Source organism: Erythrolamprus reginae, chromosome 3, assembly GCF_031021105.1.
Source record: "Erythrolamprus reginae isolate rEryReg1 chromosome 3, rEryReg1.hap1, whole genome shotgun sequence".
NCBI classification, from domain to species: domain Eukaryota; kingdom Metazoa; phylum Chordata; class Lepidosauria; order Squamata; family Dipsadidae; genus Erythrolamprus; species Erythrolamprus reginae.
Genome location: NC_091952.1, coordinates 133,797,234 through 133,907,744, shown reverse-complemented (window position 1 = coordinate 133,907,744; position 110,511 = coordinate 133,797,234). Strand labels below are relative to the sequence as shown.

The window sequence follows — 110,511 nt, the reverse complement described above, 5'->3', positions numbered from 1 at the left end:
ATCTGTATACATCATTGGGGGAGAAAAATAAAAAAGGTGTAGCAATATATATTAGAAAGTAAACTGAAACCAAATAAATGTATACAGACTCTAAAAGGAGATATTTAATGATGGAAGTCAAAATAAGAGAACATTACTGATAGTTAACATGTACGCCCCCAACAAAAAATAGAATTCTATAGACAAATACACAAGAAATTAGTGACAATGGAACATCAGAGGATATGCATAATAGGGACTACAACGGAGTGGTAGACCCCCCCCAAAAAAGATTATATAACAAGGAAAGGGAAATGCACAAAAATAAACCCACTGCCAAACTCATTAAAGGATATGGTAGAAGAATTAAAACTCATAGACCTATGGAGAATCTTACATCATAAAGACAAACAATATACATTTTATTTAATACTTCATAAATCATATTCTAGAATTGACATGATATGGGTAAGCAATGAACTAAGTCAAAACATAGAATCTATAGAAATAACAAACATGGGTAGACCATAACCCTTTGGTTGTGGTCTGGAAAGGAACTAAAAATAATAACATTAAATTTACAGGAAAAGGAATATATAGAAAGGATTGCAAAGGAAATTAACCTATTTTTAGAGGAAAACCAGAAACAACCAACGACACTACAAAATCTATGGGACACACTAAAAGCCTATATCAGAGGAACTACCATAGCTTATACAGCTAAAAAAAAACAAAGAAAAGTGGTAGCGATATAATGAAATAATTGAAGATATAAAACAATTGAAATATAAACTCCAAAGGACGATAAAATATATGAAACTCTAACTACATCTAAACATGAGCAAAACCTAATGGAATAGCAAGAATACTATACAGTGATCCCTCATTATCGCGAGGGTTCCGTTCCAAGACCCCTCGCGATAATCGATTTTTCGCGATGTAGGGTTGCGGAAGTAAAAACACCATCTGTGCATGCGCACCCTTTTTCCATGGCCGCGCATGCGCAGATGGTGGAGTTTGCGTGGGCGGCGGGGAAACCCCGATCTTCGTCTGCTCGCTGCTGCGGCCGCCCAGCAGCTGATCTTCTCGGCGGCAGCAGCGAGGAGCCGAATCGGGCTTTCCCCTTTGCGTGGGCGGCGGGGAAACCCCGATCTTCGTCTGCTCGCTGCTGCTGCGGCTGCCCAGCAGCTGATCTGCTCAGCGGCAGCAGCGAGGAGCCGAATCGGGCTTTCCCCTTTGTGTGGGCGGCGGGGAAACCCCGATCTTTGTCTGCTCGCTGCTGCTGCGGCCGCCCAGCAGCTGATCTTCTCGGCGGCAGCAGCGAGGAGCCGAATCGGGGTTTCCCCTTTGCGTGGGCGGCGTGGAAACCCCGATCTTCGTCTGCTCGCTGCTGCTGCGGCCGCCCAGCAGCTGATCTTCTCGGCGGCAGCAGCGAGGAGCCGAATCGGGCTTTCCCCTTTGCGTGGGTGGCGGGGAAACCCCGATCTTCGTCTGCTCGCTGCTGCTGCGGCCGCCCAGCAGCTGATCTGCTCGGCAGCGCAGCAGCAGCGAGCAGATGAAGATCGGGGTTTCCCCGCCGCCCACGCAAAGGGGAAACCCCGGCTCCTCACTGATGCCCCCGCTCGCCCGCCCACCCGCCGCCCGCCAGCAAGAGGGGGAGAGATAGAGAAAGAGAGAGAAGGAAAGAAAGAGATGAGAGAGGGAGGAAGAGAGTGTGAGAGAGGAAGAAGCAAGATAGAGAAAGAGAGAGAGAAAGAAAGATGAGAAAGGAAGGAAGAGTGACGTCATCGGGTGGGAAAAATCGCGATATAGCGTTTCGCGAAGAACGAGATCGCAAAAATCGAGGGATCACTGTATATCCAAAATATTAGGTTAACAAAACATGATTTTTGACAGTGCAAATAAGCCTGGCAGGTGGTTGGCACATAAGATTAAAAAAGAAAAAGAAAATAGGGTGATACAACCACAATGGAGAAAAATTAAAAGAAATTGCCTTAGAATACTACAAGAAGCTATACCGTACAAACAAGATCATGTAGAAAATATCTATGTATTTTATTTTTCCCATACCAAAAAAGACCTTCCTCAGTTCTCTGCTGTTAGAAGCAATTTTGTGGAGCCTTAAGTCTGAAGAGGCTAGCATCTCCTATTTTCTCTTAAGGAATTGCTGCAATTTCTGCTTCATTAGCGGGCCGTGATTTGAGGCAATTGTCTACATAAAAGTCTTTCTCTACGAAGTGTCTGATATCTGGCCCATAGACTGGCTTACCTTCCTGGCTGAATATCTGAGCTCATAAATATTTATTTATTTATTTATTTATTTATTTATTCATTCATTCATTCATTCATTCATTCATTCAATTTTTATGCCGCCCTTCTCCTTAGACTCGGGGCGGCTTACAACATGTTAGCAATAGCACTTTTTTTAACAGAGCTAGGCTATTGCCCCAACAATCCGGGTCCTTGTTTTACCCACTTCGGAAGGATGGAAGGCTGAGTCAACCTTGAGCCGGTGATGAGATTTCAACCGCTGACCTACAGATCTACAGTCAGCTTCAGTGGCCTGCAGTACAGCACTCTACCTGCTGCGCCACCCCGGCTTGCAGGGGGAAGGACTGTTGCCAAACATATGCACCCTCATGCAGTATTCCACAATGTCTTTGGAAGGACCGTTGTCACTGAATCAGAACCAGCTCAAGAAATGCCTTGTTCCTATTTAATGAGGAAGCAGTGGATGTCTGCCATGAATGTGACACAATCTTTATGGAAGAGGAGGAGTACTCCTATGAGCCTGTTATGAAAGACTGGACCTGAGAGAAGGACTTCATTTAGCAACACTGACAGATCTGTCATCACACCATGTTAGCTTTGCCTGGCATTGATGGCATCCTGCCATAAGAGGGGCGAGTAGGGACAGAGAACACAGGGAGGGGGAATGACAGGAACCAGAGTTGCCAATCGGAGACACTGATTAAGAGATCCAAGGACAGAAGCGTGAGAATGTGTGAGAAACAGCCATCAAAGAGGTGCCAAATCTTAGAGCTGTTACCAAAACACCTCATTTGAATACTATTGGACACTAACCAGATGGTCAAGGGGGGAGGTCCTGAGAGAAAAGAAAATTACTGAATTTAAGCTAGAATAGTCAGATCTGGCTTTGCTCATTCATGTAACTATTTAGCCTTCATAAAAGCATAAATTTACGTTACAAATGGAGTCTAAGAGTTTTTCCTCCCTAAACATCCAAGCTAAGATAGGGATGACAAACACCTTCTTACTTACAGCTGGAGTCAAACACTCTAATCTGGCCTGTTTTCTCAGGGTTGTATGTCCCCAGTATGGGCAGATACGAATATTCTTCATTGTCTTTAAGTGCAGAATTAAGAATGATTGTTTTCAAGCATCTTTTCCATAAAGGCAAATAAGAGATCTCTCATTTCTGATTTTCTCAGGAAATTGTGTCTGAGAGAGACAAACTGCTGTTCCTTGTTAGCAGACACTATCTTCAGGGTCTCAATTGGAGAGGTACAATCCAATGATTTTAACTTTCCTTTTACTACTCCTTGTTCCATTATTTGTAGGAAGAATCTGTCCCACAGAGACTTTGCCAGCTGTTGGGTTTCCTTTGTTCTGCAACAGCTGGTGCACCCTAGGTGGTATTGGCCACCATCACAGTCTAGGCCTGGGTACATGGGATACTATTTGCCAGGTCCTTTATGAGAAAGTGTTTGTGGTACGGTTGGAAGTGAGAAGGGTGTCATTTATCTAGTTTTCATTTCATTTCATTTGTTAGACTTGTATTTATTTATTTATTTAATCAGATTTGTATGTCGCCCCTCTCCGCAGACTCAGGGCGGCTCACAGCAACAACAATACAATGTAAACAAATCTAATATTTAAGTTAATTTAAAAAAAAACCAATTTAGAAACCAATCATGCATACTATGCCGCCCCTCTCCCGAGTTTGCTGGTAAACATGGGACTAACTGAAGTGGGTTTGTATATGTCTCCCAGACAGACATCCCCTATGATGACCCACCAATGGCCAAGTCTCAGAGCGTAAGGAATGTTAATCTGCTCTCTTAGTTTGTGGACCTGCTCTCTTCCTAGGAGCAGGGTTATCTGGGCTTGCTCATCATATTTCTGATAGGAGATGGGTTGTGCATCTCAAATGAGGTTGGTACATTGCTGCATCTGGCATGGGGATTTCCCCCCAGTAATCTGGATGCACTCAATTAAGGTAGGCAAGGATAGATATATGGCCATCTATGGATTCTATGTTGAAGGCAGTAGCCTTCTCCCCACCATCTCAACAATGCCTGCACAGGTCCTGTTGGAGTAAGGGGAGCTAGGACTCTTGATGCTGAACTTGTCAAAAAGAAGGTGGACTTGGCTAGAGATGCTTTGATCATCTAGAATAGCATACATCTTGATGGCCTTGTTCTTCTGGCCCTTTGGGTACACACTGACTAGACAGATTTTTGAGCAAACCTGCCACCTGCAGGATCTTTGCAGAGAGGTATGCAAAGTCTGAATTGGCATGTTTGAAACAATGTTCTTCTGCTCCCTGCCCTGCCCGCTGGAGTCATCAGCTGCCTTGTTGGTTCAAGGAGTTGGGCTGGAATGTGCTATGCTGTGGTCTGTGCTTTTGTGCATGATACACTGATATGGATAAGCAACACCTGCAGATGTGATTCTCTTTCAGGAAGGCTTTGAGGCCCTCTAGAGACTTCTCTCTGAAGGCTCTACATTTCAGAAAAGGATGTAGCTTCTTGTGTAGAGGGCATAGCTTCTCCGGGTCTCTGCTTTTGCCATCTGGGTGAGAGGAGTTTGGTGATCCGTAAGGAGAATCTGATGAGGAGATATTAGTTTTATGCATTGCCACTGGTGACCTGTTCAGCTTGGAATCAAGAGGTTCGATATATGCCTATGTGAGGTGAAAACGGGATCATTCATGACCTCCGTTATCTAAGAGAAAGTCTGTAAACACACTGAATGGTGGAAATGGCAACTTGGATTTTGTCTTATGCTTGAACCAGTATGTAACCCACTTTTGTTGTAAGTCAGGAGGTACAGTATCTTCAAGACTGAGTTTAAGCCCCCTGGTCATGTCTCAGAGACGCCCGGCAAGTCACCCTTTTTGCTTTGGCAGCTTGTAGTTCTTGCAACAAATCCTTTAGTTCTCTGTGCTTTTGGTACCCCCTGCTGATCATTTTTGAGAAATCCTCAATTTTCTTAAACCGTGCATCTTCAATTGCCTTTGCTGAGTCGTAACACTGCACTAATCTTTCCCAAATCATCTTAAAACCAGATTTTGGGCATCTTGTGTTAATGTTCCTAATCCTCCTAGTGTGCTGAGCAATATCTTTCCCAAACTATTGGATTAGGAGGGCCATCTCCAACAGTGTATAATTAGTCTAGATTCCTTATTGTACTTTGGAAGGATGATCACCAGGCTCTGTAACTTTCTGGCCAATTGTCAAACCTCCCAAGTCCTTTGGTGGTCAGGTCACATTTAGCAAGGAACCTAGCAAGATCTGAGGTGGATTGGTTTGCAGATGGGTAAGATGCAGATGGATAAGCATGTTGCTGTAGTGTAGAGTGAGTGTGGTGTATAATCATACCTGCCTGGGGCTTCTGCTTTAGACCAGCTTGTGCCATACTGTTGAGATGAGGCAGTGTCCTGGCATTGATATGATGCTTGAGGCCTGTGGTGTGTAGAGAAATAGACTGTTTCATATAGGTGAGCATCCTTTTGTTTGTTGCTCTAAAGTTCCAGGTTAACTTCCTGCCCTAATTTTAACAATGTGTGGATGAGTCTTGTGACAACGTTCTTTGATTCTTGTGGTGACACTGACAGGATGTCTTCTGCTGATCTCAAATGCTGAATACTTATCCCAAAGTGCGCTGCTTTCAATCTAGCTCTGAACCTAGCAAGTTGCTGCGAACACTGCGCTCGTCAGTCAGTAGCTGTTTCTAGGACTTTTGCCTCTGCCACATTTGCTGCTGCTTCCTTTTCTATGTTGAGTTCTCCCTTTCTGCTTGCAGATCGTTTGCTCTATCTTTAATTGCATGCCCTGCTCAGCAAAAGAGGCTCACTTCTTGGCTGCTTCAGATTTTGCACAAGCAACGGGCCCCCACTTTGTGCTACTGAACACCTGCAATCTGCTCTTGCATGAGGGTGCTTGGCTGAGGGACATTGTGGCATAATTGCACAGAGATTGTTGGAAGTTGATGCCATATAAACATAAAAATATCAATCTACCATTGTTTAAATGGAGTATCAGTTACAAGTATTGGTAATGTCTGAAACAAAAAAAAAAGGATCTTGGAGAGTGATGGAACAGGGGCAGGGCACCTGCCTAAGACAAATAAAACATGCAGGTCAAATGTTGCAGAGTCTCTGCAGTTGTTCGTAAGGTGAACAACTATTGTGGTGCTGCAAAATTAGTAGTTTTGGTACTGGTTCATAAAAACTAGGGGGTGCTTATTGCATAACTTTGTTCTCTAACGGAACGCTCATAACCCGAGGATTACCTGTATAGAAATTCTATCCAATAATGATAATTGTAGTTTATCCCTTAGCAGTAAATCCTTTAGTATCATTCCAGAGAGGCCCATAGTCAGCTTTTTTTTTAACCTGCTGCTGTAACCTAGAGGCAGAGTTCTTTGTCTCACAATCAGGAGCTTGTGAGTTCAATCCTAGGTAGAGGCAGATATAGTGTCTCTTGCTTGGGCAGCGTGTTAGATTAGATGACCTGCAAGATCCCTTTCAACTCTGTTAAAGCTGAACCTTAAAACTATTTTTTTAAGTTAATATGTTACTATCCTGAGAGGTCATAATCTTAATAAGCATTGTTGTTTTCTGTTTATTTTAAAACCTTCCAAAACCCCAAATGGCAACAGGAAAGAAACCCCCAAGAATTGGATATAAATTACTATAAGATACTAAGGAAAAAAGGAATGAGTGAATCTTCAGAATAAGGGGTTACTTGGTTTAGAAGGCAATGAATCCACAGTTGGAATCTTGTATTGCAAACGCTGGATGGAACAACATTGGCCTGCTTAACTTTTTGAGCCCAGGGAGATAGCCCAAGGGTGCAGCTTGCTGAGGCAAAATCTCTTTCTTTCTTTCTTTCTCTTTCTTTCTCTTTCTTTTCCTTCCTTCCTTCCTTCCTACCTACCTACCTTCCTACCTTCCTATGTATCTATCTATCTAAACCCCCTGGCTAGGCTGGGGAATTCTGGGAGTTGAAGTCCAAATATCTTCAAGTGGCCAAGGCTGAGAAACACTGCTATAGGGACTCAGGACATCAATAAAAGTACACACCGCACAGGGCTAACGGTGTGAAGTCCAAGCATCCTGACGTCCAATGGGCGGCTACAAAGGGTGATAATATTTGTATTTCTTCGCTCCATCTGTTACTGAGCGGCACAGTTATGTTTGTTTGTTTTGAAGCAAACCAGGACTCTTCAGTTTTCATCTCTATCACCCGTTCAAATTAGCTCTACCTTTTCAATCAGCCCGGAAGCTGTATAAGAAAGAGAGAGATTTCTTATTTACTTTTCTAGCTCTACCTTGCTACAAACTCACGTGCTTCCGTTTAGGAAGGCATCCCGTTATTGGTTGGGCGATCAGACAAATACGAACTGGGGAGCCCGGGCGGAATCGTCGGGAAAGTTCGAGAGGGGGAAAGTCTGCGCATGCGTCAACTCCTGAACCCGGAATGAAAGTTCACCATCAAATAAACCGGTGCCCGACGCAGACATGGAGGAGGTGAAAAGAGGGAGAGGCGGAGTGGGGTGGGGGAGGGAAGAGGTCCTGTCCCTGCAGGGAGACCCAGGGCCGAGGTGGCGGGATAGGGAGCAGCAGCAGCAACCCTCCGCTAGCCTGCGCCAGTCCGGCGTGGCGGGGGCCGGTTGTCTTGGAGGTTGGGTTTAGAGGATGCAGGAGAAGTCAGCGGAGGAATGCTCTTGCGCAGAGGTGGACCCACGGCAATTTATATCGATTTATATAGATCAGTGTTTCCCAACCTTGGCAACTTGAAGATATTTGGACTTCAATTCTGGGAGTTGAAGTCCAAATATCTTCAAGTTGCCAAGGTTGGGAAACACTGATATAAATGATATAAGCCATCATGTTTCTCCTTCATAATTATTATTTTTATTAACTCCCCCCTCTCAGTCAGTCTCGACTTCTGGACAAATCCCTGCAGTTTTCTTGGCAAGGTTTTTCTGAAGTGGTTTTTCCCCCCCTCAGCGGCTCCTTCCTGGGGCTGAAAGCCTCACCCAGCTGGCTTTGTGTCTTAAGTCAGCCTGGTGCCTTAACCACTACCCCAAAGTGGCTCTCTGGTTCAGATTTTAGGTGAGCTTTAAACCACTTCCATCTCCTTGCCATAGTCAGTTTCTTTATTCCGTGGGTACATCCTCTTTTTACAAAGAAAAATAGTCAAGGTTGTTATACTCCATTCAAGCAATTAGAATGCTCTTGTAACTCTAAATTTCAGTAGCCTAGATTTTTTTTTTAATCCTTTGGTTTGTCTCTCTTGGTTTGATCATTATTATTAACCTTTTTATAAGCTTGCCCCCTCAAGCAGATGTCGATAGCACATTTGATACAAACACTAATTAATTTATATACTCAATGTATTCTGTGCAGCTACAGAAAGATTTGGAAGAAGTGAAGGAACTTTTGAAAATGGCAACAAGAAAGAGAGTACATGACTTTCTGCAGGCAGAAAAAAATAAAATAGAGAGGGAAATCAAGAATATGGAGCCACTCAAGCTAAAAGCTGAAGGATCTGAAGAAGAAAAACCAACAGTGACTGGATATACAGTGAAAATCAACAATTATGGTAGAAATTGACTTATTTTCCCTCATTACAGAATACAGTAGAAGGAAATAGCAATAGCATTTAGATTTATATACCGCTTCACAGTGCTTTACAGCCCTTTCGATGCAGTTTACAGGGAGTAAGCATGTTGCCCCCAACATTCTGGGTCCTCATTTTACCATCCTTGGAAGGATGGAAGGTTGAGTCAACCTTGAGCTACTGAGATTTGATCTGCCAAACTGCTGGCAGTCAGTGATCAGCAGAAGTAGCTTGCAGGAAATAGTGTAGCCATCACAGTATTATGAAAAGCTGCATGAACAACATCTATTTATAATTTCCAGTATCCAGCATTTATTTCATCCTTGTATCACAAGCTGGTAAGTGGACCCTGCACTTGTGGGAATATGCTAGGAAGAAGATCACAAGCTAGCACACATTTACAAAATTGGTTGCATATGTCTATAGGAGCATTAAGAAAATATTGCATATGACATAGACAAGATTACACATAAGATAGTATATTTTGTGAACATATGAATAATTGAAAACAATTCTTTGTAATATTCAGTTTCATGGAGCTGCTAATTTCTATTGTTTTAAGAACAATGATACAATTTAAGTTTGTTTCCACTATTAGCTTTTCTGATCAGTAAATGTAGAATGAATATTCAGAAGCAAAGTGGGAGAAGAAAAATAGCCATTTTATCCAAACAAATGTTCTTCCCTTTGCTCTTTAGAAAATTATCTTAAGTGCCTAATGGAAAGAAAGTGAGGAAAGAAAGGAATACATTAGAAACTTGAATCAAACCTACATTTCAATACAGGGGTGATTTGAATTGAGATTAATAATTGTTACAAAATCTTTTTTGAAGATAAATGAACTATTTGTATTGAATCCAGGACAGATTAGTAGGAGTGATATTAAATCTATACCTCAGACTGTATTAAATATCAATGTTTCCCACTGGAAACAATCATACAAGCCATAGTAATGCTAACTTACAAAATTTAATGAATTTTCTTGACATTAGTATAGAAAGCACAGTCTGATGTCTTCTTATATGAAACAAAAACTCAAGAAAATCGGCATGACAAATATGTTATGCTGATCAGTTCTAAGAACATGATGTTTCAGCTCTCTTTCAACATCAATTCATAGAATTGTAGGTTCAGTTTTGTATCTTTCAAAATGATTGAAAATATTCTGTGGGATCAGAGAGGCAAGGAAATAATTACAAGAATTGTTAAGGGGGGGGGGGGGAGAGAACAAGTTATCAGAAAAAGCATGACTAAATTTTGAACATAATTGGAATTGAAAAGATTCCAGGATGCTCATACCATAGTTCTTAGGAATTTAGACTGGATCTTTGAAGTCTTGGGTCTCTGTAGTGAGAATACTGCATGTCATAGAAAAGGTAGGTTGTAACTGTTTATACTTTATAAAGGTAGCATAGAAGCAAAAACATAATTACTGCCTGTGCTGTTGGCAAATTTAAAAATAGTTTGGTAACCTTAAAAGCCAGATATGTGATAGCATTAATGCCCCCCCCCCCCCAAAAAAGGTTTATGTTTAGGATATACTTCCAAATATTTAAATGCCTTGATGAGTTCTGTATTAAAAAATATCCCAGCAGTGGTCCAACTTGCAAATCTTGTAAATGAAAACCATTATTTTTGTTTGGGCAAAGCTGATGACAAGGCTTTGTAACTGCTTGTATGAAGAAAGGGTTTGGAAATTCCTTATAAGCCTATGTGTGTGGTCGATAGGGTTGTTTTATTACTATAAAAGAGAACTGAAACATGCTTTCGAGAATGGAATTCTGCTTTTGTCAGCTTGAAATACAGAGTGGATATAAAAATTTTGAAGCAAGCTAGCAATCTTAAATCATTTTTAAATGGGATTTAGGACAGAAAAGTCACTGAAATACTAAAGGCATATCTAACCTGCACTGAAACATTTCACAATTAAAGGGAGAAACGGACAGTCAATAACTTTAGATGTCAATTTTATCCATACCCTATTTCTCTATATTGAATCAAATGCTTTTAAATTGATAAAAAGGTTATACAAAGGCTGGAATATTTTTTACAGTAGAAGTGGTGGAGACACAATACAGTGGCTGAATGTTGTTCTGCATCAGCTTGGGTTATGTCAAATAAAGATGACTTGATTATAATCTACTTATGCTTTTGTATAATAATTTGCTGGATCCATTTTATCTTTCTTGTAAATTAACTTGAAATTGATCTTTTCCAGTTTGTAAGGATTTGTAAAGAGTGAAGTACAGTGGTACCTCAAGATACGAATCCCTCGTCTTACGAACAACTCGAGATACGAACCCGGGGTTCAGAAAAAATTTGCCTCTTCTTATGAACTTTTTTTGTGTTACGAACGCCAAACCCGAACTTCCGGGTTCGGCGTTCGGTAGGCTGCTGGGAAGCCCCCCGGCTGTTTTAAAAGGTGACAGCTGGGCGGCGGGGCTTCCCAGCAGCCTCCGAATGCTGAACCCGGAAGTTCGGGTTTGGCGTTCGGCTTCGGGAAGCTGCTGGGAAGCCGCCCGGCTGTTTTAAAAGGTGACAGCTGGGCGGCGGGGCTTCCCAGCAGCCTCCCGAACCCCGAACTTTTGCCTAACCTCCGGGTTCGGGGTTCGGGAGGCTGTTGGGAAGCGCCCCAGCCCGGCTGTGACCTTTTAAAACAGCCGGGGGCCTTCCCAGCAGCTCTGGACTGCCCAGCAGCTCTAGACTGCCAAAGCCTCCTTAAGCGCCACCAAAAGGCTCCTCTGGCAGCCCAAATGGCCGGGATTAAAGGGGGAATGGCAGGAAAATGGCCAGGCCTTCGTGCCTCTCTCAAATTTCCTGGGAAATTTTTCCAGGCTCAGGTTCTTAAGTAGAAAATGGTTCTTAAGTAGAGGCAAAAAAATCTTGAAACACCCAGTTCTTATCTAGAAAAGTTCTTAAGTAGAAGCGTTCTTAAGTAGAGGTACCACTGTACCTTAATTGAAAAAAAATATCTTCAAAATTTTACATCATCATATTTCTGTGGGTAGGATAGCTGTTATTTTTCTAATCTTTATTTTTATGCCTAATAGGATTTTTCAAGTTTGTTTCAGAATTAAAATGAATAACTTGATTTAGCCACAAGATTTGTATGGGATGGGTGTCATACGAATTAAATTATACATAAACATATTGAAATATTATTTATTTAAAACTAGTATTCTTTTTAATATCCAAAATGCTTTCTTTTCATTCCTTTAGCATGGGATCAATCTGATAAATTTGTGAAAATCTACATCACATTAAGTGGTGTTCAACATCTGCCAGCTGAGAATATTCAGGTGCACTTTACAGAAAGGTACGTTTTGGTTTTGATAGATGTAAGCAGCATCTTGCTACTGCTGCTCGCTTTCACAGAGTCTCAAAGAGATGAACAAAATGATCCCTATTTATATATAGAAAGAAGAGGTGACTTCTGTTCCCAAGTTATGGTTTTACAGAAATGATAGCATGTTGTACCTGCTGCTGTTTCCAACCTTTATAGAAAAGAAAAAAGATAATCACTCATTAAACAAAGCTCAGTCTAGTGATAACCATGGTTAAGATATTTGCCCACAATGTCAGAAATGTCATGGCTAATATACCACAAAGCCAACATCATGCAACATGATAAGAGTCCCATTACCAGTGACCAATCAAATGTCCTAGTAGATTAGCTATGTGACCAATTTTGATTTTTGTTCAGCTGTTCAGTTAAAACATTTCTGATCACTGTTGGTTACATGAGTGCAATTATATAAGAAATGAGATAATTCTGTTCAAGACGAGGATCGTGTCTTCTTTGATACTAGGTTATCCCAAATTATTTTAAGTTTATTTATGTTTGAGCCATTATATATAAAACAGCTTAAATGCATGGCTGCCACTCAAGTTGACATCTTAAAGCAATGCAATCCTTGCTGGGGTCTTATCCATCCATATTTAACCAAACCTTTTCAAATACTCAAGCTATATCAAATTTTATTTCCAAATGAACCTACAGCTTCCCCCCCCCTTTTTTTTTTTCTATTAGGGTGGCTGCTTCTTGGTGTTTATTTGATGTGGTTGTTTATTAGAGAATACTGATTCAATTTCTTATTCTCTTAGTTCATTTCATCTGCTGGTGAAAAATTTAAATAACAAAAATTATACAATGACGTTCAACAACCTTCTGAAACCAGTCTTAGCTAAAAGCAGCTCATGGAAGGTCAGTATATCTGATTTAGTCAATTTTAATACTGTTCATACAAATGCTTTAGATGCTTTTTTACTCATTACATTTATTCATAAAATATTGGTTTTGACTTAATATGGCGTGTGAGCTTGGCATTTGTGGGTTACACAATGATTAATGGTTAAAGAAACCAAGCTTTATTAATGAGGCAAAATCCTGCCTTTAAGTTGATTTCTCCATTCTGGTGTCTTCCTATAAATTAGCTTTATCACTAGATGGTCTTTTACTTTGGTAGATTGATAAGCAATTGTCCTTGCACTTCTTATTCCCAAAGAGCATTTCTATTTTTCTTAGTTCTGAGTAACCAGCTGCTAAATATCATAAGCCTAATTCTGAGTGAATTGTTGAATCTTATCTTGGAGAACTGCTTCCCTTGGTAGATTTTTCTTCACCGACGCAGTTGGTGTAAAAAAAATCTAAAACCGTTCATGTCACATCCAGGTTCAGAGTTCTTAGAAAATGTAGTCTCAGATTTGAAAATAGGAACTCTCTTCTGCCTAAAACAACAAGTGTCATCACACATGGAGATTCGTAGCTAATATTCGTAGCTAATATTGCAATTATTAAAGTCAGTGATAGGTATAGAAGAGAATCTTAGGAAGATAAGTAACCTGTGGTTTTGAATTTTATGAACAGCATTTAAACTTCTTAACTCTATACTTTTAAAAAAGTATTCTACAAGATTAAATTACAAATGTAAATTTGTTATTTTAAATAATTTTAAATATATCTACTTTGGGTTTTGAAATTAATCCAAATCAGTTACTTTCTGGTAATTCTGCCTTCTTGCATTTTTTTGAACTCTGTTTTCTTCCTCCTTACAGATCAAAACAGATATGATCTTGATATTATGTAAGAAGCAGCAAGAAGAAAAATGGGAATGTCTAACGCGGGTTGAAAAAGAATCTAAGGAAAAAGAGTAAGTATACATCATCTGCTTGTTCCAGCAGTATGATATTGCTATTACTATTGAAAAATATTTGCAAGCTAAAATTCAATAAACCAAGATTCCTTTAATCCATGTAGTGCAGATGGTTGAACAGATTTAAAGTATTTATACTTATCCTGTTCTTGCTCACTATGGATCTTAAGAAACCATGGGAAAAGAATAATCCAGATTTCTATAGAAATTGCATTTTATGGCCAGTTGGTGAAACATGTTCATTAAAACCCCCAAACCTTTTATACCAGGCAATTTTTATCCTGAATCCTATATTGAATATCAGAGTGATACGTGATGACATCTTGGAGTTCTGCTCCAAAATGAAAACTATAATTAGATATTATTTAAATTATCATTGGTTGTATTTTAGCAGCTTTTGGTCTATTACAATGTACAGAAAACAGTTTAATGAACTTAACTTTGTAATCTTACCAGCTGTATAGGAATAAATTCATATTACTAGATCTTTAGAGCTATTGCATTAGTTTGGTTTTGCAAGATTTGTGAGGAAAAAAAGCTATGAATTGAAAAATAATGTAGGCTTTGTATACTACTCCATCATGTTTGTTTTAATCAAATTATTTTTTCAAATATCAAATTCATTATCAGACAAAGTTGTTTAAAATAAGCTTTATTGTCACTTTTTGTCTGTGAACCCACTGGCACACATTAAAAAAGTGAAATTCTGATGCCAGCTCTCAATACACAGATACATATGCACACATACACATACTGAGACAGACACATACACACATATTTATATACATATACATACAGACACAGACAGATTGATAGATAGGTGACAGATTATATAGAAATATAGATAGAAATCACAGATCGTAAGATTACAATGTTAAATATTTGGGCGTTTAGCTCTTGTTATGGAATGTACCAAACTCAATACATAACAAAATAATTCCTATCCACGTAAATCATTTAGGAAAGCTTCCTATGATACATCTGACCCCAGTGAAGGACTGATGACTCTATTGAAAAAGATATATGCACAAGGAGATGATGACATGAAGAGAACAATTAACAAAGCATGGGTGGAAAGCCGAGAAAAACAATCCAAAGATGATTTGCCACTCGACATTTGAATAAGTGTTAAAGACCATGCTTGCTTATTTAATCTACATTTTATGTATGGAGGTTCTGCTGAAATATTCAGTTCAGAAAACATGTGCTTTTTATATAACCATCTTCAAAGCAAAGACTACAAAATTTATGTTTCAGATTGGAGATGGGAAAATAAAATATGGTGTAAAACTTCTCTGAGTCCTTAAATGTTTGTTCTTCCAACATATCTTGGCATTTCCAGTCTTTCAAAAGCTGAAATACTGATTCCTCAGATGAGGTTAGCCTAGAAAGGAAACCTCCAGCTTTTGTGAACTAAGAGCTTACGGAATTATATTCCATCACAATTAAGTGGTATGATTAAATATGAAACAAGATCAGTTGATATTTCTCAGATGTTGAAGTTTATTTTCTGAAAGGAATATTACTGAATAGTGATTGACTAATAGGTGTAATAGAATATCTAAAGAAAAACATTAATTTCTGTAGGAAGGGTACAAATTCTCAAAGTTATTGTCAAGAAAACTGCTGAGCAAAACAAACAGTAGCGGTGTGCATTCGTCAGATTCAGAGATGCTGAATTCATTAACGCTACCAGATTTCTTTTCAGGTAACTCTAAACCTAAGAGTTGCTTCACTGAAAGCAATAGATTTGAATTTTTGGTCAGGCTTATCAGGATGATGTACAATTATGATAAAATATAAAATCCTGTCACATGTTCCTTTACTTAGTCAATCACTAAATTAAAACAGCAACCAGACAAACAATGCAACAGAAGTTAACAAATGCAAACCAGTTAATACTAAATTTATGTGAACCATTGAACACTTGGATCTAATATACTATACTAGAAATATAAAATAGTTTATCCTTAAAAATTAAGTCTAAAACTCAGCTAAAATTAATAGTTTGACTGTCAACAAATAATGGGAAATTGCTATGTTATTAGGCTGAGAAACTGATGGGTGATTTTAATTAGAGGGAAAGAATTCAGCTTACTGGCAGTAATGATTAAAGATTTTTCAGTGTATTTGCTCGTTATCTATTCACAAATTATGATTGTTGCTACACAAAAATTAGCTACATTAGAACATCCTATCTAACAAAATCCATATGTAGGCTTTCATTTTGACCTACTGTATATACCAGTGACAGCGGCTGGGAAGAAGGTGAGTTGGGTAGGAGGAGCTGAGAAATGTCAAATCTACAGCACCTGTGTTCAAAATAACCGATTTTGACAAAACACTGAGGGAAGCTAGGTTGACTCCTCTAATGGTTTAAAATCCCTGTGATGTTATTCAGGAAGAATAGGGAAAACTATGAAATGAGATTATAAAATAACAAGTGCAAACAAGGAAAACCAAGAAAAATCTGAACACATGCAGAACTATCTGAAACAACATGCAGGGTGAAGGAGAACACAATAAATTAGACCGGCCAGCTTGACATCTATACTGCTTAAGGTCTTTGAACAGATGATCAGGCAGCATGTTATGAGCACTTGGCTGGATAGGGTACAATTAAGAGGAACCAGCATGGGCTTGTCACAAATTGTACCAGACTATCTCTAGTGATAATTAGTGTATCAAAGGCAGTCATACATGGACCTTAGCAAGACCTTTGAGTGTGCCTGTTACTCCCCTTCATTAAAATGGTAATATACCAGCTAAATGTAGCTACTGTTAGATGAACTCACAGTAGGCTGAATGCCTGCACTCAAAAATGATCAATAGCTCCATCACAGGTTGGAGAGAAGCTTTGAGTGGAGTGCTATAAAGCACCATCCTGGACCTCTGCTGTTTTTTTTACTTTAGTAGAGGAAGGAGTTGAGAAACACAAAATGTGCAAATGACACAAAATTGGAAGGAGTGGCTAATATTTTAAATAGAAAATTCAGAGACAAGTTTTTCAACAGTAGGCATAAGGATGGAATTTAACATGCAAAATGATTTTTTTCAAGGGGAATAGGAAAAATGTAAGGCAGAAAAATAAATTCATGAGACTTAACATAGTGGGAATTTATATGAAAAGAATCTGAATGCCCATAAATAAAAGCCAGCAATGGGATCAAATTGTTAAAACAGAAATTTGCTGTCTTGGGGTATATTAATAAGCACCCTGAGTCCAGATTATACTCTGGCCAGATCAGGTCCCACTTGGAGTATTGTGTTCAGCTGCAGGCATCATAGTTCAAAAGGGACAATGCCAATTTGGATTAGATGGCCCCTACAAAAAGTTGGATTCTATCACCTCATTGGGCACTGCACATTAGAAGAATCTAGGTCAGTGATGGAGAACCTATGGCACGGGTGCTGCAGGTGGCACATGGAGCCATATCTGCTGGCATGTGAGCCGTTGCCCTAGTTCATCTCCAACCTGCATGTGTAGGCAGCCAGCTGATTTTTGGCTTGCACAGAGTCTCTGGGAGGGCATGTTTGGCTTCCAGAGAGCCTTCGGGGGATGGGGGAGGGCGTTTTTACCTTACCTGGCTCCAGGGAAGCTTTTGGAGCCAGGGTAGGGTGAAACACGAGCCTACTGGGCCCACCAGAAGTTGGAAAACAGGCCATTTCTGGCCTCTAGAGGGCCTCGGGGGGGGGGGGGGGAGCTGTTTTCGCTCCCCAGGCATTGAATTATGGGTGTAGGCACTTGTACATGCGTGATATCACATGTGCATGTTCTTTCAGCACCTGAGGAAAAAAAGTTTCGCCATCACTGATCTAGGTGTACCAGTATATCAAGGGATTCCTTAATGGGACTCCTGAAGCATTCACTCCAGGTTTCAGTACTCTATTGATTGAATTGCAAATGGAACACATGATCACTACAATAAAAGGGACAAAAAAAAAAGAAACTGGAATACAGTGTTCCCTCTATTTTCGCGGGTTCGAACTTCGCGGATAGCCTATACCAGAGGTCTTCAAACTTGGCAATTTTAAGACATGTGGACTTCAACTCCCAGAATTCTCCAGCCAGTATAACTGGCTAGAGAATTCTGGGAGTTGAAGTCCACAAGTCTTAAAATTGCCAAGTTTGGGGACCCCTGGCCTATACTGTACCACGGTTTTTCAAAAAATATTAATTTAAAAATACTTTGCGGGTTTTTTCCTATACCACATTTTTTTCCATCCGATGATGTCATATGTCGTCGCCAAACTAATAATTTTTGCAAATAAATAAAAAAAATAATTATTGTTAATAATTATGTTTATAAATATCAGGATCACTATTCAATGGTGAGTACCAGTAATAATGGTGAGTAAATGGTTGTTAAGGGAATGGGAAATGGTAATTTAGGGGTTTAAAGTGTTAAGGGAAGGCTTGGGATATTGTCCATAGCCAAAAATGGTGTATTTACTTCCGCATCTCTACTTCGCGGAAATTCGACTTTCGCGGACGGTCTCGGAACGCATCCCCCGCGGAAATCGAGGGAACACTGTACATTCACTGGAATGCTTTGAGAATAAAGCTGAGCCGATCCCTATGAAGACCAGTTAAGGTGTATTATATTGAAAAAGGAAAGACTGAGAGAGATTTCATAAAGATCTACAAATATTTATGGTTTCACACTAAAAGAAAAGGCAAAAGATCAACAATTGTAAATAGAATGTTGGGAGGGAAGATTTTTCTGGCAGTAACAGTAGCCAAGCAATGGAACAGTCTGCCTAAAACCAATGGGGATTTTCCCTTGCTGGGGGAGGCATTCAAATGGACTAGATGTTTGTTCAGTGGTGATGTGCACCAAGCAGGAGCAGTCAGTTTTTCTAAACACTTATTTTGGGCCATACATATACTATTCTACTCTATTTAGAACTCGTCTAGCTTTTCTGAAATCTTATTTTTATGTTATAAAATGTTAGGAAATTATTGTCAGTAGTTATGATATGTAAACTCGGCTATAACGTGGAGTGTTATTTTTCAAACACACAGTGATAAAGTTAAAAGATTACTTCAAATGCAAGAAATGAACCAGAGAAATAAACCACCTGTGATTGTTTATTTTTAATATCTTCTCCTGAGCTGTAAGAGTAGATTCACATCTTCGTAATGTCAGACTGACATCCTTTTCAACATACTTAACATTCACCATCTCTCATTCTTGCATTCCATGTTCAGGAGTTTTCAATTAAGATTCAGTTTTGTCATGTCTGAAGAGATTACTTGCTTGTAGGTTACCACATTGCCCGCTGTATCCCAGAGAGTTGGGCATGGTCAGCCAGATGGCGGAAGACAATTCGGCTGAGCCTCCATCTCTTTTTCAGACCTCTAGGTCGGGATGTGAGAACACATCGATTGTGGATCCGCACAGGGCAACTATCACGGGGCAGATCAGCTATCTCCTTATCGGTAATTTCCTGGAACAAATTTTAATATATATATATATCATTCCCCTTCTATACTTAACCAAATATGTGTACAATTATGTCACATGGAATGAGAGTGAAGAATCTCAAATATTGTTTTCAACTGGAACTGCCAATCCTAAACTGACATGTTAGGGAATCTGGGATCACATGACTTTATCTATATTTATTCCCTTCCCTGAATAAATGCACTGAATTCTTCATGTGAGATCCTGTAATCCTTCTACTGGTTAACCACTAGGAATTAGACTGGAGTGGAACTATTGTTATCCAAGCTATCTCTGAATAATAATAATATTTTTTGCATGCAATTTTCTAATTGCAATTTTCATACTCAACAAAAAATATATTTTGCAATTTTCATAGCCTACACATACCAAGTGCCTTAAATAGAAAAACACATTAAAAAGGATGCTTTGTTCAGTTGCTAAGTCATGTCCAACTTCTTGCAATCCCATGGACCATAGCACACCAGGTCCCCTGCCTCCACCATCTCCCAGAATTTGTTCAAATTCATATTCATTGCATCAACGACACTATCTAACCATCTCATCCTCTGTCATCTCTTTCTTTTGCCTTCAATCTTTCTCAACATCCCAACTTTTCTCTTCTCATTAGGTGGCCAAATTATTTGAGTTTCAGCTTCAGCATCTGTCCTTCCAAAGATCAGACAGGATTGATTTATTTTAGGATTGACTAATTTGATCTCCTTGCAGTCCAAGGGACTCTTAAGAGTCTTCTCCAGCACAACTCAAAAGCATAAATTATTTTGTGCTCAGACTTATTATTAAAAAGATACTAGCAATTAAAATTAAAACAGGAAAATAAGTTTTTAAAACTTAAAAAGAATTATGATTTAACTGTCTGAATGTAACAGAATGCCATAATATAACATTCCCAATAAATACAATTAGTGTAAGAGGATTATGTATTATAAATAATTATTATAGAACATATATTTAGCGTTAAGTTGCACAAGTGTCTATCCATCATGTTGGATCCAGAAAGACGTGCTCTGAAACCTATCTTCAAGGAAGTGTCACCTGGTGGGCCTCAGGAACATAGAAACATAGAAGTCTGACGGCAGAAAAAGACCTCCTGGTCCATCTAGTCTGCCCTTAAACTATTTTCTGTATTTTATCTTAGGATGGATATATGTTTATCCCAGGCATGTTTAAATTCAGTTACTGTGGATTTATCTACCACGTCTGCTGGAAGTTTGTTCCAAGGATCTACTACTCTTTCAGTAAAATAATATTTTCTCATGTTGCTTTTGATCTTTCCCCCAACTAACTTCAGATTGTGTCCCCTTGTTCTTGTGTTCACTTTCCTTTTAAAAACACTTCCCTCCTGGACCTTATTTAACCCTTTAATATATTTAAATGTTTCGATCATGTCCCCCCTTTTCCTTCTGTCCTCCAGACTATACAGATTGAGTTCATTAAGTCTTTCCTGATACGTTTTATGCTTAAGACCTTCCACCATTCTTGTAGCCCGTCTTTGGACCCGTTCAATTTTGTCAATATCTTTTTGTAGGTGAGGTCTCCAGAACTGAACACAGTATTCCAAATGTGGTCTCACCAGCATTCTATATAGCGGGATCATAATCTCCCTCTTCCTGCTTGTTATACCTCTAGCTATGCAGCCAAGCATCCTACTTGCTTTCCCTACCGCCTGACTGCACTGTTCACCCATTTTGAGACTGTCAGAAATCACTACCCCTAAATCCTTTTCTTCTGTAGTATTTGCTAACACAGAACTGCCAATACAATACTCAGATTGAGGATTCCTTTTTCCCAAGTGCATTATTTTACATTTGGAAACATTAAACTGCAGTTTCCATTGCTTTGACCATTTATCTAGTAAAGCTAAATCATTTACCACATTACAGACGCCTCCAGGAATATCAACCCTATTGCACACTTTAGAGTCATCGGCAAATAGGCAAACCTTCCCTACCAAACCTTCCCCTATGTCACTCACAAACATATTAAAAAGAATAGGACCCAGAACAGACCCTTGTGGCACACCGCTTGTAACCTGACTCTGTTCAGAATACTCGCCGTTAACAATAACTCTCTGATGTCTACGCTTCAGCCAGCTGCAAATCCATTGAACTATCCAGGGATTAAGTCCAATCTTCACTAATTTATCTATCAGATCTTTATGTGGAACCGTATCAAAGGCTTTGCTGAAGTCCAGGTAGGCAATATCCACGGCCATAGTTCCCTCTAAGCTGAGCAGTGAGCAATCGCTCACTTAAAAATCATCATCAACTCAGAGTTTTCCAAACCTGCCCAGAAGCCGAGAGGGAAAGAGTGAGAGGGAAGGAGAGAGAGAGGAAGAGAGAGAAACAGATAGAAAAAAGAGAGGAAGGAAAAGAGAAAGAAAAAGAATGGGAGTAAGGAAGAGAGAAAGAAAATCAAAATCTAGTTTGAAACTAGCTCAACTATTTAAGTGGCATTTTGATATTGATGGAGTTGCCCTATTATGAGCTCACTGTTATAGACACACAGTACAGTATTTTATTTTGAAATTCTCTGAGGTAAAACAGGTGGGGTTTTTATTTGTTTGTTTGTTTGTTTGTTTGTTTGCTTATTTATTATTTCTGTGCCGCCCAGTCCCGAAGGGACTGCCGCTCAGACACTATACTTTTCCGCCCACCCCCCCAAAAAATTAGAGGGAACACTGTCCACGGCACCACCTTCATCCAACACCTTTGTGACATAGTCAAAGAAATCAATGAGATTAGTCTGACATGATTTGCCTTCAGTAAAGCCATGCTGATTTGGGTCCAATAAGTTATTGTTTTTTAGGTGCTGATTTATCCTCTTTTTGAGTAGAGTCTCCATCATTTTAACTACAACTGATGTCAAACTAACTGGCCTGTAGTTACCAGCTTCTTCTCTACTGCCCTTCTTGTGGATAGGCACAACACTGGCCATTCTCCAATCCTCAGGAACTTCTCCTGTTAACAAGGATTGGTTAAACAAATCAGTCAGGGGGGTAGCAATGACAGATCTGAGTTCTTTAAGAACTCTGGGGTGGATGCCATCTGGACCCATTGCCTTATTTATCTTTAATCGTTCAAGTTCTTCTAAGACATCGGCTTCTAAGATCACTGGAGCTGAATCCGTACAGCTGGAAGCAATGCTATATCCCTCTATAGTATTATTTTGTAAGGTGTCTTTTGAGAAAACTGAACAGAAGTAGCTATTGAAATGGTCAGTGATCTCCTTATTCCCATTAATGCATGTATTATTCCCGGTACTAAGCTTCCTGATGCCGCAGTTTTTCTTCTTCTTATCACTGATATATCTGAAGAAGGTTTTATCCCCCTTCTTTACAGATTTGGCAATTTCTTCCTCTTTTGAGGCTTTAGCAGCATATAATATCTGTTTTGCCTCCTTCTGTCTCATTTTATACACCTCCCTATCAGCTATACTTCCATACTTTATACCTCCTATAGGCAGCCTTTTTTTCATTGACTATAGCCCTTACATCATTGCTAAACCATAGCGGTTTCTTCTTCCTTTTACCTTTAGTTATTTGTCTTACATAGAGTCCAGTGGCTTTTAAGATGGCCTTTTTTAATACAGTCCACTGGGTGCTCGCTCCTGCCATTTTATCCCTCCCCTTTAATTCATTATCTAAATATTCCCCCTTTGCATTAAAATTTGTTTTTCTGAAATCCAATACTTTGGTTGCATTATAGGATTGCTCACAATGAGTTTTTACATCAAACCACAAACATAGATGGTCACTGCAACCTAAATTTTCTCCCACCTTGACCTCTGAAACCCAATTCCCATTCGTAAAAACTAAATCTAGAATATTCTCCCCTCTAGTTGGTGTCTTAACCAGCTGTGCCAGAGCTGCTCCTGTAAAGGCCTCTACTATATTCTTACTTTTGCATGTAAGGGCACTGGGGATATTCCAGTCAACATCAGGCATGTTGAAATCACCCATAACCACAATATCTCCCTTTAGTGCCATTTGGGTAATTTCATCCACCATCTTGTTGTCATATTCCTCAGATTGCCCTGGAGGCCTATAGATCACCCCAATTCTAATGACAGAACCTTCTTTATTTTGCATGCAAATCCAGAGAGTCTCCAGATCTTGACATGTATTTTGAATTAGTGTTGTTTTTAGACTTTCTTTAACATAAATGGCTACTCCGCCTCCCCTTCTCTCTATTCTATCCTTCCTATACAGTGTATATCCTGGTATGGATATTTCCCATTCATTAGAATCCTTAAACCATATCTCAGTTATGGCAACCAGATCCAAATTATCTCTAGATATTATGGCCATTAACTCACAGAGCTTGTTGCTCAAGCTTCGAGCATTCGTGCACATTACCCGAACAACATTATTTTCATTATTAGTTTGCCCCTTATCATCCACAACTACATCTATTTTATTTGCAGCTCCCTTTTCATAAGCTTCCAAAAACTGATTTATCCTCATTGGTCGGGGACAGAAATCACCCACATCAGGAAGAGATGCTGCTGTGATGCCTGACCTCTGGAACATCATCCCACTAGAAGTTAAGCTTGCCTCAACCATGCTGGCCTTTCACAAGATATTACAAACTTAGATTTGCCATCAAGCCTGGGCTCTGATACAGCCTGTCTCTTGATCATTGTTATAACTATTTTTAATTAGGTATTAATTTCCCAAAGTCAAGCATATGAGATAAATTTTCAATATATTTTCTTCCAACTCCACTTCATAATACCTTGACGAAAATAATATGCTTACCTGGAGTTCCTTAGGCAAAATTCTATTTTTCCTAATGCAATTCAGCCGTAATCTCTGATCTGCATAATCAAAAGCCATTTTCCTTCTCTTAACATCACGTACCATCCTCCAATCCACATAATAACTTCTTATTTGACCAGCGCATGGCATAGGGAAGAACTAATAAAAAGAAATTACAATCAGCAAATGTTTAGGCAAATGGAGATGCCTCTCTAAATCTCGACTAATGCCAAGTATTAATATTTGAAATCTTTAAAAAAGCAAAGCAATTATTATTATTATTTATTAGATTTATATGCCACCCCTCTCCGAGGACTGGTCAACCTATTTTTCACAACACAAGAAGGCAAGACAAGAAATAACAGATGGAAACTAAACAAAGAAAAAAGCAATCTAGGACTAAGGAGAAATTTCCTAACAGTGAAAACAATTAAGCTGCTTGCTTTCAGAAATTGTGGGTTTGTTCACAGAAGGCTTTTAAGATGAGATTGGACAGCCACTTGTCTGGAATGATGTAGGGTCTCCTGCTCGAGCAGAGGGATGGACTACAAGACCTCCAAGGTCCCTTCCAACTCTTATTCTGTTATACAAGGGCAATGGAGTTTTACCGAACAATTTGCTACAATTTCTTCATCAGCAAAAAGTAGGAGACAGAGAACATTTAAACAAACACAGAGAACCCTCAGAAGTCCTTCAACTTAATAAACAAATTATCACAGATAATCCCCACTCAGTCAAGGACCTCGGAATACTAATAGCTAAAGATCTAAGTGCCAAAGCCCACTGCAACAACATTGCTAAGAAGGCCTCAAGAGTTGTTAATCTAATCCTACGTAGCTTCTTCTCTGGAAATCTCACACTACTTACCAGAGCTTACAAAATTTTCGCCAGACCCATCCTCGAATACAGCTCATCTGTTTGGAACCCATATCACATCTCAGACATTAACACCCTTGAAAATGTTCAAAGATACTTCACAAGAAGAGCCCTTCACTCCTCCACTTGAAATAGAATACCCTACGAAACTAGACTTACAATCCTAACTAACTAACTAACTAAAATAAATTAAATAAATAAACAAACAAACAAACTAGTTAGTTGGACCACACCTGGAGTACTGCATCCAGTTTTGGTCACCACACTACAAAAAAGACATTGAAACTCTAGAGAACGTACAGAAGAGAGCAACCAGGATGATTAGGGGACTGGAAACTGTGGCGCACCTGCGTGTCTGCCCACATTTCACTACCTGCCCAGGTGCAGTAGCAGAATTGCGCTGCTAGCACTCAGAGCCACGGGGGTGAGCACACCTCACCCTTCCACCTTAGCAGTCCACCTCTGAGTAGATGACCTGCAAGGTCCCTTCCAACTGTAGTAGTAATCTAAACTACAACTAACAACTGCATGGCCAACGATGTGAGGCGGCAGGAGCTGTGCTTCAGCAATACCTAAAAGTACAGAAAAACGTTTAGCTGCACCTTCCGTTAACGAGTTCTATATAGCTGAGCAACAATAGAAAGGCCAAAAATGGGGACAGGCAACAATCCGCCCCAGGACTCTCAGGAGGACGACAGGGCAAGGCTCGCGCATAGCACTCTTTATTTTATTCATTTATTAGAGTTGGAAGGACTTTATAGATCATCTTAGTCCAGGGATGGGTAAAGTAGGCTCTTCTATGACATGTGGACTTCAACTCCCAGAATTCCTGAGCTAGAATAATTGGCTCAGGAATTCTGGGAGTTGAAGTCCACAAGTTATAGAAGAGCCTACTTTGCCTACCCCTGATCTAGTCCAAACATTTCATTCATAGCATTTCATCCCCCCTTCAAATTCCAGACTTTAAGCTTGACTTATCTCGGCACGATTGTTGGGGAGGAGGGCGGGGAAACACTGGGCAGAAGCCGACAGTTGACGTAACGAGCACAGCGGGCTAAGGGAAAAACCGAGAGAGAAAGCGGCCGTGACCGGCCGCCGCTCTAACCTGCCGGAGGACCGAACGCAGCGCCAAAGCTACCGCCGCCATCTTCCCTATGGCGACGCTATTCGAACTGCGCATGCGTTGCTGGCAAACAAGGCGGAACGACCGTGGGAGTTAACTCCACCCTGGCATGAAAATGCAGACGAGGCGTGAAGCCGAAGGGGAGGAAGGTGGGTAAGCGGAAGTAGCAAGGGAGGTTTGTGGGAATGGGCGGCAAAATTTAACAAAATATGGATGTTGTGAATTGAGGGCTTTTTTAAAGGTGAGCTTTTACTATTGCCATAGAATCTCTCCCTCTCTTTCCGTGCGTTTATAGTAATATATCCGTGTGTATATGTGTAGAAACACAAACACACACTACACACAACTTGCACAACACATTGATAGGATTAAGTTACATCCTTAAGGTTAAATTGAGCTCGGTTTGCGTTCCCAAATACTTTGGGTTTTAAGATTCTTCAGATATTACAGGATTATTTTCTTTTAATTGTTTTTAAACTGTTGTATAGGTTTTTAGTATTGGATGTTATATTTTTGGTTGTAAGACGGCATAAAAATCGAATAAATAAATAGAGGGGGGGAAGGAGAGAGGAAGGAAGGAAGGAAGGAAGAGACCAATCTACAACAAATCTCAGTGCAGCTACATTCACAAAACTCAACAACTCTGGTAAACTAAACGTGTGTGGCTGCTTTTCAAGAACCACACAGGGTATTTTTTCATGCCAAATATGTTATATGAACCCAAGCAGCTAGATTTATTAAGCAAATTAGAGTCATATAATGGAATTCTGGATTAGCGTTTCTTGTTTTTATTTGAGTTTTTCAGGATACTGTTTCCCATAGATAAAACTAAGGCTGAAACTTTACAGTTCTTAACATAGCTACCTATTCGGTGTAAGAATCTATTTCACATTTAATTGCTTTTTTGTTATCTGAAGATTATTTTTCACTATTCTCTTTTCCATTTTCTTCCCACCACTTGTCACTTGTTGGGTGTATTTCTCAGATTAAATTTCAGGATTCTGATCAAATGGATTATGTTCCACAAAAATGGATATGATAATAATTGAGTGGCTTTTACATGTCAATAAAATTCTTTGTTGTATTGGCTGCAATTCCTTTGGAAAGTAGAGAGTGAAGTGACATCCTTAGGATCAGTTCAGGAGGAGGTTGAGAAATGAAAACCAGTCTCTTGATTTCTGCAGAGACTGTGAGAGATCATGAGCTTGTCTCCAAATCAGCCTTTGACCAAGGAAGAGCTATGTCGTTGATTTTCTGTCAAAATAACCCTGGTATTCCCAAATATGGGAGGAAGCTACTTTGCTTTCCTTTTTCCTCTTGGCCTCACGCAGGGGCCATTTGCAAGGCAGATAAAAATTTTATACTCAATAAACTATAATTTACGTGTGTGTGTGTATATGTCTGTATGTGTAACATTTTTGCTAATAATGAATATATATATATATATATATATTTGTTTTCGTAAATTTTCACGGGTATATGTATGTAGATTGTTCTGAGTTCGGGTTTTGCCCTGTGTAATGTTTTGCATGTCTATGCGACGTTTCGGTAAAATCACATTTACCATCATCAGGCTGGAGTTCCAATCTCTGTGTTTTTGCAAATGAATATTAGCAACTGACATTCCTTCTTAGCATGTAGTGTGGGGGTGGAGATTTGCTTTGAATGTAGCAAATAGATTGGGTGACTATGCTTCCGTGATCTGATTGGTTGGTGTAATCATGGTTATAGAAGGAATGGTATGAAGATTATGAAGTGTTTTGTTTAAGTCTGATTTCCAAATATAAAATTCTAAAATCATAATAATTAAAGGATTGACATATTGATTATAATGAAGTTTTTATTTTGTTTAAGGCTGGTTTCCAAATCTCTGGCAGACGTGAGGTATCATCCCGTTTATTTAAACAAAAAGATCTTTTTTCAATTTCAATAGCTTCTAGAGAGATTCTTTTATATAAATTCTCTGTTTTGTGGAGTAATTTAGTTTTTTCAAAGTCAATTTCGTGCCCTGTTCTTTTAATGTGCTGGACAAGGGAGGAGGTCTTCTCCTGTTTCTTGACTGCATTCATATGTTCTGCCATGCGCTGGCTCACTCTTCGGTTAGTTTGTCCAATGTATGTGGCTGCACATGTTTTGCAAGGGATTTCATAGATACCTTGGTATTCTAATTGGATTTTATCTTTGGGGCTCCTTAGGATATTAGATATTTTTTGGTTAGTGCAAAATGAGGTTTTGATGTTATGTTTTTGTAGAATTTTACTAATTTTATCCGTGGTGCCTTTGATGTAAGGAAGGATGGTGGTGCCATTGTCCTGTTCTTGCTCTTGTTTTTTGGGGGGTGTCTCTTTATTGATTAGGTTTGTTATTGTTTTCTCTTTGAATCCATTAGATGTACTAATTTCTAATGGATTCAAAGAGAAAACAATAACAAACCTAATCAATAAAGAGACACCCCCCAAAAAACAAGAGCAAGAACAGGACAATGGCACCACCATCCTTCCTTACATCAAAGGCACCACGGATAAAATTAGTAAAATTCTACAAAAACATAACATCAAAACCTCATTTTGCACTAACCAAAAAATATCTAATATCCTAAGGAGCCCCAAAGATAAAATCCAATTAGAATACCAAGGTATCTATGAAATCCCTTGCAAAACATGTGCAGCCACATACATTGGACAAACTAACCGAAGAGTGAGCCAGCGCATGGCAGAACATATGAATGCAGTCAAGAAACAGGAGAAGACCTCCTCCCTTGTCCAGCACATTAAAAGAACAGGGCACGAAATTGACTTTGAAAAAACTAAATTACTCCACAAAACAGAGAATTTATATAAAAGAATCTCTCTAGAAGCTATTGAAATTGAAAAAAGATCTTTTTGTTTAAATAAACGGGATGATACCTCACGTCTGCCAGAGATTTGGAAACCAGCCTTAAACAAAATAAAAACTTCATTATAATCAATATGTCAATCCTTTAATTATTATGATTTTAGAATTTTATATTTGGAAATCAGACTTAAACAAAACACTTCATAATCTTCATACCATTCCTTCTATAACCATGATTACACCAACCAATCAGATCACGGAAGCATAGTCACCCAATCTATTTGCTACATTCAAAGCAAATCTCCACCCCCACACTACATGCTAAGAAGGAATGTCAGTTGCTAATATTCATTTGCAAAAACACAGAGATTGGAACTCCAGCCTGATGATGGTAAATGTGATTTTACCGAAACGTCGCATAGACATGCAAAACATTACACAGGGCAAAACCCGAACTCAGAACAATATATATATATATATATATATATATATATATATATATATATATATATATATATATATATATGTAGATTGTTCTGAGTTCGGGTTTTGCCCTGTGTAATATTTTGCATGTCTATGCGACGTTTCGGTGAAATCATTTTACAACAGCACGAAGCTTGGAACTTCAGCCTGATGATGGTGAATGTGATTTCACCGAAACGTCGCATAGACATGCAAAATATTACACAGGGCAAAACCCGAACTCAGAACAATCTACATACATATACCCGTGAAAATTTACGAAAACAAATATATGTATATATATATATATCTCGTAGATTTTCACGGGTATATGTATGTAGATTGTTCTGAGTTCGGGTTTTGCCCCGTGTAATATTTTGAGTGTCTATGCGACGTTTCGGTGAAATCACATTCACCATCATCAGGCTAAAGTTTCAAGCTTCGTGCTGTTGTAAATATGGAATTCCATATTTACAACAGCACGAAGCTTGAAACTTCAGCCTGATGATGGAGAATGTGATTTCACCGAAATTTCTGGCGACGTTTCGACGAGGTCCCACTCGTCATCTTCAGGCTGGTGCTTCTGTCCTTGTTCTAGGGCGAACACAGCGAGACCTGAGCTGCCTTCCTTCTATATATATATGAAACTTTACTTCCTTCCCTTTTCAGCTAATTATATTTTGCAATAGATCAATAGAACATTTGCTTCTTTCCAAGGAATACAGATGATTACAGGACTCAACTCAAATTAGTCAAGTCTTGTGGCACTAATATCAAAATGTACTTTAGGGGGTGCTAGTGACTGAAAAATAGTGCTGTTAGTGCCTTGTCCTTATATGTCCTTAACAATCTCAGTTTTCTGACTTCTAGACTTCACATAGCTGAAGGTAGTGTGTATTCATATGCAAGATGGAATTTTTTGAGGATTAATGCAATCATTTCAATTCCACCACTGCCAAAAATAGAATCATTAAATCACAAAATCATAAGACTTATGTCATCAGGCCCAATTAATTTGGTTCAGGAATTTAGATCAAAGAATATGAAACAGATAGATGTACAGCTTCTACCTTTCTCATCATTTAGAAACAATGCTTGTGTTGATGTATCTTAAAATTGCGTTTCTCTCTTTTGCAGGTATGTCACGTTGCTGAGATTCAATTAGTGATCCATTTATATTCTAGAATCTTTTCACACATAATATTGCTAAGCTAGATAGTTGCCATTCAATATCTGGGTGTTTGATTTCCCCCTCCTCCCCCCAAATGTACAAGTTTTCATTTTCATGAAATATCCACCCATTTCCCTCATCCCCTGAAACCATTCTGCATGTTGTTACTATTTCTCCAAATTTCATCTATAGTGGCAAATTTGATAAGTGTTTCTTCCATCTCTACTTAAATCATTAATAAAAATGCAAAGAATACTATTTCCAGGACAGAATCATGTGACATCTTCTTTCTATCCAAATGAGGGAGGAGAGCTGAGCTAAAGGAAATATACCATCCTAAAGTGAATAATTTTCCTCCCTAAAAGAGCCTGATAATTTGGGTGGGTCTTATTCTCTGAATGTAGCTCCCCACGCCCCACCCCCAGCTCTAACTAGTTGCTAAAGATCTTCCCAGCTCTTACCTTGCAGGCTCTTTCATTGTTTCTCTCTGCAAATGTTTTCCAAGCCCTAAGTCCCTTGCAGGGTTTTTTTCATTGCTCTAACTTGCTCCAAATAAATTTCTTTCCAGCCCTAACCAGGTGCTAACAATGGTCTCTTGGTCTCTTTCAAGAATGTTTTCCAAGTCCTAAGTCTTTGCAGGGTTTCTCTCCCCCCCCCCATTGATCTAACTTGCTACAAATGTTTCTTTCTAGCCCTAACCAGGTGCTAAGTATGTTCCCAGCTCTTCCCGGCTTGCAAGTTCTTTCATTGTTACTTTCTGCAAAGAATGTTTTCCAAACCCTGTCTTTGTAGGAGTTTTTTTTCCATTCTCTTTGCTCCCAATGTTTCTTTCCAGGTGCTAATGATGTTCCCAGCTCTTACTGGCTTGCAAGCTCTTTCATTGTTACTCTCTCAGAATAAAGATTTTTTTAAAGCCCTTAACCAGGGGATAAAATAATGTGCTGAAGCTGACCAGACTAAAGGAGCTAGCCAGATGAATATCTGGTAAGCAGATTCTTTTCCCTATTTTCCTCCCCAAAAACTAAGGTGCACCTTATACTCTGGTGCATTTTATGCTCCAAAAAATATGGTAAGTCGCCTGATTGCAGCTGTGGCATATTAGTTGGTGAAGTGTGACATTCCTCCATGGAAAAATCCATGGCAAAAAAGTAAAGTGTGATAAAGGGGAAAGCTCACAAGACAATGACATGAAGACAAGGCAGGTAAAGACTCTGGACTCTACCCAAAGACATTGACTACAAGATGGAGAGCAAATAAATTCCTAAACTCTGAGCCAATGTTTGTCCTGGTTTTCATCATGGGTTCTTCCAGAAAATCCTCCTTATTTCCATCTGTAATGCAGAATTCCTTCTGTGAAATGTTTATTTCAGTATTAAACGTTTAGCCACGGCCTATTATCTCTGAGCTTCACCTAAAATTGATTCCTAGGACCTCTATTAATTGCCCTGTCCAGTGGGACAGGTTGAAGAAGACTATTTTTGAAAAAGACGAGTTTTGAAAAATTGCTTCAAGTCTTGTTATACATCCTCTTCCAAATGGTAAAGGATCAAAGGATCCAGTATTTGTTCCAGTAAGGATCAAAACCTTTATTTTCCCCCCCCTTTTAATTTGAGTTAGTAGCCTTGACTTTGAGACACAGGCTTATTAAAAATATATAAATTCTTTAAATAAAGTGAATTTTAATTTGAAAAAAAAATAGCTAAATCAATGAGAAAGGAGTTTACAAATTAAAAAAATAAGATTACAAACTGGGATTTTAAAGTCAGTTCTAAATTCATCTCCAGACTTGAGTAAACCTGATTTAACTTGGAAAATATGTGAAACCTGTATCCGTCTTAGTAGACACATTGAATTCCAGAATAAACTATTATTATTTATCCTTTACATACATAAATCTAGGAAATTCTTTGACGCATCTTCATGAAATGAGAGAAAAAAATACTTATGATAGGTTACGATGTACAGGGATTTCATCCCAGTGCTGATGTCAGTGCAAATAAATGCCTTCAATATTGAATTCAGTTGCTAGTGGGAATTGCAAAAGCCTCAAGTAAGGGTTTCTAAACACCACAGAGATCTGGTGGTCGGGATGGGAGTTTTCATAAAAAAATCGTGTGGGATGGACTTCCAAGTGGAACATATGATACTATGGAATGTTCACAATAAAGCACAAATGTGGTCATTCCCCTCCTTGACATCAGTGTCTCCTCCAGTTCTATAATTACAGCACATTTGCTTTCTCCATTAGCCTCCCTCTTTTTTCTCAATGCCTATCTGTATGCCCACAACTCAGTTGACAAATGCAGTGGTACCTCTACTTAAGAAATTAATTCGTTCTGTGACCAGGTTCTTAAGTAGAAAACTTTGTGAGTAGAAGCAATTTTTCCCATAGGAATCAATGTAAAAGCAAATAATGTGTGCAAAGCCATTAGTAAAGAAGAAAAGCTAGGAATTTGGGTGGGAGGAGGAGGAGGACAGTTGCTGCTGAAGGAATAAGGTGAGTTGAGGTGAATTAAAAAAATCCAAAACTTTAAGGCTTAAAAAAAAAAAGAGGGACTCTGAGGTGGCATGGAGAAGCACGCGTACACCCATACACCCGGGGTGAGGCTGCTTCCCATACACTGCACCAGAGAGAGAAACCCAGGGGGAATGGCAGGAAACTGGCCGGGCCTTCATGCCGCTCTCAAATTTCCTGGGAAATTTTTCCGGGCTTGGGTTCCTAAGTAGAAAATGGTTCTTAAGAAGAGGCAAAAAATCTTGAAGACCCGGTTCTTATGTAGAAAAGTTTTTAAGTAGAGGTACCACTGTATTTTATAGTTCTCAGTCCTTCGTGATCGTAATTGAGCATCGTTTTAAAAACATTCATGGTTTTTCTCCAAAATAATAAAATGGGTAATGATTTATTTACAGAGCAGTGCCAATTATAAAAAGGTACAGCAAATACATCAAATTAAGGGAGGGGGAAAACAAACTTAAACAGTTATAGGAAAATGGCACCAAGGGGTCCCTAAAAGCCATGTTTACCAATGCAAAAGAAAAAAAAAATTAAGGAAAGTTGTTATCTCATTGGCCATTCTGGAAGGCTGAATGTAGAACACAGCATAAATCGGTACCTAGTCCTAGACAACTGGTGAGCCACCACAAACTCAGTACATAAACCCCACGTAGGCAGAATACGGCAAGAGTTACAATTCTGGCTTATACCATATTAGTTTTATAAGGCAGGTAAGTGTATAACGTGGTTCAAACTTTTGTCCTGAGTGAGGAGTAATTTTCTTGAGTCGCATATATAAAATACATAATATAGTTAAAGTGTTCAACAAAAAATCTTGTGGACTGCAGGTTGGATGTACTTTTTAATTTTTGGTATTTTTTACTTCCTGCGCATGCACAGAAGTAAAATCTCATGAGGGGATTTCACGGAAGGAAAAAATCGCTGAAATCTCTTGCACACATCCCCTCATGAGATTTCAGCACATTTTTGCTTCCTGCACTTTTAATGCTGTGCGCGCAGCAGGTAAGAGCAATTTATTATTTGATTCAACTTCTATGCCACCCATGGGACTCAATTTACCCCTGATCCATAGGAATCCATGATGATGATGATGATGCTACTAACATCACAATTTCCGCCACTATTGCAATTGTCAACAACATGGTTCATCTAATTTGGGCCAGAAGAGAACACACAGGTGAACAGCATATGAACTAATGAGATCATTTTACAGATGATTTTGTATCAAGCAACATTTATTTGGGCCCAACAGGAATTTACAATAAGCTTAATACATTTCTTAGTTGACTGTATAGGTGCATCAAATTTAAAGTCAATGAGGTACTGGAATTTATTATCTATATATTACAGAAACTCTTGTCATGTTTTTAACTGGGAAAATAGTGTATCAATTTTTGAACCCAAGATACCTTAAATGGGTTAACTTTGAAAATGTGTCCAAAATCCAGGAGCCATGACTCTTGAAAGAATTATATTTGGAAAAGGTGCTTCTTTAAATGGAGCACTTCCCTTATAATACCAGGTTACAATGCCTTGGTCTCTTCAGCCTTGAAAGACGGCGTTTAAGGGGTGACTTGATTGAAGTGTATAAAATCATGCATGGGATAGAAAAGGTGGATAGAGAAAAAATCTTTTTTCTCTATCACACAACACTACAACAAGGTGGCACTCCCTAAAGCTCATAGGCAAGAAAGCGAGGACAAATAAAAAGAAATATTTCTTCACCCACAGGGTCGTTGGTTTATGGAATTCACTTCCAGAAGAGGTCATGACAGCTGTCAGCCTGGATAGCTTCAAGGCAGGATTAGACAGATTCATGGATGCCAAGCATATAGATGGTTATTGAAATGGATGTCCAACTGCTGCCTCTGTTGGTTGAGGCAGGCAGGATTCCCTTGAGTACCACTTGTTGGGGGTCAAGGGAAAGGGAGGGTCTTGCCTTCTCTTTCTGCTCAAGATCCCCATGGACAATTGGTGGGCCACTGGACTCGATGGGCTTTGGCCTGATTCAGCTTTGCTCTTCTTATGTTCTTATTACTGAACAACATGGCACCTCCCACAAACTGCTGTAACTCCTATGCCAGTGATGGCAAATGTATGGCACACATGCGGAGCCATATCGGTGGACACGCAAAGTCAGGTCTGGTGTGCCGGTCAGCTGATTTTCAGATATTCTATGTTCACTGGGTGTCAGGAAATATGCTGTTTCCTGCCTCTGGAGGGGGTGGGGAAGGCTTGTTTTTGCTCTCTCCTGAGCCTTTCTAGGAGCCCGGGGAGGGTGTAAATGCCCCTCCCCCAAAGTCCTCTAGAGGCTGGAAATGGCACATTTGCCAACTTCCAAAAGTTGGGGAATGGGGAATTTCTGATCTCTGCAGGGCCTCTGGGTGTGGGAGGCTGTTTTCGCACTCCCCAGGCTCCTAGAAAGGCTCTGAAGTCTGGGGAGAGCAAAAAACCAGGCGTGCTGTCACATGCCGGGAGCAGGGGGAGTCACATGTTCATGCATGGGGCCATATGAAATTATTGGTATGGACATGTGTGCATGACCCTCCCATGCGACCCCCCCTTTTGGCACATGGACCAAAAAAGGCTTGCCCTCACTACCCTCTACTGTCCCCCACCACACACCCTGCCTGACCTGATCATCATGTCTTACACACCCCTTTGACCCACATGCACCATTTTTGACTGGAGCCCCCTTTGTGTCCCTCACAGTGTCTCTTGTGAACTCCTGTGCACCCTTCCCGACCTATGGTGCACAAAAAGTGTTGCGTGGATTGTGGGGATGACTAAAAGGTAGACACAAGAGGTGCCATGCAGATTGGGGAGAGTACTTAAAAAGATCCTGCTGTGGCCCCAATCGGATCCAGTTCAGAGGAGGAAGAGGAGAGGTTGGAACTGGGACCATTCAAGGGGAATAACATGTCTGCCCTGGCATATGTGGGGAGTCCAGGGCTGAGGACAATACTTCCCTTGGATGAGATAGTCAACCAGTCAGGGAATTGCCTGCCTTCATAAATGCAGGGCAGTATCTACTGAAGACAAGAAGTGGTGATGAGAGACAATACATTCCCCTCTGACAAGGACTAGCTGCCTCCCCCATATGATCTGGGAGCATGGAGAGGGAAACTCGGGAGGTCTGAGTTTGCTCATGAGGAGGCTGTCTTGGCCCTCCTTACAAGGAACAGTTATTTGGGATGATTTAACCACAGGCCAGTGGGACAATACCTTCATTAGGAACAACCATTTGTCTCAGGATTCACTCAACAGTGAATGACTACAACCAAGATGTGCAAGATCACCTTATGTATCATTAGAGCATAAACTCCATTTCAAGAAATAGTTAATGAAGCAAGAAACTTGGATATTTTAACAGGGATCTGTGCCATGTTAGAATTATTTAGCTTAAGGAACCGATTTCTTGAGGAAGAAATGGTATGTTTAAAGGTTGCCCTAGTTTTATGGTTTAGATTCAAGAGCCAGGAGAACCCCAATAGCTAAGTTATGTGTCTTCAGAACTGATTTTTCAATTCTGCTGGAGTCGCTATTCCATGAAATGAGATGAGAAGCAGGATGTTGCCAATAGCTTCCCAGAAATCCCATGCTTTAGTGGAGATATGAATCTAGGTCTCCTCTTGGTAGCGTCAGCTCAACCCCCTACATCAGGGGTCCCCAAACTTTTTACACAGGGGGCCAGTTCACTGTCCCTCAGACTGTTGGAGGGCCGGACTATAAAAAAAACTATGAACAAATCCCTATGCACACTGCACATACCTTATTTTAATGTAAAAAACAAAATGGGAACGTACTATTTGGGGGGGGGGGGAAGAAGTCTGAGATTCATATATGTTTATGTTTTGTTTTTAATTTTCTTTTGTTAACATCTGATTGGTTATACAAGGTTTTCTTGGTTTATAGAAAAATATATAAAAATATTTATAGAAAAATATATAAAGAAAGAAGAAAGCACTTTGGCATAATGGTTAAGTTAGAAATATAATTGGTGTACTTTTAGAAGGAACATTAAGGAGGGAATTTAATTAAAAGAAAAGTATGTACCTGGATCACAACATTAGAAAAAAAAACTTTTGCAACTTTTTTGATGATTGATATTAGTTACTGACAAAATACTGCATTTTATTCAGGGAAAATTAGATGGTACATTGTATTGTTTGAATGTATGTTGAGAGAATTTTTTAAAAAAATTTACACCGCCCCCCCCAAAAAGTCCTTCCTTCCTCCACCCCTCAATTCATTTCATTCTTCCTTCCTTGTTCCCTCCATTTCTTCTTCTTTCCCTCCCTCCCTCCTTCCCTCCTTTACACTTCTCTCTTCCCTCTCCCTTTTTTTCCTTCTGTCTCATTTGTTTTGTTTCCCTCTCCCTCGTTCTTTCCCTCCATCATTTTCTCATTTTTCTCTTTCTCTCTCTCACATTCCCTCCCCCTCTCACTTGTTTTCTCTCCCTCTCTCTCATGCTTTCCTTCTCTCTCTCTCCTTTTCTTCTCTCTTCCTTCCTCTCTTCTTTTTTTTTCTGCCCTGCAACGCGCCGCGAGCCAGTCGGCTGCAAGCAGAAGCTCCAAGACAGTGGCACCAACGTCGGGTCGCAGTACATTGCTGGCGCTGCGCTGGGCCTGGGCACAGGGCTGGCACTGGCCCGCTGGCTGGACCGGGACGGAGGTGCCAGCCCCATGTCCAGCGCAGCGCCAGCAATGTATGTAACACATCAAGCCGCCGGCGCCGGTGCCTTGCAGCCAACCGCCCCACCGCCGCCTTACGGCTACTGCTTAGTGCCCCCCCCGCTCGACCCACATTTGGCGGCGCCACCTTCGCGGCTTGCCCTGCTGCCCTGCGCCCACCAGAGCTGCCCAGTGCAGCCGAAGCCCGGGGCGGAGTAGGCGGCGGTGGCTGCTTCAGGCCCGCCCCCAAGCTGAGCTTCCTTTGGCTTCCTTCGATGCAAAGCTGCAAAGCTTACCTGCCGCCTCGAAGGAAGCCAAAGGAAGCTCAGCTCAACGAGGACCGGGTGTTGGTCCCTTGAAGCTGCAGCCGCCGCCGCCCACCAAGGAGATCCCTTCGCCCGAACGGAGGCGGCGGCGGCGAGCTCAAGGAACCAAGAGCCGGTCTTTCTCCGCGCTGAATTGTTGCAGCTTCTGAGGCCGCATCCGCCTCCAGGCGAAGGGATCTCCTCGGTGGGCGGCCTCGGTCCGAAAAGGACCGGCTGTTGGTCCCTTGGCGGAGGCAGAGGCGGCCTCAGAGGCTGCAACAATTCAGCACCGAGAAAGACCGGCTGTTGGTCCCTTGAGCCTGCCGCCGCCACCTCCGTTCAGGCGAAGGGATCTCCTCGGTGGGCGGCGGCGGCGGCGGCAGCTTCAAGGGACCAACAGCCGGCCCTCGTTGAGCTGAGCTTCCTTTGGCTTCCTTCCTTTCTCCACCAAGGAGATCCCTTCGCCCGAACAGAGGCGGCGGTGGCGGGCTCAAGGGACCAAGAGCCGGTCTTGTTTACTGCCCCCTCCAGACGCTCTTGCAGGGCTTCCAGGCTCCCCGCGGGCAGCGAAGAAGCAAAAAAGCAGCACTCTCCCGCTCTCTCTCTCCCTCTCTTTCTTGCGTTATTTCTCTCTCACACTCCCTTTCTATGTCTCCCTCTTTCTCTCTCTCTCTCTCTCCCTCTCCGCAGCAGACCCCCCACATGCCAAAAGTGCCCAAGCGCACGCAAACCTCACCGGTGCAAAAAAAAAAAAGCAAAAAAGCGGCACTGGAGGGACAAAGACGGTCTGCAGCTGAGCGTCTGGAGGAGGAGGAGGCGGAAAGCCAGGGGGCGGGGAGGAAAGCAATTGGCCAATTTCTTTCTCAGAGGAACTGTTGCTGCTCTGCCAGAGGGTGCTTTCCTCCCCGCCCTCCTGGCTTTCCTCTTCCTTGCTGCCGCCAGACGCTCGGCAGCAGAGTGGAGATGACATTCGGAACTTAGTATATTATAGATGGTAAAATCTCGTACGCTGCCACGGGCCGGGTAAATGACCTCAGCGGGCCGCATATGGCCCGTGGGCCGTAGTTTGGGAACCGCTGCCCTACATCTACCCTAAATGGGCAAACTCATGCTTATCTTTCTCTATTTGAATCCATTTGCCCTACACAGACCAATTTTTTCAGCTCTAACAAGGAAAAGAGAAACATTAATTATTTTTTCCATCCCTCAAACCACCTCCATTCATCTGAGAAGGAAAAAAATAAAATAAAAAAACCTCAGAAGGGAACCACCCAGTAACTCTATTGGTTCTTTGATCTGTTCCCAAAGAAATTTAAACCTTCAGCGGAGAGAAGAGAAAAGGCATCCCTCTCTTCGCTTGCTCCTAATTGTGGCAAGTGTGGACCAGATCAGACAGCTCTTGATACTCAGCTGGAAGAAAGGTACATCTCCAAGGTAAGGAAGACTTTTCTCTGGTCTGCAGAATTTGAGGGAACTACTAGTCTCTTTTTTCTCAGGACCTTCTGTGTATCAGCTTGTGATACACACAAGGATGATAAGAAGTACTGTATTCCTTAATTCTTCCTCCTCCTTCTATCTTGCAAGATTGAATCCACACTCACATTCAAATCTGGTTCCTTATTTTTGAAGGTCAGCATTGATGTAAGCAACCTATCCATCTTTTGTAAGTTTATAATGTGGTCACTCAGCATTTATTCTTTTTGTAGATCTAAGGACAAACTGCCAAGTGTTAAAGGGAGTTGTACTTGAAACAGCTTTAAAACATCCCAGATAGTAATTGTGTAATCATCAGGGGCTTGGTTGTAGAAGGAATATGATAACAGCATCCTGGCCAACTGCCCACCATTTTTTTCTCACTCCATTGTTATTTCTTGCCATTAGTATCTTGCCATGGATATCTTACAGGTATTAGAGTCTTCGGAGATGGGCGGCATACAAATCAAATAAATTATTATAAATTATTATTATTATTAAAGTTCCATTAAAATTATTATAAAATTATCTTATATTGGAATGAATATGCAGTCTTCAACAGCATATAAACAAACAAACAAACAAATCCTTAGGTTGGGTTTTTTGTTTTAAAGTAGCTGTATGATTCTGATTTAAACATGAATACATTTGATTTAAAGTGGTCATCTCAAAACAAAAAAAGATTGTCTTTTTTCTTTTTTTGCCTAATATATCAGAAGATATTCTTGCTGAACAAGGTAGGATTGTTTCTAGATAAACATGCATAAGATCATGGCGCATTTGAAAAACGCTTTCCCAGGCAGCCGGCTTGCTGGCCGGGGAAGCAAGCGATCCGGGACTGTGTGGCTTTGCGCCGTGAGGACAACAACGGCGCCCCACCACCCGTTCCTGCAGACGCGCTGCCTTGCGCCTCGTTTCCTCTTCCCGCCGCCGCATTCGGAGCCCGAGAGGGGGAAAGAGAAGAATGGAGAGAGAGCCGCGCGCCGGAGGCGGACGCCGCTGCCGCCTCAACAGCAGCCACGGGAGGGGAGTCGCTGGAGCTGCCCCCGGACTTTCCACAAGCCCAATGCCGCCAGCCCACATGCCCGCCTCTCCCCGCGGCGGCGGTAGTGCTGCCCAGTGCTCCGGCGTTGTCCGGGCTTCTCACTGCCGCCTCAACAGCAGCCACGGGAGGGGAGTCGCTGGAGCTGCCCCCGGACTTTCCACCAAGCCCAATGCCGCCAGCTCACATGCCCGCCTCTCCCCGCGGCGGTGGCGGCGGCGGCGGTAGTGCTGCCCAGTGCTCCGGCGTTGTCCGGGCTTCTCCCGCCACGCGCAGCCCAGCAGCTCGCTCCGGCTGGCGGCGGCGGAGGAAGGTGAATGCGGCTTGGAAGCTGGCTGCTGGGAAGGCCCCCCCCTTCCGGCTGTCACCTTTTAAAACAGCCCCCGGGCTGTTTTAAAAGGTGACAGCCGGGCGGCAGCGGTTTTTTGCGGGTTTTTTTTGTTGTTGCACGGATTAATTGACTTTACATTGTTTCCTATGGGAAACAATGTTTCGTCATACGAGCTTTTCGACGTACGAGCCTCCTTCCGGCACCAATGAAATTCGTAAGTCGGGGTTCTACTGTATATCGCCGCCCCCCTCTGCTCCAGCGCCTCCCCCCCCTCCCTGCCTGCATCTTCGCTCCATAAGACGGGGCTGATTTTTCATCCTACTTTGGGAGGAAAAAAACTGCGTCTTATGAAGCGAAAAATACGGTAATAAATAAAAATCTGCAGAAAACGCATGGTTGAAAATGTCAAAAGGATGGGCATGGCCATCTGGTTGAAGTCCTGCCTTGTCTTTATGTATCTGCTTGAAGTCTTTCCCACTATAGCCTGGGTCAAGGGTAAGCAAAGTTGGCTCTTCTATGACATGTGGACTTCAACTCCTAGAATTCCTGAGCTAGGATGATTGGCTCAGGAATTCTGGGAGTTGAAGTCCACAAATCATAGAAGAGCCAACTTTGCCTACCCCTGGCCTGATGATGGCTACAAGAAGGAAAGAACAAACTTTGGAACTTCTTTCTTCTGATGCCAATTGTCCTATACAGTAAATGCAAATTGGGTTTGTGCTATGTAGGGAGATCCCTCTGCTCCTATCCCAGTAAGCAGCTCCTGGGGTTATGTCATGTAAGTCCAATTGCCTTTTAGATTGAGGCCCATGCAAATAAGTAAGCAGGGAATACAATTTAGTTTGAATGAAAACAATACAGATCAGGGGTGGGTGGGTTCCAACTTACTTTGCTGCCGATTTGCTCCCTCCCATGCCATGTGGGTGCGCCGCGTGGATGCGCCACGTGGGCACATCATATGCAGTAATGGGAAAAAAACAACTCCCCCCAAAAAAGATGGGAACTCCATGCACAGTGCCGGAACTGCGAAACAAAGATGATGGCACTCACGGACCGGCACCGACCAATGTGTGTCGGTGATGTCATCATGACATCACCAGCGGGTCACTACCAGTTTGGACGAATCAGTCCCAACTAGGAGGAACCCACCCTTGATGACGATGTCAATGTTTCCTGCATTTTTCATTGCAATCCAATGTTCCTCTCTTCAGAGTGGCCATTTTATAAAATTATAACATAAATTATCAATCAATGTACATCCATCCTTGTGGAACAACTAATTTTCTTTGGTATCTGAAATAATTTTTGCTAGTCAACATATAACCCCATTGGCCTCCTTATTAAGAGACAGTTTTTCTGCTATCATTTACTGCATCCCTTTAAGGATAGGTTTCTTGGTTCTACCTTAATTCATACCTAGTGATTCAATGAATTCATTATATAATAGCCTTATTTCCCAAGAAGAAAATCAGGCCCACTTTTAGGCTACTTAAAAGATGAATTTTACTCTGATGGATTGGCAACAAGCAAAGCTGGAATCAATTTGTGGCCCTGACAAACTCTAATTACAAAGTCACGCTTGTGGCTGAGAATGTCATGCGGCAAAATTGAAGGAAGAAAGTTTATTTAAAAAAATGAATGACTTATTGTAATTGGCAGGTTTAGATAAAAAAAACACCAAATAAGATCATGGATCATCCTTACTACACTTCATTGCAATCCTCTGGGCAGTTTAAATCCAAAGTTTTGGCACAACGATTTTCAGAATAAACTAGGAATTAGAGGCACACTGAGAGGGCTGATTTCTGTGGCAAGAGAGAAAGTTTGGAAAATAAAATAGCAGATTTTTAGCAATGTCCTTCATGACAGGTAGCCAGCCAAACCACAGGATAGCTGTGAAGAGAAGCTATTTCAGAAGAATGGTATGCTGTGAGATGAGAAGGGAAAAGAAAGAAGCATATTTGGTCATCCTTATAATTGTTTTTTAAAGCTTCCCACAAGCAGAGCTTCTGCCTGGAAAATTTATTGGGCAATCTAAACATTGTCTTTGGAGAGGGGTGGCATACAAATCTAATTAATAATAATAATAATAACAACAACAACAACAACAACAACGATTCTGGCATAAGCCAGTGAAAGTGGTTCCAGTGGTACTTGGCACACTGGGCGCAGTGCCAAAGGATCTCAGCGGACATTTGAAAACCATCAGAATTGACAAAATCTCCATCTGTCAATTGCAAAAGGCCGCTTTACTGGGATCGGCAAACATAATTCGCCGCTACATCATGCAGTCCTAGGTGCTTGGGAAGCGCTCGACTGGTGATGAAATATGAAATCCAGCAGTGATCTCATTTGCTGTGTAGTATTGACATAATAATAATAATAATAATAATAATAATAATAATAATAATAATAATAATAATAATAATAATAATTGTTTTGGATGAAGTCACTTTAAGGTAAGATAGAAAAAAATGGCGTCATTTTAGCATTTGCATTGGTTGTTTTTAAACAATTGCACATTGATTTCATTTTGGACTCTGTCAATTCATACCATCCAACAGCTATATTTTTTAAAAAAAAGTTTTAGTAATATAATTATGGAACTACTATAGAATCAAGAAAGAAAATTTGAAAAAAAATTATTAGGAAAGTAATCTAAGGCAGTGTTTCCCAACCTTTTTTGAGCCGCGGCACATTATTCACATTTTCAAAATCCTGGGGAACATTGAGGGGGGGGGGCGCAAAAAAGTTTGGACAAAAAAAATCTCTCTTTCTCCCTTTCGCTCTATTTCTCTCTCCCTCCCTCTTTCTCTCTCTCTCCATCCCTTTCTTTCTCCCTTCCTTCCTCTCTTGCTGTTTCTCTCTCCCTCCTTCCCCCCTCTTGCTGTCTTTCTTTCTTTCTTTCCTTTCTTTCTCTCTCTCTCATTCTGTCTCTCTTGCTATCTCTTTCTTTCTCCCTTCCTCTCTCTTTTGCTCTTTCTCTCTCCCTCCTTCCCCCCTCTTGCTGTCTCTTTCTTTCTTTCTTTCTCTCTCTCATTCTGTCTCTCTTGCTATCTCTTTCTTTCTCTCATCCTTCCTTCCTCTCTATTTGGCTCTCTTTCTCTCTCTCTCCTTCCCCCCTCTTGCTGTCTCTTTCTTTCTTTCTTTCTTTCTTTCTTTCTCTCTCTCTCTCTCTCTCTCATTCTGTCTCTCTTGCTATCTCTTTCTCTCTCTTCCTTTCTTTCTCTCTCTTGTTCTCTCTCTTCCTTCTCTGCAGAGGCCGGCAAAGCTTTTCTGGGTAGGCTGGCTGGGGGATAGGGTGCGCGCGTGCACGCACCCCCGACGTTCTAAAGAACCTTCTCCGACCTCCGCTGTGAGAAGGTTTTCTCCGAGCGCTCGCCAGAGGAGCTGGAGAAAGGGGCAGATCGAGCGGAAGGGCGGGCGGGCATCAGCGGCGAGAAGCCAGGGGCGTGAGGGGAACGGAGGCACTGGGGGGTGGGGGCAGCCGCGGCGCCAGCCTCCGCACTTTCATCGCTCCCCACCCCAAACTCCAACGCCCAGCTCCTTGCGCGGCACTGGAAAAGGGTGCTTCATTGCCGGCTTCTACCTCGTGCTGCCAGGGAATCTCCAGCTGGGCAGGGCTCTCCTTAAGCTCTCCTTTTTCCCTAGGAGCTTGGCAGCACACCTGGCTGTGTCTCGCGGCACACTAGTGTGCCGCGGCACACCGGTTGGGAAACGCTGATCTAAGGCACCAGGCTAAAAACTAGGGGTGTCTCACCTACATGCAAAGTCAGAGAAGTGACCTTGGACTAGTCACTTTCTCTCAGCCCTTGGAAAGTGATTTCTTGCCAAAAAAACTGCAAGAACAAAATTATCAGGAGTCCACACTAACTACTGTGTGTGTGCAGATACAGATTTAGAAAAGATATAATGATTTATCTATTGTAGTCACAATTTCACTTGGATATGAATAGATAAGAACAGATTAAAATGGTACCCAAGAGTTAGCAAGTATGTATGTAAGTGAAGGGTATGGTTTTCTCAGTTGCAATGTATGGCTGTGAAAGTTGTATCATAACAAAGGCTGAGCGCCAAAGAATTGAGGCCTTTGAACTATGGTGCTGGAGAAGACTCCTGCGAGTCGCTTGGGTTGCAAGGCAATCAAACCAGTAAGTCATAGAGAAGATCGATTCTGAGTACTCTTTAGAAGACCAGATCCTGACGATGAAACTCAAATACTTTGACCAACTAATGAGAAGGAAGGACTCACTGGAGAAGAGCCTAATGCTGGGAAAGATTGAGGGCAAAAGAAGAAGGGGACGACAGAGAATGAGGTGGCTGGATGGAGTCACTGAAGCAATCGGTGAGAGCTTAAATGGACTCCGGGGGATGGTAGAAGACAGGAAGGCCTGGAGGAATGTTGTCCATTGGGTCACTCACGATGGGTCAGACACGACTTTGCAACTAACAACAACAAAAAAGCATCATTTTTAGCAGCTTACTGCTTTCCAGGTATCTTGTCATTTACACTTCTGTAGATTTCAAACTCTATGCCAGAAATAATTTTTTATTAACTAATAGCAAACTGGAGCTAATTAAACAGATCTTTCTACAAGATGTGGATTGCAAACATTAGGATGGTCATTAGATAAGAGCAGGAAAATACAGAGAAAGCATACAGGTGTTGTGCAAATTTGTCTCATATTTTGAGGAACAAACTTTGCAAAACTGCTCAAACTTAAAGAAACCCAGTGCATGTTTTTGCTTCAACAGAACCATTCTAGCTAAGCTTCTTCTGATGAACAAGTGTTAGTAGAAATTAATAGCTTATTCTGTATATGCCAACATCTCACTTAATTCATTTGTATTACCAGTGCAACCCAAACACAACAGAAAATAAAATATACACATGAAATTGTAAGCCTCCTTGAGCCCAAAGGAAATTTCCATTTTAGAAATGATTAAGTAGCACTTTTCTCTAGGAAATGAAATTATGGTGGTTATACAAAGTTGAAAGGTAGATATAAACAATGAATAATAGATTTTGCACTGACCCAGACCACATTGTGAAATTTGCTTTATTTGAATTGAGATGTGGATGCAGCTTTGCTGAACTTTAACAACTAGAGAGATGTATTATCAACAAAAATTAAACAAATCTGAGGGTTTTTCTTACCAACTCAAATGATTGTTTTTATTGTAACAATGCAAATAAATGAAATATTTAGTGGTCTTCATAAAGAAACATATTTATCTACAGAGCTTTTTAACTGCTTCGAATTACTTTCTCCTATCTCACACCATTGGCTAAACTTTATGACTGCTTTGTTACATGATTTTCCTCTTTAAACACCTTTACCTTATAGTCTTCGGATTACAAACTCTCCTTCAACAACTGTTCAAAGTTACTCAGAGCTCCAGTTGCTGCAGTGTCTCCAAGGTCATGGGATAGCAATCCAAGTGGTCAGTGCTCAGCTTGCGATTATGACCTTGCAGTATGATTGCAATTTCTGATATTCCTTGTGAGCTTACAGGGAAGCTAACAGGAAGTCAGAAATTGTTTACTTTTTTGTATTACCACACTCTGTAGCACTTGCCCATAGCGCATTCACACCCATAGTACCTTTGCTCACCTCCACCTTCTGCAGGTCTTGTCTGTAGCATGGCCTGCTTACCTGGGACTCCCACCTCTTCTCACATGGATCCAGGATTATAACAGCAAATGGCATTGCCAGGATTGCCATTGCTAAGTGATGTGGTCATGTGATATTGTGCTTTATGACAGCATCACTTGGCAATGGAAATTCTGGTCCCAACTGATGTTATAACCCAAGGACCACCTGCACTTTGACTTCTGCTTGAAACTTAGAGAGGAGGGTGGAAACAAGCCCTAAGCTTCTTGGAAAGCTATTTCCTTGGTCATGCTCCTTTATGTTGTTACTCCTGATCTGTTTTTCCCAAGGCAACTACAGCTGTTTGCCTAGACCAGTGATGGGCTACCAAAATTTTTACTACCACACAATGGGCATGGCTTATGCATTTTGTTTCAACATCTTTCAGTGCAAATTGGGTGTTCTGAGGTGGAGCTCCAAATTTTGTTACCGGAACAGTGTTCCTGACCGTTCCCGTAGGAGCCCATCACTGGCCTAGATGCTCCATTCTACAAATCCTTCTTCCTCATTTGCATGCTCCTCAGTCATACATCCATCCTTCCTCCTGAGTTCCATTTTCTAATTTGGTTGCCTGATTCCCCCAGCAGGTTTACTTCTTGCTCCTTGATGTGTATATTGTACCTCCAATCCAGGCAGAAACTCATAGCATACTTTGCCTGATAAGGCTTCACCTAATAAATCTTGCCCTACGAGTCAGAAAGCCTTGCTCAGAGAGGTCTTAATTAATTGAGGAGCCTTCTGATGATTTGGGTGTCGCTTTTCATACTTTGGGCAAACAGAAAAAAACTTGAACCTTGAGCCAAGGTATAATTCAAGCTCAGTGGCACATGCATGATTAAATGCTTCTTTGAAAGCATTTAAAAATACTTCTTCCCATACCTGCTTTCTATGCACAGTAATCTATTTTTCCAAACAATAGAGAAGCATAGGTGACATGGTGTAAAGGGATGGGTATGTATTTATATATAAATTTATTATGGAAGAAGCAAGGGGTTGCCAAAGTGCATTCCGCAGGGGTAACCAATGCCCAACGAGCCTCTTCTATGGCTAGATCAGCTCTTGATCAATTCCCCAGTCAAGATTGCCAGGAATATTTTTCCTGCACTCTTTATAATATCTAGAAAATAGCTTTTGTATTGTTTACCTCATTTTTCCTTCTTATTTCCCCAGTTGAGCCTTTCTATCCTTGTATTTACAGAAGCAAAATGGCCATGTGGTTTGTTTTCCTGGGGATTATGATGCACTGCTCTTTCCTGGAGGTCCTGACACAACTACCTGTTCAGCCTGAAAACTGCTCTGATCAGAGCCAGAAGATCAGCTTTAGTCATTCCTACAAGATTAATGTGCCTGAGTCCTTTCAGTTCAAAGCGGAACCAGATCCAGGGCCTCTCCAAGACAACAATCACATGTTTTTCACTAATGGTGAAGTAGAGGAGGGCGAGGAGCAAAACATTATATTCAGGCATAACATTCGGCTGCAAACTCCTAAAAGAGACTGTGAACTCCTTCACCAGGTTAAAGCTTTGCTGGAAAGAGTGGGAAATTTAGAATTAGAAGTGGTACAACTGAAAAGGATCTGTAACCCTCAAAAGTGTTGTGGAAAAGGAAAAGGTGAGGAAGCTAGTTGTGTAGCCTGTTGACTGTATATTGTGCCCTATTGTTTGACTTTTATCACCCACCAAACACTGGCTTGCTTGTCATCCAGAAATGGGGACCCAGATTTAGTACAGCAGACTTCAAGACTATTGAAGTTCTGTAAATAATTTCATGGGGTTTTCTTTTGTAGATTCGCCCTGTACCCAATAAAAACTCAGTCATCAAATTATTATTATCCTTAAAAGCAAAGCAGCAGTACTGCACATGTTGGCTTAGGGGTAAAAAGATGGGATTTAGCGCGGGATTCATTTTGCTTAAAACTGGAACTCATGCATGTAAACAAGGTGTCAGTGTTTATTATTCTTTTCAAGTGAGTTGAGATCTTGGTGCCCATGTGTCTTTGTCTTCCCTTTTTTCTCCTATGTTCTGGACCTCTTGCTGAACAGGGGTGTCATCCTGCAGTGGCCATGGCACTTTCATCGAAGAGATCTGCAGCTGCAACTGTGAGGAAGGCTGGGAAGGACAGGACTGTTCTCAACCCACGTGCCCAGGGAATTGCAACAGTAACGGGCGCTGCATTGATGGCCGGTGTGTTTGCAACGCCCGCTATGCCGGTGACGACTGCAGTCAACTCCTGTGTCCCGAGAACTGCAGTGGAAATGGGGTCTGTGTCCATGGGGTATGCCAGTGTTATCAGGAGTTCACTGGAGATGACTGCAGTGAGAAGAGGTGCCCTAATGACTGCAGTGGCAATGGATACTGTGACAGTGGCGAGTGTTACTGTAAGGATGGTTTCACAGAGCTAGACTGCTCTAAAGGTAAGAGCCTTTCCCTGGCTATCCCTGCAACGTTGAGGGACTTCCAAATGAAGATTTAATTGAACGGCCATTCTGCCATTGCTTTTTTAACACACCCCGTCTGGAATGGTGGGGTCCGAGGGTCGGGGCAGAATCGCATTTGACCCACACCTTTGTCCTCATCACATGCAAGGTCAAGACATTCTTTTTTCTCTTTGCCTTCCTTGTTATCAATTAATCAGCATGAGAGTGCCTAGAGAAGTTCAAAATACTGAATAACTTTTGGGATATTTCACTGATTAGGATCTTGAATTCATTGTGTTACTTCAAAAAAACTGAATTGTATTTTGGGTAGAGCCCTCTCCATGCATGGATCCTCCTCAAGCAATTGCTCCTGTTATCTTCTCTTAATTTGTTTTTCAGTCAAATAGTTTTGTGGGAAGGTTTTGAAAAAAATGTTTTCCAGTTTTCCAGAGATCTTTCCATCTTTTAAAAATATTACAAATAAACAAAATCCATTATGGTATATTATATGTATGAGTAACATACAATAAGTCAGAGCAAACATACTGGGAGATGTCTGACATATTCGTGCACATTGTTAGGCTACCAGGTTTCCTAGTTTGGGGCCGGCAGTGGATTGTTCCCGGTTCGACCCGATTCTGCGAACTGGTAGCACCAGCGGCGGGATGCTCTACCCACTGCCCAGGATGCTTCTGCACATGCACAGAAGTGGCACAAGTATGTGCCCGCAAACAAACCAAGGGTTTTAGAATTCACTACTGATTGTGGCTCGTTGTTTTGTTCTAATTCAGATAACACTGCAGTATACATAACTGGAAAGACCCATTTTGTATGCTGTTGAAATTTGTTTTCAGGGAACCTGAAGCAACTCTTACATATTGAACAAAATATTTATTATTGCTGCTATTATTTACTAGGAATATAATCTGCCAGAAAGTGCTCTCCAATTTCTGTTGCACTGAATTGGGAGCTCTGCTTAATTTGCCATAGGATTTGTGAATACAAAGTACATTATCCCTCATTTCAAGGAGAGCAGCTGAGTACTTCAAGAGTGCCAGTTTCTCTTCCAGTGAGGATAATACATTTCTAAATTTTATAATGATAAATGAAGTAACGTAATGGACTCTTATCCTGCATATCAACATTTATTGAACTGTCAAGGATTTTTAACTGCCATTCTGATGAAAGAGTATTTGTTGGCTTTACTTGGATAGTCATAGAAAAATAAAATGCAAAAAAGATACAGTTCCTACGTACTTAAAGAAAGAGAACAGAAATATAAAAAATATATATTTGGTTTTGTACAGTTAGTGTAAGTTATCTCTGCACTCCTTGCAGTTGATCAAACATTTTGCTTGAGAAAAAGGAAGCTGACTTAAAATAATAAAACTTAAAATGGGTAGATTTTATTAGGTCCCAAATCTGCACTTCATCATCTGATGAAAATATTCAAGTTCTGAAGGAATTGGATATGCTATTTAATGCATGAAAAACAATATCAGCAAATATTTATTGTCAACACTTGTACCACTAATTATTTTAAAAATGAGATGATGCAGCCTACCCATTGCTAAGGAAATTATACAGATAAAATGAAACATGAGGTGCCTAGCTCGATTCACAGGCTGCATTATTTTACAATCTTCTCATTATTTCCCAATAGTGGTTGCCCCATGGAATGCTCGTCTCCTTAAAACCACCGAAAATTCCCTAGCCATTGGCTGGGATAAGATAACAGACGTGGACTACTACCTCATCAGCTATTTTCCTCTTGGGGAAGAGGCCTTGATGAAACAAATACAGGTGCCAAAAGATCAGACAAATTATGAGATTCGGGGTCTGATTCCTGGCACAGAATATGTAATCACACTTCGCAATGTAAAGAAGGAAGTCTTCAGTGAACCAGAACTCCTGCAAGGTAGCACAGGTAGGAAACTGCAATTCTCTTTCCATTATCTTTGAACCTGCAGGGTCTTCACATCCACACAAGGCCAAGACTTTGGAAAACTAATAATGCAAACATTGATGATGAAATGGCACCCTATATGAATTACGGTTCTTTGAATGAACAAATGTCTGAATGGTAGCTATTTCTAATACAGTATTTTATCCCAAGTTGGATTCTAATGTCCTACAAGAAAAAGGAATGTAGCTGATAAGGATCAACGTAACTGTAACTTTCTTTGCAATGTTTTTATCTGTTTACTTAAATTATCTTCTTCTTTTGTTTCTTTCCTTGGTTACCTCCAGAGGGTATGTACAATAGCTCCTCTAACAGGAGTACACATTTTATTCCACTATGATTTTCTATTCTTTTTTGGGGGAGGGGGGATGATCATGTATATACAGTGGTACCTCGGTACTTGAACGCTTCCTTTCTCGTACATTTCGGATACCGAACAAAATTTTCGGCAAAAATTTGCTTCGGTATCTGAACAAAAATTCGGATACCAAACAGCCACAGAAAATTTTGTTTATTATCCGAAATGAGGGGACGGGGTGAGAAGGAATGGGAGTCGGAATCCGACACGCCCATTCTGGCCGCCCACTAAACAGCCTCCCAGTCGTGCTCCAAGCTGTAGGGAGTGGGGGGGCGGGCGGCTGCAATACCGGTAGTTTCGGGGGAGCTCCTTTCCTTTAAGCAGTTACACCAACTTTCTCTTTCCCGAGAGTAGCGACGGCAGCAGAGGCTTTCCTTAGAGCAGCAGCAGCGCCGGGAACGTGAGATGAGAAAGGGAAGCCTCTGACGTTCCCGGCGCTGCTGCTGCTCTAAGGAAAGCCTCTGCTTCCGTCGCTACTCTCGGGAAAGAGAAAGTTGGTGTAACTGCTTAAAGGAAAGAAGCCCCCCGAAACTGTTGGTATTGCAGTGGCCCCCCCACTCCCTACAGCTTGGAGCGGAAGGGTGTAGGAAGGGTGGGGCGGCTGCAATTCCGGCAGTTTCGGGGGGGGCTCCTTTCCTTTAAGCAGTTACACCAACTTTCTCTTTCCCAAGAGTAGCGACGGCAGCAGAGGCTTTCCTTAGAGCAGCAGCAGCGCCGGGAACGTCAGAGGCTTCCCTTTCTCATCTCACATTCCCGGCGCTGCTGCTGCTCTAAGGAAAGCCTCTGCTGCCGTCGCTACTCTCGGGAAAGAGAAAGTTGGTGTAACTGCTTAAAGGGAAGACGAATCACTGAGGAAAGGAGCCCTCCCCCCCGAAACTGCCCCCACCCTAACTACAGCTTGGAGTGCTTAGACCTCATATCTTTATCCCATAGGAAATAAAGGAAATAGGGGCTGGAAACCAATTAAACCCATTTCCATTATTTCCTATGGGATAAATTAATTCGGTACTCGACCAAATCGGTTCTCGACCACACTTTTGGAACAGATTATGGTCGAATACCGAGGTACCACTGTATCTATCCCATGTCAGTGGCAGGTTCCCTCTGACAAATAATTGTTTAAAAACAACAACTGAGCTGAATTCCAGTTGAATAAAGTCTAGCAGATGGTGCTAATATTCCCTTTGAATCCAGTTCCCTTAAGATTTCTCCAAAGTTTGGGGTAGCTTTTCCTATGACCACAGCCACAGCTAAGATTTACATGAGGAGTAAATATCCATGGCCTAAATTAGTTTCCTTGAGGGTCTGAAAGCTATTTACCAAGGTCCCTTGCATGTTTTCCAAAATCCCTTCTCCTATCTCGGGGTGTAAAAAAAAGGCAAAAACTCATAATTAAAGGTCAGAAATGAAGCCTTTCCTTCCATCCAGTATCATTTAGACAAAGTCCCTACTGATGGTCATGAATTGTTTTGATACCTGTTGTATGTATGGAAGCATATTTTGGGGGATGAGGGCAAAATCTCAGGAAAAGGAAAGGATGAAACTTCCCCTTCCCAAAACTCATGTTTTCAAATCAGTGTTTTAAACAGTGAATTTGTCATGTACTGTATGTAGGCTTTTTAATTGTCTCATAAAATATAATCCTATTGGATGCTTTTGAGAAAGAAAAGATCAATTCTCAATTGTGCTGCAACCAAGTATTAAAATAATTAATATTGATTTATGAAATCATTAATATTAGTGAATACTGTACTATTTTAAAACCTACTTGTCATAGTGAGGATTTGGGGTAATATGCACAATATGTCCATTTGTGTGGATGTAATATGCGCGTATGGTTCTGGGGAAGCTATATTCTCACGAAGAGGCGGTTCTGTCTACTTTACCGATGGATAGGTGTGTCTAAAATGAAGTGATGGTTAAAAAAATCAAGATGGTGTCCATGTCCACGAAACCCCGCCTCTTTTCTCTAATCCTAATATGCATATATGGTTAATGAATATTAATCCAAATCGGTTCAATAGGATATATTAAGTGAGATGTATTTGTTTGCATGAATAAAATACAATATTAATACTACTTCAGGGTTGACATTCCCTCCTTTGGATGCTCCTTCATGAAAGACTATCTTTGATGGCAGGCAGGCTTAGCTAAGTTTTCCGAAGAATAGAATTGGGAGGGCCTTTGCAGTCCAACTATTTGCCACTAATTGTTTGAATCCCTCTGACTTAAGCCGGGAGTGGGGAATGAGTGAGGATCAATGGACACAAAAAAGAATCAAAGCTTTGATCACATAGTTGTGGTTGTGGCCAGCATCTTTTTTGTGATTTTTAAAAAAAATGTAACTTCATATTCATACATATATCAATCCATATATCTTACAAACATAGCCATAACATACATAATTACATATTTCTAGCTGATCTGTTTTGTATTCACATCAACACCTCTATTATATTAATAAGTTATCAGTCTGTGTTCATGTTTCTCTCACTGTGGCTGCCATTTTATGGTAATCCCCATAATTCCCCATGCCTCTAAGAATTAAATATTAAAACTTTCTAATATTATGAGTAACAGGCATAATATAACCCAATAATTTAATTACTGCTATTGATACCAAATTTACTTTTAGGAAAAGTTTCATCATATACCATATTTTCTTTTAAACTTACATACATGTGTGTTTTTATTTTATTTTATACTGTATCACTCCTGTCTATAAACTGATGCTACCTTAAGATGGTCTTTGGTCCTCAATCTATAGTGTTGTGATCTTCCTAAGAAAGAGGGCTAACTCAAAACCTAACATGACCCTAATTTATCATAAAATAAATTTATTCTAAAATTGCATGTTTTATATAAAGTGCATGTATTATACTGAAGAAAAAAATATTTGTACAATAGTATCAATATCTAAAAGGATCCAAGAAGGAAAATGGAAATAAACATAATTATATTTATAGAGATATATCCAGGAGGGTAAACATGGTTTTGGGAAAGGTTTGTTTGGTTGCTGCAGAGTGTAAAGTGCTTATGGACTTTTAGAAAATGACTGCCATGCTATAGGTTAATACCAACATTTATTTGTATTAGTTTTAGACTAATATAAAAATCAGATTTTTGCTTTGGTCAAAAATCACTAGTAGATTTTTGGAAAGCTGCAAGTATAAATACACCCCTTTGTTTAGCATAGCTAAGTGATTGCATAATTCTCCATATTAAAAATGTCCTTATAATTAACACTCCACACAAAAAAGCTTGATTGCTGAAGTCTTGCAGAACTCTTTGTCAATGTTCATTTTAGCCGTTTCTGCGATTGGGCTTATCTGGGTGACGGAGGAGACTGAGAACTCATTGGAAGTGGAATGGGAAAATCCAGCAGCAGAAGTGGATTACTACAAACTGAGGTTTGGTTCTTTGTCTGGAGAGGAGAAGGAAGTAATTGTCCCCAAAAGTAATGATGTGAAGAGCAGGTACATCATCACAGGTAAGCAATCAACGTGCACTTATCCAGAATAAGAACAATTAATCTGTTCATTTGGTACCAAAAAGTTGGCTGAGCAATTGCAGGAATGGAAAAAAAGTTTCTGTATTCAGAGTTAGGGTTCTCGTCTATTTATATTTTACTGTCTTGTTATGTGCTTTTCATTTCTGGGATAGAGGTCAATTTCTTTGGAAAAGAAGCCTCCCAGCAAGGGCTTTAGACCAGTGTTTCTTCACCTTGGCAACTTTAAGTTGGTTGGCTGGGGAATATTAGGAGTTGACGGGAGGGAGCCAAGTGGACTGGAAAAGATGCTCGCCACTTTGTCTACTCCTGCATTAGAAGGTTACAATATGTTATATAGGTTAAAACACAGAACATAGAGGAACACCTAGGAGAGAGAGAGCGGCTGCAGGGGGAGCTTTTCCCGGCACCTCCCCATTGCAGACTCTGCAAGGTGGGCAGGCGGGCGCTCCAGGGGCAGGGGAAGCAAGGAGCAGTGGCAGCTGCGAAGAGGGTGGAAGGGAAGAGAATCTTTTTGTTCCTGAAGAAAATTGGGACATTTTTGAAATGTCCCAGGACGTGGGACAAATTATTCAAAACTGGGTCTCTCCCGCCAAAGTGGGACATCTGATCACCTTATACTAGTTGCTGTGTCTCAGTCTGGTTTGTCTGGTTTGTCAACTGTACAACATGCAACATATAATTGTCCATGTGAGAAACAATTGTCTCAATGTCTCTTTCTTCAAATTTCCTGCACTTAGCCATTGCTAGGTCTTGTTATCATCTGTTTTCCCTGCTATTTTTAAAAATGTACTGGCCATGTATTGTTTTGTCTTCCAATGCTTCTTTTCTGTTTTTCATTTGGTCTTTCTTGCAGGCCTTTTGACCTCTCCAGTATTGTTTTGGTTTTTGTTGTTGTTACTATTACAGTGATCCCCCGCTCGTTGCGAGGGTTCCGTTCCAGGACCCCCCGCAACGAGCGGGTTTTCGCGAAGTAGCGCTGCGGAAGTAAAAACACCATCTGCGCATGTGCAGATGGTGTTTTTACTCCCACAGCGCTAGCGAGGAACCGAAGATTGGGGGCGGCGCGGCTGTTTGCCGCCGGCATGGGGGGCTTCCTAGCAGCCCCCCAAACCCGGGTTGGGGGTCCGGGGGGTGCTGGCAAGCCCCCCATGCCGGCGGCGACATTTTAAAATAGCCGCGCCGCCCCCAATCTTTGGCTCCTCGCTAGCGAGCAGGCAGGTGGCGGACAAGCCGTTCGCTGGCGCTGGCTCTCGGCGCTTTCGAGCTGAGTCCGGGAGCGAATTCGCTCCAGGACTCAGCTCAAAAGCGCCGATAGCCAGCGCCAGCGAACGGCTTGTCCACGCTGGCTATCGGCGCTTTCGAGCTGAGTCCGGGAGCGAATTCGCTCCAGGACTCAGCTCAAAAGCGCCGATAGCCAGCGCTAGCGAACGGCTTGTCCACGCTGGCTATCGGCGCTTTCGAGCTGAGTCCGGGAGCGAATTCTCTTCCGGACTCAGCTCAAAAGCGCCGATAGCCAGCGCTAGCAAACGGCTTGTTCATGCTGGCTATCGGCGCTTTCGAGCTGAGTCCGGGAGCGAATTCGCTCCAGGACTCAGCTCAAAAGCGCCGATAGCCAGCGCTAGCGAACGGCTTGTCCACGCTGGCTATCGGCGCTTTCGAGCTGAGTCCGGGAGCGAATTCTCTTCCGGACTCAGCTCAAAAGCGCCGATAGCCAGCGCTAGCGAACGGCTTGTCCACGCTGGCTATCGGCGCTTTCGAGCTGAGTCCGGGAGCGAATTCTCTTCCGGACTCAGCTCAAAAGCGCCGATAGCCAGCGCTAGCGAACGGCTTGTCCACGCTGGCTATCGGCGCTTTCGAGCTGAGTCCGGGAGCGAATTCTCTTCCGGACTCAGCTCAAAAGCGCCGATAGCCAGCGCTAGCGAACGGCTTGTCCACGCTGGCTATCGGCGCTTTCGAGCTGAGTCCGGGAGCGAATTCTCTTCCGGACTCAGTTCAAAAGCGCCGATAGCCAGCGCTAGCGAACGGCTTGTCCACGCTGGCTATCGGCGCTTTCGAGCTGAGTCCGGGAGCGAATTCTCTTCCGGACTCAGCTCAAAAGCGCCGATAGCCAGCGCCAGCGAACGGCTTGTCCCCGCTGGCTCTCGGCGCTTTCGAGCTGAGTCCTGGAGCGAATTCGCTTCAGGACTCAGCTCGAAAGCGGCGAGAATGAACCGCGTGGGCGGGCGAAGGGCGGGCGGCAGCGAGGAGTTTGCGTGGGCGGTGGGGAAACTCCTTGCTGATGCCCGCTGCTCGCCCTCCCGCCAGCAAGAGGGGGAAGACCCAGGGAAGCAGCCCAGCAGCTGATCTGCCGGGCCCCATCTACGCATGCGTGCCCATAGAAAAAAGGGCACGCATGCGTAGATGGTGTTTTGACTTCCGGGTTCAAAAATCGCAAATTACCCTGTTCGCAATGGTTGGGGACACAATAACCGGGGGATCACTGTACTATTATTGTTCATCACAAAGTCAGTTAAATATTCAGACTTGGTTTGGCATTTTTGTGTACCCATCGAGTCCTTACCAAGGACCTGGGGTAGGCAGGTTTGGATGTTTGATGGTGTTACAGATATTGTCACAGGATGGAAGCTGTTCCAGGTAAAGCTGCGTTCTGCAATTGACTGATGGCAAATTTGTCAATGCCAATGGTGTTCAAGTGGTGCTCCAGTTGTTTTGCAATTGCACCCAAGGCACCTATTATTACTGGTACTATCTTTGCTTCCTTTTGCCATAAGTGTTCTATTTCTATTTGTAGGGCTCTCCAATTCTTTCTCTTCTATTCTACTGTCTCCAGGCACTGCCACATCCACTATCTAGACTTTTTTGTCTTTCTTATTGATAATTGTTAAGTCTGAGGTGTTATGTGGCAGGTGCCTGCCTGTTTGAATTCTAAAGTCCCAGAGAAATTTAACTTCTTCATTTTCTATGACTTTTGCTATGATGATGATGATAATGATAATGATGATGATGTCAGTACAATGTTCAGCCTGGGTTTGGCATCTCTGTCCATCTATTGAGTATAGAGGACCAGGGATAGGCAAATCTGGATGTTTGACAGTGTTACAGATATTTATCTCAGGGTGGAAGCTGTTCCAAGTATTATTGTTATTGCTATTATTGTTGTTGTTATCTCTTTTCATTAAACATAAAACTCAGTCAACTGAACATTTAAAAATGTATCACAAATATCATTGACTGGCACCTAATGGTTGATACAGGTTGCTGCCAGGTGTTCCAGGTCCTTGGTAAGGACTTGATAGGTAGACAAAAATGTCAAACCCAGTCTGTACATCTGATTGAGTGCGCAATGATTCATCATCATCATCATCCATTTTAAGAAGATGCTTAGTTGAAAGGGGAGGAAAAAAATCAAGGGAACCCACAACTTTCGGTCCTTAATATGTCTTGCACACTGCTCAAAGAATAAAGGGAACACTTAAACAACACAATATAATTCCAAGTAAATCAAACTTCTGTGAAATCAAACTGTCCACTTAGGAAGCAACACTGATTGACAATCAATTTCACAGGCTGTTGTGCACATTCAACTTTGTACAGAACAAAGTATTCAATGAGAATATTTTCTTCATTCAGATCTAGGATGTGTTATTTGAGTATTCCCTTTATTTTTTGAGCAGTACAGTATATAACATCTGTATATAACATCCATAGCAGTATATAACATCTGTATACTCATCTGTGCGTATGAGTATCAGTTCTACTCAATCTGTATATCAGAAAACAAAACATATACAGTATTTTATAAAATTCCAGATGCCTTTTATGAGCTGCTTCAAAGGAAGCTGACTCTGAGAAAACACTGCAGCATTAAAAAAAAACCTTTCAGTGATCTATTAGATTGCAAATAGTCTTAGACAATTTAAGATTCACTAGAATGGAAACAGTTCAATAGTTGTGGTATTGTTACAATAAAGGTCTGTCTTGTGCAGCTATAAAATGGGTTATACAACAATGCCGATGATGAAAACTGCAGATTGCAGTTGTGGACTTAACAAAACAATTTTTTCATAGACACTGATACAAAACATTAAAGCATTGCATTAACAGCTTTCCTGAGCTCAGAAACAGTTGAAAGGGGATGTAATTGTTTTGAGTGCAATAATTTGAGAACCAAAGTGATTTTTCATTCTTCCTCCCCTCAAATGTGATATCAAAGTATTACTCTGGACATAATATCGAAGAAATGTAAAAAATGTAATTTAGAACTTGTTCCATTAGATCTTGAAAGAAAAGGAAATAAAAGTACAATTATGTCTCAAACCATTTTATCATTTCCCCCCGTTTCTTCTTTCCATAGGCTTGAAGCCAGGAACCAAATATAAGATCACTGTCATATCTGTGAGGAATGAGGTTGATGGGAAGCCATCTTCTGTACATGGTTGGACAGGTATAAACAGAAAGCTTTGTTTGTAGCATAATGGCATCCTTACACAATATTGGTCTTCATAGCTATTGCAGTAATTGCCCTTACAGTTGGATCATCCTGACACTGCCCCTCCCCTCCATTCTTTCCAATCACACTTTGCTGAAAGCTAGTGTCCAGGAAGAAACAACAGGCATGCCAGGAAGAAAGGGGATTATCCCAGTTAACTCTGGTCCCAAACTCTGTGAGTTGTTTGGTTGGTCTGCAGAGTCTTGACATGTATGGAAAATGTATATATCATCATGTGTGTGTGTGAAAGGAAAAGGAGGGGAAATTAGTATAGATCTATTTCAAGCTTAATATGCTCTCATCAGCTAGCGATACCCTTACCAGGATTTGAACCTGCAGAGTTTTAGCTTTAACCTCTAGACCACTCTAGCTTTAACCTCTAGACCAGTGTTTCTGAACCTTGACAACGTGAAGATATTTGGACTTCAACTCCCAGAATTCCCCAGCCAGCGAATGCTGGCTGGGGAATCCTGGGAGTTAAAGTTCAGATATCTCCAAGTTGCCACGGTTGGGAAACACTGCTCTAGACCACAGGCTCTCCTCCTCTTAGCTTGTACCAGGGAAAAGTTATATGATTTTTAAAAATATATATCATAATATATATTGAGTAGGACTTATATACATGTTTCTAATTTTCGTGATTCCAGAATTTTCAGGTAGCAAGGGCTTTGGGACATTACCATTTGCGATTAGAGTGCAACTCTATGATGAGGAAGGTTTTTGCACAGATCCATCTTGTGATGCCCTTTCCTTGACCGGGTGGCCTTCACATGGTCATTCAAGACCCAGTTACTTCATAATTGGACTATTATAAGTTTTCTGACAATCTGCTCCTTAATTTCTGTTACAAATCTTAGGGGAAAACTTCAAAATTTCTTGGCTCTGAATTCTATATTGAAACTTCCCCACAGAAAGCCACATACCAAAGGCTATTCTAGGGTTATATTCAGTGCAGGCTCTATACCCTCAACTTGATTTCATTGAGGGCCACATCAGGGTTGTGTTTAATTTCAGGGGGCCTGGGATGGGCGTGGCCAGCTCAATGTTACCCATGTCGCAGGTACCTGTGGTGGGCCAAGCACTCTGCCAGCAAAAGCAGGCTCCTGAGCTCATGTTTCGGCTGGGATTTCTCTGCCAGGGAAAATGAAACTCAGGAGGCCTGTGCATGGTTCTCCTGAGCTCTGTTTGCACTGGCAGAGGCACCTCAGGTCGGTCTTTCACTGTTTCCAGGGTGGCCCCATGGGCCAGATCTAATACCCTGCGGGCTGGATCTGGCCCCCGGGCCTTGTGTTTTAGACCCCTGCTCTTTGCTAATGATTAAAATAAATGCATGAAGAGGAAAATGCATCTATGTTATCAGGTCAAATTTCCTAGTGCTATGTTTTAAGTTACTAGTGACTAGTCTGAAAACATGGAGTGGGGTTGTCATGATGACCGCTCAGCCTTCCAGCCTTTGGAAACCATTTAAAAATGTATCAGAGATTAACCCAGGCTGCTTTGACTATTTCAGATTAAAACATCAGACTGTTATGTGCTCAGTGATGTTTATACATGTGTAATTTTTGGTTGGTTCACATTTTGCTTTTGTGTTGGATGGCTACCACCAAGCTGCTGGCTTTGGAGTATAGAAGACCACAAGTTTGGCTTCAGAATCAGCCAAGAATGAATTGCATAGCATGACGTCAGTCAGAGGGCAGACTGTTGGAGTTCTATGTTTTGGCAATGCAGCCTTGCTTCTAATTGTATAACCCAAACAAATTACAGTATTGGTGTAAGTGAAGCGTTGCTAGTTATTGTTGGTTGGTACATTGAAAATGGCTTGATCAGAAAATGTCCCTTTGACTGGAGATTTGAATTTAGCAGAAGTCTTATTAGAAGATGTGCATCTAAGAACGTGCAAAACTCTAAAATGATACCAAATAATTAAGCATATGATTAAGTATATGATATATATGATTTCTGTGATATTGGATGGTGTGTGTGTGTGTGTGTGTGTGTGTGTGTGTGTGTGTGTGTGTGTATATATATATATATATATATATATATATATATATATATATATATATAGGCAAAGTCTGCAAGTTCAAATCCCAGTGAGGGTATGGTTAGTTGATGAGGCCAGAACAAGGCTGAAATAGATCTATCCTAGTCTCCCTTAATTTTCAAATTCAGCAAAAATATGTGACACACACACACACACACACATGCACGCACACACAAATTGATGTATGGTGGAGATTTGTGTTTTTTTTTTAAAAAACCCTTACTTTTCTCTAAGCAACATCTTAAAGGTCATGTATGTACAGGCCAAGGAGTGTGATGGCAATGTAGCTCCAAGCTACTTAAGCCCAAAATTTCAAGTCTGGTGGAATAAGGTATTCTGTTGTGAGTAGAGGAGTGGAGGACTCTTCTTGTGAAGTACTTCTGGACTCTCAATTGAATTAATGTCCGATATGCAGTGTGGGTTCCAGACAGATGAGCTGTATTCAAGAATTGGTCTAGCAAATGTTTTGTTAGCAGTGTAATATTGCCAGAGAAGAAACTGTGCAAAGTTAGATTAACAATTCTTACTGCCTTTTTGGCAATCTTGTTACAGTGGGCTCTGGTATTTAAGTCATTAGATATGAGTACTCCAAGGTCTTTGACAGAGTGAGGGTAATCTACAAGGTCGTGTTCTCAAAGCTTGTATTTTGTGTTCTGATTCTTTTTGCCGATGTGTAAGACTGAACATTTGTTGGTTGGGATTTGAAGTTGTCAGTTGTCAGACCATTGAAGATGCTGAGCCTGTCGGTTGGCAGCCGGGTTCAAGATCTGAATGCTGCGTGACAGAGAGAGAGCTCTCCTGATTTGCTCCAGCTCCTGCCCACTTAGCAGTTCAAAAGCATGCAAATGTGAATAGATAAATAGTTACCACTTTAGCGGGAAGGTAACAATGTTCTGTGCATTTTGAGGTTGTACAGTCATGCTGGCTACATGACCATGGAAGCATCTTCCGACAACACTTTCTCTCTCAGCTAAAAAACAGAATTGAGCACTTTTCTCTAGAAGTGGACAGGACTGAAGAGGGGAAACTTATACCTTATACCTTTATTAGTATGAACCATCAAGAGAGAGGAAGTTGCCTCTGTTAACATAAAATTTCGTTTAACACACCATTGGCCTAGTAAGAAGGAGGCACAGGGACATGATGGGAAGAGCCATTCCATCATCTAACTATTTGCCTCAGTGATCAGAATGCTTCTCGGAGGAAGGAGATGCAGCTGTCTTCAATATATCTGAATAAACAACCGTGCTTCCAATAGAATGTTTTCATAAGCAAACAAAGTTTTTCTTGAGGTATTTTCAACCATGTTAGAACCAGGAAAGAGTTCCTTTAAATTTAAAAGAAATAGGTTCTCTAATGATATTCTCCTGCAAACCAGCAAGTTAATCTTAAAAGCATCACATACCTACAGCTGTATCATTATATGAAAAGGAGTTTATTGGAACCATTACACCACAGCTTCAAGATGGTAAACTCTGTTATGATTTTTCAGTCATTGTCTTGAAAACTAGGCCTTATATGTGCTTGGGGGGAACTGAGAGATAAAGGCATGCCTTGAAATTTCGATAACTAACCATTGAAACAATTCTCTCAGTATCTAGTTTATCCATGAGTAGTTTTGTTTCTGGAGTATAATGGACATTAGCAAGCCCTGTCTATTTCTGATACCAACTTCACTCCAGGATTTGAATAAGTAGGAGAGAGGAGAGCAAAGGTAGATGCAATAGTTCTTCTCGTTTTCACTGCAATATCCCCAAAACAATGAGGGATGTCAAACTGAGCTTTTGCTGCTCATTTGTTACTGTCTCTGTATTTGCCAGTTTTAATTACTCCTCCAAAGCAGCTCATTTAAAGATAAAATCATGAAGTACATCATTACTATCAGAGTGCTCAGGCTGACGTATTTTATCTGTTGGCTGATGATTTGCTGAAGCGGGGAGATAGCAACAAAGCCAGAGGAGAAAGCCAATTACCTGGCCTTTATTATGGCACCCTCACAAATTAGGATAATACTATTTGACAGTGACTCAGAAGAGACATGATAAGACGCATGGTAGGGATTGGCAAATTTTATGCTGGTATTTCTTTCTAACAACACACGTAGGCATATAAATGCTAACACATTGTTGAGAAAGACCTCTAGTTGTCCAAGCATGATTTTACATATGAGACAGGAAAATACGATCCAACTCCTGTGGAGCAAGGGATCAGCACAGTTCCATCTGAGCATGGAATTGGTCCGCCACAAGATGCCTTAGGCCAATTTTGTGAAAAGACCACACAGACAACCTTTGCCAAGTGGTTAGGTCATTTGAATGTTAGTCTAACCGCACAAAAGAGTTGCTCTCAGAAAAGCAAACTCCACATAACTTGACTCAAATGACCCCAAATTATACAGAAATTTAAATAATTATTTATAATTTGAGGGAACTCACCATGAAACTAGATGGTGGTGATGGTAAACCACATTGGTGCTCCCAGGGTAAAAAGGCAGAATATTTGTTCACATTCAGCTGGAATTTCTTCTCCTCCCTCCATCGATTTTTTACATGTAAGAGCAGTTTGGAATAAACATAGCAGCTTCACTCATGTTCTTGTAAATTGAAGAAGGAATGACCTTGAGGAACAGGAAGAAAAGCTGCTACCAAGGAAATGGTTAGATACTCTGTGTCTGGGAAAGAAATGTTATATGAAAAAATGTCTCAGACAATTTTTTTCCTAGTACTAGCCAAGTGGTAGAAAGGGCAGGAAAGCACATTTAGACATGCAAAATTCTGTTACTGTATCTTTATAGTATCAGTGGTATTAGCCTACATAACTATGGTTTCCTAATCTGTTTTACCTTGAAATGCTTACAGTTTTTACACTGCCCATAGACACTAAGATCTACCACATTTGATTGAAGAAATCTAACAAACATGCTATCAAGAGAAAGCATTTTTCTATACATTCTGGCCTAAGTAATAAGGCTTGCTAAAGCTCTTTCACAAGGCACCAGGAGATCTTTTCGAGAAAAAGTTGGATTGAGAGAGCATTTCTACTTGTGTGGAGTTTTTCAGACCTTTGGAAGAGCTAAGGTTATCAATGGTACAGCTGAACAAGAAAACATTTTTATGAAAAAATGAACGTTCATAGGAGGAAGGGGATGTTCAAGCAAATGTGCCACAAACAAATATGATTGAAATATGGGGAATACAAAACATTGATTCTTTGGGGATTCTCAAGAATTAGGTTAGTTTGAAGTTTTAAATGTGCCAGAGCTGTGTTGCTGTAGCACAATGCCCAGCTGAAGACCCCGAATATAATCCCCTATGGAATAACATTTATTTTTAAGCAAGTGAACTCCAGAAGGAGCAACTGTAATGCTAGAAATGGAACTGCTAGAACTCAGATTAAGAATAGGTTGCCTGATGTGTGGAATATATATTTGAAGGAGCAATCAGAGAAAGCTACATCTCAGTTCCAAAAGTATGACCCCCTAGTCTCTGGGAAAAATCTGGGCTTCAGGCAAAGATTCTTTGCTATTGCAAAAGAGGGAAAACAAGATACAAAACAACAAGGGCTGACTCTGAGGTGGCGATGACTCTCAGTGAAAAGTTCTGAATGGGGAAAAGAGACGTATACCACTACAAGTCAGCCAGTATACTTGAGAAGGCAACACAGATTTTCAAAAGCAAAACATGATGGGCATGATTCTGACAAGAGCTTGTGGAATAGAATAGAGTAGAGTAGAGTAGAGTAGAGTAGAGTAGAGTGGAATAGAATAGAATAGAGTAGAACGGAACAAAACAGAATTCTTTATTGGCCAAGTGTGATTGGACACACAAGGAATTTGTCTTGGTGCATATGCTCTCAATGTACATAAAAGAAAAGATACATTTGTCAAGAATCATGAGGTACAACACTTACTGATGGTTCTAGGGGTCAAATAAGCAATCAGGAAACAATTTTAATAAAAATCTTAAGGATACAACCAACAAGTTGCAGTCATAAGTGGGAGAAATCTGTATTAGGTGAAGAAAGCAGCAGAATACAAAAGAAGTGGTGAATTCTGACTGCTCTTAAAAGAACAGATGAGACAGAATTGACCCATGTGAGTACCATCGGTGGGAACGCTGCCATGTAGATTTTATACCCTCAAGCATCAAAATGTTCTGAATTAGTCTTGACAAATGGTGGACAATGGAAACTTGTCAGAATCACTGTCCTAATTTAAATGTCTAATTCCTTCCTAGACATTGATGGCCCAACACATTTAGTAACTGATCGAGTAACAGAAAACACAGCAACCATTTCTTGGAATGGAGCCCAGGCTCCCGTTGATGGCTATGTAGTGAGCTACAACTTAGCTGGTGGTGATACCAGACAAATATCCATTGATAAGGACAAGAGAACCACTACTCTTGTGGGCTTGAAGCCTGGCATGAAGTACACTATCCACATCTGGGCTGTGAAGGGAACTCAGCAGAGCAGAAGGGCAAGCACAGAAGCTGAAACAGGTATTCCATAGATATAAAGTTGTGAAATCTTTTTTTTAAAATTAAAAATATTTTATTTACAAATATACAATGAATACATATAATTGACAATAAAAACATTCTGAATTACAGAAGACAATAATCATGTCGGATTATAGTCTAAACAATATACTTTGACAATAGACCAAGACAAATAAACAAAAAAGTCAATAAACATACAAACATACAGAAGGAAAGAAAAGAAAGAAAGAAAGAAAGAAAGGGAAAAGGAAGAGTAAAGGGAAGAAAGGAGTGGGCGGGTGTACGGTAGATCTGTGTTGAGATTATGAACTAGATATATTTTCAGCAGCTCATTTCCTTATATCCAATATTTAAAATTATAGATAAGTAAAAGAAAGCGTTGAATAAATCAAGATAAAGAGATTTTAAGGAAGCCAGTCCACTTTTAGAGTACATATCGATGTCTCTTGCATCTATTGAAAAAGAAGGAAAGGTTTAATACCCGATTTGTATCTGTTTGAATATATACAGTTCTTGTCATTTGTCAGGCAAGTTGTTCTTTTTTTTTTTAAGCAACAGTTGTTAAATGAGGACTCAGTATTATTTCTAACTGCCATAGTTAACTTAGTCATTTCTGCACAATATTTGATTTTCCCTATTATTAAGTCATCTTGGGGTATATCTTCATTTTTCCACCATTGCGCAAATGTTAATCTGGCTGCTGTAGTTATATGAATAATTAGGTGAACTTGATTTTTTGAAAGATTTTGTCTTAGAATGCCTAAAAGAAAGCATTCCGGGGTTTTATCGATTTTCAAGTTTAAAATTTCCTCTATCCAAATTCCAATTTTTTTCCAGTAGGTCTGCGATTTTTTACATTGCCACCATAGATGGAAGTAAGTACCTTGTTCTTGATGACATTTCCAGTAGTTGGGTGATAATGTATTGTTTAACTTAGCTAATTTTATTGGAGTAATATGCCATCTATAGAACATTTTAATTAAATTTTCCTTATAAGATGTAGCTAGAGTTAATTTAAAATTTCTGCTCCATATGAGTTGCCATTCTTCAGCTTTAATTTCTTTTTTAAGGTCGAGGTTCCATTGTTTAATGTTGGTTTTTATTTTAGTGTTGTCAAATTCGTTAGTTGTTAGGTAACAGTAGAATTTTGATTAGTTGCTCCTGTGGTCCTAGACATATTTTATCTAATAAGGTATTTTTTGCTATTCCTAACGTATTTTTGTCTTTATTAAATTTCGATTGGATTTGTAGATACTCCGACCATTCTGTTTTTTGACCTAAAGTTTCTAGTTCTGCTCTTGATTTAATTTCTCCGTTAGTATTTATTATATCTTTATATCTTATTATATTATTTTTTTAATGGATGTTAGGGTGTACATAGGCTTCTAAAGGGACATACCATAATGGGATCCCTTTATATAGCTGATTCCTAATTTTTTTCCAAGTGTGTAGCAAGGATTTTCTAACAAGGTGGTTAGTGAAATATTTGTGGGTTTTTAATTTTTTTCCCCATAGGTAAGAATGCCAACCTGAATGAAGGTCGTGCCCTTCTAAACTTAACAATCTTGTATTGGTTAGAAGTATCCATTCTCTTGTCCACATTAGGGATGCAGCATTGTAATAGTCTTTCCTTATCGGTAAAGCAAGACCTCCTTCCTCTTTCCTTTCTTGCATATATTTAAGTCAGATTCTGGGACGTTTATTTTGCCAAATAAAATTGCTAGTTAGTTTGTTCAGTTTTATTAAAAAATCTTGCTTAAGATAAATTGGAATTGTCTGGAATAGAAATATAATTTTTGGTAGTATATTAAGTTTAATGGCTGCTATTCTTCCTAATAAAGAGAGTTGCAATTTCTTCCATTTCTCTATCTCTTTTTGAATTTTATCAATTAGTTTATCGTAATTATCTTCTTTTAGGCTAGAGACTTTTGCTGTCATATTGATGCCTAGGTATTTAATTTTTTTGGTTATTTGAATATCCAATTTTGATACTAGGTTAGTTTTTTGCAATTCTTTCATATTTTTGGTTAGAATTTGGGTTTTTAGTTTATTGATTTTTAGTCCTGCCACTATAGCGTAGATCTCTAAAATAGCAAGTAATTTTGGGCCTGAATCTATTGGATCCTCTAAGATAAATACAAGGTCGTCCGCAAAGGCTTGTAGTTTATATGTCTCATTTTTACATTTTAATCCTTTTATCTGGTCATTTTTCCTAATAATTCTAGTTAGAACTTCTAGTGTCAGAATAAAAAGTAAGGGAGAAAGTGGACATCCTTGTCTTGTGCCTTTTTATATATATTTTAGTTGTTACATCTCCATTGAGAATAATCTCTGGGTGAGATCATCCAAGGGCATGGGGTGAGGTATCATCAGTACGCTGATGATACCCAGCTTTACATCTCCACTCCATGTCCAGTCAACGAAGCAGTGGAAGTGATGTGCCGGTGTCTGGAGGCTGTTGGGGCCTGGATGGGTGTCAACAGACTCAAACTCAACCCTGATAAGACGGAGTGGCTGTGGGTTTTGCCTCCCAAGGACAATTCCATCTGCCCGTCCATCACCCTAGGGGGGGGAACTACTGACTCCCTCAGAGAGGGTCCGCAACTTGGGCGTCCTCCTCGATCCACAGCTCACATTAGAGAAACATCGTTTGGCTGTGGCGAGGGGGGCGTTTACTCAGGTTCGCCTAGTGTACCAGTTGTGGCCCTATTTGGATCGGGAGTCACTGCTCACAGTCACTCATGCCCTCATCACCTTGAGGCTCGACTACTGTAATGCTCTCTACATGGGGCTACCCTTGAAAAGTGTTCGGAAACTTCAGGTTGTGCAGAATGCAGCTGCGACAGCAATCATGGGCTTTCCCAAATATGCCCATGTTACACCAACACTCCGCAGTCTGCATTGGTCTCTGGTCACAATTCAAAGTGTTGGTTATGACCTATAAAGCCCTTCATGGCACCGGACCAGACTATCTCAGGGACCGCTTTCTGCTGCATGAATCCCAGTGACCAGTTAGGTCCCACAGAGTGGGTCTTCTCCGGGTCCCATCAACTAAACAATGTCGCTTGGCGGGACCCAGGGGAAGAGCCTTCTTTGTGATGGCCCCGACCCTCTGGAACCAACTCCTCACAGAGATTAGAATTGCTCCCACCCTCCTTGCCTTTCGTAAGCTTCTTAAAACCCACCTCTGCCGCCAGGCATGGGGGAATTGAGATATTCTTTCCCCCTAGGCCTTTACAATATTATGCATGGTATGTCTGTATGTATGTTTGGTTTTACAATAGGGGTTTTTAACTGTTTATATTGGATTGTCATATGCTGTTTACTACTGTTGTTAGCCGCCCCGAGTCTACAGAGAGGGGTGGCATACAAATCCAATAAAATCAAAATCAAAAATCAAATATATGCAGATTGGTGGGTATATATGGCTTTGATCGCATTTATAAATTTTTGGCCGAATTCCATATATTCTAGTTGTTTAATCATAAAGTTCCAGGATACATTGTCAAAGGCCTTCTGGGCGTCTAAAAAAATTAGGGCCACTTGTTTATTTATTTATTTATTATTTGGATTTGTATGCCGCCCCTCTCACTATGAATTTCATAGTATTCAAGAATGTCTAGTATCATTCTTATATTATTCCTTAATTGTCTCCCTGGGAGAAAACCATTTTGATCGGAGTGTATAAATTGATTTAGATAGCCTTTAATTCTGTTTGCTAGAATGGAACTGAAGATTTTATAGTCCGCATTTAATAAAGAGATGGGTCTGTAATTTGCTATTTCCGTTGGGTCTGTATCTTTTTTGGCTATTAGGGCTAAATTTGCTTCTGTCCAAGATGCGGGAATTTTGCCTTTCTCTAAAGCCTCGTTAAGAACTTCTAGCAGGATCTCTTCAATTTTTGGTGGTAGATCTTTGTAAAATTCACTTGGAAGGCCGTCTGGGCCAGGAGCTTTGTTTATTTTTTTGTCTTTTTATTGTCTCTTTTAATTCAGTGATGGAAATTTTCTTGTTTAATAATTCTTTGTTTCATTTGGTATCTTAGGAAGACAGGCCTGCTGTAATATTTCTTGAGTTTTTTGGTCTTGTATTTCCTTAGTTATATTTTCTTGATTATCATAGAGATTTCTATAGAAGTCTCTGGCTATGTGTTTTTTCTTTTCCAAATCATGGCATAGTTCCCCATCCTCTGTTTTAAGACAATTAATTAGTTTCTTTTCTCTTTGTTTTTTAAGTTTATTAGCTAGCCATTTACTAGGTTTATTTGAATTTTCAAAGTTGTATTGATTACTACTTTTAATTTGTAGGGCTAGTTTCTCTTTATCTAACAAACTTATTTGATGTTTAATCCAAGAGATCTTTTGTTTTAGATCTTTCTTTTGCGGTTGTTTTTGCAGTTTTTCTTATAATATTTTATAGTCTATTTTTAAGCAAGTGAACTCCAGAAGGAGCAACTGTAATGCTAGAAATGGAACTGCTAGAGCTCAGATTAAGAATGGGTTGCCTGATGTGTGGAATATATATTTGAAGGAGCAATCAGAGAAAGCTACATCTCAGTTCCAAAAGTATGACCCCCTAGTCTCTGGGAAAAATCTGGGCTTCAGGCAAAGATTCTTTGCTATTGCAAAAGAGGGAAAACAAGATACAAAACAACAAGGGCTGACTCTGAGGTGGCGATGACTCTCAGTGAAAAGTTCTGAATGGGGAAAAGAGACATATACCACTACAAATCAGCCAGTATACTTGAGAAGGCAACACAGATTTTCAAAAGCAAAACATGATGGGCATGATTCTGACAAGAGCTTGTGGAATAGAATAGAGTAGAGTAGAGTAGAGTAGAGTAGAGTAGAGTAGAGTGGAATAGAATAGAATAGAGTAGAACGGAACAAAACAGAATTCTTTATTGGCCAAGTGTGATTGGACACACAAGGAATTTGTCTTGGTGCATATGCTCTCAATGTACATAAAAGAAAAGATACATTTGTCAAGAATCATGAGGTACAACACTTACTGATGGTTCTAGGGGTCAAATAAGCAATCAGGAAACAATTTTAATAAAAATCTTAAGGATACAACCAACAAGTTGCAGTCATAAGTGGGAGAAATCTGTATTAGGTGAAGAAAGCAGCAGAATACAAAAGAAGTGGTGAATTCTGACTGCTCTTAAAAGAACAGATGAGACAGAATTGACCCATGTGAGTACCATCGGTGGGAACGCTGCCATGTAGATTTTATACCCTCAAGCATCAAAATGTTCTGAATTAGTCTTGACAAATGGTGGACAATGGAAACTTGTCAGAATCACTGTCCTAATTTAAATGTCTAATTCCTTCCTAGACATTGATGGTCCAACACATTTAGTAACTGATCGAGTAACAGAAAACACAGCAACCATTTCTTGGAATGGAGCCCAGGCTCCCATTGATGGCTATGTAGTGAGCTACAACTTAGCTGGTGGTGATACCAGGCAAATATCCATTGATAAGGACAAGAGAACCACTACTCTTGTGGGCTTGAAGCCTGGCATGAAGTACACTATCCACATCTGGGCTGTGAAGGGAACTCAGCAGAGCAGAAGGGCAAGCACAGAAGCTGAAACAGGTATTCCATAGATATAAAGTTGTGAAATCTTCATGAGGTCCTGTGTTTTAATTTTGAATTTTTTTAAAAAAAAATTAATTTAATTTTTTTAAAAAAATTCTGAATAGTGCAGTTCTTGTTAACACGTGGAACTTTAGAAATATTATGTGAAGGAGTATTAGCACTCTGGCAGCAGATTGAAGATTTATATTCTGCTGAAGGAACCATGTATCTTCTTTTCCTTTTTCAATTTTTTAAAAAAAAGTCACATTCAATTTATGACTTTAGAACCTGAAAGATGTTAAGCAAGTATTGATTGTCAAATGAACTATAGAGAAACCAGATAAGCAAATAACAAATATTTTAATAATATAATAGCTGGTTAAATATGGTACCTCTACCTACGAATGCCTCTACTTACAAACTTTTCTAGATAAGAACCGGGTATTCAAGATTTTTTTTGCCTCTTCTCAAGAACCATTTTCCATTTACAAACCCGAGCCTCCGAAACTGCAACCGGAAAAGGCAGGGAGAAGCCTCCTTGGGGACTCTGTAGGAATTTTTTATTTTTTTATTTATTAATAGAGTTGAAAGGGACCGTTAGGTCATCGAGTCCAACCCCCTGCCTGAGCAGGAAACCCTACAGCACCCGAGCCAAATGGAAGTCCAATCTCCTCTTGAAGGTGTCCAGAGTTGGGGAGTTCACCACCTCCCCTGGCAGGCAGTTCCATTGGTTGATCGCTCTGACCGTCAGGAAGTTCTTCCTTATTTCCAGGTTGAATCTCTCCTTGGTCAGCTTCCAACCATTGTTCCTCGTCCGGCCCTCTGGTGCCCTGGGGAATAAAGAGACCCCCTCCTGACCATGGCAACCCCTCAAGTATCTGTAAACTGCTATCATGTCCCCTCTAGACCTTCTTTTTTCTAGGCTGTCCATGCCCAGTTCTCTCAATCTCTCTTCGTAAGTCTTGGTTTCGAGTCCCCTAATCATTTTGGTTGCTCTTTTTTGCACCTTCTCCAGAGTTTCGATGTCTTTTTTGTAGTGAGGTGACCAAAATTGGATGCAGTACTCCAGGTGGGGTCTGACCAGGGCATAGTAGAGTGGTATTAGTACTTCCCTGGTCTTGGAGCGTATTCCTCTGTTGATGCAGCTTAGGATTGAGTTGGCTTTTTTGGCTGCTGCTGCACATTGCTGACTCATGTTTAGTTGATTGTCCACCAAGACTCCAAGATCTCTTTCGCAGTCACTACTGCTGAGTGGGGTATCTCCCAGGCTGTATGTATGTCTAGGGTTCTTTTTGCCGAGGTGGAGGACTCTGCATTTGTCGGTGTTGAACCTCATTTTGTTGGTATGGGCCCACTGTGATAGTTTGTCTAGGTCTTCTTGTACTCTGAGCCTGTCCTCAAAGGTGTTGGCTACCCCTGCCAGCTTGGTGTCATCTGCAAATTTTATTAGTTCCCCTTTTATCCCCTTGTCCAGGTCGTTGATGAAGATGTTAAAGAGTACAGGACCCAGGACAGAGCCCTGTGGTACTCCACTGTCTACTTTTTTCCATGTGGATTTGGTGCCGTTGAGGACAACTCGTTGGGTGCGGTTGGTCAGCCAACTGTTTATCCATCTACATGTGTAGTAATCTACTCCATTTTTTTCTAGTTTGTGGATTAGGAGATTGTGGTCGACTTTATCGAAAGCCTTACTGAAGTCCAAGTATATGAGGTCCACTGAGTTGCGTTGGTCAACTGACTTGGTTATGGTGTTGAAAAATGATATGAGATTGGTTTGGCATGATTTGGTTCTGATGAATCCGTGCTGGCTATTGGATATGATCTTGTTTGTTTCTAGGAAGTGGGTAAGTTGTTTTTTGATTATTTTCTCCAGTATTTTTCCAGGTATAGAGGTCAGACTGATTGGTCTGTAGTTACCTGGGTCGGTCTTTTTGCCTTTTTTGTGGATGGGGACTACGTCAGCTCGCTTCCAGTCTTCCGGTAGGTCTCCAGTGATCCAGGATATTTGGTAGATGAGGAGGAGTGGTTCCGCTATGGTGTCTGCCAATTCTTTTAGGACTTTGGGGTGAAGTCCGTCTGGCCCTGGTGATTTGTATTCGTTGAGTTCCCTCAGGTAGTCCCTCACTGTGCTTTTGTCTATGTTGAGTTCGGTTCTGGGGCAGTTTGTTGCAGTTAAATTGCAGATTGGTTGGAGGGAGGTTCCCTTTTGTGTGAAGACTGATGCAAAGTAGGCGTTGAGTAGCTGTGCTTGGTCATTGCTGTCTGTGATTTCTCTACCCTCTTCGTTTTTTAGTGTGATGATTGTTTCTTTGATTTTCTTCTTATTGTTGATGTGTTGGAAGAATCTTTTTTTGTTGTCTTTGACTTCCGCTGCAAGGTGTTGTTCATATTGTGCCTTTGCTGTTTTTATTTTTTGTTTGCAGGAACTGGCTGTTTGCTGATATTCCGCTTTGGTTATGAGTCCTTCTTTCCATTGTTTGTACTTAGCTTTTTTTCCTTTTATGTCATCTGTGAGGGCTTTGTTTAGCCATGCAGGTTTAGTTTTGGTTTTCCTGTTTTTCCTTTTCATGGGGATTGCGTTGTTTTGGGCGTCTGTGATGCTGTTTTTTAGGATCGCCCAGGCTTCCTGAGTGGTTTTTCCTTCTAAGAGTTCGTTCCAGGGGCATTGTTCAATCTCCTGGGAGGAAACGGGGTCGGAAAAGGCAAGGAGAAGCCTCTATGGGGCCTCTCTAGGAATCTCCTGAGAGCAAACAGGGCCTCCACCTTCCTCCTGGTTTCCCCAATCGCACACATTATTTGCTTTTACATTGATTTGTATGGGGAAAAATGCTTCTTTTTACAAACTTTTCTACTTAAGAACCTGGTCACGGAACGAATTAGGTTTGTAAGTAGAGGTGCCACTGTATTGGCATATATATGCATATATATATATGTCTGTATATTATGTATGGGCAATCTATATTTAGATTCAAAGTATAAGAGTGGTGAAACCTTAATTCAAATTCTAAATTAGGACTAAGTTTTATTAAACTGGCATTTGAGAATTTGACCATTGCAAAGTAAGGTGGCTTTTTGTAAATTAGAGTGTTCAGATCTGACAAATCTAATATATTTCAGGATATAGAAGAAGTACTTAAGTTATCACTTCAAGGGTTCCAACCATTATTGGTACAATAATAGATTTCTTTTCTCATAAGCATTATTTCAATCTGCAAGTCCCAATGTTTTGAAGTGTTTTTCTTCAATTCTAGCACCATGTGATTTAGCAACATCAATAAACCACACTCTCTTCTTTTCAGCAATTGTTATATCAGGCATGTTAAGAACAAGATGGCACAATGATAAATATAATGCTTCTGACACTTTCTGCTTTGTTGAAGTTGAATATGACAACAATTCTGAGAAAAATATTCAGAAACAATAAATAAACCATTTTTTCCTGATTTATGCTTCCTTTTTAGTAATCCGTTAATTTAAATTCTCAAACATCAAGAAACAAAGCATAGTGTATAATGCTGATATTTAGTTGTTAAAAGTTATACTCAAATTTACACAGGGCCATATGGTCTCTTCAGTAAAGATTGACAGATCATTTTAAGAAAACGGAGGACTTAAAAAAAGAATATATAATTCAATGTTACTGAAGAAAAAATGCAATAAACTATACCTTGGTTCACAGAAATAGATGGCCCCACCAATCTAAAAACAGACCAAGTGACAGAAAACTCAGCCACTGTATCTTGGAACAAAGCCTGGGCACCTATAGAACAGAACATCCTCAGCTATACATCTGCTGATGGAGAAACTAGAGAAGTACCCGTTGGGAAGGATAACATCAAGACTACCTTGACAAACCTGAAACCAGGCATGGAATATGTCCTTCACATCTGGGCAGTGAAGGGAAGCCAGCAGAGCAAAAGGGCAAGCACAAAAACTATGACAGGTAATCTTGAGTAGGGTGGTGGGAGTGGATCACTGCATTTTTTAACCTATAAAAACATTTGCCAGAAAGGAATTAGGAATCCTGTATAGGATTGGTCCTTGTGACTGCACTTGTGGGTGTGGTGATGTGATATGGGGTTTTGACCCGGATGTAATCTAAGGGACTCAGAGTTGGAATGAATCAAGTCGAATCCAGATATAGCTTTATTAATAAATCGAGCCCTGGGTGAAGCACAGGCGTGGAAATTGATTTATTTCTCAGATGCTATTTGGTTCACTGACAGTGCTTTTACAAGAGGCAACTGGACTTTATTTTTTTTTCTTTGATGATGTTTCACTTCCCATCCAAGAATCTTAGAGCTGCTTGGATGAGAAGTGAAACACATCTTCAAAGAAAAATCAGACTGTCCAGTTGCCTGTTATTAAAAGCATCTTGGATGGTATTTGAAAATGACAGGGATATAATCATATTGCTACTAGAGGTGATGAGTTCTATACTATTTTCCTTATGTATTTCGGTACAAATTGTATTATATATTTTCCAGCTACACAGTTGCATGAACAGGTCTGCTTTGGAAATGCTAGGGACAAATCTAGCATATATAAGGTGTCCTGCAGCACCCTCTGTTGACTGACAGTCAAGTATTCTACAAGTGTTCCTTTATCTCTGCTATTGGGATTAAATAGGGAATGAACTCATAAATATCCAATTAGGTTCTACTATCTTTGCTACATGTTCAAGAAAGGGTAGGAGTGGAAATGTATAATTTGAAAGTTTGTAGAGAATGGTAGTAGAGTTGAAATAAAAGTTCCCGTGGTAGATTTGTGTCATAGATCTCCAGCCTTCAGCTTCATCATTTGGGGGCATTAGTTTCTTACAGAACTGTGCTCTATCTCCCTTGCATATATCACTGCCTCTTTTATCAATTAGACATTTATCCATGAGATCTTTAATTCAGCCAGTTATAGTGCAAAAATATACACTTCATGTAAATTATATATCACCCTATTTCTTGAGATTCTTAGATAACATGCATAGAATTGAGGAGTACAATATTTTACAGGGTGATAGAGCTGGTTGGTCATTTTTCAATATAAAAAGGGCCATGCCAGTACCCTGTTTCCCCCAAAATAAGTGACCCCCCGAAAGTAAGACATAGGAGAGGTTTCATTTTGCAGCATTCCTGAACAGAACATATATAACATATATTTGAAGAAAGTATAATTGTTGTACATGGAAATAATGGTAGAGTAGTAGTAAGAAATTCTTGACAGGATTCACAGTTTGCCTGGTTATGTTGGTTTGTGATGACAACTACTGTACAGTATATAATAAATGTTCATTTTTCTTGTTCAGCAATAAATGTGAATTCTTCATTGAAAAAAAATAAGACATCCCCTGAAAATAAGATGTACCACATCTTTGGGAGCAAAAATTAATATAAGACACTGTCTTATTTTCGGGGAAACAGGGTATACATAGAATATGTATCCTAATATGTACTCTAAACCCTTATATCTTGGATGAAAGGAAAAAGTAATAGCTGGGTTCCAAGATATTACTGCTGGCTCTCAGTACTTCCTTCAGTAGCTCCTGAACATGTTCATAAATTTTCTCTTCAACTACATATTCTGGAGTTGATTGTTCCCTAACTTTTCTGTTTCTTAGCACACATCCAAATGGCTACATTAATATGCTAATTTTCAGTCTCTACATTGGCAGAAAAAATGCCAATATAAATTATGTTGATGACTCAACTTTATCCTTCCTTAGCAAGAAGGCTACTGAACGGTGCCACCTGTGTAGTTTCAATGTGGAACAAATTAAGACAGTGATTTGTGAGTCGAGTTGCCAGGAAAGTTTGGAACTTAAAAAATATTTTGGAAATGGACAATAACCAAGTACTACTTCATTGTTGTTCAGAAAACTATATAGGCACAGATATGTACTCTCCAAAAGGCAGTCTTTTTACCATACCATAGTTTGCTTTTTCTAAGACAAACTAGGGCAGCAGTGACAAGTATTTTAAAATATAATTGCTTAGGAAAAGAGGAAGATACACAGAACAAAGAAGATTTTGTTCCACTCAACAACACAGGCAACACAAAATATGCATACAATTTCCTTGCGTTCTCATAATAGCTTTCTGAGTGTTTTCACGCTGGTCATTGCTTTGTCTAGATATTGATCCACCAAAGAATATCCGTGTGTCAGATGTGACTCAGTCCAGTGCACTAGTCACTTGGATGCCTCCAGATGCTGAAATCAGTGGCTATCTTCTCTCCTATCAACCTCCTGTTGGCACCAGTAAGGTAAGCCTGTTAAATGCACCATATGTGAAATTGGATAACCTACCTATTAGCACATGGCAGACTCGATTGGATCATTTCAGAGAGCAGTCACAACAACACATCTAGGCTTGCCATAAATTGAGCCTGATTCAAATGTTTGTTTTGGCTTCTTTTGTACATATGGTTTTATGTCACCTTGTTCTATAGTCTAGGCCAGTGTTTCCCAACCTTGGCAACTTGAAGATATTTGGACTTCAACTCCCAGAATCCCCCAGCCAGCGAATGTTAGCTGGGGAATTCTGGGAGTTGAAGTCCAGATATCTTCAAGTTGCCAAGGTTGGGAAACACTGGTCTAGGCAACTCACACTAAAACAAAAAGAATATGCAACTCAACCTTGTACAATTTGTTTTAAGTAAACAAAACACATCTGTGGCACAAAACTTGATAAAATAATACGACTATTTCAATAAATATTCACAATTAGAACTATTACTTCAAAATAAAAACAAATACTGTAACTAGTATAATTACTTCAAAATAAAAACAAATAAGTAGTATAATTACTTCAAAATAAAAACAAATGATGGGGAAGGGAAATAATAAAGAAGATGAAAAATGAATTCAGGCATTAGCATTCTTACAATAGCATCAAGTAATGACTTACAGAAACTAAGCTATAATTACCAGCAAATGATGCATCATAAAAAGGCCCAGAACATTGGCAAACACAACTTTTCTTTCTGTGCTGGGCACTAATGCAAGAAAGGAATGACCAGCAAGTTGGATTTTTATGTCAGCTGCAAAAATATGCAAGGAAGATCTTACATGCAAGGTATATGACTACAGGGAGACTGTAAGTTCTAGTCCGATATTAGGCATTGGCCAGTCCCCTGCTCTCAACCCTAGGATGCAGACAAGTCATTTCTGAAAACCTTGCTAGGAAAACTGCAGGAATTAATCCAGTTAATCTCCAGGAGTCAAAAACTGATTTAAAGGCACAAATGTCAGGTTCAAACTCAGAGGCAACAAAGTGAAATCCAATCATGTTCAATCCTTTCCCTATTTACACTTAATGGACAGAATCTTGCCAACTAAGATTATAGCTTTCTAACCTACTGGATATATCCTGAGAGATTCTATCTAGGATTCTATCTATCCTGCATCTGTTGCCCACTCCCCATCCAGCTTGCAACTGTGCAGTCTCTTAATCCAGACACCTCTCTGGGGAAACTCTGCTAACCCTGCCATATAACATGCATATGCTGCAGGGCCTTCTCTGCAGAAATTCACGGTGTGTCTGTGGAAGATGCCGATATCTGTATTACAGAAAAAAAGTTTAGGTGTGTTATAGAAAGGCTGAAAATGGTTCTTGCCATCATGCCTTCATTGTTATCTGTCACTGTATGCATGTATGTATGCATGTATGCATGTATGCATGCATACATGTATGTATGTATGTATGTATGTATGTATGTATGTATTTATTTATTCATTTATTTATTCATTTATTTATTCATTTATTTATTCATTTATTTATTCATTTATTTATTCATTTATTTATTCATTTATTTATTTATTATCCTGCCTTTATTATTTTTATAAATAACTCAAGGTGGCAAACATATTTCTAGCGGAGGGAGGCCTGGAGCTCTGGAGCTTCAGCTGAAGGAGGAAGAGACAGGAAAAGGAGTTGGGGGTGTTGTCAGGTTTTTGGTGGAAAGACTTTTGGTGAAAGCGTTGGCTGGAATCCTGAAAGGTGAAGCAGCGGGGGTGGGGGCATTTATCTCAGACAAGGTTAGAAATTGAGGAATTAGAAGTTTTACTTAAAATAACCCTGAAGTTGCCAGTGAGGGAAAGAAGAAAAGGGGGCTCTGTCTGGTTTTGGTGGAGAGACCTTTGGTGAGAGACTTGGGTGGAATCCTGAAAAGGGAGAGGAGAACAGCAGAGGTGAGTGGACAAGTGGGCATGCGAGTGACCAGAGGGAGCACCAGACATGACAGAGGTGAATGGACAGAGGAGAGTGGGCAAGCCAGTGACTGATAGGGGGACAGACGTACCAGAAGACAGCAGAGGCAAGTTGACCTACACAGGTGAGCAGGCCAGTGATCAGAGGAGCTCCAGACACCTCAGTGGACAGTGGAGGTGACCCGGCCTGGGCGAGCGGAGATGCCTGGGCAAGAGATCAGCGTAGACTATGCCCAGAACAATGTACATCGAGACACCTGGTGAGTAACTGTAGCAGGAAGAGCCAGGGTACCCATAGAAGGGGAGTAGAAGAACTCCAGCCGCCCTTTGGGGATGGAACTACATATCCAACACTCTTCTCTCTCCTATTTTCCCCACAATAACAACCCCATAAAGTGAGTTGAGCTGAGAGACAGTAACTGGCTCAAGGTTGCTGGCTGTCTTCCATGACTAAGGCAGGAGTAGAACTCACAATCTCCGGGTTTTGCAGGCTGGTGATAGATTAACTCCATTTTGGGGGGCTTTGTGATAGATCAAACAAAGTATGAGGAGGCATTTTTGCCTTATATTCAGTATTAAATGTTATGCTGTAGACACACAATGTTTTATTACACTATCAAAAAGGCACCTAAAAAAAGTAAAAAGTAAATGAGAAAAGCAATGGTGTTAAAAACTGCATTCAAAAATGCAGCAGGGAGCTAAAACCCTAAAGATTGATAGGTTTTGCAAAATGGTTGAAGAGCATTTATGATTCAGGAAATAAAATAAAAATCCCCTGTGTAAATGAGAATATAAATGCATCTTATTATATTCACATACTGTCTGCATTTTAATGTTTCACATAGTTAAAGAACAGCATGCATTTTTTGTCACCTGCTGTCCCAAGTTATCTTAGCCCGTCATTTGATTTCCTATTCATCACTAAGCTTTGGGGGAAAGCAGGAACGGAGGGTTAATGTGTTAATTTAATACAATTTCAGTCTCTTTCTTCTTTGTGACAGGAAGTGCAACTTGGAGCAAATGATCAAAAGTTTGTTCTAGAAAACTTGAGACGTGGTACTAAGTACACCATATACGTTACAGCCTTTAAGGGAGACCGCAGGAGTCAAACAGTGGCCACCACTTTTTCTACAAGTAAGCTTTATTCACTTTTGTATTGTAATATTTTGGTGCTGTATCTGTACCTTGTCCTTAAAAGAAGAAGGAACTTGGAATGAACTTGAACTGGAATGAGTTTTGACTGGAGCAAGAACTTATGATAAAAGATGGTTTGGAAATGGAATGTTAGTATGAAAATATGCAACTGAAAGCCACAATAACAAAAAAGAATACTTATATTTATAACCAAGTATGTGATGATATCATAACAAATACAAAAATACTTTTGGGCTTAGAATAAACTAAGCAATGTTTACATTTTCATTTTGTAAGTTAGAACTCCTGTTTCTCATGTGGGAATATCATTGATCTAATAAACTAGTCTGAAAACAGTCCAAAATTGATAAAATAAATAATAATAAAATTTGAAGAGCAGTAGCTATTCAGAAATAGGATGAAGGTTAATAGTTTCAAAAATGCCAGCATTGGGAGATTTCTATAGATTTGGTAGTAATTCCAAGTGCCATATTCCTATTGTTCAGTTTTTATTTTATGGAATGTAATTATGGCTGGTGTCCCTAAATTGGCAAATAATGATTCAAGGCAATTGTGAGGTATGATTATTTTAAATAGATCAAATAAAGAGCGTATAGTAAACGATCAATGGTCAGAAAAAAGTTTTTTAATTTCTTCATATTTATACTTTGAAAGTTCTTTTTGGAAAACATGTGAGATCCAAAGACCCTACTGCCATTAAATGCCACTATTTGTGCCACTATATATAATGGGAGAAAAGTCCAGTTCAGTTCACCAATTCAGAACGAAGTGGAATGGAATGGGATAGAATATTAGAGTGAATAAATGACAGTTTTTGTCTTGTTTGGAGAATCAAAAGGAAACTTACAGTTAAAAGAACATACATAAAAAAATTAACACAGTAAGAAAGTACATATAACTCTCAATGACCAAGTAACAGCTTTCAAGCAGTCATGTCATGCAGAAGATATATTAGACAACAAAGACCACAGAGGCCAATTCAGGTGGCCACGAGCAGAAAGCTGTGAGGGTCTCAGTAGCGGATAACAGAATTTCAAAAGGGGTGACAGGATTCTGAAGTATACTCTACAGTGCTTTGCTGGCTGAGGAATTCTGGGAGTTGAAGTCAGCAAGTTTTAAAGTTGCTAAGGTTGGAGACCCCTGCTTTACAGAATGTTATTAAGAAACTTCTTCAGGGCAGAGGGCTTCAGGGCTTTTCCTTTCTTTTTTCTCAAAGGAAGCTAGACTTCTCTTCCTATCTACCGTAATCTATAAAATAGTGAGAAAAAAATGGAGAAGATGGAAAAATACAAGGTTATTGACAGGTGACAAATGTAGTGACACAGTCCTAAAATGCAAAAATGTTCCTAAGTTGCTGGGATTTGGATGCCATACGAATTAAAAAGAAAAAAAGAAGTAAGCAAAGAAACATTGCCTGAGAAGTCTTATCAGTGTTTAATAGTTTAGACTTGCATTTGCACAGATATCTTGCTATCTTAGTGGTTGTTTTTCCTTTTTGTCTGCTGTTAATGACATTTATTCAAATGTCTTAGTGGCTTAGGTAGTTTGACCTCAGCCTTCTTTTGCTACTCAGTTGTTCAAAGACTTTTCTGCATTTTTATTATTATCTTCAAATTTAATAATGCCTTCTTTGCTTTGCTCCTGAAGTCAGTTTGAATTATCCCTACCCTGAGGACTGCAGCCAAATCCGGCAAAATGGTAATTCTATCAGCGGCCTATACACCATCTATCTGAATGGTGACAGCAACAGACCCTTTGAAGTATATTGTGATATGACAACTGATGGAGGCGGATGGATAGTGAGTGTTGTTTTCAATACTTTCAAAACATTATTAATTTTAGACATTCCCAGTATAGATAGTCTTTGTTTAGCAACCCCAATTAGGATTGGCAATTTGGCTGTTAAGCAAAGCAGTTACTAAGTGAAACTCCAACTGTGCTTATATACAGCTTTGCTGCACAGAACTACAAAGGTCATAAACTCAAGGATTGGGTGCAAAATAATTTCTTCATCACTGTCATAATTGTGAATGGTTGCTGTCTGTGGCAGTCACTAAATGAGGCCTGCCTGTACTGAGTTTGCCATTTTTCCTGCATGCTTGTCACAGTGCTGATATTGCAACCAACTATTATTTCTTTATTTGTTTGTTTGTTTGTCAAACATGTATTGGTTGCCGATCAGTTTCTGGTCACAATTCAAAGTGTTGGTCATGACCTATAAAGCCCTTCATGGCATCGGACCAGAATATCTCCGCGACTGCCTTCAGCCGCACGAATCCCAGCGACCGGTTAGGTCCCACAGAGTCAGCCTTCTCTGGGTCCTGTTGACGAAACAGTGTCATCTGGTGGGACCCAGGGGAAGAGCCTTCTCTGTGGTGGCCCTGACCCTCTGGAATCAACTCCCCCTAGAGATTAGGATTGCCCCCACCCTCTTTGCCTTTTGTAAACTTCTCAAAACTCACCTCTGCTGTCAGCCATGGAGAAATTGATTCCCCTGGGCCGTTTCCGTTTTTTGTATGGTTTATATGAGATGTATGATTGCTTTTTATGTTAAGGGTTTTTAAATTGTTTTAATCAATTGGATTTGTACTGTTTTATTGTTGTGAGCCACTTTGAGTCTTCGGAGAGGGGTGGCAAATAAATAAATAAATAAATAAACAAAGAAAGAAAGAAAGAAAGAAAGAAAGAAAGGATAGTAGTAGTTTGTATGAACATAATGTAAGTAAAAAGTAATAGTAAAAAAGGACAGTAGGGCAGGGACAGTAGGCACAATGGTGCACCTATGCATGCCTCTTACAGACCTCTTAGAAAGGTCGACTGTAGACAATCTAAGGTTAAAGTTTTTGGGGTTTGGGGAAAAAACCCACAGAGTCAGGTAGTGCATTCCAGGCATTGATCACTCCATTGCTGAAATCGTATTTTCTGCAGTCGAGTTTGAAGCGGTTTACATTTAGTTTGAATCTATTATGTGCTTGTGGATTACTGCAGTTGAAAGTAAAGTGATGTTAGTCCATCATGTTCGAAGAGGACCTTAACAACTAATGGGTTGTGTACATGATGTGTCCACTGGTGGCTGATAAGGCGCGAAATGTTCTGCCACTTGTTTGGCAGATATGTGTGGGCACCACTTGTGCAGCATTGCACCTCTGGCTTTGCAGAGTGCTCGCTTCTCCACTGCAGCTGGAAGGAGAGTCCAGCATGGGTTATTAACCAATCCTATTGGTAGAGACTGAGTAAAAAATTTACATAATTATTAGGCACCGCCCCCACACTGCTCCCATGAGCCCAGTTTTAAAAACTCAGTCACAGTGTAGAGACGTACTGAGTTTTGCTCTAGGAGCAATTATATGTTAAATCTGTCTTTTACCTGTTTAATGTTTTTCTTTTTGTCTCCTTACAGGAAACGAAGACAAGGAGGACAGATGGGGTTGCTACCCTCCGCGGGCAGCAATCCCCAACGCTCTCCTCAGGGGTCGCTTCCCTCCGAGGGAACTTCCCCGAAAAGGAGCACCCAGCCTGGGGTCCCTGGCCTCCGTGGCCAGACCAGGGCTGTGAGCCAAAGGTGGGGGGGTCCGCCCCCCCCACTGGGAGGCTCAGGAGCGCTCGTGGAGGAAAGGCTCCGGGAGGACGGAGCAGCGCTCATCAGCTGTTTGGCGGCCGGGGAGATCGCCGCCGCCGCCGCGAGCCGCCGCTAGGGACGCTAAAGCGCCCGACGGGGCTGGGAAGCCCCCCCCGCCGCTGCAGACGCCAAAGGAGCAGCCGAAAAGCCGAAAGAAGCGGCTGAGGCTTGGCGGGGACCCGGCGAAGAGCGGCCAGATGCCCGGAGCGGCCATGCGAAGCCGCGAGCGGCATGGGCAGCGCCATATTGGGGCCGCTTTGAGCGCGATTCCCCTATTGGCGCCAACCGGAAGGACTTCCGGCAGCTGCTTGGCGCGAAGAGGCCATGGACCTCAGGGCGCAGGCGCAGAGCCTCTGCGAGGCGAGACGCCATTTTTAAAGCTGAATTTGGTGACGAGGCTTTTTATTTCTGGCTACCGAGGAGCCTTTGGATTGCAAGGGAGCTAGCTTGACAATGGAGGACCAACCTAGCAGCGAGAAGACTGCATCCCCGACCAGGCCAAAAGACAAGCCTAAGGGGAAGGCTAAAGATAAGTCCAAGTCCTCGCATTCTCCTGCTTCAGCCTCCTCTCTCAAGGAGGCTGAAAAACGCATCAAGGCCCTTGAGCAAAAATTGGAAGCGGCCTTGCATAGCTCTCCAGCAGCGGTCCCTCTGACTCAGAGGCAGGCCTTCACACCAGACCCAATGACTCCCTTGTCACCACTTGGCCTATCTGGGGCTAGACATGAAGGGGACTGGTCCCCAGACCAGCCATTTACTGCTATGCCACCTGTGGCCCCCTCTCCAGCCTCCTCATGGGCCAGGCCTGGGTCATCGGGACACCCCAGGAGAGATCCACAAGGGCCATCAGCCACGTTCACGCCCACAGCGGCAGGGCTGAGGACACAGGCGGGTACTTGGCAGGACATGCCACCGGATTTGCAGGACTTAATTGCAAATGTATACTCGCAAGGCATAGCGACTGGAGCCCACCAGTATGCCCCAGTGCAAACACAAGCACCAAGAAATGTGTGGTCAGCACCGCCCCCCTCGGGTTTGGGGTCCCTTTCCGAAGAACCACTATTGGGAGAGGATAGTGAGAAGGAATATGACTTATCTGAGGATGAGGCTCCCCCAGAGCAACCAACTCCTGCAGGCTTGTTTAAGCCAACTCTATTTCGAACACTGCTATTTAAGGCCAAGCAGGTAATGAACTTACCTGGGGCGGCCAAAGCAACTGAAGAGGCAGGCAAGACCTCAGCTACTCTCCTCAGGGAGCCCCAACCCGAGTCGGACCATTTCCCAGCATCACATATCTTCGTAGAAGGGGTCAAGAAGCCTTGGCAGTATCCGGCAGCGGCCCAGGGACCGTCCAATTTGGAGCGCAAATTTTATACCTTCGATGAGGAGGTTGAAAAATTGCTCGAGTACCCCCCAATTGATGAACCAGTTGTAACCTTGGTCTCCAGCGCCCTGGTTCCCTCGGAGACAGGAGAAAACCTGAAACCAGAGGAGAGGAAGGCAGAGACACTGCTGCGGAAGATCCACCAGATGGCTAGCTGGGGATTCAGGGCAGCAGCAGCGGCATCCTTCCTGAACAGGGCATCCCTTCTGTGGCTCCAGGAGATGCAATCTCGCTTGGGCCCGGAAGAGGGCAGGCTTCGCCAGGATCTGAGTAAGCTGCAGGCGGCAGCTGAATTCTCCGCGGACGCCACCTTGCATGCAGCCAAGTTCTCCAGCAGGGGGATGGCCACTGCCCTATCGGCCCGTCGCTTGCTGTGGTTGAGAAACTGGCCAGCGGACCTGAAGTCCAAGTGGCGGTTGGCATCGGCCCCATTCCAGGGTGCGACACTCTTTGGCGATATCTTAAACAAGGTCCTCGTGGAGGACAAAGACAAGAGGAAAGTTCTTCCCAAGTCGGGCAGAAGGCAGGATCGGAGGTCCACCCCTTATGCGAGGCGACAACCGCCACGATGGGATAACTCTGCAAACACGGCACAGCAGCAAAGACCCTTCAACCAGGGTCAATTCACGCAGCACACCTTCAGAAGCGACCGGGGGTCGTTCCAGGACCGACCCAGGGGATACCAACAATCCCGGCGGCCCTTTCGGGGGGGCAACCAACGTGGTTTCCGCCGGTCCAAATGACTTGCCCAGCCAGCTGCCGATCGGGGGGAAACTGCAGCACTTCAGTGCCTCCTGGCGCAGCACGTCTTCCGATCAGTGGGTCCTCGCCACAGTGTCGGGAGGTCTACGGCTGGAGTTCGTTGGGCGACCCCCCAATCGAGTTATACACTGTCCAACGCTCCAAGACCCTCGGAAGAGACTACAACTACAAGAGGAAATTTCACACTTGCTAGAGATCCAGGCCATAGAACCGGTACCGCCCCAGGAGAGGGGCAGAGGCTTCTATTCAAGGATCTTCATCGTACCCAAAACCTCAGGAGGCTGCAGGTTAATCCTCAACCTCAAGCAACTAAACATCTTCATCAAATACCGGAGATTTCATATGCACTCCCTGCAGACCATCCTGGCCTCAATCAGGTCTCGCGACCTTCTGACTTCTATCGACTTGAAAGAGGCGTATCTTCATGTGCCCATACACCCGGAGCACCGAAAATACCTGCGCTTCTGCTCCGAGGGAGTGCACTTCCAATACAGAGCTATGCCATTTGGCCTTTCCTCCGCTCCACGAACTTTTACCAAGCTTCTGGATGCTCTGACGGCCCACCTGCGAGGGCACGCCATAAGGTTGATGGCATACCTGGACGACATCATTATTTTGTCCAGGTCCCAGGTGCAGGCGAGGCAGGATTTGGTTCAGACCATACAAACACTGGAAGACCATGGCTTCACCATAAACATGGAAAAGAGCCAACTGACACCCAGAACCAGGCTTCAACATCTGGGGGCCATTATAGACACCCAAACCAATACGGTGTCACTCTCCCCAGAGAGGCTAGAGAACATCCAGCGCCTTATCGCCAGCCTCAGCCAGCACAGAAGGGTTCCCCTATCGCTACTTTCAAAGGTTCTGGGGACCCTGGTGTCGGCCATTGGAATCGTTCCATGGGCCAGGCATCATATTCGGACCTTGCAGTGGTTCTTACTACCAGCTCAGAGGACAAAGGTCAGTCACTCCCATCGGCAGGTCAAATTACCTCGGGAGGTCAAGGAGTCCCTAAAATGGTGGAAGTCGCAGGCAATTCGCAAGGGATCGCCATTCCACATGCAGGACAAAGTCATCCTTACCACAGACGCAAGTCTTTATGGTTGGGGAGCGCACATAGGTCATCACATGGCGCAGGGCACCTGGTCACCTACAGACTTAAGCCCCATAAACATCAATTTCCTCGAGCTCAGGGCGGTTCACTTAGCCCTTCGGACTTTCCTGCCGATCGTACTGAACAGACATGTCTTGATTTTAACAGACAACGTGGCGACCAGAGCCCACCTGAACCACCAAGGGGGTACGAGGTCGCAACGCCTTATGGAGGAGTCCAACAAGCTGTTCAACTGGGCCGAGGCACATCTAGCCTCTCTGTCTGCGGAACACATCGCTGGGGATATCAACACGCAGGCAGACTGGCTCAGCAGGACCACCTTGGATCCATCAGAATGGAGGTTGGATCCAGAAATTTTCCAGCAGATGTCTCACAGGTTCGGGAAACCCTCGGTGGACCTGTTCGCTACTCGGCAGAACGCTCAGACGCCGAGGTTTTACTCACGCTTTCCGGAACCGGGAGCAGAAGGGGTCAACGCCTTACTGACACCATGGCCAGCCGGCCTGCTTTACGCATTCCCTCCAGTGAACCTGATTCCAAGGGTAGTGGAGAAGATTCTGAGGGAGCGGGCGGAGGTGCTGATGATAGCACCGCATTGGCCACGCCGTCCGTGGTTCGCCGACCTGACAGCTATGTCCAGATCACCACCATGGAGGATTCCGGACCACGTCATCTCCCTCAACCAGGGGGCCCTGCAACATCCGGATCCCCAATGGCTACAACTAACCGTATGGCACTTGAGCGGCACAGACTGAGACATCTGGAGTTGCCGGAGAAGGTCATTGACACAATACAGGCCGCAAGGCGCCCTTCAACTTCTCGGATTTACCAAGCGTCGTGGGCGGCCTTCTGCAGATTTTGCGACAAGGCAGGCAGGAATCCCAGAGATGCTTCCGTAATTACGGTATTGGAATTCCTCCAGTCAGGGATAGATCGGGGGTTAGCCCCCAACACCCTGAGGAGACAGGTAGCGGCGCTTGCCACCATGGTCCAGACATCAGAAGCTCGCTCTCTAGCCTACCATCCACTAGTTAGAGACTTCATTCGGGGTGCTACAAACAAACACGCACCTCCGGTTAGGAGGTTTCCATCTTGGGACCTCACACTAGTTCTCCAAGCGCTCACGAAACCACCTTTTGAGCCATTAAGGACGATTCCCTTAAGGATCCTTTCCATAAAAACGGCCTTTCTAGTGGCGATCACGTCGGCACGCAGAGTTTCGGAGCTTTCAGCCCTTTCTGTGAGGCCGGATTTGTGTATATTCCATCCCGACAGGGTGGTGCTCCGTTTGGACCCCACCTTTATTCCAAAGGTGAATACACAGTTTCATAGGAAGCAGGAGTTGATCCTGCCAGACTTTTGCACACATGGAAATCACCCTTCCGAACTGCGTTGGCATAAGGTTGATGTCAGAAGAGCCTTAAAAATATATATTAGGCGAACTGAATCATTCAGGAAGTCAGAGAAACTGTTTATCTCCTTCTCTCAACATCACATGGGACTTGGAATCTCAGCCAAATCCATTAGTCGTTGGCTGAAGGATTGCATCACGGAGGCCTATAGAGCGGGTGGACACACCGCTCCAGCAGGACTAACGGCCCACTCGACCAGGAGTGCAGCCGCATCGGCAGCCTGGTCCACGCAGGCTTCTATCGATGACATTTGTAGAGCAGCTACCTGGGCAGCACCATCTACGTTTATTAAACATTATAAGTTGGATTTGTTTGCTTCAGCGGAGGCTGCATTTGGTAGACGTGTACTACAGAAAGTTTGTGCATCTCCAACGTCCCTTTCAAGACCTTCTCCCTCCCATGGGCCTTAAAACTTTGGCATATCCCATGCTGGACTCTCCTTCCAGCTGCAGTGGAGAAGACCCGTTGTACCTACCTGAACGGTCTTCTCGATGCACTGGAAGGAGAGTCCAAACCCACCCGGCATGTTGAGTTCAAGGGTCGCCGGAGATGGGAGTTTATAGTTATGTTTGTGGCAATAAAACTTGGTTATCCTCTTACATGGTTTTTTCGTTTTTAAAACTGGGCTCATGGGAGCAGTGTGGGGGCGGTGCCTAATAATTATGTAAATTTTTTACTCAGTCTCTACCAATAGGATTGGTTAGTAACCCATGCTGGACTCTCCTTCCAGTGCATCGAGAAGACCGTTCAGGTAGGTACAACGGGTCTTCTCTTCTGCTATGAATGTTCTTCTAGCCTCAGATGTCTGGCAGCCTTGGTGGATCAGCATGTGCCATGTTGGTCGATCTTGTGCCAGGGTTTCCCAGGAGGTGCTGTCGATATTGAGGGACTTGAAGGAGGCTACAACTGTCTTTGTATTGCTTCCTTTGTCTCCAATGCGATTGCTTTCCTTTAGACAGCTCACCATAGAGGAGCTGTTTAGGGATGCGATCGTCTGGCATCCTAGCAACATGGTCTAACCCAGCGTATCTGGGCTTTCATCAGCAGGGTGGGAATTGACGGGAGGCCTGTTCTGGAGAGGACCTCAGTGTCAGGCACCTTATCCTGCCACTGGATCCTCAGAATTGTATGGAGGCAGGTCATATGGAAGTGGTTCAATTGTCTAGCATGTCTTCTGCATAAAGTCCAAGTCTCACTGGCATACAACAGGGTAGTTGTCACTGAACAGGAGAGGGTGCTGCCATGGTATGTAAATTGGTCCAATGCTTGTAGCTTTACTGTGATGGTGAGCTCTTGGTATTTGGCTTTCAGAGCTGGCTGATGCATTGGTCTTCTTTAAGCATTGAATTTCCATTTGTCTGTGCTGTAATTTTTTAATCGAAAGATGTGAAGCATGCTTCTATGCATGTTTCCATTGAATCTATGTATGTTTTTTGTGATTTTATGTTGTTTATGTTATGTTGTTTATGTTGATTTAAAGGTTGTTTATGTTGATTTAAAGGGCTCCCTATTCAAACCCCTGCCTATAGGAGGACCTTGCTGATGTTTGCTCATTATGGCCAATAAAGAGTTGAAGTCACTTAACCGTCTCCTGCCTCTTCAGTAGAGGAACTTAACACTTTGAATGGATGCAGTTCTCTTTTTTCTCACTTTAAAAGCTTTTGGTACAGAAAAGAGCATATTAATTAGTTCTCTACATAAATAATCTTAATAAGACCACACGAGAATACCTTGTTTGTTATGAGTCAGTGTATGTGTGAGCTTTTATAGCCATGAAATATGGAAATGAAAAAGTAGGGGAAGATATGATCACAAATTGTGTAACTTAAATGGATTTCAAAGGAAAAATAAAAATAGATAGCTTACTTGATACAATGAGTGTTCCATAAATGCAATAGTATTATATGGCAGTTTCAAATTCAGGGAGAATTTCATGTGTTACATTCTATAGCTGCTTCTAGTCTATTTATGTCTAGTGGATTATGAACTGACTTATCTTCAATGTTTCTTCTATGTTTGATAAGCTATATAGAGTATTAACATTATGTTTGATACTCTATATAGAGTATTAACATTCAGTAAATTAATGTTTATATGCTTCTGCCTGCTTTTACAGATGATTCAGCGGAGGTCCACAGGGCAACTGGATTTCTCTAAGAAATGGAAGAATTATATTGAAGGCTTTGGAAGTTCTTCTGGAGAATTTTGGCTCGGTACTATTGTTTTTTGAACATTATTCAAGATGGATGTATAGGCTTTTTAGAAGAACCATTATTAATGCAAAAATACTAATTAAAGGATTCTACTTTTTCAATGATGGGTATTGAATCTCCACACTGCTCCTTCCATGGCCCAAGTTATTAGAGTCTCAATACTACAGGAAGTCTTCACTTATCAGTTGGTTAACATCCATTCAAAATTATGATAGTTTCAAAAAAAGATTACAACCTATGACCTTTCAAATTGAAATTACAACAGTTGCATGGATCCTTGCAAATGTTGGCATTTTAGGCACATTTCAACCAGCTTAAATTTACAACTAGTTCCAGCATTCTGTATCATGTGACCATAATTTGTGACTCGTTATGCCATATTTTGATAGAAAACAGCAAAAACCACCCATTGGGTATGCTGGATTTGCTTAAAAACTATGTGGTTCACTTAACAGCCATGCATCCACTAAACAAATCTTGTAAAACCAGTTTAAATATCAAATCAGGTTATGTGGTGACCAACTTAACAGCTAAAAAGATTTATGACCAAAATTCTGAGCTTGATTCTGATTGTAAGTCAATCATAATGAAAAGGTTGAGAAGAATATCTATAGGGTGCCAAAGTAGGTTCAGACTTTAAGGGTTTTACTTTAAAAATTGTCTTTAGTACTTTCTGGCTATACAATATGTAAGCACCATAGTCATGCTTTGCAATGCTATAGAGCAGGGGTGTCAAATGCATGTCACAGCAGCATCACATGACATATCAGGAGTTTCTCCCCTTCACTAAACTGGGCGTAGGAATGGCCAGCACGTGATGTATCCAGCCTGCAGGCCAGGAGTTTGACAGTCCTGCTATAGAGAGTCATAACTTCACTTGAAAATCATTAGCTAAATGGGAATAGAGTGATGGTGGTGGTGGACTGTGACAGAATGTGCACCTGCAGGAACATAAGAGTTTTGACAATGCAGCTTGAATGCAGTGAGAGAAGGTTCGGGGTAACCACACCATGGAATCTCTCAGGATATATCTAGTAGGTTAGATGGTTATAACTTTAATTTGGCAAAACTCTGTCCATTGGGAGTAAACAAATAAAGGACTGGATTTGATAGGATTATGCTGCTTCACCTCTGGGCTTGTGCCCAATGTTGCTTTAATGTATAGTTTTTAGTTTAAGTTTCCTACAACTAAATGGCATTTGTAGTTCAATCATAAACTTTGCTTTCCATATAAATGGATATATAAATGACAAATCAGTTTTATTATCTACTTGGAAGAGTTAATATTCCCCCTCTTTGACTCATGTGCGTGTGTGCGTGTGTATACACATATTCTTATTATGAGAAATTGCAGTACTGTATTTCTATTAATGAACTGATATAAAGTGTCATGCAGTGAAATTATTATGTAATATTTGTTTATTCTATACAAATGGCTCCATTTCTTATGGAAGGAATCTTACTTAACTTTAAAATGCCTTGAACACAATAGTTTTGTCAAGTCTGCTATTGCATTGCTTCAGCCCTGTTTTGGCTCAATGGCATCCTGCCATAAAAGGGGGAGGGGGGAGTAGGAGTATATAGGGAGGGGGATGACAGGATGAGAGGAACCAGAGGTGCCAGCCCAGAACAAAGCTCGAGAGATTCAAAGACCCAAACCTGGGAATTGAATGGGAATGCCTGGCCAAAGGGGTGTCAAAATGTGGAGCTGTTACCAAAACATCTAATTTGAACTTTATTGGATACCTCCAAGATGATCAAGGTGGGGAGGGTTTGGGAAAAAGGAAAATTATCAGGAATAAGCGGAGAAATTCTATGCTGTAACCACTTGGCATCAGCCTACCTTTCACTACAAATGGAATAGAGGGTCTTTCTTTCCTGAATGTCCAAGCTGGGACAGGCCTGACAAGTTTGTTTGATAGACTATCTTAAATTTGACTCTGGAATGTTTCTTGCAGGTCTAGAAAAACTGCATAATCTCACCAAGTCTGCCCGCCTTCCCTATGAGCTGAGGGTGGACTTACGGACTCATAACGAGTCAGCCTATGCCACCTATGACTTCTTCCAGGTGGGCTCCAGCAGAGATCGTTACAAGCTGTCTTTGGGAAACTACAGAGGCACTGCTGGTAAATATTTCTTTTATTTGTTTAAATAAATCTTTGTTAAATTTCAAATAAAAAATAAAATACAAAAAAACCCAAAAATGGGGGTGATATATTAAAGGGACAAGTACGAACAGAGAGTAAAAAAGCAAAATTTCACATCCATCTGAGCAGCAACCAATTTTTCAGGGCTTGCTGAACTTATTATATTCAAGGACACTTAGGAAATGTTATGTACCTGGGATGCTTTAGAAAGTAGCTTCCGTAAGGGGATTATACCTGCAAAATTAAGAAAGCCCAGCCACAAAGTTAATTTTTTTTAAAAAAAATACAACATTCACCACTCAGCAGTATGTCCTTTCATGCTGCTCACATCTCCCATTCCATTTAATGCATGGGCTCTCAAGCTACAGCCCACAGGCTGCATGTGGCCCGCCAAAGACATTAATCTGCCCCATGCAGGACCATGAGGCTACCCCACCCACATCACCCCACCCACCCACCCTTTGGACAAGCGCAGCCCCTTCAAGAGCCCCATGGGCTGGAACTGAAAGGTAAAGCCAACAATTTTGGCCTGCAAAGATGTCCTGGAGGTGGGGAAGGTGAAAAACGAAGTGCATAGATGCTCCAGGAAGCCAAAAATGGATGAAAATGGCTGTGTTTTGACCAAAAAAGGGACGGTTTTGCCTGGTTTTGGCCTGCAGAATGTTGCTGGAGGCAGAGGAGATGAAAAACAGGGTGCAGAAATGTCCCAGGAGGCCAAATAAATGGGCAAAAGGCCTATTTTTCATCTCCCCTGCCTCTAGAGAGATAGATAGAAAAAGAGAGAGAGGGAGGGAGAGAGAGAGAGAGAGAGGGACAGGGAGACAGAAAGAGAGAGACACCGAGAGGGAGAGAAGTGAGAGAGTTTTCTCAAGCTCCTTGGGGCTGAGAAGAATTGCTGAGAAGAAGAACTGAGTTTTCTGAAGTAGACCATTAGATTCCTAAACAATTGAAAAAATGATCCAGTAAGAAGAAAAGTCAACCAAAAGAGCAACATGTAAACAAAAGCAAACAAAACATTCCCTGGAGCAAAACAAATTCAAGTTTAATTTGTGTGCATTGTTTAATGCAGTGTTTCCCAACCTTGGCAACTTGAAGATATCTGGACTTCAACTCCCAGAATTCCCTGGCATTCGCTGGCTGGGGAATTCTGGAAGTTGAAGTCCAAATATCTTCAAGTTGCCAAGGTTGGGAAACACTGGTTTAATGGACTATTAAACTGGCCACGCCCACTTAGTCACATGACCCGGCCACACTCACTCAATCACTCTGCCCCCCACAATAGTCTGAGGGACTGTGAATTGTCCCCCTTTTGAGGAACCCTGATTTAATATAAGTAAGAAAAATTATAGTCAATCACAGAACTGACTTATCTGGGAAATATCTATACAGTACTTCTATTGTATGACTGAAAAACAGTTTCAGAGTTTGAACAACAATAAGCAAATAAAAGTATTTGAAAGCATAATATTTTCACTGAGAAATAAAATACTTTAGCCAAGGTCAGGGAATATATTTACATTCTTTTACTCACAAACATGCATACACCCTTTTTGGCTCCCTCTTCCTCGCACTCTTGTTCATTCCCTTCTCAATGGAGGCAGTGTACAAAAAAATAAAAACACCCTTTGAAGTTTTATCCAGCTGTCCAATTCCTCAGGAATCAGAAAAGGAAACAAAGGGTTCAGATGAGGAAAAGCCAATTTCTGAAATTCTGCTGAAGGCACATTGGTTTTATATTGCCTCAATAAAAGGCTGCAGTTAAGTCATTTTCCAGTAATTTTAAAACTGGGGAAAACTTTCATGTTGTAATCTTGATGATATCTGGTGAAGAAAAGAAACTTGGTGCTGAGACACGTTTTGAGGCTAAGCCATTCCCTGTCAGCACCATTCAACTTAAGACGTGTATGCGTATTTATAGATATTGTGCATAAAGATGCCAGTACTTTGCTTTGTAGCATGCCAGCTTCTTGGTTAATTATTCTTAATAAGACAAATGGGGGGGGGGGGATCTTGATTGGAGCCTGGGGACAGCAGGAGAGGTGACTGCTGAACATGTGTGCTTACGAATAATGTGCTGAGAAACACAGGATTAACTCATACTAAATTATGCTTGGGCAAGATTTTACATCTCTTCTTTGATTAATTGCCTGCATGTTTCTGTGTGTGTGTGTGGAGGCACTGAAAAGTATTTAATTGCATTTCTGCCCACTCCTGTCAGTGATCTATTTAACATTTACATGAAGCCGTTGGGTGAGATCATCCAACGACATGGGGTGAGGTATCATCAGTTCGCTGATGATATCCAGTTTTACATCTCCACCCCATGTCAATTCAGTGAAGCGGTGGATGTGATGTGCCGGTGGCTGGAAATTGTAAGGGTCTGGATGGGAGCCAACAGACTCAAGCTCAACCCAGATAAGACCGAGTGGCTGTGGGCATTTCCTCCTACGGACTACTCTATCTGTCCATCCATTGTTCTGGTGGTGCAACTTGGATGTCCCCCTGGATTCACAGCTGAGCCTTGATCTCCATCTATAAACTGTGGCCAAGGCGACCTTTGCCCAGGTTTGCCTGGTATACCAGTTGCGGACCTATCTGTACCAGGAGACTTTATGCGCAGTCACTTTCCGTCTTGATTATTGCAATGCATTCTGCATGGGGCTACCTTTGAAGAATGTTTGGAGCCTGCAAATAGTCCAGAATGCAGCCGTGCGAGCTGTCATGGGTGTACCGGGTGGGCCGAGAGGCAAAAATAGGAGCTGTGATGTTCCTTCAATACACCAGGGTGATTCGACACAAAAATATGTAACCCTTCCCTGGTGCAGAGCTGAAGGGATTGGATACTGTAGCCTAGAGGTTAATTCTCTGCCTTCCAAGGCAAAGGTTGCAGGTTCAAGTCCCAGTGAGTATGGCTAGCTGATGAGGCCAAAATAAGGCCGAAATAGATCTATCCTAGTCTCCCTTCATTTTCAAATTCAGCAAAAAATATGTGACACACACACACACACACACACACACACACACACACACACACACACACATATATATATATATATATATATATATATATATATATATATATATACATACATATAACACCTACGTTCCGCGAGCTGCACTGGCTATCAATCATTCTTCGGTCATAATTCAAGGTGTTGGTTATCACCTATAAAACCCTACATGGCTTAGAGCCAGACTATTTACGGGAGCGTCTCCTGCCGCATACCTCCCAGAGTCCAACAAGATCACAGAGAGTTGGCCTCCTCATGGTTCCGTCAACTAAGCAATGCAGGTTGGTGGGACCATGGGGGAGGGCCTTCCCTGTCACTGCCCTGGCTCTTTGGAACCAACTGCCTCCTGATGTCTATACTGCTCCCACCCTACTGGCTTTCTGAAAGGCTACGAAGACCTGGCTTTGGCCTGACATCTGGCATGGCCAAATTATATTGAATGGTATGTATGTATGTTGCCTGGATTGATTGAGTTATAGGTTTTTAAATTGGGGTTTATAGTTTTAGATTTTCCATATTTGACGTTTTTTTTGTATTTGTATTTTTATATTGTTGTAAACTGCCCTGAGTCCTTTGGGATTGGGCGGCAAAGAAGTAGAATTAAATTAATTAATTAATTAATTAATTAAATTAATTAATTAATTTCTAAAGTCTGAAACATTATGATTCTAATGCTTCCGTTCTCTCCTAAGGTGATGCCATGACTTACCATAATGGTAGGAAATTTACAACCATAGATAAGGACAACGATATAGCTATTACCAACTGCGCTATGACTCACCATGGTGGCTGGTGGTATAAGAACTGCCACCTGGCTAATCTCAATGGGAAGTATGGAGAACACAAGCACAGTGAGGTGAGTCTGCTACATATCTTTCTAGATTACATGTGACCCATTTCATGAATACACAAATTACTGTTAATACTTCTTCTTGTGATAGCCACTGTTAAGACCACCTTAGTCATTATTATAAAAGGAGAAAAGTACTTTTCTATTATTTGATTTTGAAATAATACAAAGAATTCTTATTTTTAAGGCTGCAGCCTTTATACATTAAAAATAGTAATCGATGACTCTATTTAATAAACTTCACTGCTTATATTGATCCCAGTTAATCTGGTAGCAGATTCTAAAAATATTGTAAAGGGCTTTTAAAAAAATTCAAATAAATGTGAATAAATAAATATCTTAAAAGTCATTCCTCCATTTATTTATCTTTTACATAGGAGGGAATGCCTCTTTTACTATATGGCTAATAAATTAAGATTTAAAAATAAAATGTTTTTTTCAGATCTATTTTTATTTATATGAATGATATGTATATAAATTTAATTTTAAAAATTCAATTGTAATGATTATACACATTCAATAACTATTCCTGTAGACTATGGAAGGAGGTTGGTGTAGTGCAGGTGTATCAAACTCATTTTGTCACAAGACATATAGGGACTTTTCCCCCTTCGCTAAATCGGGTGTGGGTGTGGCCAGCACATGACGCATCTGCCCTGTAGGCCAGGAGTTTGACAGCCTTGATCTAGTGCTTCTTGATTAGCATATGTAATAACACATCTATTGGAGAAAGAGTTTATGAGCTTCTATTATTGAACAGACACTGAAGGTGCCTTATAAACTCATAAATTCTGAAGGTGCCTTAAAAGTCATTTAGTCCAGTGGTAGACAAATTTGACTCTTCTATGACGTGGACTTCAACTCCCAGAATTCCTGAGCTAGCATGATTGGCTCAGGAATTCTGGGAGTTGAAATCCACAAGTCATAGAAGAGCCAACTTTGCCTACCCCTGATCTAGTCCATTGTTTCTCAGCCTTGGCATGTCAATTCAATTCCCAGAATTTCCTACCCATCCCGCTAGTTAGAAAATTCTGGGAATTAAAATCCGCACATCTTAAAAATGCTAAGCTTGAGAAACTATGATACTGCCAAACTCTTTTCAGTGTGAAATCTACTACTGTAATATTTCCAATAACTGTCCAGCCTCTGCTTAAATACTGCAGTGAAATTCTTCATCCCATTTGTAGGATACTTTTTGCAATCTTGAGCAGTTTTTACTGTTAGAATGTTTATTATAACATTATGAAATCCACCTCTTTTTGATTCCCCCCCCCATTGTTGTAAACATTGTTCTCCTGAAGCAAGAAATTGGATCTGTTAGCAATTCTATTTTTTCCCCTAAAGTATAGGACTCTGTATAATATTTCAGTTTTTCGTCCATTCCTCATAGGATTAATCCCATTTCTTTATTTTCAGCTTTTTCACCATCCTGGTTATTTTTTTGAGAAATATTCTAGTTTATGAAAGTTTTTAAAAAAACATTTAGAAATAGATACAGCATCTCAAACATGCCATTAAAATCAAACAAAACTAAATATTCTGAACACTGTGCTTCTGTTAATCCCAACTGAAGTACATCAATAGAATAACTGAGTTGGAAGGAACCTTGGTGGTCTTCTAGTCCAACCCCTGGTTAGGCAGGAAACTCTGCACCACTTCAGACAAATATTTATGCAACATCTTCTTAAAAACTTCCAGCTTCTGGGGGCAAGTTGTTCCATGGATTAATTGTTGTAACTGTCAGGAAATTTCTCCTTAGTTCTAAGTTGCTTCTCTCCTTGATTAGTTTTCACCCATTCCTTCTTGTTCTACCCTCAGGTACTTTGAAGAATAATTTGACTCCCTCTTCTTTGTGACAACCCCTATTTTTCTCTTTCCAGGGAATTAACTGGGAACCATGGAAAGGCCATTTATATTCTATCCCTTACACTGAAATGAAGATCCGTCCACGTTCACATAGCTTTGAAGCAGTCTTGAGTAGAAAACGGAGATCTCTGGTTGTGAAGAGGAAGGAGGCTAAAGTTTAAAAGTCTCCTGGAACTGCTGTGTTTACCAACCAGACACAGCAATGCACGATCATGTAATAATGTGTCAAGCTTTTTGTGCACATTTTAATATAAATATAATCATATCAGTTAATCCAAGCCTTCCTTAGTAATATTTTCTGGTTTGATTGGTTGGGAACATCATAAAATATGCGCTACATCTGTATTACTTGCATTATTTATAGAAAAAAGACCCAGATTCTCATACAATGTCAAGTGGCACAGGTGTTGATGCTGGTTAAGATCCCTGTGACTATTAAAGCTGCCTGTGACCATAATGGCTGCTTGAAGTGGCTAACTTATTATTGTTGTTAGCCGCCCTGAGTCTACGAAGAGGAGCAGCATACAAATCAAATAAATCAATAAATCAATAATAAACAAACATTGAGAGCCCTGTTCCAGTCTTCATTATCCCTCTGTACTTAACAGTGAGGTGATTTAAGCTACTCAGTTGCCTTCACAAGTTTTGAGAACTCAAGGCCAGGTAGGCTCGGGCATTAAGTCAGCTTGCCCGCCTTGGGTGATTCAGCTTTGCAAAGTTGAAGAGGTGATTTAAGAAATGATATTGTGTTTTCAATAAGGTATTTATTGTGATTTAACCTGAAGATTAACATTTTCTGGGTCTCAGGTCCTATCTGAACTTGTCTTCCAAGAAAAGGAAGTTTCTGAGACAATAAACAAACAAACCAACAAACCAACTAACAAACAAACCCACCCATTTAATTAATTAATTAAATACTAACTCTTAAATTGGGTGCTCTTCAGATACTTTGTAGTTCATATGCTGTTAGCACTATCTACGAGATACAGTGTGGACCTTGTATATTGTTATATTTTAGTTTATAGGTAAAACAATATTGCCACTATTGTGTGTTACAATACACAGTGCTTTTCCAATTTTTCTGGCTGCTTTTGCGACATTAGAACCCACTGGATAGCATATGTGTGACAATGTGGTAAAAAGTGGCATGAAAAGCCTGAGTTTTTCAATCCAACAATCAATGAAGAATAATGCTCTACCATTTAATGCTGACTCTTTGTGCAAAGACTGAATGCGACAACCATTTGTGGACAGGGCCAGAATGATGGCTTCCAGACAAACTGTTATGTTTTGCTCATTATCAGGGTCTGCACAGCATTGGAGAAATTTCTGGACAGTGCAGAAAGTGCAGAAATGCTGAGAGTAGATTTGATTAAGGCAGCAGAACAAAGCAGTTTTTCCTCAGGCCACATAGTAGTGACCCAAATGCATCCTCCATTTTGTGGGTAGAACAAAATAGTGGCTACTTCTGGAACCATGGCATGAAGCTGCACAAAGAAGTAATTCATTTTAGTGCTCTGGATGGTCTTGGTGCTTTTCAAAAGATGAAGATGTTTGGCCTGGTGGAGCAGGGAAGACCTGATTGAAGTGGGACTCAAAGGGCAGGATGTGGAGTGCAGAGAATCCTGGAGAGTGGAGGCAGCTTTTGGAGACCAGGACATGTGGTCCTAGGCCTGAACTAGGCCTACAAGGGCCTACCTGATCCCTGAGGCACCCTATTTTTCACCTAAAGACCCGGGAGTTGATGACTCACTCATTTAATGACTCACTGGGGAGAGCAGGGATTGCCAGGTCATTAGGTGAGATGCTCCACTTAAAGACTAATATAACATGCAATCATAGTGGGCAGGCTTCACTATGGTCGTATCTCAAGGACTACCTTTCTGCAATCCTATTGTAATTTATCTAGATTTATCATTAAACTGATGAGATTTAATTTTTTTACAGTAGTAGTAGATCTATTACTAGTACTGTGGAATTGTCAATTACCGGTATACCCAAGGTTTCCATTGTAACACACAACAATTGCATATACATTATTCAATCAATTTAAATCACAATATCCTTGCATGTTTTAAATTTCTTATATAGAAGACTAAAATTTATACAATCATTAAAGAATAAATTCCAAAGGAGATGGTCGTTGCTTAGCTACACTTCTCTAGATTAAAGTTTGAACAGAGATCTATGATAGAAAAGGAGCATATCAGGAACAAGGAGTGTTACATTTATCTATCTATCTATCTATCTATCTATCTATCTATCTATCTATCTATCTATCTATCTATCTATCTATCTATCTTTCTCTCTCCCTCCATCCACCCATCCATCTATCTATGCCACCCTTCTTCTGAAACTCAGAGCAGCTCACGAGTACATTAAATTAGTGGCACAGATTATAGCGGCTATAATGTGTTGCAGTATCATATGTATTTCATGAGAAATAAAGCGTGCATGAGTAGATTAGTTTCAGAGAAAAAGAGGAGGTAGCATAATAAGTGAGTGTGGGGGACAATTCACACATGGCACTTAAAGCAAATATAGGGTTACCAGACCTAACCTTGCACTGTTATGCGTAAAATCCATTGACATTTAAATGCTGCCATTTAATTTTGGACTAGATTTCTGCAGCCCAAATAGGAAAAATATACTGAATCAAATGAGAGATTTCTAATTTTTGAGAATAGAACCTATAATTGTCATTCAAAAACTCTTAACATTAGAAAAATTATAAGAATATTGAAGCACTTTTTTAACCTTATACTTTTAAAGTTACATTTTATGTAAAAAGGTATTACGTAGTTATAAGTGTAGTATCAAAATCAATTATTTGGCCAGTTGACTTAGCATACTGTTCTTCAAGACAATGTAATGGTAAATCCTAACATATTAATATACATTAATGCATTGCAAGGCTATTCTCACATGCTTAACCCAGGCACCTGCAAATCCAATTCCTTTAGCAATGGTTTTCACAGAACTCTCTCCTGATAAGAATTCTATTTGGAGAATACAGATATTCTATCTATATATACATTATACTCTATTTTTTCAGATAACATTATTGAATCCTTGTACCAGGAGTGTTGGCAAGCTTCATTAACTTGCTAGTCTTTGCATTGTCCAGACAGAGCAACAAGCATGGCTTTGCTAGGGATACTATATGTACAGTGGTACCTCTACTTAAAAACTAAATTCGTTCCATGACCAGGTTCTTAAGTAGAAACGTTCTTAAGTAGAAGCAATTTTCCCAGAGGAATCAATGTAAAAGCAAATAATGCTTGCAAAGCCATTAGGAAATAAATAAAAGCTCGGAATTTGGATGGGGGGGAGGAGGAAGAGGAGGAGGACAGTCACTGCTGAAGGAAGAAGATGAGGTGAGGGGAATAAAAAATATCCAAAACTTTATGGCTTAAAAAAAAAAGAGGGACTCTGAGGCGGCGAGGAGCACGTGCCTCCCATACACCCTGTGCAAGGCTGCCTCCTATACACTAGAGCAGCGTTTCCCAACCGGTGTGCCGCGGCACACTGGTGTGCCGCGACACACCGTCAGGTGTGCCGCGGCGAGAGGCGGCGGAGGAGAGTGGGCGGATCGGGCGGGCAATGGGGCAGGGGGGAGAAGCCAGGGGCGCGTTTGGCCGGGAGTCCGGGACTGTGTGGCTTTGCGCCATGAAGAGAAAACGGCCGACTTTTCCCTGCTGCCGTTTTCTCTTCATGGCGCAAAGCCACACAGTCCCGGACTCCTCGCCCCAAGGCAGGAGGCGGCGGCGGAGGAGAGTGGGCGGGCAATGGGGCAGGGCGGAGAAGCCAGAGGCGCGTTTGGCCAGAGGCACCGTGGGGAGGCAGGGGCAGGGAGGTGCGGCAGTAGGAGTAAAGGGAGCCGCGGCTGCCCCTGCCTCCCCACGGTGGCAATGGCATCGGGAGTGCTAATAGCGGCGGCGGCGGGAATAGGGGGGGGGCTGCAAGTGGAAGCCTCAGCCCTGGAGCCCCCTCGCACCCATGGCTTCTCATCGATGCCTCTGCCTGCCCGATCCGCAGGAGTGCTAATAGCGGTGGCGGCGGCGGGAATAGCGGGGGGGGCTCCTGCCCGCCGCTGCTATTAGCACTCCAGCGGATCGGGCAGGCAGAGACATCGACGAGAAGCCATGGGTGCGAGGGGGCTCCAGGGCTGAGGCTTCCACTTGTGGCTGCCCCCGCCAGCCCGATCCTTCCTTCTCTCAAGCTTTTTTGGGGTGCGGCTTCTTCCACAGCGGTGGCTGCAGCGGCGCTGGCGATCCGGCCGCTAGCCGCTCCAAGCGCTGTGGGAACGCCCACCCCTCTCACAGTCCTGTCCCGGGCTGTCAGTAAAGGGGCTGCTTGCTCGGAACATTCAAACTAAGGGAAACCTTCGCTGGCCTCCACAGAGAAGAAAGGAAGAGAGAGAACGAGAGAGAGCAACAGAGAGAGAGAGAGAGAGAGTGATAAAGAACAAGAGAGAGAAAGAATGAAAGAGAGAGAAAGAAAATAAGAGAGAACAAGAGAGAGAGAGACTAAGAGAGAGAGAAAGAAAAGAGAGAGAGAAAATAAGAGAATGAGAGAGAGCAACAGAGAGAGAGAAAGAACAAGAAAAAGCACGAGAGAAGAAAAGCAAGAGAGAAAAAGAGATAGCAAGAGATACTGAAAGAAAGCAAGAGAGAGAGAGAAAAAAAGATAGCAAGAGAGACAGGAAGAGGAAAGGAGAGAGAGAGAGAAATGAGAACAAAAAGGGGAGGAGAAATGAGAAAATGATTGAGGCAGAGAATGAGAGGAGAGAGAAACAAGAGAGAGAGAGAGGTGATTCTTGAAGCATATGGTAAAAAGCACCCAAATAATAAGAAAAAACCCCCAGCCCTCACCTGTTTTTGAAAAGAATAAAAGAGAATTAAACCCCAGCCCTCACCTGGTTTTGGAAATGGTTGGAGTGTGTATACATACACACACATAAGGGGGGGAGAGAGACAGGGATGGAAAAAGAGGAGAAGTGAAAGGGAGAAGGAATGAGGGAAAAAGGGAGGAAGAGAGAGAAATGAGAAACATGAGAGAGAAAAGGGGGAAAGACAGGAGAAGTACCCATAAATGAGACAGCGGTATAAATTTCAGGAGGGATGATTGATGATTGACTGTATTTATAAGGGGATGTTACATGGGATTATATATATGAGGGGGTTATTTATGTATGTATGTATGTATGTATGTATTTATTTATTTATTTATTAGATTTGTGTCATTTTGGTTGGTGGTGTGCCCCAGGATTTTGTAAATGTAAAAAGTGTGCCGCGGCTCAAAAAAGGTTGAAAATCACTGCACTAGAGAGAGAAACTCAGGGGGAATGGCAGGAAACTGTCCAGGCCTTCATGCCACTCTCAAATTTCCTGGGAAATTTTTCCAAGCTTGGGTTCTTAAATAGAGGCAAATATTTTTTGAACACCCGGTTCTTATCTAGAAAAGTTCTTAAGTAGAGGCGTTCTTAATTAGAGGTACCACTGTATTTTTTGCTGCTGTGTTCAGCAGTGAATTCTGTAACTGAGAGACTTGCTTTTTTAGCCACTTTATAAGTTTTATTAGAGGATTAGATATATAAAATGGGTCTAATGACTGGTTTAGGTACCATAGGACTGGATGAAATTTGTGTAAGCTTCTGGATGTTTAAGTGTGTTTGCAGAAGTTACTGACTGGGCCAATAGTTCCCCTTTTGAACTTCTACAACACAATAACCCCAAGTAGGTTATGGGAGCAGAGAGAGAGAAATGAATTAGAGCATAAAATCTGGAGTCGAGTGAAGGAAAGCATCTGGCAGTCCTTGGCATGTTATGCAGACACCACTCTTATGAGAATAGAGGGTTTTTTTTTACATGTAGTTGTCTTATTATTTAAAACAACAATCCATATTTGATCATGTTTTAATTTTTGTGCCAATTACTCTCCCGTGGTCAGAAAAATGACACAACAAATCATTTTCTTCTTTAATTATTAAATAGATAGTAGAAATTGGAACACAAAATGTAACAAAGCGCAATTTAATAAAATAAATTTATTTTTAAATAAAAAGGTTGTGGGTTTCTTTTAATTATCTCTAGAGTAACCCTAGAATGCAAGTCTAAAAATAAAGAACAGAATGCATATTGGTAACAAGTTATTATATCACACCATTGCTTAATCTAAGCAGAGTAATAGATTTTTAATGAAAATGCAAAAATATATTTGCAATTGCCTTGACCAAGAGATTATTCCCATTATAATATATTGTTCTAACATTGGAGGGTTCCCTCCCATACCAAATTTTTCATCATGTTGATTGATGATATTGGTGTTTGTTATTCTACTACTTGTGGAATACTAATGTCTCATCTTTCTTATCTTCAGCCTACCCTGTTTGCCAATTTGATAAATCCAAAACTGTCAGCATAGCCAGCAGTCCTAAAAACCTAACCCTTTAAAGAATGAAAGTAGAGATTATTGATATGCCAAGCAATGTGCAAAACCTATAAAATGCTGACTAGTTCAGACATGGAGAAGAATGTGAGACATTTGTTAATACATCAATTTCTTGTGTGCCCAAATGTTCAGATCAAAGACTCAACTAACTAAGCAATTTTCTTCCAAAACTAGTAATAGTTTTCTCCTTCATGATATTTCTTTTAAAAATCACACAATTCAATACCTTGGCTTACATATCAGTGCAATCAGATTGTATAAGTAAATGTATATGGTATTATATGATATATACCTTCACATATACAGCAGTGTTTGCTTACTTTCTTACTTGTGCACATAAGCTATCAGTGCAAGCTATGCTAGGCAAAGCAAAATTTTTAGTTTGAATTCTGCATCTTAAGGCACAAGTGCCTATTTGTAGAATATGCTTTGTTAATGAGTTCATGTAAGCATATACCTTTGGTGTACACAGAAATCATATGCATTCAGTGGATGGACACTATTTATTCATTCTGCATTGCTGTAATGTTGCAGCTTGCTTGTAAAATATATATCCAACTTGAAAATGCAGCTATATTCCTAAGTTTACATTCCTAGCTTCCTTCATGTGGAAATAAGACAGAATGGCATGTTTTCAGCTTTATGATGTGGAGCTGAACACATTACAAGATAGGAATGGGAATATTCCTGTATACGAAAGGAAAGTAACTCTTGTCCGCCTGCATTACTCTAAACCAACAATGATGGCCTTTTTGCCAGCAGGAGCACTTTGGGCTGGGCTGAAATCCACAGATCTTCTTCTTTCTTTTTCCTCTTCTTCATAATATTATGTCTTCTTTTCCCTTGGGTTGGACCACTCTTGCTATGGCTATTTTTGTCCCTTTGCTGCTGGCCACAAAAACAACAATGGCAACAGATGAAAATTCCAACAAGAAGGACAAGAACAGGTAACCCCAATAAAACAGCGAGACAAATTGTGTTATAGATGCCCTCTTGATGTTTTAAGCAGATAAAAGACCAGATGGAATGAAAAAAATTACTGATCTGCTCCATTACAACTTTTGCAGACTGGAAACAGGTCTGATAGAATATTAAAGTTTCTTTTCTTGACCTTTGCCTCCGTCCTAGGTGAGAACTCTTTGTGGATTTTGTCTTTGAAGTTATGCAAACTTCTTCAGTTTATCAATCTCTGCAAAGGTAGAAGATAAAACATAAAAATGGGTCAAATGAGTAAGGGAAAATGTTTCAGTTAATGCAAATATGTTGTGATCCAAATTATATACTGTATTTGCCAAAGACCTTAAGATAGGATATATAGCTTTTCCATATTATTCTCTCAATATTCTAATGAAGTAGTTTAGAAGAGATGGATCAAGATACTTATAATTGAATGTGAAGCTAGGCACACTAATCCCACACTGCTTTCATTCAACATTCCAATAACAAAATATTCATGAGAATGGTAGAAAAGATGAATTGGAAGTTATGAAATGCTACAGGATGGTAAAGGTGAACCTATGGCATGTTTCCTACAGGTTGCACGCAGAGCCATATTGGAGGGCATGCGAGGCGTTGCCATATGTCAGCTCCAGCGTACATGCATGTAGTAGCTAGCTGATTTTCTGCCTTGGGGAAAGCTGTTTTGCCCTCTGAAGGCTTCAGGGAAGCTTTCCTGAAGCCCCAGAATGCAAAAACCGCCCAACGGGCAACTGGAAGTTTGGAAAAATGAATGTCTGGGATTACCATTGTGCTGGGTTTTTTTGCACTCCGGGGCTTCAGGAAGCTTCCCTGAAGGCTCCTTGGTGTGAAAAACAGCACAACGGGCAACCCAGAAGTAAATTTTTCCGAACTTCCCGTTTGCCTGTTTGGCTGTTTTTTCACCGTCCCAGGCTTCAGTGAGGCTTTTGCGCATGTGCAGGGACAGGGATTGTGCACATGCACAGGAGCATGTGGATGGGTGTTGTGCATTTGTGTGGGGAAAGGAATGGGAGTGGGCACATGAATGTGTGCTAGCACATGCACATATCTCCTTTTGGCATGCGAACCAAAAAAGGTTCGTCATCACTGCTATAGGAAATACCCTCATAATTAAACTACCATTAAATTCAGATTAAAATGTCAGAGATCAGGCTATATTTTTCCATGATAAAATCTTTCTTTGCATGACATGGAGTTACAAGAGAACTCTAATAACAAAGGCAAAATTATAAATCAGGAAAACCCTAATTCAAATATCAACCCTATATAAATTTATGACTACCTCAGTCATTTACTGCCACTCTTTCAATTCCTCCATCTGCAATATGAGTCTAAGAACAGTGGTCTAACATGTCCTAAAATGTACATTAAGTGTTTTGTACAACCTGATATGATCAATAAAAGATAAATGTTAGGATTAAGTCTGAAATTGAGCTGAAAGTAGATCTACAGAGACAATAAGCATTATCTTTGGAAGAACTGACTGATTAGATTCAGGGCAGATAATCCTGGAGAAAAATCTTTCAAGTGAAGGTTGAATGAAAAATGGGGCTCCTTCCTCTATAATTCTGATTTAAATAGTGATATTTTAGTAAATTAAGTTAGAAAGAATTCCACTCTTTTCCTATTCAATCAGGTCTTGCCACCCCTTTCCATTTCAGATGTCTATGAAGGTACAGTATTTCTTCTATGTTGGGAAAAGTGACATGGTAAAGCCTGGACTATATGGTAAAATTCAACTTTGCAATTGCCTTTCAAGTCTTTAGATACAACACCTTAAATTGCTATGCTGCAGGAGTTCCTCCTTGTGCTTCTCAACTCTTAATTGCTGTTTCAAGTAATTCCAGTGTGTGGGCTGGTAGTTTAGACATTCTATCCATACTAAGGAGTTATTTTTCGTAGCAAAACATGGGTATCCAGCTACTAGTTCTTTAAACAATATAACAAATATTTTGGCATGCAAGAATAAAATGGGCCACAATTTACAATTTAGAAAGTGGGTTTCCTCTCTCAGGAGAATTGAAACTTCCTTGATGAATGTTTAATATATGCAGTTCTACACGCCAGTAATCTGAGATGCGCAAAAAGGAAGGCAGAATAGACTTGGCAATGCTAAATTATGAAATAAGGGAAACTTTCCCTTCTTTTCTCTTTTTAGAGTATAGTTTGACTTATAAAAAATAGAGAGCAAAACACACTAGTGCTTAATTATCCTCCCAACTGCAGCTGAGCCTTAGAGTCACCAACTCTAAAATACATTGGTGGATCTGGTGGATCAAACCACGCTTGTACAGTCATCTTGCTTTTGACAGTCTTATTGGTTTTACATTTAATTTATTTACCTACTGCTCTAAGAACATCATTTTATTCTGTCATCATTTCCTTCCTCCCTTTTAAAAAGCAGAGTAAATCCTAAAAACCTTGGAAAAGCACCTTTAGGAAGACAAAAAGGTACAGTGGTACCTTTACCTAAGAATGCCTCCACTTAGGAACTTTTCTAGACAAGAACTTTTCTAGATAATATTTTGTTTTGCCTCTTCTTAAGAACCATTTTCTACTTAAGAACCTGAGCCCGGAAAAATTTCCCAGGAAATTTGAGAGCGGTACGAAGGCCCGGCCAGTTTCCTGCAATTCCCCCTTTAATCCTGGCCTTCTCGGGCTTTTCTGGGCTGCCAGAAGCACCTTAAGCACCTTTTGGTGGTGCTTAAGGAGGCTTTGGCAGTCCAGAGCGAACAAAGCATTTTCCTTTCTCTGGGCGCTTGGAGAGGGAATAAACCTCTGCTAGCGCCCAGAGAAAAGAAACGATCCCTTTGCTCTGGGCAGCCCAGAGCAAACGGAGCATTTTCCTTTCTCTGGGTGCTTGAAGAGGGAATAAACCGCTTCACTGTGGTGACTCCTTCGCGCTGCCTCCCATACATCCAGTGTGAGGTTGCCTCCCAGAGCATCTTGGTGCAGAAAGGAAAAAGGGGGCGGTTCACCCCAGCCGGATCAACTCGGCTTCAGCCAAAACACAGCGAAGGAAAGGCGCCGAGTAGAAAACGAGCAAGTGAGAGGAGAGGGGAGCCCTTCAGCATGGGAAGGAAGAGTTGCAGGTAGCAGCAGCAGCAGCCTTTCGGTCAAAGGAGCGGGAGGTTCCCCCCACTCGCTCACCTGGGTTTCTCTCTCTGGCGCAGTGTATGAGAGGCAGCCTCGCTCCGGGTGTATGGGAGGCATGTGCTCCTCCTCGCCGCCTTTTTTTAAAGCCTTAAAGTTTTGAATTTTTTTAAAAAAATTTCTTTTAAAAATATACTTTATTTATAAATATAATGAAAAGGGAAAAGGAAATAAGGGAAGGAAAGGCGAGGAAGGAAATCTGGGGTAGGGCGGAAGAGAGAAAAGGGAAGGGGTACAAAGTCAAACAATTATGGTTATACATTGTAGTACATATAGATTATAATGCATATATTTCTTGGAAGGAGTATTATATTTCTTAATCGTTGTAAGTATACATTAAATCATGTTTTTAACGGAAATATTATATTTCCTAAAGATTATAGACGTACAGTGAATAGCAAGTAGATAAGGAAAATGAAAAGTTTTCTAAAGTTATAGTAGTAAGGGGGGGAGGGAAAGGAAAAGAGAAGGGGAGAAAAGAAAAATCTGTGTTTAGCGCAGACGTTTTTAGGGACGACTTTTGTCTGGAAGTAGTATGGGGAGTATATGAATAGTATGATAAGAAGGTATAGAAGTTAGTTATGTTGATGAAAGTTGTTATAATGTGTATTGAGTTGATTGAAAGACAGATAAAA

At 41.1% G+C, this 110,511-nt stretch overlaps 4 protein-coding genes across 10 annotated transcripts; 2 read left to right on the top strand and 2 right to left on the bottom strand.

Moving 5' to 3' along the window:
• The first annotated feature begins 7,665 nt into the window (after positions 1 to 7,665).
• On the top strand, positions 7,666 to 15,299 carry CACYBP (calcyclin binding protein). 2 transcript variants are annotated; one of them, XM_070746706.1, is made up of 6 exons: positions 7,666 to 7,756; positions 8,639 to 8,834; positions 12,072 to 12,168; positions 12,957 to 13,056; positions 13,908 to 14,002; positions 14,967 to 15,299. In XM_070746706.1, the coding sequence occupies exons 1-6, from the start codon at positions 7,748 to 7,750 to the stop codon at positions 15,124 to 15,126; spliced, it is 657 nt and encodes a 218-aa protein (XP_070602807.1). In that variant the 5' UTR covers positions 7,666 to 7,747; the 3' UTR covers positions 15,127 to 15,299. The 2 variants fall into 2 exon arrangements, with proteins under 2 accessions (XP_070602807.1, XP_070602806.1); XM_070746705.1 differs by lacking the exon at positions 7,666 to 7,756 and having other exon boundaries at positions 8,609 to 8,834.
• Positions 15,300 to 19,079: 3,780 nt separating this feature from the next.
• MRPS14 (mitochondrial ribosomal protein S14) lies at positions 19,080 to 26,317 on the bottom strand. The gene is made up of 3 exons (XM_070746707.1): positions 26,214 to 26,317; positions 24,233 to 24,391; positions 19,080 to 19,456 (listed from the first exon to the last, which is right to left on the bottom strand). Exons 1-3 carry the CDS (start codon positions 26,286 to 26,288, stop codon positions 19,274 to 19,276), a joined length of 417 nt encoding a protein of 138 aa, XP_070602808.1. The 5' UTR covers positions 26,289 to 26,317; the 3' UTR covers positions 19,080 to 19,273.
• TNN (tenascin N) lies at positions 26,285 to 99,562 on the top strand. 6 transcript variants are annotated; one of them, XM_070746702.1, is made up of 17 exons: positions 26,367 to 26,380; positions 39,501 to 39,626; positions 47,891 to 48,303; positions 48,735 to 49,106; positions 50,773 to 51,036; positions 54,738 to 54,920; positions 59,296 to 59,385; positions 65,710 to 65,973; positions 71,311 to 71,574; positions 75,236 to 75,499; positions 77,681 to 77,811; positions 80,758 to 80,890; positions 82,559 to 82,710; positions 91,322 to 91,418; positions 93,377 to 93,544; positions 97,269 to 97,432; positions 99,307 to 99,562. In XM_070746702.1, the coding sequence occupies exons 3-17, from the start codon at positions 47,898 to 47,900 to the stop codon at positions 99,451 to 99,453; spliced, it is 3,099 nt and encodes a 1,032-aa protein (XP_070602803.1). In that variant the 5' UTR covers positions 26,367 to 26,380; positions 39,501 to 39,626; positions 47,891 to 47,897; the 3' UTR covers positions 99,454 to 99,562. The 6 variants fall into 6 exon arrangements, with proteins under 6 accessions (XP_070602798.1, XP_070602800.1, XP_070602803.1 ...); XM_070746701.1 differs by lacking the exon at positions 26,367 to 26,380 and adding an exon at positions 34,319 to 34,391; XM_070746697.1 differs by lacking the exon at positions 39,501 to 39,626 and having other exon boundaries at positions 26,285 to 26,380.
• A 5,699-nt stretch (positions 99,563 to 105,261) lies between these two features.
• KIAA0040 (KIAA0040 ortholog) lies at positions 105,262 to 106,905 on the bottom strand. Its single transcript, XM_070749043.1, has one exon. The coding sequence runs from the start codon at positions 106,796 to 106,798 to the stop codon at positions 106,475 to 106,477; it is 324 nt and encodes a 107-aa protein (XP_070605144.1). The 5' UTR covers positions 106,799 to 106,905; the 3' UTR covers positions 105,262 to 106,474.
• Between the last annotated feature and the right edge of the window lie 3,606 nt (positions 106,906 to 110,511).

Coding starts and splice junctions, on each gene's coding strand:
- MRPS14 (XM_070746707.1), bottom strand. CDS start 26,288: ATGCGCAGTTCGAATAGCGTCGCCATAGGGAAGATGGCGGCGGTAGCT. Junction 24,392..26,213: donor TGCGTTCGGTCCTCCGGCAG/GTTAGAGCGGCG, acceptor TCTTTTTATTAG/TTCTTCCCTATGCCATGCGC. Junction 19,457..24,232: donor TTTTGCCTAAGGAACTCCAG/GTAAGCATATTA, acceptor AATTTGTTCCAG/GAAATTACCGATAAGGAGAT.
- KIAA0040 (XM_070749043.1), bottom strand. CDS start 106,798: ATGGAGCAGATCAGTAATTTTTTTCATTCCATCTGGTCTTTTATCTGC.
- CACYBP (XM_070746705.1), top strand. CDS start 8,624: ATGTATTCTGTGCAGCTACAGAAAGATTTGGAAGAAGTGAAGGAACTT. Junction 12,169..12,956: donor CAGGTGCACTTTACAGAAAG/GTACGTTTTGGT, acceptor TTATTCTCTTAG/TTCATTTCATCTGCTGGTGA. Junction 14,003..14,966: donor AAAGAATCTAAGGAAAAAGA/GTAAGTATACAT, acceptor TAAATCATTTAG/GAAAGCTTCCTATGATACAT.
- TNN (XM_070746697.1), top strand. CDS start 47,898: ATGGCCATGTGGTTTGTTTTCCTGGGGATTATGATGCACTGCTCTTTC. Junction 91,419..93,376: donor TTCTGGAGAATTTTGGCTCG/GTACTATTGTTT, acceptor TGTTTCTTGCAG/GTCTAGAAAAACTGCATAAT. Junction 93,545..97,268: donor AAACTACAGAGGCACTGCTG/GTAAATATTTCT, acceptor TTCTCTCCTAAG/GTGATGCCATGACTTACCAT.